General features: G+C 43.6%; 13 protein-coding genes across 18 annotated transcripts; 10 read left to right on the plus strand and 3 right to left on the minus strand.

Moving 5' to 3' along the window:
• Positions 1-587: 587 nt before the first annotated feature.
• Positions 588-61,604, plus strand: LOC120959930 (mucin-19). 5 transcript variants are annotated; one of them, XM_040383720.2, is made up of 10 exons: positions 591-1,039; positions 2,619-2,746; positions 18,758-21,174; positions 41,380-41,546; positions 51,034-51,178; positions 51,634-51,821; positions 51,938-52,178; positions 52,265-52,356; positions 52,957-53,461; positions 58,929-61,604. In XM_040383720.2, the coding sequence occupies exons 3-10, from the start codon at positions 21,087-21,089 to the stop codon at positions 59,723-59,725; spliced, it is 2,223 nt and encodes a 740-aa protein (XP_040239654.2). In that variant the 5' UTR covers positions 591-1,039; positions 2,619-2,746; positions 18,758-21,086; the 3' UTR covers positions 59,726-61,604. The 5 variants fall into 5 exon arrangements, with proteins under 5 accessions (XP_040239653.2, XP_040239652.2, XP_040239650.2 ...); XM_040383719.2 differs by lacking the exon at positions 58,929-61,604 and having other exon boundaries at positions 588-1,039; positions 52,268-52,356; positions 52,957-57,343; XM_040383718.2 differs by lacking the exon at positions 58,929-61,604 and having other exon boundaries at positions 589-1,101; positions 52,957-57,343.
• An 11,022-nt stretch (positions 61,605-72,626) lies between these two features.
• Positions 72,627-73,722, plus strand: LOC120959931 (general odorant-binding protein lush-like). The gene is made up of 5 exons (XM_040383721.2): positions 72,627-72,823; positions 72,886-72,961; positions 73,032-73,120; positions 73,195-73,309; positions 73,404-73,722. Exons 1-5 carry the CDS (start codon positions 72,725-72,727, stop codon positions 73,490-73,492), a joined length of 468 nt encoding a protein of 155 aa, XP_040239655.2. The 5' UTR covers positions 72,627-72,724; the 3' UTR covers positions 73,493-73,722.
• Positions 73,723-78,286: 4,564 nt separating this feature from the next.
• On the plus strand, positions 78,287-79,760 carry LOC120955737 (uncharacterized). Its single transcript, XM_040376851.2, has 4 exons — positions 78,287-78,585; positions 78,667-79,333; positions 79,410-79,490; positions 79,556-79,760. The coding sequence occupies exons 2-4, from the start codon at positions 78,692-78,694 to the stop codon at positions 79,616-79,618; spliced, it is 786 nt and encodes a 261-aa protein (XP_040232785.2). The 5' UTR covers positions 78,287-78,585; positions 78,667-78,691; the 3' UTR covers positions 79,619-79,760.
• A 126-nt stretch (positions 79,761-79,886) lies between these two features.
• Positions 79,887-81,105, plus strand: LOC120955739 (syntenin-1-like). Its single transcript, XM_040376854.2, has 4 exons — positions 79,887-80,285; positions 80,346-80,584; positions 80,654-80,920; positions 80,999-81,105. The coding sequence occupies exons 1-4, from the start codon at positions 80,145-80,147 to the stop codon at positions 81,042-81,044; spliced, it is 693 nt and encodes a 230-aa protein (XP_040232788.2). The 5' UTR covers positions 79,887-80,144; the 3' UTR covers positions 81,045-81,105.
• Positions 81,106-81,358: 253 nt separating this feature from the next.
• On the plus strand, positions 81,359-100,407 carry LOC120955735 (serine/threonine-protein kinase ATM). 2 transcript variants are annotated; one of them, XM_040376847.2, is made up of 18 exons: positions 81,359-81,488; positions 90,527-91,055; positions 91,120-91,349; positions 91,434-91,793; positions 91,867-92,000; positions 92,059-93,608; positions 93,672-94,196; positions 94,271-94,548; positions 94,610-95,557; positions 95,621-95,863; positions 95,929-96,082; positions 96,158-96,450; positions 96,527-96,648; positions 96,708-98,109; positions 98,181-98,716; positions 98,782-99,424; positions 99,500-99,870; positions 99,939-100,407. In XM_040376847.2, exons 2-18 carry the CDS (start codon positions 90,563-90,565, stop codon positions 100,315-100,317), a joined length of 8,661 nt encoding a protein of 2,886 aa, XP_040232781.2. In that variant the 5' UTR covers positions 81,359-81,488; positions 90,527-90,562; the 3' UTR covers positions 100,318-100,407. The 2 variants fall into 2 exon arrangements, with proteins under 2 accessions (XP_040232781.2, XP_040232782.2); XM_040376848.2 differs by lacking the exon at positions 81,359-81,488 and adding an exon at positions 90,323-90,463.
• On the plus strand, positions 84,811-90,232 carry LOC120955736 (protein PAT1 homolog 1). The gene has a single exon (XM_040376850.2). The coding sequence runs from the start codon at positions 85,364-85,366 to the stop codon at positions 88,457-88,459; it is 3,096 nt and encodes a 1,031-aa protein (XP_040232784.2). The 5' UTR covers positions 84,811-85,363; the 3' UTR covers positions 88,460-90,232.
• LOC120955738 (estradiol 17-beta-dehydrogenase 8) lies at positions 100,337-101,613 on the minus strand. Its single transcript, XM_040376853.2, has 3 exons — positions 101,456-101,613; positions 100,737-101,351; positions 100,337-100,671 (listed from the first exon to the last, which is right to left on the minus strand). The coding sequence occupies exons 1-3, from the start codon at positions 101,493-101,495 to the stop codon at positions 100,589-100,591; spliced, it is 738 nt and encodes a 245-aa protein (XP_040232787.1). The 5' UTR covers positions 101,496-101,613; the 3' UTR covers positions 100,337-100,588.
• A 646-nt stretch (positions 101,614-102,259) lies between these two features.
• Positions 102,260-131,956, minus strand: LOC120959389 (uncharacterized). Its single transcript, XM_040382698.2, has 7 exons — positions 131,871-131,956; positions 105,803-105,957; positions 105,582-105,730; positions 105,038-105,515; positions 104,777-104,979; positions 104,023-104,707; positions 102,260-103,960 (listed from the first exon to the last, which is right to left on the minus strand). The coding sequence occupies exons 2-7, from the start codon at positions 105,864-105,866 to the stop codon at positions 103,719-103,721; spliced, it is 1,821 nt and encodes a 606-aa protein (XP_040238632.2). The 5' UTR covers positions 105,867-105,957; positions 131,871-131,956; the 3' UTR covers positions 102,260-103,718.
• On the plus strand, positions 112,544-113,500 carry LOC120956937 (uncharacterized). The gene is made up of 2 exons (XM_040378770.2): positions 112,544-112,955; positions 113,040-113,500. The coding sequence occupies exons 1-2, from the start codon at positions 112,763-112,765 to the stop codon at positions 113,420-113,422; spliced, it is 576 nt and encodes a 191-aa protein (XP_040234704.2). The 5' UTR covers positions 112,544-112,762; the 3' UTR covers positions 113,423-113,500.
• Positions 114,592-115,800, plus strand: LOC120959023 (uncharacterized). The gene is made up of 2 exons (XM_040382145.2): positions 114,592-114,722; positions 115,235-115,800. The coding sequence occupies exon 2, from the start codon at positions 115,274-115,276 to the stop codon at positions 115,700-115,702; it is 429 nt and encodes a 142-aa protein (XP_040238079.2). The 5' UTR covers positions 114,592-114,722; positions 115,235-115,273; the 3' UTR covers positions 115,703-115,800.
• On the minus strand, positions 119,499-120,208 carry LOC120958550 (uncharacterized). The gene is made up of 2 exons (XM_040381429.2): positions 119,819-120,208; positions 119,499-119,712 (listed from the first exon to the last, which is right to left on the minus strand). Exons 1-2 carry the CDS (start codon positions 120,076-120,078, stop codon positions 119,595-119,597), a joined length of 378 nt encoding a protein of 125 aa, XP_040237363.1. The 5' UTR covers positions 120,079-120,208; the 3' UTR covers positions 119,499-119,594.
• On the plus strand, positions 119,695-126,288 carry LOC120958549 (uncharacterized). The gene is made up of 4 exons (XM_049608495.1): positions 119,695-119,786; positions 124,912-125,297; positions 125,360-125,492; positions 125,624-126,288. Exons 2-4 carry the CDS (start codon positions 124,932-124,934, stop codon positions 125,821-125,823), a joined length of 699 nt encoding a protein of 232 aa, XP_049464452.1. The 5' UTR covers positions 119,695-119,786; positions 124,912-124,931; the 3' UTR covers positions 125,824-126,288.
• Positions 131,957-132,323: 367 nt separating the features above from the next.
• Positions 132,324-132,620, plus strand: LOC120954777 (keratin-associated protein 19-2-like). The gene has a single exon (XM_040375009.2). The coding sequence runs from the start codon at positions 132,324-132,326 to the stop codon at positions 132,618-132,620; it is 297 nt and encodes a 98-aa protein (XP_040230943.2).
• The last annotated feature ends 3,047 nt before the right edge of the window (positions 132,621-135,667 follow it).

The raw sequence follows: 135,667 nt of genomic DNA on the forward strand, positions 1-135,667 counted from the left end.
GGGGGACGCCTGTAATGGACTGCTGGTATTTAGTTAAGATCTTTTGAAAAAAAAGGTATTCGAATGATTCCTAGAGCTAGACGTGGAACCATTCTCATATAGATCGCATCGCATGGACAAACATACATTTTGGCAATACGATAATGTAGCAATCATGAAAGAAATAAACAAAAAGTGTTTCAATCAAATCAACTTTAACTGGGGCAATAAAATTAACGGCCGATTCATACAGTGGAAGTTTTCATTTCGAAACATTTCAAATTATTTTGACAGTTAATCCCAGACGCTTGGACATGAAGTGTTCGGAAAGCGTTTCACTCTATGGGTTGTTCTCATTTTATTAAAAAACCCCTTTAAATGAATTCGTCTCATGTGCAATAGGAAACTTATCATTATTTTCATGAGGTTTAACTCATATTCATTGAATTTAATGGTCGTGTTCCCCATCTACACCGATTCCATTCAACCACACGCAAAAACGCTTCCCTTTGCATGAGTGTAGCCGCGCCCTGTGCGCGCACCTGTCAGCGCACCCATACCCCCGGATCCAATACTTCACTCCGGGTTAAAAGCCTGTGTCGGCCTTGTCGGCGGCACACACACGAACGGGGCGCACGCTTCGAAACCCGCTTGAGTGAAGCAGATTTCAGCAAAGGCCAGCATCGCCACTCCAAAGTGGCATTCGCCATTCGTCTGTGAACTTGTACAATAGTGCTCGCCTCACAAATCTCGCACGACCGACCGGACGGTGGTGTACACGCGCTCTCGCGGTGGTTAGCGGCCTAGCGTCTCAACAAAGAAAAGCCCCGAGTCCGTCACGACGGGCGACTAAAAGTGTGCGGTTATTCGTTTTTTTTTGCTTTCTTGGTTGCCCTCAGCAAGCCCGCGGAGAACGCATTTCTTGTTCCCGATTGTAGCGAATACAAGAGGCGCACACACAGAGAGGCAAGCCGAGATCCGGATGTCAGTGCGGAGTTGTCATCTTTCCCGCAGGAGAACTGTCAAGTGTGCGAGGAGAGTGTCTGCTGGCGACGAAAAGGTAGAAATAATGCGTTGCCAAGGCTAAAAATCTACAAAATCGCGCTTTCGCGTGCGTGCGTTGTGAGTGTGTGTCTGTGTGTGTGTGTGTGTGCTGGTGGGATTTGGATTCGTGCAATTCCCGCACAGCGAGTGCGTTTTGTGATATTTGGTGGAGGTGGCGGTGGTGGTGGGATGGTGTTGCTCACGTCCCTCCTCACAGATCCACGATACAGTGCCGGCGGTGCAGAATACAGAGCCAACTACGCTCAACCAAAGGGCGAAAAAAATCACACACACGCACAGTATACGCTCTTCCTAAACCTTCCGCTTCGCTCCTGTGGGGGTATGCGGAAGATTGGTGTGTGTGTGTGTGTGTTGCGAGAAGGGAGGAAGATGTTGGGTTTGTTGAAATGAAGATTAATTGAGAGGCAGGAGAGAAGATGGGGCAGTGCGCTGCTGCTGTGGATCTTGTGCGATCGTCGCGAAACGACGGATGTAGTGCCAAACCTTGTTGTATGTGTGTGTGTGCGGATTGGTCTGAATTGGTGATGCTGCTGACTGCCGAGGAATATTGTGGCGGCGGTGGTGTTGGTGGTGGTGGTGAAGGAAAACGGGGAGATCCTCCGCGTTGGCCACTGAGCGACGGGAGCAGAGCAGTAAGAGAAGGGGTGAAGCGCACCGCGTTGTGTCCGTGAAAGAGTGAGCAAAAGGATCGCTTTCGATCCGAGTGCTATTGTGCATCAATGTTTGGCTGTGTGTGTGTGAAGAAGGAATTACGTTTTCCTTGGCGGTGTCTCGCGGATTATTACAAAATCCCCACCTCCCACCGCCGCCAATGTAGCATCATAAATCGAACAGTTTTCGATATGAAAACTGTCAAACGGGAAGCAATAGAGCACCAGTAATCGTGTGACGACACACACACACACACACACATTACTTCATAGGGAGAGGGGGTGCAATATAGGGTCAGTGGGGTAGTGTGGGAGAGCGCACCAGTGCTTGTAAAGGGTTTTTGTTTTTGGGTGCGACGGGGTGTGTGTGTGTGCAAAAGGGTTGTGCGGTAGTATTGAAAGGGAAAAGAGAAGCGCGAACTTCTTCGAGCGTGTTTGTGTGTGTGTGTGGTTGCGTTTGTGCCGATTTGCCGTGTGACGTATGTTACACAGTGCGTCGCCTAGACGTGAGGAGCTATGAGGGAGGGCTTGGGACAACGAGGGTCGAAACAATAGAGGACGTGTTTAGTACGTGAGAGCAATTACAAAGGAGTAGAGCAGAAAAACAGAAAACAAATCACAGCAAGCCGTGCACACGTCCGCTCCATATCCCGTTCGATGTACGCGCGCGTTTGTGTGTGTGACACTGCTGCTTGTGTGTGTGCGCTTCTATCCTTCTCTATTGCTCTGTGTGTGTGTCTGTGCGCTGTGTGGACTTTAAATGACAGTGTGTTTTTGTGTGTCGTTTTCGGCTGCCAAATTTTCATCCCTCATTGCTTCCGGCAGCGTCCCCACTGCTGCTTCATCAACGCGCGTTTCGTGTGCTGATGTGTGTTTTATTTTCTATTTCTTTCCTATTTTTTTTTTTGCAACGGCTGTGTACAGAGCGGATCTTCTGTTGCAGACATTGAAGATGCATTCCACAGCAGCAGACGGATCAACCGGACCGACATTATTAACGGAGAATCCCGCAGCAGCAGCTTCCTAACAACATGATACGGTGGTAAACAACGGTAAGCACGGGAACGAGAACGATAATTATCCTTGCACAAAACTTTGTTGATAAAAATGTCTTTGTTTTTGATATTTTTTTTTTTTTTAATATTGATGGTTACTGTTTTGTTGGTTAATATTTTGTTGTATTAATGTACGGGGTTTTTAAATGTATTTTTTAAATATCTTTTTATTTCTTATCGAATATTGTATTTTGATTAATATTCTCTCAAATTTAGCAACTTTTGCCAATAAAAATGCTGCTTCTAACGAATTTTAAAGCCCATTCCCCTTCTAAGCAGGCTACGACGCGCTGCACGTATCCTTGCAAAGGACACCCGCAAAGTTCAATAAACTGGGAAGGTGTGGGAAGGCAAAAAGTGAAAGTTTTTCCTCCCTGCCGTTATTTGCTGGTGTTTGCCTGCAGTAAACTGCATTGGAAATAATTTAAAAAAATGTCTTCAAAATAGATTCTACTTTTAAATGTGAAAAAGTGGTTGTTGTCTGAAGTTTTCAGCAACAAAATTCAATCCAAAACCAAAAAAGGACCTTTGGATTTTCTTTGTTCGCACGCAACATCGTTTTTTTCCCCGATAAATGATGACGTTCGCACAAACGGCGCGCGCGTTCGTATGTGTGTGTGTGCACTCTTTGTCGGTGTGTGGGGAGTTTCTAGTAGCAAAGTATCCTTGCGCGCACGTGTGTGTCCTTACATGACGTGTGGGGCATGTAAACGGGCATGTCTCTTGGAGTCGGAATGTCAGTGACCAGATAGGGTTATAGAAGGGATGTGCCTTCCCGTTTCGGCCGATACCGTGCTTTGTTTTCTTTTTACACCACCAGCTCCCCTTAAAGGTGGTTGTGCGTGCTAAAGATGTGGGGAAGGGTTCTGCGTGGCGTACGCGATAGCCGGCTTTTCAATCGCCCTGCAATTGAGAGAGTGAGAGAGAGAAAAAGAGAGAAATGGTGCGAGAAAAGGTGAAACGGAAGCGAAATAGAAGCGTTTTGGAGTAGATTCTCTCAAATGTCTAAGAACGATGATGAGTAGATATGTGTTGGTGTGTGAGAGAAAGAGAGAGAGAAAGAGAGTAACAAACAGCCTGAGAGCAAGAGAGACGCGATGCGCACATTACATCCGCTGTAAAAGTAGTTAACTTCGAAACAAAGAGGCCCTTCTACTAAACCGGGGCTAAACGGGCGACCAGCTGGTTTTTGTTAGTTTGGCTGGCCACTGGGAGTGCTCTGGCGTGTGTGTGTTGCTGTTGGAGTAAAGGCAGAGAAATTGAACTCTCCACGTGGTAAAGTGGTGGTTGCAAAAGTGTGTATGGTGGTGAGAGCAGGGAAAGGATGGACGGCGGGGGATGGTCATGCGTGTTGCGTGGGGTGGGTGTAAAAGGGGTTGCAAGTGGGGCACACACGTTCATTAGCACCCGAAGCACGCGATGAATCGAAGTTTTGTTTCGCGCTGCGTACAATTTCAATAGAAAACATTTCCAACCTAAGGAGATAGTGGGGTTGACTTTTATGACTGTCATGACTTTTACCTTAGAAAATGAGTTAAATACAGGACAAAGTATGGGTAAAATCCAACAGTCCAACCCTTTCTGTTTTAAGTTCGTAGGCTGAAATTTCAGTCTGTCAGCTGGGTTGCATTGTTTTGCTGTTTTCGAGCAGCTATCTAAGTCGGTATAATATACAGGTGGGCTTATCCCAAGGTAAATGAATTTAGAAGGCTGATTTTTATCGCTTCTGTTTCTGAATCAAGATTTTAAGATTGTTTGGTGTATTCGTCAAGCCTCCAGAAAGCTTGTTTGAGCAAAAGTTTTCACCTGTCCTGTTACAAAGTGACGTTTAAATTTGATTATAAAAACATGCTATGAAACCACTTGGACTACATACATTTTGATTCTATATTCCATCACCTGATCCCTTTAATGCACCTTGGGATAAATGTAAACATCACCTTGTTTTGCCATTTTTTCGAGCAGGTACTCGAATGCCTTTTCTAGCCTTGAGGCTAGAATAATCTAGACTGAAAATTGCAGGCTAGTTTGTTGTGTGGTTTTGTATGGCGTGTTTACATGATTTCAGCCTCCAAATGTCAAAATCCATACAAAAAGCTGACTAGAATCGTGAAGGGCCCCAGTACAAATTTTAAGCTTTTCCTTTTCACCAATTTTTTTCACAAATTTTAAATATTTCATGTGACGAATTCAAACTCAAGAATTTCATGATTTTGGATTGTTTTGTTTTTTAAATTATAAAGACTTGACGGCAATTTGTTATCATCTGACAAAATTAAGTGACTCCTATCGCATTTCTACCATTTCTAAATTCAATGATGGTTGTCTTACTTCACGCTCGAGTAAATAATTCATTTCGAAGGAATTAAGGAAATAGATTGTGGAATAAATAGATATCACAGAAAGTAACTGTACCTTTTAATACATCCAGAATGCATCAAATAATGATACATTCAAACACCCATCGCGTAATTGCACTGACCACCCTCAAATGGCGCTGACCGCCATGGGATCATGGGCGCATCTCAACTATGAGGGCTGGCGAATGTTAAAAGACCCATAAATCAGTAGACCCTCGTCATAGCAGGGGAGAAGATAGGTCATTTGTGTGCAGGAAACACAGGAAACACAACGATAGGCAGCTACGGTTGACACGTTGGCATTTTATTGCATTTCAAGCCGTAATGAATGAGAGCTGTGATCGTTATGTGACACATTCCCAAACAATCCATACCACACCACCAAGTGGGAGTAAAAGGGTATGAGATGGAAATTACTGTAATGAAATGTTTGGTCTTGAAGTTATATTGTTTGAAAATTGCATCCAAATTGATCAAATAATTTGCTTCAAAACATTATGTTTCCTTTAGTGAATACTTTAACCGAGGCTTGAACTGTTCAAAAGTACAATAGATGTTTGTTGAAGGCTTTGCTGTTATTGACCTTTTTCGCTAAACTATGCTTGCGTGAAAGAACACCAAAGTCCTTGAACATTTATTTAATTTTTTCAACCAAGAAAGAAAGTGAAAAACAGCACCGATCGAGCGAATGTGTAAAATGGGAAGAAAAGAGATCGAAAAGCTCAATATTGTTGTACCTGTGCGTTGTGCCCGTACGCGCCCAAAAACCAACCTCACATCCTGTGTGGTTTTAAGCAACGGTCGACCATTCCTCCTCTCCCCTTGAAACAACATAAGCATCCCAGCAGCATCCTGTCTCAACGGGGAAAAAAAGGCCAGCAAAGCAATAACACCGCATCAACACTTTTAACCGCCTCGCGCAGGGGCAGGTCCTTCGCGCGCGCTTGATGGAAAAGCAAATGGAGAAATAAGAAAGAAAGGAAGCAGAACGAAGGGCGAAGGCAGCAGCAGCAGCATCAGTCGGAACAAAAATCTCGACAATTCTGCTTTATGCGTCTCATCATTTCACCCCTTCTACTCGCCTTTCCGTGCTTCACAACACACGCACACACACACACACACATGCATAAACTTGTCTTGTTGAGATATTCGGGTTTCCTTCACCTTTGTGCAGGTTGTCTGTTGTTGATCCTGCACCCTTCAGCGCCTTTCAGGCTCTCCTTTTACACCTTTTTCGCTTTAGTGCGACAGAAAGTTTTGGGAAACGATCAGCTAGACTTGTGATGTGCTCTTTGGAGCGCACCTACGACTCGGATCCGACTCCGGCTATTGTTAGTCCGATTCCGACTCTGTCAAAATCCGAACCACTAGTTGCGCCCGGAGTTGAAGTCGTACGGAGTCGTCCGGAGTCGTTACGAGTAGTTCGGAGTCGTTCGGAATCGTCCGGAATTACCTGGAGTCGTTCGGAGTCGTCTGGAGTCGTCTGGAGTCGTTCGGAGTCGTCCGGAGTCGTCCGGAGTCGACTGGAATCAAAGTCGGTCGGAGTCAACGGTGCAATATCCTTGTGATCACGCATTTCATTTCGTTATAATTTTTTGTTTTTCCCTTTGCGCATGTACGCTGGATGATTCCAACTCCAACCGATTCCAGACGACTCCGGACGACTCCAGACGACTACGAACGACTCCGGACGACTCCGACTCGGAACGACTCCGGACGACTCCGGACGACTCCGGACGACTCCGGACGACTCCGGACGACTCCGGACGACTCCGGACGACTCCGGACGACTCCGGACGACTCCGGACGACTCCGGACGACTCCGGACGACTCCGGATAATGGGCAGTAACCTTCCGGAGTCAGTTTCTAAATAATCGGATTTGGATCGGAGTCGACTCCGGATTTTTGCCAGCTTTACCCATCACTATACTGTACATTGGATTTTCTTGTTCAATTCAATGATTTTTGCAATCAATCGTGTTATTCCCAAAATTTTATTAAATAATTTAATTTCTATAACTTGGTTTAAAATCTTAATTTAACATCTTTTTAAAATATTTCATAAGGGACAACATTGAAATGTCCATTAATATCCAACTTTCTAGTGTTGATGCTAATTTGACAACTTTTTCTCCGCTAATAATTATTAGTTGAGCAATCCCCCAAACTTCATCTCATCAAATGATTCACTTCACCTTGTACGCATCGTTCACCAATCATCTACGCGAATGATTTGCGCGATGATGGAGGAAAATGGGTAAACTTCTCAACAAAGCAAATCCAAAACGATCAGTATGTCACTGGCTCTGGAAGGGATCATGTTGCGCGTGCGGCTCCGTGTCCGTGCACCTCGACCGGACCGATTAATCGAGCTACCACCATCAACACCACCAACACCACTAGCCGCCAGCTGATCGGCAGAAAAGGGAAGCGAACCCCCCATGCATGCGCAAGGGCATCTAAGACGCGCGCGCGCACACACGTGTGCGTGTTGCTTGGGGTTGGTGGTGGTGGTTGGCTTGAAGCAAACGCGAGTTTAAGCGTGCACTAATTCGAGGTTATTTTTATGCTTTCCCACTCGTGCGCGCACTCCCTTTCCCTCTCTCTCTCACCTGCCGCCCTTTCCATGGGATCGTTTCTTTCAAACGCTTCCTCGGTGTTGTCGATCATCACCCACTTTCTTTGCACATTCGTCACCGCGAAACATTTAGCAGGGTGGCAGCGGTGACGGTCGTGAATGGGACACAGTGGAGGTGCCGCCGCGCAGTGAAAACGTGTAACGTTCCAACGGTCATATGCAAATTGTGTCGTCGCGCGTGTGCTGTCCACTTTGTGTGTGTGTGGTTTATTGTATGTGATGCCGTTTCAGCAGGTCAATCTGCATGCGAACCGGCCGATTGTGTAACATGGATAAACAATGCGGTGTTTGACTCTTTAAACATTCGTTGGTCGGTTGTTTTTGTCTACGGTAGCTTGCCGAAATTTGTTGGAGTTTTACGTTAAAAGGGTATGTTTTGTTTGGTGCTTGGAGATTCAGGAGGACACGGTAGATTAAATGTCATTCAGCTTTGGATAACCAAACACTTCTTCCGTTTGGAACAATATCAAAATGGATCTTCCTATGAATTGCCCAGGGAATAAATTAGGAATAATCTTGGTTATATTTGTGCGATAATCTAATAAGGATCCACAAAGCATATTTAATAATCGCATAACCAACCAAAACTGGCACTCCATAACCGCCCGTCTAAGAAGTCAGTACTCAACCACTCGTGTAAAATACACTTTTGAACATGAACACATAGAAGCGGTACTAAAAAAAATCTCCATTTCCCAATCGCACGAGGTCCAATTCTCATAGTGTGTTAATGCTACTCAAACGTCATGCTTTCAAATGGAGAAGATCGCGTTAGACATAAGTGATCACTCCAACGGCTGACTGGCTGGACTGGATGGTTGCGCAAACACAGATATACATTCCGTAGAGAGCGAGAGAGAAAGAGAGGGAGGCTGTAGATCCGTAGAACCATTCTACGACATGATGATCGTGGGTCGAGGGATCTCGACGCCTAGCCTTCCCTTTTTTTGTTCATATCGTCTTGGAAAGGAAGGCATTCATTACGAAAGCGAAAGAATACTCTACGCACGAGGTTGCTCTATCTCTCTCTCTCTCTCTCTCTCTCTCTCTCTCTCTCTCTCTCTTTCTCTCTCTCTCTCTCTTTCTCTCACCCCTAGAGCCGAGTTAATTAACCATCCATCCAGACTTCCTCAATGTCAAGGTCATTTGGGTTGCGTCTGTCTAGATCTATTTTCGGGATTCCTTAATTCAATTTACCCCACGAGCACTTCTCCGGCCGCTCGTGGGGCGGTTGGCGTGCGCCTGTGGTGGTGCGTGGAGTGAAGAAAGAAATGGCTCTTCCACATCAAGTTCTTTCCTGCCTTTGGGTAGAACGGGGTGAGCTCGCGAGACCTTTGACCGTGACTGACTGCTCTGCCTGCCTGCCAGTGCGTGTTTGTGTGTGTGCTCATAATCATGCTAGTATGGTCGGCAACATAGACCAAGGGAAGAAACGATTCGTTCAATCGATCGTGTACCCACAGCATCTGCTGTTCACTTTTGGCAGTATTTTCAGATACACGTTACCAGTACAGACTTGAGTGTTAACGCTAATGAAGTTTTTTTTCCGATTTTCATATGAACAAAGAGTTGGTAGTGTCATTACATTGAAGAAAAGGGAAAAAACAATTTTCACCTTCATTTATAACAAGCGGGACTGTTCTTGTGTGTGGTGGAGTGGTTCGGTCTTGGGATAATTTAGTTAGCTTGTAGAATTCAACCTGTTTTCTGCGGTGTTTGATAAAATACTGACAAGGGATATTATGCTACAAGCTATTTTCATTTTCATTTCATTTATTTTGTCTAGCTAATGGTTTAACAAAAGTATACGTTGCTTATAACTAGCCTCAACCATGGTAATAGGTGAAGTGTGGATAGGAAAAATAAAGGAGAGCAAAGGATATTTAGAAAGGAAACTAAAGAAGGAATATAAGGAGAACACTAGCTGGAACTGGTGTCGGTCCACAGCCTAGATCTATATGACGCCGAAGAAATGTCACGATCAAATAAGTGGGAGGGAGAAATCGTTGAAGAAGCGTCTGATGCAGTTCAGAAACGGATCGCTCATGCCAAATTGGGTTCGACGGCTGGGAAAGTGCTAGAGGACGATGTTTTAGTAGACGGGGAGGGACATAAAAGTCGATAGAGGAAAGAAGATGAGAGACGTCGGCTGCATGGAGTAGGATGTGGAGGCGATGAATGAGGATCGGGCTTGAGTACGGCGTAATTCGAGTGACTCAAGCTCAAAAAAATTGAAGATGGACAGGATACAGAGGGAGTTGGTGTCCAGGGTCGAGTATTCTCCGGAGTGCCAAACGTGTGAACACCTTTTCTGCATGGTGACTTGGCAAGGATAAGCGACCAACTTCCGAAGAATTCCATTTCTCAAAACATCACAAAAAAGTAAGAATTTTGATATGTTTGCACAACAGAATACTTGATTGAAAACCTGATTGTAGTGTTCCGCTTTCCTATATAAAGGCCGGGCTACATTGATCGTACTCGCTGGTGTAATTTCGATTTTCACTAGCGCATCTGGCGGCGGCTGACCGAAGCATTTTGCCAAACAATTTGGAGCCGCTCCAGAAAATACGTTAATTTTCCATGTTTTTTACTTAAATCGGAGGAGAAAAGTTTTGTAAAACGTAGATACACATGTCTTGCACGCATTGCATCCATTTTTGCAATGGAAAACGATGGAAAAACTACTAAATTTTGAGATCCGGCAGGTCCATTCCCTCGATGACCAAAAAAAGCTTCCACCAGCCGCCGCCAGATGCGCTAGTGAAAATCAAAATTACGCTTGCGAGTACGATCAATGTAGCCCGGCCTTAATGATTGATGAATTTAGAAATTACCCATGATGAAATTATATCAAAACGATCGAACGAGCGTCATTACTTGTAGAGCTTTGTTTTTTTCCGAATCATTTTTTTCAGAATCAGAATTGACTCCAGAAATGGAATTAACTCCGGAATGAGAATCAATTTTTGAATTGAAATAAGAAGTTTCAGAAGCGAAATCCGTCCGGGAATCTCCATGAGAATGGATCGTCTAGAAGTAAATTTTGATTCTTTGCGGCTATCAATACGTGACATTATTACATCCAAACGTCTCTTCTTATGGAGATGTCGAAACCGGCTCCGATTTCAAAGCTAATTCTGATTTTGGAGCCAATTCCGATACCGGAGCCGATTTTGATTAGGGTACCGATTTGATGTTCAGCTGCTATAAATTACCAGCTAGATTTTTTTCAATCCAAAATAAACAAGTTTCATTACAATTGAACAATTGTTTGAAATACATATTCTTCAGCGCGATTTTTTTTCAGCCACAATGACAGCTTTGCTTTTCTGTGTTTACACACGTAGAAAATATTATATGAGGTAATTTCAACTTTGGGCCGGTCTGGTGGTACAGTCGTCAACTCGTACGACTTAACAACATACCCGCCATTTGCTCAAGCCCGGAATGGAACGTGCTCCCATACGCAGGACTGACTATCCTGCTATGGTAATACATAAGTCATTGAAATAAGCCTTGACTGACAGCTATTGTTGTGCCAAAGAAGAAGAAGAATTTATACTTCAGAAGAGTTTGTTCGTATGTTAAAGAAATATACATTAGTTGAGAAATTGCGTTTATTCAAAAAAATGAAAATATTTTAAAAATGGAAATGGAATTTCGAGTGGAGAAGGAATCAAATCTTTCGTGCATGACAGCTTTTTTAAATGGAATTTGACAGTTGGCGGCCTAAATCATGTCAACACTCTATATAAAACCACAACCAACCTGCAATTTTCAGACTAGATTATTTCAGGCTTAAATTAGATTCGAGTACTTGTACGAAAAATTAGGTGGAGGAATTCAAAATCTAACTGCATGAAGACCAGGTGATCTCATTGCCTGTTTTTATAACCAAATTTGAACGTCACTTTTTGACAGGACGGGTGAATTTTTTGCTCGAACAGGCTTTCTGGCAGCTTAATGAATCACAACACAACACTTAAAATCTTCTTTCAGCAACAGAAGCGAAATAAATCAACCTTCTAAATACATACACCTTGGGATAAGCCCAAATGTATATTATACCCACTTTGATAGCTGCTCGAAAACCGCTATACAATGCAAACAGCTGACAGGCTGAAATTTCAGCCTACGAACTTAAAAAGGAAAGCACCCCAGAGTTAGAATGACCATCCAAAAATCACTCGACTTAGCGAGCGCTCTAGCGGTCTTCGAAAATGAAATCTGACTTGAAAAATGTATGCAATTTGACATGTTCGAGACGATGTTTTTTTGTGTTTATTTATGCGAGTTATTTGACAGTGCTTCTCCATATACGTCGTGTACGTTTGTTCGAGTCGGATGTCTTGTTCGATAGCTGTCAGAGCGTCGCCTTAGTTTTTCGCCATTGCTCCGCCGAACCTGCGATCATCGAATCTCGCCCTGTAGCTGCTCGGTGCTGATAAGGTCGCAACTATACGTAGCTTATCATAAGAGCTCTTTCTCACCGGACGAATGTGACACTTCGTGCGTTCGACGAACGTAGCTCAGTCCGGCGCTGTAGTAGCTCAATATACCGAAATAGGCACAAACTCTAAACGCACTCGCGAACTTGACAGTTCAATTGACTTTTGGCCATTTTAATGTTAATATTAAATATTAAATAAATAAATTAAATACAACTATTACTAGTGTTGCCAACGTTTAAATTAATCAAAACAATTCAAAAAATCACCTGTTTTTGCAAAGTTTAAGATTTTTGGTTTGAACGCGTAACCGACAAAGATCGTGTTGCGCTCAAACCTGCAGCGTGTACGAGCACCACGATCTGCCATTCGATTTTCATTCATACATTTGGAAATGAGCTAAGTTCGTCGAACGCGCGAATTGTCACATTCGTCCCGTGTGAAGGAGCTCTAATGCGTAACTTATCGTGATCGTAGCGGGGCAGGTTGCTACACTTAAGCTGCAAAATGATTGAAAACCACTGCTGCATTTCTATTGAAAATGTTTAGAGCTGGTTTTCGATAAAATATGATTAATTGCGATGATAAATGGAGTGTCAGTGGAGTGTCCTGCCCACAGAGTTTAACTCTTTTCATGTTAAGATCGGCATTAAAAAGTCACACACAGAACAATCTGGCATGTCATCAAACTGGATAATTCGACTGTTTCGAATGAAGCATCAATTACGCGCGAGGCAAGTAGCTCTGGTTGCAAAATTGAGGTACAGGGGATCTCGGGGATCGAGATTCGCGGTTAATGGGGACCGAAAACGGTCGCAAAATACCGCGTCAGTCGAATCTCGTAATTTTCAGCCAAAATATTACTAATCTTTGTCTAATTTGGCAAATAGGGGGTGGTTATAGCCACCAAATTAAATATTTGATATGTTTCTACTGAATTGAATAGTTTAAACCTTTTTAAATGGTATTTTACATTCGATCAATACGGAAATTATTTGGTATTTCACAATGGATGTGTCAAATCAGTATAATTCGCTCAAAGAACTGTCAAATTTGGAAAACCGCGTATCTCCGAATCCGCGTGTAAGAGGTACCGTGTATCTCGGGGACCGCATGTACTTTTGCAAATGTCACTCTACTTCTATTTGCACGGTGAGAGATGAGATGTAAGTAGTGAGTTCTTCAGTGTAATGAACATAAAGCACGTGTATGGAAGTTGCCCTGCTCACACCGGCCAAAGATGAGATGAGTGTATGCTTGGGTACGTGCGTTTATGCATGCATTTTTTCTTCATGTTCTAGAAGAAAAAATGCACCGCAGAGAAGAGACAAGACAAGAGAATAAGTTTCGCGGCTGCATTCGTCTCTAGGTACTGATTGGGGTAGACCAGGGGCCTCCAAACTTTTCACTATTTATTTTAACCTCTACCAAGTCGTCGCGGGCCGCATTACAGACTATTGAGGGTCGCATGCGGCCCGCGGGCCGAAGTTTGGAGATCCCTGGTCTAGACGCCCCAGATAAAAACCATTTCCAAAACCTCCAAGCGAAACGGCACCCATTCAGTGTTGTTCTTACACGGTGCCAGTAAAACGATAAGGCATCGAAGGAAAAAGGTTGTTTATTATTAGGCGCGCTGTCCTATCCAAAGTGTTTCGCCGGCCGGCAAGTGTAGAGTTTACTTGGATTTCGCTACATGAATTACACCGTATACATCACAGGTTATTCTACGTCAAAATGACCTTGGCTACATTCTTTTTGGTAATTGTGGAACGGACAATCAGTGGATCGCATCTATTTACGCATTATTTTATACACTCCACTGGTTCTGTTGTCAGTGTTTGTAGCAATACCGCACTGATACGGGTATGGTCTGACGCCTCTCGAAGGCTAATATAGGATCTCCATACCCTACTCCGACTCAATACGTCCACGGCGTACAGAACGGTAACATATTTCTCCAAATATCTGAGCTTGGGTATACGGGGAAACCCAACCCCTTGGGAAGATGGGCTATATGGCTAAATTGAGCGGGGGGGGATGACCAGCGTCTGTTCTCCATGTTAGGGGCGGCTGGTTGCCCCTTCTGTCCTGGCATCCTACGGGACTTTAATCAGCTAGGATGCGTAGGCCCTACGACGAGACTGGAGGTTAGGGGAGAGGCCTTGCAAGCCACCCCTGGGAAAAACATAAACGCAACGAAAGGAAACCAAAGAATTTCGAACCGGACCAACCGATACCGACCCACGCAACCGAACAAGGCAAACGATTGGAAACTCGGAACATGGAACTGCAGATCTCTCACAGCACCCGGAAGTACCCTCATTCTTTCGGACGAGGTGAGGGCCCGTGGCTTCGGAATAGTAGCACTTCAGGAGACGCGCTGGAAAGGAGTGACGGAGCGCCCCTATCGTAGCGATTGCACGATCTACCAAAGCGGTGGTGAAAAGCATGAACTCGGTACGGCGTTCCTGGTCATAGGTGAGATGCGAAAGCGAGTGATCGGGTGGTGGCCGATCAATGAACGGATGTGCAGGTTGAGGATTCGTGGCAGGTTCTTCAACCTGAGCATCATAAATGTGCATAGTCCGCACCTTGGAAGCACCGATGACGATAAAGACAATTATTATACGCAGTTGGAGAGGCAGTACGACCGCTGTCCACAACACGACGTTAAAATTGTCATCGGGGATTTTAATGCTCAGGTCGGACGGGAGGAGGCATTTAAACCGACGATAGGAAGTTTCAGTGCCCACCGGCTGACCAACGACAACGGGCTTCGGCTCGTAAACTTCGCCTCCTCCAAGCACATGAACATTCGCAGCACCTTCTTCCAGCACGCACCTCGCTTCAGTTACACCTGGAGATCACCGCAGCAAACACTTTCCCAGATCGACCACGTTCTCATCGATGGAAGGCACTTCTCGGACATAATCGACGTAAGGACCTATAGAGGAGCAAACGTCGACTCAGACCATTTTTTGGTTATGGTTAAGTTACGCCAGAAACTGTGCGTGGCCAACAAACTGCGCTATCAGCCCACCCCAAGGCTCAACACAGACCGGCTGAAACAAGCTGTTGTGGCGAGGGACTTCGCAATCGCGCTTGGGGAAGCGCTGCCGGAGGACACCACTACCGAGGCGATGTCTCTCAATGACCACTGGCGCATGGTGGAGCAAGCCATCAGCAGCACGGCCGAGCGAACAATTGGCCGCGTGACCCATAACCAGAAGAAGGAATGGTTTGATGATGAGTGCAGGCGAGCACTCTCCGAGAAGAACGCCGCGCGGACCCGCATGCTCCAGCGCGAGACCCGGCAGAACGTGGAAGACTACAGACGACTGAGAAGGCAGCAGACCCTACTCTTCCAGGACAAGAGGCGCGGCTTCGAAGAGTCGGACGAGCAACTCATGCAGCAGCTATCCCAGTCGGGGGAAACTCGTAAGTTCTACAGGATGCTGAATGAGGCACGGAGCGGTTTTACTCCCATGACCGCTATATGCCGCAGTGAGGAGGGAGATATCCTGTCGGACGAGCGAGAGGTGATCGACAGATGGAAGTGCTACTTCGACAGACACCTGAACGGAGCAGATACCAGAGCAGACGCAGGAAGCAGAGGAGAGCAACCCTACGACAGCCAGCATGACAATGACGAAGTGCCCCCGCCATCTTTGGACGAAGTCATCAGCGCCATCAAACAGCTGAAATGTAACAAGTCAGCTGGCAGCGATGGTCTGGTGGCCGAACTGTTCAAGATGGGTCCGGAGAGGCTTGCCGTCATCATGCATCGGCTGATTGTTAGGATTTGGGATCAGGAAGAACTACCGGACGAGTGGAAACTGGGTGTCATACACCCAGTGTACAAAAAGGGCGACAGGCTGGACTGTGCTAACTTCCGGGCCATCACAGTCCTGAATGCTGCCTACAAGATCCTGTCCCGAATACTCTTCTGCAGACTTTCGCCTCTTGCTACAGATTTCGTCGGCAGCTATCAAGCTGGATTTGTTGGAGGTAAATCAACTACCGACCAAATCTTTACTCTACGGCAAATCCTCCAGAAATGCCGAGAGCACCAGATCCCTACGCACCACCTGTTCATCGACTTCAAGGCGGCATACGATACCATAGATCGGACCGAACTATGGAACACCATGCAGCAGCACGGATTCCCTGGGAAGCTGGTACGACTGTTGCGGGCCACTATGGACGGGGTGCAGTGCAAGGTGAGAGTGACAAACATGCTGTCAGAAGCGTTCGAATCTCACCGGGGTCTGAGGCAAGGGGATGGACTCTCCTGTTTGCTGTTCAACATCGCTCTGGAAGGTGTCATGCGAAGCGCGGGCTTCGACATCCGGGGCACGATTTTCACCCGAACTCTCCAATTCCTTGGCTTCGCGGATGACATCGACATCATCGGGCGAACATCTGCGGCGGTGTGCGAGGCGTACACCCGACTGAAACGCGAAGCCGCTAGGATTGGATTGAGGATCAATGCGACGAAGACAAAGTACCTGCTTGCCGGGGGCTCTGACCGTGATAGAGCCCGACTCGGAAGCAGAGTATCAGTTGACGGCGACGATCTCGAGGTGGTAGAGGAGTTCTGCTACCTTGGCACGATCGTAACTTCGGACAACAACGTAAGCAGCGAAATCCGAAGGCGCATTGTTCAGGGAAATCGTGCCTACTACGGGCTCCACAAACTCCTGCGATCCAGAAGACTCCAGCAACACACGAAATGCGCGATATATCGCACACTGATACGTCCGGTGGTCCTCTACGGGTACGAGTCCTGGACTTTACTGACGGATGACGCCAATGCACTCGCCATTTTCGAACGGCGGGTGCTAAGGACTATCTTTGGCGGTGTGTGCGAGCACGGCGTGTGGAGAAGGAGGATGAACCACGAGCTAGCTGAGCTGTTTGGCGGTGCAGACATCCTGACGGTCATCAAAGCCGGAAGGATACGCTGGCTGGGGCACGTGATGAGGATGCCGGACTCATGCCCCACCAGGAAGGTGCTCGTCAGCGACCCGTTCGGCACGAGGCGTAGAGGAGCACAGCGAGCTCGCAGGCTGGATCAGGTGGAGTCGCACCTGTCGGAAATCGGATGCAACCGTGGTTGGAGGACTGCAGCCCAGGACCGAGTTTCCTGGAAACGAATTGGCGACCTGGCCATGTCTACGAGACGTGCTCATTGAGCAGGCCAAGAAGAAGAAGTTTATACACTCCATTGCAACCACGTGATCATCATACGCTTTTACTGACTTCTGCCGTGTTACAGCAAGGTCGGAAAATGATGTCATTGGCGAAATGAATCCGTTCTAATGGCGAAAGCTGCACCGTCGCACACGTGTGTGTGTGTGTATATAGGTCTCGAAGATTGGGGCTGGGGCTCTCTGCTAGTTCTAGACCCTTCTAGTAGCAGAAGAAGAAGCATACTACTCCTCTTCGCTGGTATCTGTGAAAACATGAGAGAACTGGAGAGGTTGTCTTATGCGATGCTTCAAGCATGGAAGAAAACCAAAAGCCCGACGGTGGTGTGGCTTTTTGGAAAGGAAGAAGAATCCGTCCGGGCAGTGCGTCGTGTGCTTTTCTTGTACTGTTTGCAATCGTCTCCTCGTGATCACGTGATCGTCTCCCCATTGGCGTTTAATTATCACTCTATTGTATCCACCATTTACATGCGCAACCATTTTGGAATGGCAGGACACTGCATTGGTCACACTGCAAGCAATACACTACATAAATGTGTCGTTGTGTCGGTCGGTCCGCCTCTATTTGTGGGCCCGTAAGTTTGTAGGGCGTATGGGTGCGCTCGCATTCGTATGCGTAAGCGTGTGCGCAAATATTATTCCTACGTGGAGTGTTCTGATTGGACTGGAGCGAATCCTAGAAAGAAAGTTTTTTCCCTGTCCGCTGTCTGGTCTTCCCAATGATTGTGAAATTGTTCATAATTTTCTTTAGTTTCTTCTTCTGCAACGTCTGAAACATCGGCGATGGCGAACACAAAATGGCATGGCCGTGATTTGGTGAAATTCTACAACTACTTGCCATACGCCTTTGAATTCAGTTTCCATCGAAAGCGCAAGACCGTCACGCCATTTCCACTGTTCTCTGGCTACGACAGACAAAGGCAAAAAATGATGTCATCCGCAAAATATTCCATTCTAATAATGAAAGATGCAACATATAGTCGCATCACCACACATCGATCACGTGATCCACGGCTTCCCATTGGTGTTACGGTTCATTGTTACGCCATTTTCTCTAGTCCGTGTATGGCGAAGGGCGAAAGCCCCCAATGAAGATCGCATTACCAATGGCTACTTCATTCAATCTGTTTCTTTTTGGGTTTATGGTTGTGATTGTTTGCACTGTACGTTTCTAAGAGAACTTCTTGTTTTACAGACAATGCAATTGCTTTAGAAAACTCAACGACATACCATTATATTACGACGTCGTAATATTCTTTTATTTCACGCCTTCTAATTTATATTATCTAAACAACACATCTAATCCAATGTTTCCTTTGCATTCTCTCTCTCCCTCTCTCTTCCACAGTATCCGGGAGTACTTACAAATCTAACCAGTGCAATTTTAGCGTGTCGAACGGCGAGTGTGCAATGTGTTGTTAGTTAATTCCCCTCACCCATCTGACGGTGTGGGGTGGAGGTCTGTGTTTCGTACCCAGTGTGTGTGTGTGTGCTGATGCTTTTTGCAAATAAAAAGCGTTAACAAAAATTGTTTTAAACTTCAAGACACCGTGTGCTCTACACAACCGTGTAGAAATAGAAGCAGATCGACGACCGGCATGAGACGACCGGCAGTAGTGCAACGGCTCGATAATAGATTGCCCACCATCATCATCATCATCAACGGAAGGTGCTAAGGCTGCCACGACGCGCGTTAGGGTTTGTGTTGTAGCGAAGCGATCGTGTCGCGCGACACTATCATTCATCCTGCCAGCAGAAGCGAAGATGCTTCCCCGGGACGTAGCATGTGTGCGGGAAAAGGAGTGAGTGGGGTTATGCGTGTGTGCTGCAGCAGGCAGTGGGGCGCATAACGACGATAAGCGTTGGACTGCTGCCGCTGCTGCTGTACTCCTGGCAGCTGAATGCTTAATGGAGAACGTACTGGTGTGTTGGATGATTTGGTTGTAGTGGTGGTAGTAGTAGTGCCTGTCTCTGCTAGAGCGGTGTGCGCAGGGTGTGCATTATTCAAACGCAAACGGCAATACAGTGGCGCGTGTGTGTGAGAGAGAGAGAGCAATCCTAGCAAACACTCGTTTGCGGCGGCGTTTTGCGCTAAGGAAACGGGTTGGTGAATCTAAGCAGGCGGCGATAACGTGCAATATTGAAAATTCAGAGCCGTCGTTACCCAGCAGCAGTAGCATCTCCTACTCTCTTTAAGGTCGAGATGATGGTGCGTTACACAAGAACCCGACCTGTGTACCGTGCGGCGCGTGAATAGTATGTGTGTGGTGTGTGCAATCCGTGAGATGTTAGTCATCCTGCTTCGATAGTACACTGGACCCAGGGCTCTGTACTGCAGACATGTACGACGGTGTACAAAGATTTTAACGTGTTTCCTGTGTCCTCTTTGTGTTAACGTTTGTGTGAGTGTAAGTGTATTTGAGTGCGCGCGCGCGTTTAAGGTGTGTGTTTTTCGTTGTTGTTGTTATTATTGTTGTTATTCGGGGCACTCCGTGTTGCGTTCCGTTTGGCAAACGCGGCAGGTCGTGTCTGTGTGTTTGTTTGAGCGTTATCACCACACCACCTGCTGCCACCTCCTCGGGGCCGCGGTTGAGTCGGCCGCGCGCGGTGGTTTTTTGTCGCCATTCGCGCAGACAGCTCGGCAGCTTTTTAGGCGCAGGCGGTGGCCGCTCTCGTGTACCCTCCCACCTTCCCTCCCCCGTGTGCAATGTGGCCGGGTGTGCTGTGTCTGCAGCAGGAGGGAACCCACCGTGTGCTATCAGCTCACGTAGCGAATGGAAAAGTGTCGTCGCGTGTGCGTGTGTGTGTGCAATAGATCCACTGTTAGTCATCTGGTGAGCACACCTAACAGTATGTGAAGAGTTCCGTGCGGAAGCGATAGAAGAGGAGTAGTAAAGCAAAAAGGAAGCAATGGCTGGACAGTAAGAGCGTAGTGTTGTCGCATGTGGTTTGGATGGGAAGTGCGGCGCGCGTGTTTGACGGAAAGAACGCAACCCGTGTGTGTTCTGGTGTGTGATAGTGAAACGGAGAGAAATGCAGGAGCATTGTAACGCGACCGGGAAGATAGGTTAGAGAAAAAAAAATAGCAACAACAGCTGCCGCCTGTAATATAGAAATATAGTGTGTCGCCGATTGTGAAACAACTAGCTGTTGTTTTGGCATTGTGTATAGTTATAATATATAAATTTCTACAACCACTCGTACGATTAAGTGCAATGAGCTAGTTAAGCTTCAGCCAGCTCTGTCTGTTCAACGCTTGTTGTCGGATTGCCTAGCAACCGACCCTTCAATCAACGGCAGAAGTTCGACAATTCTCGCCTGCTTTTTTCACTAAAAGTACAAAGCATCACTCCCAGGCAGTGGTGATACCCACCCACACACACTCACCGAACTCATGGGAAGCCGCAGGAGGAGCGGGTCAAGGTGCACTAGCAAACATTCTGTAACGTAACGTAACGGTAACGGTAAGAAGCATTACTAAAGAGGCTAGCAGAGCACAACACTAATATAGGCCAGCGACAGGCTTTTGTGGCACAAAAGTTACAAAAAAGAACAGAGCTACCTTCCTCAAACACCCCCCTGGCCCAGCAAGCAGTGCGAGGAAAGAACGGGCGACGGCTGGGTCGACGTATTTGCGCACTGCGCTGCTGTACCGCATCAACCGCGCCATCCGGGACATGGCTAACCCGACGAACTTCATCCGGGAGAAGGTTAGTGGGCAACGGTTCCGCTACACCGACGATGAGTTCAATCTGGACCTTACGTGTAAGTATGCTTGCATTTTAGCAATTGAATCCTTGTGTATTAGTCTTTTTTCAAAGTAGAGTTTGACATGCGGAACTTTTGATATTGTGGTGAAACACGGTTTGCTGTAAATCATTATGATTTTATAGATATTTCGGTCGTTGGTCAATGAAAATAGTGATAGAGGAATGAATCTTAATAGATCTGAACACTAGTGATGGGAAAAATGAAGTTTTTGTCGGAATCGATTCCGGCTAGCTCCGCAGTTTTCTGGAATCGATTCCGGATAGTAGGTCCGGAATCAGTTTTCGGAATCGATTTCGGAATTGACTACGGAATCGGAATCGGAATCGGTTCCGGAATCGGAAACAGCTCTCGAATCGGAATTATTAGCTCCTAAATTAGAATAGTCTTCCAAGCAGAATCAGTTTTGGCATCGCCATAAAAATAGACGCTTGGGTCCAATCATAATACGTATTGATAACCGCGAAAAATTAAAATTTAGTTGTAAAAGATCCCTTCTTATGGAGATTCCCGGACTGATTTCGCTTCTAAAACTTATTTTTTCAATTCAAGAATCTAATTCTAATTCTGCAGTCAATTATGATTCCGTTATCGAAGCAAATTACGATTTCCAGGCCAATTCCGATTCCGGAGCCGATTCTGATTGCGGAATCGGCTCCGGAGTCAACTCGGGAATCGGCTCCGGAATCGGCTCCGAAATAGTCTCCGGAATTGGTTCCGGAATCGACTCCGGAATCGGAATCGATTCCAGCATCGGAATCTGCTCCGGAATCGACTCCAGAATCGGAATCGAATTCAGTATCGGAATTGGCTCTGGAACTAATTCAGAACACGGAATCGGAATCGGGTAGGTCCGATTCCGAGCTCCCACCACTACTGAACACACTCTAAACAGGTCTGCAAACATGGTTCAGATTCAGGTGTTTGAAGAAATTGCGTAACTCAATAAAAACATTCTCCAATGTATAATTTCTTTATTTTAAAGACGTCAAATGTATTAAGTTAAGAAGCGAGTAAAAACGTGCTTCAAAAACGATCTTTTCTGGTTCATTAAAGCTATAGAAGCGAAAAATATCCTATAACTGAGCGTTCTAAGTCGTTCGGATTCGTTTAGAATCTTTTAGAATCATCCAGAGTCTTCCGTAGTCGTTCGGAGTCATTCGGAGTTGTCCGGAGTTATTTGGAGTTTTCCAGAGTTGATCGGAATCGACCGGAATCGGAGTCGATCGAAGTCAACAGGAGCCGTCCGATGCAATGAGCCTGTTATCAGGAATTTCATTTCATTTTCATTTTGTTGTGTTTTTGTTACTTCCGCTTTGCGCATGCACTTCATATACAGGCCTTTGTTTCATAGGCCGATTCTGGCCGACTCTAGACGACTCCGACTCCAACCGATTCCGGACGACTCTGGACGACTGCGACTCCAACCGAATCCAGACGACTCCGGACGAATTGTACTCCGGACGACTCCGGACGTTTCCGGACGTTTCCGAACGACTCCGGATAAATCTGGGCGTTCCAACCTTCTGGAGTCGGATCTGAAATTATCGGAGTAGGATCGGAGATGACTCCGGATTTTTGCCAAATTTATCCATCACTAGTTTACTTGCTACGCTTAGTTGTTTCACTCATTTCATTGCTTGATTTAAATAATTAATTTAGGTAATTACCTTTTAAAACTTTTGTTCTATTACCATTCAACTACCAGTTACTGTTGATTAGTTACTGTAACACGTTAACAATAGAAACCAGTTATAACTTTTGAAAAAAGTTTAATTTCATCAACTCTTTTGTAAACTAAGATACCGATCTTCATAGTACATCGCAATGTACTTCTATTACTGAACTGTTTCCATTCTCCTCATCTTGATCCCTCCGAGGATCGCACGAAACGTTCTGCCACCAAGAGGAGAAAAAAAGACCGTATCGTTTAGTACAATTGTAAAACCATTTTGTTCCACCACCACCATCCATCGGGTCAATGATCGCTCTCGCTCTCTGTGTGCGTTAGCGGTGGCCGTTTGACGCTAGAGTGCACTTTTGCCCAATGCAAAAACAGACAACAAACGGGGGTAGCTCAAGTCTGCTTAGTCGATGACGGCGAGACGAGGGAAGAAGGAAAAGGGGACATGTTATGTGTGACCACAATTGCCCGTGCACTGTCCTATTTCTTGATGTGTATTAGTGTTTACTTGCAGTTTTTTTTCAGCACAAAAATTACTTGCCAAATGATTTCAAATATGACAGTTGACAAATTGCAAACTGCACGACCGATGTACATCGATGACAGTAAATCGTGTGCCCCCTTTGCCACAGGTTTTTTTTAAGTGTGTTGTGGGTGTGTGTGTGTATGGGTGCATGCGAGCCCTCAAAAATCATCCGCCTGCTTTTAAACCTACTCCCAGCCCAATGCACGCGTCGTCCAGTCTTTACGCTTCGCGGGTCTTTTCGCTCATAAATGACCTTCACGAAGTTTGTCACACACACACACACACGTACCCCCGTCAAGTACGTGCGCGATCGCGTCACAAGTGTTTTGTGCTATTTTTGTTCGAGGTCATCGGGAGACACGGCGACGATATATGGCGATCGACTCGGTCGCCGCGGGGGCTGGGCAAATGGGGGGAGTGCACAAGAATGCGTTTTTTTTTTGAGAAATGCCAAGAAAAAGGAAGTTTGGAAACGATCTGTTGTCGATCAAATTTCTAGTGCTGGATGTGTGTAAATGCTGGAATTGCTTTTTTGTTTTTAAATGGAGGAAAAACGCTAATTTAGATGTTAAGCCAAACCGGATAAGATAATACAACACACCAAACGATATTTATTGGAAGGTAAATATATGGAGCTTTATGATCAGCTGAGGAAATATTTACATACACTGATCCGAGTTTACAGATAGTCGATCACACGAAAATGTTACACAGCTGAGGCACAATGGGGCTTTCATATATTTTAACACCTAAATAAAATTTATTCTATTTTCAGTCGTTTCCACCAAATTTTGACTCTAAGGCATCAGTTTGTAACGCTAACCCATCTGTTTGTGTCCGTTTGAAAATTGGTATGTTTGAATCTTGTAAAAATTATGATAATTTTACAATTTTCAAATTATGAAATTTTAAAAATTCTAAAGCCACTGCTTACACCTGAAAATATATGCCGACTATTTTACCCCACTAAAACTTCCAAAATTTTCATAAAAATTGTTAAAAAGAGTTAATAAAAAAGCTACTTAACTTAATTTCAATAATTTTGAAATACACAGTAAAGCGATTGACTCACTGTCCAAAATTGATTCCTTTGTGGTGGATTGCTTATAGCAATGTCTTAGTTGTAATCAAGTAGCCATTGGTTACAGCAACCGTGGTTACACTGAATATCGAATAAATGTAGTTAGTCTTAGTTCACTCTTAGAACGGTTTACATCGTCTTTTAATCGCTCCCACATTGGTGACCCCGACGTGATCTCCGGATTGTTATTAGTTCTCCTGATTTGAAAATTTGTGAACGAACATGTCTACCGAAAACGTTTCTAACGAAAAAACTTCCCCTGCTACTGCAGCCGTTTCGGTTAAACTTCCGGAATTCTGGAAGAACGATCCATCGTTGTGGTTTTCGCAAGCTGAAATTCAGTTTTTGTTGGCCGGCGTTCATAAGGATGAAACAAAATTTTATCATATTGTCGCTAAACTCGAACAATCCGTGCTTTGTCATATAGCCGATTATGTAAAACAGCCTCCTGCGACAGGAAAATATGAAGCCGTTAAGCAGCGCCTCATATCTCGATTCGAGCTCACGGAACAAGCCAAAATGGATCAGCTACTTGGATCGTACGATTTTGGAGACCTTCGTCCTACGCATCTTTTAACGAAGATGCAGGAACTTGCTGCCGGATTGAATGTGAATGATTCCTTGTTAAAAAGACTATTCCTGCAAAAACTTCCAGCTAATATACGTGCAATACTTAGCATCCACGATGGAAGTCTTTCGAAGCTAGCGGAGATGGCAGATAAAATGATAGAAATGGCTCTTCAAACATCAGTTATCCATGCTTCTGTGCAAAAAGAAACGACGGAAAATTTAGCAGAAGAAGTTGCTGCCATGAAAGTAGAGCTACGCCAAATGAAAGCACGGCAACCTGAGCGCGGTCGATTGCGTTCCACTTCTCAAAATCGTACCAATGAAAACATCTGTTGGTATCACCGGAAGTATGGAAATCGAGCTACGCGATGTCGAAGCCCTTGCCAGTATCATCAGTCAAAAAACTAGATTTCCGCCCATCCGAAATCGGCGAGGTGGGCGGATTAAGAATCAGTCGCCGTCTGCAAATATTCGACAAATCTTCTGGTATTCGGTTCTTAATCGACACGGGATCGGATGTATCGATAATACCTGCATCCAAGATAGAGAAGACTCGAGAACCATCGCCGTTTTTACTCCATGCAGCAAACGGAACGAAAATACGAACGTATGGGAGCAAGTTTGTTTCAGTGGATCTCGGACTACGCCGAAAGTTTTCGTGGAATTTTTTGCAAGCCGACGTTACTTCTGCAATTATTGGTGCCGATTTCCTCGCGCATTTTGGTCTTCTTGTAGATCTTGGAAACAGAAAACTTATTGATGGTGGTACTAAATTACACACTGTTTGCGGATTATCGAAATCTTCGGTTTACGGTGTAACAACTATAGAAAAAGATCATCCTTTTCGAGACTTGCTGGTCGAATTTCGAGAAATCACCGCCCCGCCGACAATGCGCACTGAGGTAAGACATAATGTAACCCATCATATTCAAACCACTGGACCTCCAGTTGCTTCCAAACCTCGTAGAATGCCGCCAGACAAACTTCAAGCCGCTAAAAAAGAATTTGAGACCATGATGGAGCTCGGGATTTGTCGCCCTTCCAAAAGCAGTTGGGCAAGTCCACTTCATTGCGTACCGAAAAAGAATGGTCAATGGCGCTTTGTCGGAGATTACAGGAGTTTAAACCGGATAACTGTGCCAGATCGTTATCCTGTGCCACATATTCACGATTTGCTAAACAATTTCTTAGGTAAGAATTGTTTTACCACTCTAGATTTGGTACGAGCATATCATTTTGTTCCGGTCGAGGAAAGCGACGTTCCAAAGACTGCTGTAATCACTCCGTTCGGGCTCTTTGAATTTACCAAGATGCAATTTGGATTATGCAACGCGAGCCAGACATTTCAGCGCTTTATGCATCATGTCTTCGGTGATTTGGATTTTGTGGTGGTGTTTGTCGATGATATATGCATTGCATCGTCTAATGAGGAGGAACACCTATCGCACGTGCGAACTGTCTTTGAGCGCCTCAAATCAAACGGCTTGGTACTGAACTTGGACAAATGCAAGTTTGTCCAAACAGAAGTCAACTTTTTGGGGTATCACATCAATGCATCTGGTATCAAACCTCAAGCTAATCGCGTTCAAGCCGTTGTTGATTACAGTCGTCCGATTACGGTGAAGGATCTTCGACGATTTTTGGCATTGCTGAATGGTTACAAACGCTTCATCCGGAATGCTGTCTCATTGCAACAACCATTGCAAGCACTCATTATTGGGAATCGAAAAAACGATACAAGAAAACTTCAGTGGACGATCGCAGCAGACGAAGCTTTCGTGAAATGCAAGGAAAGTTTAGCAAACGCAGCTTTATTGTCCTATCCTGACTCGTCAAAACGAATGGGACTGATGATTGATGCTTCGGATACAGCGGCAGGAGCTACTCTACAACAAAATGTCGCTGGCGCATGGCAACCGCTGGGGTTCTTCTCGCAGAAATTTTCCCCTTCACAGAAAAAGTATTGTCTTCGGTCGCGAGTTAACAGTCATGAAATTAGCGGTGTAGTATTTTCGACATCTAGTGGAAGGGAGAGAATTCACTATTTATACTGATCATCGTCCGCTCACGTATGCTCTGAATTCTAATTCAAATCATCTTCCTCATGAAGAACGATATTTGCAGTACATTTCGAGTTTTACAAAAGATATTCGGCACATTAGTGGCAAAGACAATTCTGCTGCAGACGCATTATCCAGAGTCAACACCATCTCAGCTCCTTCAACAGTGGATTTTGAATTATTATCGAAAGCGCAGCATGACGATCCAGAACTACAGAAGCTACTTGCTGATCGAACTACATCAATGAACTTGCAGTTAAGATCATCTGTTTCAACTAATCAATTGTTGTATTGTGATGTGTCGGATAATGTAGATGTCAGACCGTATGTACCAGAGAAGTTACGGTTAGAAGTTCTTCGCAACATCCATTGCCTTTCTCATCCCGGTGTTCGAGCAACGAGAAAAATGGTTGCGCGAAGGTTTGTTTGGCCCTCAATGAATCGAGACGTCGCCCGCTTCGTCAGATCTTGTATTGATTGTCAACGATCGAAAATCCATCGGCATACATCTGCGGCGCTCAACGAATTCGAGCTTCCAAAAAGTCGTTTCCGCCATGTTCATATCGATTTGGTTGGACCACTTACGACGTCGAACGGAAAGCGGTATTTATTAACGATGATCGACCGGTTTAGTCGTTGGCCGGAAGCAGTTCCTTTGCCAGATATACTAGCTGAAACAGTCGCTAAAGCGTTTTGCGAATGTTGGATTTCTCGGTTTGGTGTTCCAGAAACAATGACGACCGATCAAGGACGACAATTTGAATCCGAATTGTTCACGGAATTGACGCGGCTTCTTGGGGCTCTCCGTATTCGTACTACAGCGTATCATCCCGAAGCTAACGGTCTTATCGAGCGTTTTCATCGAACGTTAAAAACTTCGCTCACTTGTGTCGATTCGAAACGTTGGTGCGATAAACTGCCGTTGGTCCTGCTCGGTTTGCGAACTGCTATCAGGGAAGATATCGATTGTTCTGTTGCCGAGATGACATACGGACAGCCACTGCGAATTCCTGGCGATTTTTTGGAACCCTCGAAGACGGAAATATGTCGCTCAGAGTTTGCCAAACTGCTTTGCCGGACCATGCAACAAATTGGACCAATCAGAAACTCGCATCATGACAAACGATCGGTATTTGTTCCGAAGGACTTGCAAAGTTGCAAAAGCGTTTTTGTTCGAATCGATTCAGTCAAGCGGCCTCTTACACACCCATACGAGGGACCTTTTCAAATAATCGAAAGGCATGAAAAGTATATGGACTTAAATATGAACGGTGAGAAACGAAGGATTTCGATTGATCGTATTAAACCAGCATATATTTGCGAAAAGGATTCGAATGAAGATAACGAAAGTACAAAAGTTACGCCATCCGGTCACCGTGTTCGGTTCTTGGCGTAACTGAGGGGGACTCTGTGGTGGATTGCTTATAGCAATGTCTTAGTTGTAATCAAGTAGCCATTGGTTACAGCAACCGTGGTTACACTGAATATCGAATAAATGTAGTTAGTCTTAGTTCACTCTTAGAACGGTTTACATCGTCTTTTAATCGCTCCCACACCTTACAGACAAAAATGTATGTACCTTCAACAATGTATGCTCACCTTCAAGAATCGATGCCCTAGAGGCAAACATTCTTTGACACGCTGTCAAAAATGGGTCAAAAATGGGAGTGAGAGACAAACTGTATCGAACTGGAACTGTATTTATAGCATTGGGGCAGTGTATTTAAGAAAATGATTAAATTTATGTGAAGACCTTCCTTCCTTTTGGTGTAGCATTGTAATTACCTTTAAATGCTTTTAAATTCAAAAATTTAATTTGTTATTCAATTTGTTCATTTATCTGTTTAATTTGTTAATTCCTTTATTTTTGAAGCATAAATTTGCACACATCAATACGTCACCGATTCCTACCTCGGCTACAATCAAACATTAGCAAATGAAAAAAAGGTTCTAATGATACCACAATCATGCCTTTGACCTTGTTTTCAATTGCCACTGTTACATAGTCAGCTCCCTGCACGATGACGCAACTACTTTGATTCTTGAGCGTGTCGTGTGGTGTTCGATTGCAGTTGTCCGTCATTTTGGTTGTAAAAATCGAGTCATACACCTTAAATAATTTCGCACATCCCGCCGTTTCCGATGGCACCACCCCTCCGCACTGCGCTCCAGTTGTTGCGGCCTACTGCTCCTGCGGGTCAGGCTGTGTTGATAATCCAATCTGGCCCTTGCGTAGTCCGAACCTTCCTATATCAAAGGTCAGCTCACTGCATAAAATCACTTTAAACATCATAAATTGTCCTGGTTGGTGATGATGCTGCTCGTGTGTCTAATGTAAAGGAGCCACACACGCCCACGCTTGATGTGACTTATTGCATTTCCATTGCAGTTTGGGGATTGCTTGACCGTAGCACACAAAAAAAAAAAACGCAAGCGCGAAAGAAGCAGCCCAGCCACATGTTGGGGGTTTCGTCGGCTACACAGCACGCTAAAATTATCGCCTTATCGCCTGGCGGGGGTAATGCTGGACACATACGATAGTGCTGATGCGGCGGCTTGGCTGGGCACAAACAGTCGGTTGACTCAAACGCAAACTCAATCGGAAACGCGCACAGCCAGGCAGGCAGGCAGGCACGCGCGCTATCACCAAACGAGAGCCACGAGTGCTGCCACTTCTGCGATTCCAAGTAAATTCAGGTCTGTTGCGTCATACGGCGAGGGCAGTATAAACAAAATAAAGCAGGCCAATTTGATGAAAAAAGTATGTAAATAAACCCTTGGCAATCGAATTGTCTGTATGGTTTTCGTAAATGGTAAAAAAATAGCAATTGTTTTGAATGAAACTATTGACAAAAATCTAATTAAAAACAAGTCGAACGTAGGTTAAGACGGACGTATTAAGAAACATGTTGAAAAGCTTGAGATATATAAATGCAGCGACCCTGAAAATACGCAAGCCTTATTTTACTCTCATACTTTATCAGCATAAATATGTTGAAAGTTGTAGGTTACAATCAATTTGTATGTTTTTGTCATCAATTAAGAACATAATATGGGAAAGATAGACACTATGAAGAGTGAGATGGACACGTGTAGCAAACGTGTAATTGGTAATTGAAGTGGTATATTAGATTTTAACACTGCCTATAGCTTTCCACTTTCTCGTACTTCCTTAAAAAATATATTTTCTAATGACGTTTCGTTTAACCAGAATTTAATTACAAATGCCACTTCCGACACACCGTAGCATCAAAAGTTTAAGACATTATTGAAACATAGGCCATTAACAGCAGTCAATAGTCCTGAATATACAAAAAAACAACCCCACAACCCCAACAAGTTTGGTGGACTTGTTAATACATAGACAGGTCCTTTATGCCATTTTATTTACCAAATCAAAAATCATCTTTTAAATCCTTTAAATCACACAGAATTCTCCTCTGAAGTCGTAGTAATGTCTCTTCTGCTTGTTGATAAAACACAAAAACCAGTTGGGTCCAAATCGAGGTAAGATGTATTGGGTTTTCGTGAGGGGCCTCTTAAGCATGGTGTGAGTAAAAGCATAATGTATGACTGTGGTTTTACCCTGTGTTCCGTTCTTCGCGGATTTCAATGGTTTCTTCAGTCTGCCGGTCGGTTCATAACTTCCGGTTGGCCATATTTAGGTAATTTGATGACCTTGTTAATCAACAATTAATAGCAGAAGCAAAAGCTGTTTCTTAAAAAATTTAATCTTTCTATTTATTTCTTATTAAAAGCTAAAATCTTCGAAATTTGACATAAATCATGCTCAAAATGTTCAATTGTTTAATTACTAAATTTTATCCAGTAATCATAAGAAATGTCCATCTTACCCGCATTGTCCGTCATTGTCCGTCATTACCGACTTTCCCCTATACAAGTTACCACGCTGTAAATATCTTATTAGTATTTGTATAGGTTATTAGATACATAGCTAAGTAGTATTGCGTTGATAGTGTTAGGTTTAATTATAAGTATGCGTGAACCACATATGTAATAGATATTTTCGTAGAATAAACTCAGTCTGTAAGCAACCTCCGAAGAGAAGCGACTCGACTCGATAACTGGCGCCCGAATTAAAAGAAAAAAAATTAGTAAACGTATAAGCTCCTAGTACTGGAGTGAAGCTACCTATAGCTGTCTTTGTTCAACCAGAGAATACGACATCCAGCCTTAGAGCTATCGCCTTCCAATTGGTGATTTGCGGTGTTGTAGCGCGAATAGGTGCACTAATTTATTCATCGTGAAAGACCGTTCGATCATTTTTTTTGTAATCTACGTCTACCTAGTTAGAAACGAGTTAGAAAAAAGATGGAACAACGCCAAGAAGAAATGAAATTCTTCATACAAATGGGACAGGTCCCTGACATCCTTAAAATGTTGCCGGAATTTGACGGTAACCCGAAACATCTCAACACCTGGGTTGAGGATGTCGACGGAATATACAACTACTATTCCGCATTTGCAAATTGCCCGACGCAATTTGGAATAATAGAACGTACAGTGCGTAGAAAAATAATTGGTGCGGCATCGGACGCTTTACATGCCAGTAATGTAGGATTTGATTGGTCAGCAATCAAAGAAGTGTTGGTGAAGAAGTTCAGTGATCGTCGTGATTTGATGAGTTTAGATTACGAACTTACTACAATTAAGCGTAAGAACTATGAAAATATCGAATTATACTTCGGTAGAGTGAACGAACTTCTTACATTTATTACAAACCACATTCAAAATAATGTTAAGTATAACTCTCCTAACAATGCGTTTTTAGATTACTTTAAAGATAAAGCCGTAGATAGTTTTATAAGGGGATTAAATAGTGACTTAGGAATATTAGTTAAAACAGCTGCGCCAGACAGCTTGAATAAGGCATATGAACTTTGTGTGGAGCTCGAAAAATTACGAAAAGGTACATCGGCACAAGCTTTCCTACCAACACAAAAGTTCCCTCCGAAACAAAAACCGCACGCACCAATACCGAGCGAAACGCACACGCGTCAAGAGCCGATGGAAGTAGATCGTACCATGCGTACACATTTGCATTATCAAAACCGGCCGGCTCAAGCTTACGCTCACCAAGAGAATGATAGCACGGCAGCTCAGTGTAGCCCAACTTTTTTTGGAACAGGCTCCAATACCAACAGCCTGCCAAGGTAAAAAACAGTGGGTTAGTGTTGCCGTTTATTAAAGTGCCTACAGAACATGGTTTTATTAAACTCCTAGTTGATAGTGGTGCAAATATAAACATTATTTCGGAGAAGTGGGCAAATGTGATAGGGAGTGAAACAGTTAGAAGTGAAACAAAACAGTTTAAAAGTGTTGCCGGGATAGGAAGTGCTTCGCAAGTAGTTTTTCTTGATATTTTCTCTCCAGTGCTAGAAACAAAATATAAATTTGTGGTGTACAACTTTCACGACTTTTTTGATGGCATAATTGGGACTGAAATAGTATTTGCACACAATATCAATTTAATTACACGTTCCCGAGAGATCGAATTAACAAAGCCGGACAATAGCAAATATAAAATACCACTGCATTTCTATTATCCGAAAAAAATCTGTCGTGAGTATAGTAGTGTGACAATCGATCAGATACTTGACGTAGAATCTAACACACACATCGCACACCTAACAGAAGAAGAGCGAGAATCTCTCGTTACAGTTCTTAACCAACACAGTCATGCTTTTCACGATACAGACTCAAAGCTGACGTGTACCACTAATGTCGAATGTCGAATAAGAACCACAGATGATGCACCGGTGTATCAAAAAAGCTATCCCTACCCCGTCGCTTATAAAAATGAAGTGGAACAGCAAATTTCAAAGATGTTAGCGGACGGTATTATTCGTCCTTCACGATCCGCCTGGAACTCGCCACTTTGGGTCGTTCAAAAAAAAGGAAACAGTGAATGTTCTGACGGAGAGAAAAAGTTACGATTAGTGATCGATTATAGGCGTCTTAATCAGAAAACCATCTCTGAAAAATACCCTATCCCAGACATACAAAATATTCTTGACCAGTTAGGTGGGAATAAATATTTCACTACACTCGACCTTGCTTCTAGTTTCCATCAAATTAAGGTCAATGATCTCGATATAGAAAAAACAGCATTCTCTGTTAATAGCGGAAAGTATGAGTTTTTACGAATGCCATTTGGCTTGAAAAATGCGCCAGCCATTTTCCAACGTGCAATAGACGATGTGTTTCGTGAACACATAGGCAAAATTTGCTATGTCTACATAGACGATCTTGTGGTTTTTGGACGCAATTTAACCGAACATATCCACAACTTAAAAGTAATTTTGTCCACTTTGGAAAAAGCGAATCTTAAAGTTCAGCTACAAAAATCGAAATTTCTTTGTCAAAGTGTGGAATATCTCGGTTATATAATTACGTTGGATGGAATAAGACCTAACCAAGCTAAGATATTGACCATAAAAAACTGGCCAAAACCAACTAACACAAAAGAATTAAGAAGCTTTTTAGGCATGGTCGGCTACTATCGACGGTTTATCAAAGGGTATGCTGATCTAACTAAACCCTTGTCTAACCATTTACGAGGAAAAAATAATTCTGATTCTTCACCAATCGAACTAACATCAGAAGAGTTAAAATGTTTCGAAAGTATGAAACAGGTAATATCGGGAAACGATATTCTTACGTACCCAGACTTCGACAAACCTTTTCTGATAACAACTGATGCCTCTAACTACGCCATAGGTGCCGTGCTCAGTCAAGGTGAAGTGGGGAAGGATAAACCAATACATTTTGCTTCGCGAACGCTTAACAAAAGAGAAGAAAATTTTTCAGCGACTGAAAAAGAGATGTTGGCAATTTATTGGTCGCTGAAAGTTTTTCGTAACTACATCTACGGTCAAAAGTTTAAAATCATAACAGACCATCAGCCTCTAACATTTTCACTATCGTCAAAAAACGTTAACACCAAACTAAAGCGGTGGAAATCTTACTTAGAGGAACACGACTACGAAATGGTGTATACACCTGGTAAAAATAACGTGGTTGCTGACGCACTCAGTCGCGTTCAGATATTTAGCCTAACATCAACTCAGCACTCTGCTGAAGAAGACAGTTCAGACATGATTGAATGTACAGAAGCTCCTCTTAACGCTTTCAAGCTTCAAATAGTGTTAGAGAAGGATGCTAATGAGGATACTCTAGTTTCCTATCCATTTCCCGGGTTCAAAAAAGTAATGATTAGAATGAACAATTTTACAGAACAATCTCTAACGGATATTATTAGGAAATACTTCATTCCTAATAAATTAACCGGTTTGAATTGTTCAGAAGAAATCCTAGGAAAATTTCAAAATATCTTCAAAGTATATTCAAGCACAAGAATGTATAAGATACGTTTAACGCAAAATATTTTGAGGGATATTACGAACACAGAAGAACAAGAGAACATTATACAAGTTGAACACGAAAGGGCCCATCGAGGCATAGAGGAAAACAAACGTAAAATTTTGAGGAAATTTTATTTTCCCAAAATTACACAAAAAATTAGAAATTTCATTAAAGTTTGCGATGCGTGTAATACATGCAAATATGATAGGCGCCCATTGAAAGTACAATTGCAGGAAACACCAATACCAAACCATCCTTTTGAGATTTTGCACTTGGACATATACCAGATAGACGGGGAAAGCTTTCTTTCAAGTGTTGATAAATTTTCGAAATTTGGAAGAATGATCCCCATTAAATCAAAACAAACGATTCATATTAGAAAAGCTTTCGAACAAACAATTACATCATATATAATTCCATCTATTGTAGTAACGGATAACGAAAAATCTTTTCTATCAGCAGAAATTCGAGGGATAATGCTAGACCTTAATATAACAGCTTACATCACACCAAGCAATAAATCTGAGGTTAATGGTCAAGTAGAACGCTTCCATTCTACAATTACCGAAATTTATCGCATCCAAAAACGTCTACAACCTAACTACTCAACTAAAAGGCGTATGGCGATAGTAGTAGGAAAATACAACGACACTATACACAGTGTAACTAAGAAAACTCCAAAAGAAATCCTTTTAGGAATTTCTCAAAATCCAGCATCCGTTGAGGAAATTGACGAAGTTAGAAATAGGATTTATGATGAGGTAATTGTACAATTGAAAGAAGCTCAAAGCAAGCAACTAAAAACTCATAATAAACTAAGGCAAGTACCTCCGCAGTTAGAAGTAGGGCAAGAAATCTTTGTAAAAGATAAAGTCTTCAAGGGGAAAGAAAAGCCCATATTTAAGAGGAATTTCGTGCAAGATGACAAACGTGTCACTGTTCAAAATGAAAATAACTTTAAAATACACAAAACAAATGTCAAAAATTTAATCAACTCCAAATAACTATATAACGATTTTTTTTGGCTTTAAAGTTGATTCAGGAGAATCAACACTAGAAGGATGGGGCAGTTACCACGCTGTAAATATCTTATTAGTATTTGTATAGGTTATTAGATACATAGCTAAGTAGTATTGCGTTGATAGTGTTAGGTTTAATTATAAGTATGCGTGAACCACATATGTAATAGATATTTTCGTAGAATAAACTCAGTCTGTAAGCAACCTCCGAAGAGAAGCGACTCGACTCGATAACTTACATGTATTTTGAAAAAATAAATAGCGCCGCTTCAATAACATTTGTATCAAAAAAAGTCTTTTATTTTTATTTATTCTCAAAAGGAGACTTTGAATCACATGATTTTAAAAATCCCCTTTAGAATTTTATTTCAATAGAACGAATTTAACTGATGAAACATGTATAAAATCATATTATAAATAAAGCAACTTCAGAGCCAATTACATTTCTAGCAAAAAGCTACACAAAACAAAGAGTTTTTAATTTTAATCGATTAGCAAAAACAACTTCATTTTTTTCTCAGTACAAACAAACTACCATTTCACAATCGAACCAGGGTTGCTTTGTCGTACTGTTGATGTTATTAAGTAAAACAAAAATCATTATCATAATAATAAGTTAATAATTAGGTTTATTATTAAGTAAACTGAAACGAAAAGAAAAACAAACACGAAATTAGACATTATTTTATTTTGCATTTAAACTAAGAAGTTACAACTAATCATTAAATGTTTTTTAACGGAACGTATGCAAATTATACCTAATTTGAGATATCTTTGTTCACGATCACACGAAAAGTTTGGATTTCCTTGTCGAAAAAGTTTCTTTTTGTGTCCGTCGATTAACCACAAAACGTTTCCGACATACACAACACTTTAAAGGTTTATGCGCAATCGCATTCCTTTTGTGCGTTTCCTTAAAAAAAAATCCTATCACCTCCAGTTGTAACGAAGCATTTCATAGCACTTTGCGAAGCGAAGATAGAACAGACGGTTAATGTTTACGTCGCTTGCAACAATGTTGCAAGTAATGCACAACACACACACACGGTCCGTCGCCCGTGGGGGCAGTGTACGTGCGTGTCGCCGCATAGCCCACGGAGCTGCTGCTGCTTACGTTTTACGTTCTTCGATTGCTTGCGGTGAAACCATCAACGGAAGCAGGATGATTGTGTGCGCCTACTACGACCGCAGCTGCGTCTCACTGAACTGGCTGATACTGACAGGGCAAACATATTAGCCGGCAAAACGATAGAGCTTCGCCACATATATTTGTGTGTAAGCATGTTATGGCTTTGTGTGATGTCGCGAAAATTATTTGCGAAAAGACGAAGAGTTCTTTTTAAGCGTTAATGTTAGGTTCGTGTCTTAATTTTCTTGTGTTTTTAGTTTAAAAAAAAATCAGGTACTTCGTACGACAAGTTGCTTTCTTTCACTTGCAATGCAATGCAAAATCAAACCACACATAACCATGCCCATGTTTCCCCCCGGTTGCAAACTTCAACATCTTAATCCACTGGCGCCCCAATCCCAACAGTTTCGCTCTCTCCCTAGTGGTGTACCATAATGTCCGTGGCGCTAGGTCGGTTTTCTGCCTTTTAAATAAACACCTCTCGTTCTGTCTCCCGTGTGCCACATTAGACACAACACCGGGGTGGGATGACCGGTGTGCAAGCGGCGAAGCATTTAACTATACCTTTCAACCCCACATCGCCCTCGAACGGGGACCACTTTCCAATGCCAAACGAAGAATCGGTCATAGACCCCCGGGGTTGGTTGGTTGGTGTGCTGTTTTGCTCTCTCGCTCTTGCTCTGTCTCTCTCCCTTTGGCGGGAAAACTCGATCGTGTGCGCGCGCGTGTTTCGTTCGCTTGATCGATCGTTATTGTGCTCATAATGTTGCTGCTGTCCTTGAGATCTGAAGAGTGTAAACGTGCCCCGAGCGTTTGTGTGTCGGTGTGTGTATGCTTGACACAGCGGCAGCAGCATCAGTCAACGTTCTCAGCGTTCAGCCAAATGTCGGTCAAATTCTACGCCGCCGTTACCACAAGCAACTGCAACACCCCCCCCCCCCCCCCCCCCCGCCATTATTTCACAGTTTTGGTGGGAATTTTGATGATTTTTCGAAAATGATGCACTGTGATAGGCAGCGCCTGATGCTAATTATTGCATGCCAAAGTTCCTCGTTTTGGTTTTACCATTGATTTAGTATAAAAATAGAAAAGTTCCGCTAAAAGGTGTACCACAAGAGTGCGTTGGTCATGCTGACACTTGTTCTAGTAAATGGGGCGCGATTCTTGTCTGCGTTTTTTTGTCGTGTGAGCACTCTGCTTGTCCTTCCTCGACGGGTGTGTTCCAGCTGTTTAAACCACTGGCCGTAAGTTTGCTATGATTTTTTTTTTCGGAAATCCCACACACTTGCTGCTGCTCGGCCAGCTGCTACTACTGTTTGTTGTTACGCGTTTTTTTCACTACGCCATTTGAAAGGATGTATGTCTCGTGGTTTCTTGCTTGCTGCACGGTTTCGCTCTTCTTCCTCAATTGGCCGAACGTGACGACGCGCCGACCTGATGGTGTTGGCCAAGTTTCTTTGCTTGCATTCAAATCGCGTAGACAAGCGACGAACCGCCAAAACGTTTGTCATCGTTTCCCCTTGTCGTTCGCAAACGAATGTGCGTTTGGGATCTCAACTCCTCAAAGTTCGACCGAGTGTGTGGCTGTGTTGAGCCGTTGAAAAGGGGGGGTGGCGGACGAGATGACCGCGCGCGGGGTTAACCTGATCGTGTTTCGGTCAGGGACACCGCCAGAGAGAGAGAGAGAGGAAGAGAAAAAAAAACAACGGAGGCCAAGCCAAATAGATATCCACATGTGTGTGTGTGTTTGATTGCTTTGTGATAGAGGGCTGCTAGACTGCGGGCCAGAACCGGTTCAATCGTCACAAAGAGCAAAGGAACACACTTGATCATGGAAAAACTCGTGTCTCTCGATCTCTCTGTGGTAGCGGCAGTAGCTCAAGGCATACACACAGTGGACGGGAAATGTCACACACTGGAATAAAACGGCGCCTCCATTACTAATTAGTACTAATTGAGCCCGGAGTGGTGTTGTCTGCTAGTAGCGGTCGGTGCTCATTTGATAGATGATCATCAAACAGTGACCGCCGAACGCACGTGGGTCAACAAATAACATCCTCGTTACGTGAACTGGCTCAATTTGCATCATATTCTTGGGCATGGGTGTGTGTGTGTTGTTAGGGGCACATTCGAGGACGACATGTGTGTTATGATTAATTCATTACGTGCCTATCGTTCTAATCAAACAACGTTTAAATATCAATTTACGGCTTGGAAGCATGGCTTCGTTTACATGTTTTAAGGAGAACGAAACTATGGGATATAGCGTTGATAGTTTTAGCTTGTGTCTATAGTCTATAGGGCACATCCAATGTATATCCAAGTTAAAGTTTATTGTAAATTGACGATAGAAGACCTCAAAATACTTTGTATTTGATGTTTGCAGAGGTTCTGCGGTACTAAAAACCGTATAACATTTAACACGTTAAATAATGGTGGGGGGCGGGGGTTATTTTGGGCTGCATTACTATTTTGTCGCAAAATGTTTCAAACTGTTTGATTTTATTTTTATTTTTTTTCAAATTAATGGAAGAAATATAAACCGTTTTAAACAGATAAATGATAACACAAAGATATTAAACATACATCTTTGTATGTACACAAATGATGAAGTCGAATATGACGGAACGTAACTGTCAAATGTATACATGGTGAATATTTTTTCACCGACAGGCTGAAATTTTGTTTTTTGGAATAGTCTGAAGCCGTCAAGGAGTCATCCGGAGTCATCCGGAGTCATCCGGAGTCATCCGGAGTTATCTGGAGTCATCCGGAGTCATTCGGGGTCGTCTGGAGTCGTTCCGAGTCAAAAACTCCATGTTATAAAACTCCATTGTTACAACTATATCAAAAATAAATCAAAAAAGATCCTAGAGCAACATTCTAATAAAAAAATGCATTCTAAACGACTAATTCTGAATTGCATTTAATCTGGTTGAAAACAGTTTTCTATTGCCCTCTATAAAATGGTCTGTAAATCGGCTTCCAATCGGTTTCCAATTAAAATAAGCTTTACCAGAAACTTGTTTCGTGAGATTAGCAAGTGTTTTACACATTTTCCCCTATCAAGCGTTTTCTGCTCCGATCGCTTACATTAACACCCGCCCGTCCCACCGTCAAACAGCGTCCACCAGCCATTGCTGCCGGTTGACGGAAATCTGCATTTCAAATGCATTTCTTCTCATAAAAGCGCGCGGCAATCACACACAATCAAGCAGCCGCTGCGCTATGTTGTGCACATGCACACCTGTGGCGGCGGTTTAGGGGACCAGGGGTGGCGCGTGTTGTTCCCTACTACATTTATTCAACGCACGCTAATAAGGTGTAGCGTGGCACGAAGTAAAAAAAAAAGCAAGTAAATTGTAAAGGAACCTCCCCCAACCCAACCCGGTTGATCTACTGCAACGGGGGGGGGGGGGGGCTACTTTTGGCGTCAAGTGCATCGTGATCATAAATCAAGTGGCGCACACTAACCCTTCCCCCATACCACCGGCCGCTGGCCCCGGGGGGAGGGTGTTGAGCGTGCGTGTGTTGCGTTTCATTCGACCATTAGCGAAAACGTTGTACTTGCTGAAGGGAATGAACACGATCGCGAAGTGGATTGTAGAAGGCTTCTCGCAGGAGAATATCAGGGGCGAGTGTGTGTGTGGGCAGGCAGGCAGTCATGACGTTCCTTGTAACACCTTCCTCCGTCATTTGTTTTATTCATTCGCAGTTTCGGTCCAAATTCAAACCTGGGCACAAGCCGGCCCGCTCTTCACTTCATAATTCACCATTTCAGCTCTCTTTTTCCCCCACGTAGCGTTGCGTCTGCTCTGTGATGGTGGTGTGTATCCACGTATGTGTCCCGATGTATTTATGTGCTAATCAGTGGCAATTAGGTATGCAAATTATATCTTCACCCGGGTTTTGTTGCTACCGTATTTTATGCGGCCGACCGACCTGCGTCTGCATGGGAAGGCAGAATGGAAAGAATGGATAAAAATAAAAGCTCCAGAGAGAATGCTCTGGGCCGTCATCCTCATGGGGCGCCGGAAGGGAATGCCGTCGTGATGTGTGCCCTCTCTATGCCGTGATACAATTACCGTGTAATGCAGCGTAGCAATGGTGCAGTCAGGTGCAGCTGGATAAAGTTCTTCGCTTCCTGTGTTCTACGGCCTCCCCTTTGAATTCTTGCGCAGAAATGGATGGAGGAATAGCGCGATGCACAGCAGCAGCACATCAACGGTGTGCACGGTGATATGTGATTATGTTTTCATTATCATACACATATTCGCATGGGTGGTCTGTGATCTCGTGGGGCATGGATTTCCCAATGCCTTTTTCCCGTGCTCGTCGAGAAAATAGTGCTTTTATCAGGTGCGATAGAGTGCACTTACTTAGCGCGAGCGGGATAAAACATGCGATCCGTCGAACTCGGCTGGGCTACAGTTTGCCACAATGTTTTGTGTGCAATCATGGTGTGTAGTGCAGCATTACAAGGGGTGGGTGGAGCACTGCATAAGCATACTTGTCTGCTGGCCAATTAGTATACAAATCAAATCTCCGAGCATCGTTCAGCATTCTTCAGTGCTCTTTTGAAGGACGACTACATTTTAACACACTTGTCGATGGTGGTTCACAGGGGGGTTCACAGGGATTGCAGGCAGATCACAGAGGATGCCAAAGAGCATCGAATGTAATAAAACATCAAAATGTTGCTCTCGTGCGTTTGATACTAAATGTCTCTCCTTTTCCTTCGTTTCAGATATTACGCCAAAGATCATCGCCATGGGCTTTCCGGCGGGCAACGTGGAGGCCATCTACCGGAATAATCGCGAACACGTGGTCAAGCTACTCACCCAGCGGCACGACAAAAAGTTCAAAGTGTACAACCTTTGCTCGGAGCGTACGTACGATCCGAAATTGTTTCCGGTAAGTGCAGCATCAAACCTTACAGATTTATTATTAAATGATAGTGGTGTGTTAATGCGTCGTGTTTCAATCAACGGTGGTAATAGCTATTGTTTCTGTTTATGGAGATCTTATAGCACATTGGGAATGTTTCGTTTAAATTCCTCTGAGTGCATTAATTTAGAGGAAGTCCATTTTTTTTTTGGAGTTTATTGTTTGTTGAGTCTCAATGTATTTGGTTCTATAGATAATATTGCACTATGATGTGTTCTTTTTTGATAATTTCCTACTAAACTTTGCCAACCACCCTCTCGCTCTTTGTATGTGCTTTCTATGAAGTTTAGTGTAAAAAAACCACAGTATTTTTTTATTTATCGACTGTAGTTTTTTGCCTTTAATGGAACCTTTACTCTATCGAGCAGTGATGATTAGAACATCGTATTCGTTCAGCCTCAAAGCTAGAATTAGATTCGAGTACCTGCTCGAAAAAATGTCAAAACAAGGACGTGTTTACATTCATCATAAGGTTCTTTAAGGAGATCATTTGGTAGAATCTAAAATTAAAGCGTATTTGGTCTCGGCAATCTCACAGGTTTTTTCAAGCAAATTTGAACGTCATTTTATGACAGGACAGGTAAATTTTTTTGCTCAAACAGGCTTTCTGGTAACTTGACAGACTTTCTTCTGTCAAATGACAGATCGCCGGAAGTGTTTTGTTCACACAGGCCATTTTGCGTTGATCAAAACAAGTGCAACTTATCCTATTTTTGTTCTTATTCCGTTAAAACTGTCGGAAAAAGGCGGCAAAGGTTTTATTTGTTGATCAAAGTATTTTTGATTGCGTTATTGTACCATTAATAAAACCTGAAAACCCATTGAAAATGGTCAATACTCTCGTTTTCCTTCTATTTATATTATTAGACATCAAAATGGCTGCTGACAGCCTTGTATTGGAACTACGAAAAAAAATCGATGATTAAAAGAGCGGGATGTTACTAAAAACTATTTGTGACAAATTTAAGATGAACAAATGAACTGTTTCAAGACTGTGCTCAAAATTTCGTTCGACCGGCAATATTTCGGTGTACAATAGAGGTAAAAGACCTAGATCCACCACGTCCAGAGAGGACTCCATGATCGTCAGATGCATTAAAAATTATCCTTTCAAATCTTCCTTCAAGGTACAAAATAATGTACAATTATTGTATCGATATCCGACCGGACGATCAGACGACGTGTCGTTGAAGCAGGATTATTGTCTCGACGCCTTGCGAAGAAACATCTGATTTCACTAAGGAACCAGAAAAGGAAACTCTTTTGTGCTCAATCTCATATTGGTTGGATATGTGGAGAAATGGCGGACGGTTCTGTTCAGTGATGAGTCAAAGTTCAACATCTTTGGAAGCGACGGGATTTGCCATGTACGTTGACCGACTGCTTACCGACTGGAAAACGCTTAGATTCACGGTACTGCCAGATAACATTGAAACATGGCGGAGGCAATGTAATGGAATGGGGATGTTTTTTGCGTGCGGCCTTGGTCCAATTCACCGAATCGATGGAATCATGCGCCGTTTCATGTACAACAACTTCCTGAAAGATGTTATGCTGCCTTATGCTGAATGGAATATGCCATTGAAATGGATATTCCAACAAGATAACAACCCCAAACACACCGTCCAGGTGGTCAAACAGTGGCATAAGGATAACCAAACAGTAGTAGTGGACTGGCTGCCCTAATCTCCAGATCTGAACCCTGTCGAGAACGTGTGGGAGATTGTGAATCAGCGAATTGGTCGTGAAGGTGTTCGAAATAAGGATCAGTTGTTTGCACAAATCCAAAAGGCTTGGGTAGCAATTTCACAAAACTTTATTAATTAACAGGTTGGCTGATAAGTCCCCGGTCTAACAAAGAAAAACACATTTTTTTGTCAAAATTCGTTTTTATTATTCAACATAGTTCCCTTCAAGAGCGATACAACGATTATAACGACCTTCCAATTTTTTGATACCATTTTGGTAATACGTAATACTAATTCGGTTTTGCCTCAAAATAGGCCTCAGTTTCGGCGACCACCTCTTCATTGCAGCCACATTTTTTCCCTACGAGCATCCTTTTGAGGTCTGAGAACAAAAAAAAAGTCGCTGGGGGCCAGATCTGGAGAATACCAGATCTGGTGGTGGGTGGGGAAGCAATTCGAAGCCCAATTCATGAATTTTTGCCATCGTTCTCAATGACTTGTGGCACGGTGCGTTGTCTTGGTGGAACAACAAAATAACACAAGTTGCTTGACAAAAGACGCTCTGTTTCACAAACTAATTGACATACAGACGTCAAATTTTGACACGAATCATTTGAAGGTTGGTACTATATAAAAATAATATGCATTTAATACTAGCGGCGCCATCTATGTGTCAGACCGGGGACTTATCAGCCAACCTGTTACTTGATTGGCATAGTGCCAACGCGAAGTTTTGTCTAGGAAGAAATATATATATATTTTTTATTAATCATTTTGTATAAATAATAATATTTGTGTGCTAAGCAATACGGCTTTGTCGGACCGTTCCTCCTGAATAATAAGAATAATATTTTTGTTTTATTAAACATGAATTATGGTGTTTCTAAGAATTAAAAAAAAATTGTATCACGATCGAGTTTCTATAACCCTGTAATGAAGAGTTAATTGATCGGGATTCAATGGTTGCAAATGTTTTGTCCAATACTGTATGTAAAGTCATTGCCGTGGAATCCTGACTCACATATTTCTGTCTATGACCGTCCAAATAGACATAGAGCGACAACGTCGCGCGCGACGAAAAATAGCTCAAAATTTCACTCGGTGTAGATCAAAGTAGCTCATTTGACTCAGACAACCAACTTGTTTTTATTTGAAAACACACAAAAATTTTGAAAACATACAGCGACGTTGTCGCTGTATGTCTATTTGGACGGTGAGGCACCAACATTGGACAGTGTATCACAATGTTTGCCTCTAAGGCATCAATTTTTGACAGTTGTCATCAGAAAGAGTACAACATTGTCAACTTACAGACAAAAACTAAACGCGGTAGAGTCAAACATTGATTATTAGAGCCAAATTTTGGCGGCAACTACTGTATCAATCAAAATCATTTAAAAAATTCACAATCGAATCTTACCTCTTACTTTGCTGATTTGTAACAGTTTCCTAGTTTAAACTGTCATTGAATGCACCAGACGTGTAGTATCCCTTCCGATGATGCCTTTTTTTACGATCGTTTAACAGTGCAAAAGAGCACATTGCCAAACGGTGTCACTACTGCTGCAAATTAAATGCACAATAAGTGATGGTGATGGTGCACAACAGATGCACCACCATCACTACCGTGGGGGTCAAACACCCTCCCCACGGTCGCGCGGCAGCAGCAGCTGCAGCGCGATCGAGGGAGGACGATGGAGACAGACACCTTGATTGTAAGCTCTCGGAAACATCAACCATTAGCAACTGTGCGTGTGTGTGTGCAATAAACGGAGACTCGTGTCTGTGTGTGTCGGAGACAAAAAAAAACCTAACAACCCCAGGTTGTGATTGTCAGCCGTCTTTGATAGAGCTGTAAATGTGTGAAATGTTGCCAGATGCAATTTACCTATCGCAGATGCATTGCTTCTCCCCCGTTCTCCCCGTACCTGTAGCAGAAGCAGCAACAGCAGCAACAGCTGACTATAGGTTGCAATCAATTATCGCGATAGCGATGATTTAACAATCAAATAATTTGCACATTTAGAGAGAGGGTTTTGTGAAAGCCGCCATGCATCAATCCAACACCACTGCCGGTGTGGCTCCTCCTCCTCCTCGCTCGGCTCGCATCGATAAAGATCACTTAATCGTTTCATCATTATTCGCGACTCGACAACGGACGGCATCATCATCATCGTCGGGTGGGAGAAACGCGGGTGCTGCTGGTGGTGGTTAGTGGTGATACTTAAAATGGTGTGTTGATGGCGATCTTTGCACCCCTCCCGGTGATGATCGTTGTCAGTCGTTCGTGTGTGCGGGACGACGGGGGGGAAGCGCAAGTGCATTGTTTCCGTGGGCAAGAGCGGGTGGCAGTGTAGCGAGAGGCCGGTCGTCTGTGAGAAAATACACGCGCGCGCCAGTTGTCTCGGTCGGACGCGGTCAGCGCATTATACACACAGCTCTCCTCCTCCTCCTGCTCCTCCTCTTTCCCCGTTCGCGAATGCTTTTCGATGATTGTACGCGCTAAACGTTACGCGCCCGTGCGCTAATCGAAGGTACTGCGGCTGGCGCATGTTGGCTGTCGCCTCAATTTACCATCCGTCAGAGCCGCTGCTACTGCAGCTCGCTGTTGCTAGGGCCAAACGGTGGGCGAAAATTGTCGTGATTCTGCGAAAAGGGTGAACGCTGCTCGTTCTTGTACCGCCCGCGCCCGCTCTTTTAATTGAAGGATTGAACGGTTTTCCTTATCACGCTTCCCGGAACGTCTTTTTGTAACGCGCGCGGCAAGCGGATGGTCGCGTGCGTTGGTTGGTGCGCTTCTGATGCTGTCGGTGGGGTGTGGTGCTGTTGCCATGCTCGAAGGCACTGGCAAAGTGTCGCCAGTTTTCCTTGATCAATCGACAGGATGGAGAGAGGTGCGGGACGCACACATCCCATACACCCGAGTGCCGCTAGGATGGTGGCCTCCAGCCACCGTCTCCGCTGGCTAGCGACGCGTAGGTGGGTTGCAAATATGGGCCTGTGTGGTGTGTTTGTGCCCGGAACTCTGCTGTCTGTTCACACATCCGGTAATGGGGATGAGATTGGTTTGCGCCGGTAGCAATTTTCCACTGCTGCCCGCTCTCCTTCTCTCGCAGCTTCGCAGCAATTTCCATCGCCTGTGTGGTGCCACCAACAGCAGACACGCAGACACAACACACCACTGCTCCCCGATTATTCCGCCCAAACGATGAGCAATTAACATTTTATTTTAGAATATCGATCGCCGCGCACACACCTGGCTGTGTGTATCCAACATCAGGATGCATGCGTGAGAGAGGGGAGACACGCTGGATGGTGTGTTGTGTCTCGAATTATGCCTGCTGGTGGCACATGAAGTGTGAAGGTTGTGAAGGAGAGATTTGGATGTGTTATTGCGTGGACAAATGGCGAAGGAGAATTATGTAGACGAATGAGGCATCTCGTTAAAAGTAATGTTGGAAATATTTATTTGCATTGATGAGTTTGAAATTACTTCGTTTCGTTTTTTTTCAAACTTTTTGTATTTGTTTTATTGAGATTATAACAGTCAGGAAGCTGGGTGTATTACTTCTTGGAATTGAAGTAGACAAAACATTATTGTTTCTTTCGTTTGTTTGCTCAACCAGGATCAAGCGCTACAAAAGCGCAACATCTATTAATGTAAGCTTGATAGTATAGTGTTTAAAATACTCAACTCAATCCAACTGATTGCCGCAATGATTAGGGTTGGGCAAAACGATGCTTTGATAGGAATTTGAACGTTTCAGTTCATATGTTAACGTTTGCATTAAAGACTTTGTTAGGCTGGCGGTAGAAAAAAGCTAAGCGAGATAATTTCTTTCCATGAACATCCTTTGAAAGGTAGTTATTAAAGCTTTCTTGCAAAAATAAAACCACGACCATGCGGGCTGCCTTTCGTCAGTTATCCGATTTTTTGCCATGGCGGAAATTCGTGTCGACATGTTTAAAAGGGTCTACCTTCGTTTTTTATCAATTCTTCCCAAGTTTTCGCAACAAAATTGTAGGAGTAGAGCGTTTGCACTATATTTGTCTGGAAAAAAAAATGATGGGACACAGTTGGGGGATGTTGGACCATTTCACTGTTTGGCCGGTTGCATCGACCTCCCGGCCAAGCGACTGCAGAGATGTAGCCACTTATCCCTCGGTTGCCATTTTCTGCATTCTTTGAAGCTTCTTGTCGCTCAGAGATGTCGGCCATTAAGAACTGGGCTTTCTTTCGATGCTCTGATTGTTCTTTAATAGTGCCGAGATGTTGTAGATACCGGAACAGGCTTATACGACGTCCACAAACTGCCGCACGGAGTCCCTTTTAGACGCTACGGGGTGTCGTTCTATGATCGCGCACGCTGCTAAACGAAGTTGCCTAACTTTTTTGGCCATTACAGTCGACTGCTAGAGGTGTCAAATTTTGGCTGCTGACTCGTGGGATACTATTATTGAAAGTTAAGGAAAACCCTCGGAAACAATTTTTGGTTCAATTTTTGTGCGTTTTTTAGATGCAAATGTTAATATGTAATTTTATTATATTTTATATTTTTACTGTGTTTCGTCAAGAGATAGTTCTATAATTTGTTGGAAAATTTGAGTTTTGCACTTACTTACTTATCTGGTGCTTATTTTGCACTGGGGGCGGTCCCATTGTACAGTCGTTTACTCGAACGACTCAATAACATGCCCGTCATAGGTTCAAACCTACACAGGACCCCCCACCCCCCGTAGCAAGGATTGAGAATTCGGCTTCGTGGTAATTAATTAAGTCTTGAAAGCCTGTAAAGGCCGGCATGTCCGCGTAGGACGTTACGCCAAATAGAAGAAGAAGAATATCTTATCTGGCACTATAGATCTTATTCTGTTGCCCTTGAATTAGATGATCTCGTGTTTGTTTTACTCAATATAAGCACATCGTGGGTTCAAAATTCATATGTCCACATGATGCACCCTTTTGCAAGGATTCCCTATCCGTCTCTGTGGTGCTCACTAAGTCGCCAGTAAGTAGGTCGTTACGCCAGATAGTAGAAGAAGGACTTATTGTAATAGTATAGGAGTCATCTAAGTTAGAAGATCTGCCTTATTTGAGTTTGACAGTTCTTTGTTATGTGTTGAAAATCATGTGTTGAAACTGAAATTTCATTTTAAAACAAAGTAACCATTTGACAGCTGTCGAAAAACATCTTGGATGCGGTGAATAATGATGTGCACATTAGAAAGTGACTTGGAAAACACTGCAATAATACAAAAATTGGGTAGTTTTGCTAATTGATTAATTTAGCTGCATTCTTTAAAACACATTGCCCTCGTTCAATCCATTTTATTTTTATATCCATTAACGTGTTTGCGTTAGATCTTGCAAGTTTTATTAAGCGTCTATTTATAATTAATTTATCATTATCGTCAGTCATAAATTGCATGTCTTTTTATCAGTTGCTGCGTATCTAAAAATAAATTTCCATAAACCATACTTTACTGTACATTGCAAGTATGTCATCTTTTCCTTTTTTTCTCTCCTTTTTCCAATGTGTTTGTATCCAACTTGTATATGCTCTGCTCTGTGTATTTCTCGTTTATTAATATGTATCAGAGTGTTAAATGCTTTGCAGCCCTCAGCCAAGCTCACATTTTAATCAAATTAGACACGGCTACAGCCCCGACGTGCCAACGACTTCCGCAGTAAGTTGCTGCTGCCTGCTCTCTGGTTCACCATGAAACACGCACACACACACACACGTGCACATGGTCGTATCGGGCTCGACACGCGATACTTTGCCGAGTTAAAAGGCAAAGGCAGTGTTTTGAGGCGGATTATGCAAGCCGCGGGATCACAATGTGCTTAAACATGCAAATTTGCTCGATCTTGTGCAGCGTGATTGCAGGTGAAGATAGAAACGGGAAGACAGAAAACGGGAAAGAACAAGTAGTAATACCGCATACGAAGGCGCAGGCAGGCGCAGGCAGTTTATCTTACGCCCTGCCCGCGCGAACCGTGCGCCATCATCTTCTGATGTCGCTGTGGGGATCGTTCGTTTCTCGCCCATCCCCTCCTCATCATGTGTGTGTGTGTGTGCAGCGACAGGGAATTGGATTGGTGCAATAAAATAAGATGCATCATATACACCTACACACTCCACACACTCGCTCTCCATCTCGTTGCCTCCTCTCGCATTAGCGATCAATGCAAGAAGCGCTTGTGAGACGCGCGCGCGATGCAAATGACGTTTACTTGATTGCTCTCGAGCTGCCGGGGTTGCCGGTGCTGCCGCTGCTGCTGCTGCTACTGCCGCCGTTGCAATTTAGTTGATGTGATTATAGCATGATGTTCTTCCAATCTGCGCTCTACTGCCCGCCCGCCTACGTAAATCATTTGAGCGAATGTGCAGAAGCAGAGGGGGGCAAACACACACTGTAACTGCAGCTCTGATTGTCAGGCGGCCGTTTGACACGAGAGGGGTGTGTTTGGTTGAAGGTTAAACTGATGGTAGGTCGCGCGCTATACTGCCTGCCTTACTACACTGCTCGAGGCCGGGCCAGTAGAAGCGTGACTTTCAGGAAATGGATTGATAATCGTGCGCACAAGGGAGTTGGGGTTTTTTTGCCAGCAAACGCGATGTTTTATATTTGTTTATCATAACGCATGGGAAAGTTTGATACGTTAGGTTGATGATGTGGATTGAATTTGGTGACTAAATAGTTTTGTTTGGCAATTAGGCTTGATTTTTGGAGTATCTCAAACAAAGGAACAAATACTTCAAAATGTGAATAAACTCCAAAACAAACCTTGAACAATCACATTTTATTATTCTAGTGCAATCTCCCTCCCAACAAGATTGCTCCAAGTAACGAGAAGTGCAACGGTCTCTAAATTAAGGCCCATGCGGCTCTTGAAAACCTAAAAAAAATGCGCTCCATACTGATACTGACTTCCTTTAAAGTCTATTATTTTAATATGTTCATCAAACTTTAGTTTCATGTTTTTAAAAGACGAAATCTAAGGTACAATAATAAAAAGCTGTAAAAATTTGATACATTGACTCAATATTTGCTTATCTTAACGAGTTTTAAACGTTCCCATTAACTTATAGCCCTCAACAACATTTCGTTTTTTTTTGTGTTTTAATATATCCTTGAAATGAATAAGAACATGCACAAAAGATCCATGAAAGAAGTATTATGTTGGCACGAATCTAATAATTAAGTTCTTCTAAAATACATTAAACAAGCGAAGAAACACTGAAACTAGTGGAGCTCACTGTACGAACGGTCCACGTAAATCTACTGTAAAAAGAATGAAATTGAAAATTTAAAAAAAAACAAACTGCTGGTTATGCGAGATATTTCTAACAGCAACGAATAGTATAGTAGTATTATCGGACGAATTTTTATTTGAAAATAATACAAAAAATAAATAATTTTAGATTCAACTTAGATGTTAGGTTCAACTATTTTCCTGATAAGAAATGCAATAAATTCAAATCTTTAAAATTCTGGGAAACGGCCAAAAGATCGTGGGAACGCATAAAAAAAAACATGGGAACCCACAAAAAAATTATGGGAACCATCCAATAAATCGTGGGAAACCCTGTAATGGTGATATAAAGTTGTAATAAAGCTTCATCGATCGAATTATTAGATTCTTGCATCCATTACATACCCCAAATATTGTTGAACTATCTCTACACACAAGATACATGAACGAAACATATCTGTCTCTAATTTAATTCATAATTCTTTCATTTTTTTCTATTTCACAGTACCATGCCGAATATCCGTTCAAGGATCATAACCCGCCGGATATCGAACTGATCGACAAGTTCTGCAAAGATGTGGACAGCTTCCTGAATGCGGATAGTTCGCATGTCGTGGCGATCCACTGCAAGGCTGGCAAAGGACGCACGGGTAAGTTTTTCAGAGATGCACAATATTGATCACCACCGTTGCACAAGTTGCACAAAGGTTGTCACTTAAAAATATTTCTTTTGCTTATTGGTATTACAAGGGGTCTTTGAAAGCATTGAATATTGATAGACACACACAAAAACGGATGTATTTAGCTTTCGGTATGCAATCGATAAGGGAGTGTGCCCTATGAATGAATCGAGTTTGTTCGTTGCTCCTTATCGCGACCCATTATCGTCCATTGTTACGATTTAGCCACACCTTCCATTTGTCGTGTTTCGAACATTCGATGCATTTTGCTTTGAAACAAAGTCGGTAAGCTACGGACAAAATCACCCTAATCTTGTTGAGATCAACAGTCCTATTCCCCGGGGGCCGCAAACAGGGAAATGATTTTGTATAAAACTCTGCAGCAAACTATTTACTCTACGTCTCTACCTTTTTCCCTTCACCAGGAACAATGATCTGCTGCTACTTGCTGTACAACAACAGCTTCCAGACAGCCCACGAGGCACTGACGTATTATGCGGAAAAGCGCACGAAGGATAAGAAAGGGGTCACCATTCCTTCGCAGCGCCGCTACGTGGTGTACTACGAGCAGCTGTTGCGCCAAAACCTAACGTACCGGAAAGTGTCGCTCTATGTAAGCTCTGTTCCGAGAAGCTTCCAATCTCCTTTTCTCACTTGCACATAACAGTTTAACTGCGTATTAACTCTACCTACCGTTATCCTTCTCCTCCGCCTCTTCTTCGTGTTTAGATTCTTGAGCTGCGCATCTTTCCCGCCGATTTGCCGTTGAAGGTAGGCTCGATCCAGCAGAAGGACATGAAGGAACCGCTGCCGCTGGTGAAGTTCCGGCGCACGGACCACTACATATCGGTCGAGCTCGACTGCTGTATGCCACTGGCCGGCGACGTGAAGGTCGAGTTTCGACCGAACAAACTCGACAAAGGGTGGCACTTTTGGTTCAATACGTTTTTCGTCGAGCTAGCTGGTGCCGGTAAGTGAACCAGTAGTAGTGTTCTATTGAAAGGTATAGTAATCTAAAATGTGTTCTGGCTACAATATTTTCACCCTTCGGAACAGAAGACCAATCACAGGGCCGATTTGTCCTGACACTGGACAAACAAGAGATTGACGACGCGCACAAAGGTAGCGCCAAAAAGTGCCCCGAACAGGTATGTAGAGTTTAGTGGAGGGAGCTTGGATTCGGACCTACTCGATTTCGATTCCGTGTTAGGAATCAATTCCTGAGCCGATTCCACAGCCAATTCCGGAGTTGAGTTCGGAATCGATTCCGGAATCGGAATAGGTTTCTGAATCAGAATTGGCTACGGAATCGGAGTCGACCTCTGGGAATCGCAATTTGTTCCGGTACCAGAATCAGAATTGAATCCAGAATTTGAATTAGCTCCGGAATGAGAATCAGTTCTTGCAATAAAATAACAAGTTCCAGAAGCGAAATCAGTCCCGGAATCTCCATGAGAATGGATCGTTTACAAGTAAATTTTGATTCTTTGCGGATATCAATTCGTGGCATCATTAGATCCAAACGTCTCTTCTTATGGAGATGTCGAAACCCCGACTCCGATTTCGAAGCTGATTCTGATTTTGGAGCCAATTGCGATTCCGGAGCTGATTTCGATTTCGAAGCCAATTATGATCCCGTAGTCAATTGCGGAGCTGATTCCGATTGCGGAGCCAATTCCGGAAACTGTTTTCGGACCTCTTATCCAGAATCAATTCCGGAATCAATCAATGTTTCCCTTTTTTTGTAGGTGCAAGTGTTTCTCAATCGACGGGGCGAGTGCGTCGACACGATGGACGCCCGGCCTGTGCCGCAGTCAGTGGTCGAGGGAACGCAAAAGAACGCTACACACACGAACAACCACCATCACGTCGTGCCGTACCAGCATCACACGGTACAGCACGAGCAGCAGCTGCAGCAACAGCGCCAGTACCTGGCTATGCGCGACCAGTCGAACCGGAGCCAATCGCTGATACCCAGCTCCAACTATACCGACCCACAGCAGCTACACCACCGATCGGTGAACAACAACCGTGCATCGTTGGGAGGCAACCAACAGAATAGTGGCATTTTTTACGGTATCGGTATGAAAACGGCGGACGTTGAACAACGGCAGGCGGCACATCAGCAGAAGCAGCAGCACCAGCAGCAGCTACACCAGCAGCAGCAGCAGCAGCAGCAGCTTCAGCAACAGCAGCGGCAGCTGAACCATTCCGGCGGCTCTTCCGAGGGTACCGACGAAGACTGGGAATCCGGTGAGTGTCAAACAGTAGTATCGGAAACCATGTGCAAATCAAGAACAACAGCTACCAACTCAGCAACAACCGCGAATACAGCAACAGCAACAGCTACGATTACCTTCGCCACTGCTACAGCAGCAGCAGAAGCAACAACAACAACAACAATCCCCAGTACAACAACACCTAATACCAAACCCAACCAAAACAACCGCAGTAGTAGTAGTTCCGTTTTTCCACCATCACCACCACCATCCGCCATCCGGGCAGCAGCGACGGTGGCCGCAGCAACTGGAGTATCGGTAGCCAGCAGCAGCAAACCCCGCCTCATCTCCTCCCTTCCCTCCTCCTCCACTCCTCGTCGTTGTATCAGCGACAACGAGAACTACCTTCTTACCCGTAGTAGTTGTGGGCTCATCACTAAAAGTAGTCAAAGTAGTTACGATCAGCTCGTCGAACACGAAGAACAACTTCCCTTTAGTAGCGATAGTAGTACTACTACCACCACCATCATCACCAATACACCCAACCAGACCTTTAACCAAATCTGTCGGATCCATCCGATCCAAATGCAGCCGGTGGCGGCCACACCACCATCACTGCCACCGCACGGTGATGATGATGATGGCCTATTCCGACCTGGTTCGGATAGCTCTTCGCTGGCCGTTATGCTGTACGATGCCGGTGCGCTACAGTTTGCAGGTGTCAGCGGTGGAAACGATGCACGTGCGTCGCAAGAATCTCACGCTTTGCTTGCCGGTGCAACTGCTGCCGTGGTATTGCCCGGGCGGGAGGGTACGATAGGGCATGGTGCCGTTGGGGTGTCTAGCGTTCAGGTAAGCGCTTCGTCGGTGGACCAACTTTCCGACAGCGGCAAGAGCGGAGTTGCTAGTGGAGGTGCCGGTGGTGGTGGTAGTAGCGGGAAGAGCAAATTCTCGTCCCCCTCGCCGTTCCACCGGTTCGGGATGGCCATGCGGCGCAAGAAGAAACGGTCGCTGAAGCTAAAACACGCTGCCGGCAGTGGCAATGGCGCTCTCGGTGGGAACACACTGTACGGGTCCTGCGCCAGCAATCTGTCGGGCGTATCGGTGGGCAACGGGTCGGCCAAGGGGAAAGGATCCGGTGGCGGTGCCGGCGATGCTAGTGGAGGAAGCAGCGGCAGCAGAACGAAGCTAAAGTTTCGCTGGCTGCGCAACATGCGCAGCGATCCGAACTTGAAGGAAACGCTGGCCAAAAGCGTGCAGCTGCGCACCACCAACCCTCTCGGCACGGGCGCCGGTTGCATTGCCGGGGAAGTGACGAAGAGCACCGAGCGCAGCACGGGCGGCGTCACCATTCCCAAGAGCCCGACGGTGCCCTCCACAAAGATGCCCATACCGAACGTCCCCGGTACGGCGAGCGACGCGGTGGGAAGCTTGAAAGAGATCGCTGGCGGTAATCTGCCCACCGATTACTACTCCTTTCTCTGTGATAATCAGCTGAGCTACGAATCGCCGGGCAAAAGCCCGGGTCATCTGATGCGGCTAGAGCTGGCGCTCGCGCGTCGCCCGTCCACCATCGAGGAGGTGTTGCTGCAACCGGCCGGACCGCCGACTCCGCCGCCACAGCCGCCGCCTCCTCCTCCGGCTCCGCTGCTCTCATCGGCACCACCGGCAGCGATCACCGTTTCGGACACCGACTGTAGCGTGGTGAAGCCGAGAGCGACGAACGTGAAGATCGGGTTCAACGTCAGTCCGGTGCCGCCGGCGTCACCGACCGAAGGCACCAGCCACGGTTCGATCGAGAGTTCGTTTGAGATTATCAACAAAAGCGATGCGCCGTTGGACGCGGCAGAGGAGCATCTATCGCCCGTTGGCGCTGACAGTGGGACGCTTGTTGCAGCCGGCAGTGGGCACAGCTTCTGTAACAAATTGCTGCAACACATCGTTACCTCGGTAGGTGGTGGAAGCAAGGCAAAGGATTCGCCGGTGCCGAGCGAAACCAGAAAGCAGGACAGTGATGAACGGTTCGAGTGTCCCACCGCCACGCACAGCTCCAGCCGTTCGTCGTCTTCATGCTCTTCACTGGCGGTGGCACCATCATCAGCAGCCGTCGCAGTACAAGCAACCGGTGGAAGTCCCGTCCTTGCCCGCAGCAACCGTTGCGCACCGTTCTCGTTCCGCGAGCTTAGTGCCGAGCTGCGTGCGGCCATGAAGATACCGATACCGAAGCATCGCTCAGCCACAGCAGCGGCAACGGGGCCGGCGGCACCATCGTCCTCGTCCTCCTCCTCCTCCTCGTCGAACATTGCGGCCGGCGGTGGCTCGACCGTTCGTTCAATCGAACGTACCTTGAGTGCTCCCGTAGCAGTGCAAACGCTCGATACCAGTGGGCCCGAATGCGAGATAGCTAGCTTCCCATCATCTGCCGGCAACGGCACCTCCACTAGCAACACCACCAACGCAGCACCACCACCCTCCATCATGCTCAATCGATCGCAGTCCGATCGTCAGCTTGGTGATGATCATAGATCAAGCCACCGATAGCAACTTGGGTCACTCGCTACCGCGCCTGAAGTGGTGTCCTTCCTGTTGAGTTTTCCCCGTAGATTTTCCTTTTCTTGACACACATTACCACCACACACCCCCTGTGACCCCTACCAAAACTCGCTTCATACATACACACAAAATTACACTCACGCACACACACACAACTAGACATGCTGACAACCACGTTCGTTCGTTTGTATCGAGAGAAAGATTGGATTAGATATATGCTACAAATGTATCTTTATAGTCTTTCCGTTACGCAAAACAAGTCGTGTGTGGATTTATATGAACAATATAGCATTCACAGTACCGTTTCGACCTGCAGACACAATCGACTATATATGGACGTGTATGAGCGGAGATGAAGTGTGTGAGCAGAGACAGATGAAAAGAGAGAGAGAGAGAGAGAGTTTATAACAGCTAGTACACATTTCAATTGGCAAGCATTGCTGTGATTTAAAAACGTTCGATTGTTGAAGAAACGAAATATCGAGTAAGAGAGAGAGAGAGAGCGCGAGAGAGGTAGGGTAGATAAATAAGTATAATACTAAGGGAATAGTACGTAGTAAGTCCGAATGCTGTTTGTTTTAATGCGCGCAGTGGAGATGTGTAACGTGGCTACTTAAGAGAAAGCTAGAGAAAGCATATTATTTGTTGTATTAGTGTTTTGTTCTAATTTCGAAATCGAAATTTAGTGAGTGCGTGTACAAACAGAGCCCTGTGTGTTGTGTGGTAGCTGCGCGGGTCACGATTTTAGCAAGTAGAGAAGAGCAGGAAGTACAAGACACGCAGATCGATACACAAAGCTCATCATTGAAACCATTTGAACGAAGCAACGAACCTGTGCGGCAGTTTCAAAGATAAATCGGTTTAGTTAATGATGGCCAATTCGTAATTGTTTAGCTGTGTATAGTTTTTAAATTGCCAGGAAGAGAAATGAGGTCCGCGCCCCGGTCAATCTTTTGTTTTTGTTATTTTCTTGCATGGAGCACCTTTTTCACAGCAAATTTCTTCTTTTGATGCCCCATACAAATAGTTTCTATTGCAGCAGTAGTAGTAGGTAGTATTAGTAGTAGATGAGGTAAATCCTCCCCTAGCACGATGATAGAAATATCCCATTTTGTCGTTAATTTGTTAGTGTAATGTTACGTGGACGCGTGTTAAGATTTGTTTTGTTTAGTAGCCGTTGTTTTTGTGTTTAGATTATGTTTTGTTTATGTCTGTCTGTTTTTTTTTAGCCTACAGTGAATCTTTAGAGCGTTTCCACACTGTTTCCGCGATACGCGTTAAGTTTATGCTAAAAACCCCTATTTGCGATTTGATGGATGGATTAAAGAGAAGCAATCCTTCAAGCGTTACAACCAAAAACCAACACATTGCCCCCGGGTTGTTAATTTATTTTCTCGTTCGTCGCTGCCGTATGGGAAAGCGACAGCAGCTCCCCTCGTGTTATTCGTTTTGTGGAAAAAAGAAATTGAGAAATTCAACGGCGCTTGTTGATACCTCATTGTTTTCTGCACGTACGCTTGTAACTACTATATTAAACACTACCCCGGTTTTCTATTTGTGTAAAAAAATCACTGCGGCGCATTCATCACATTTATCTATCCATGCGGCGGGGGTATGTGTGTGTGTACATGCGGCTGTGTAGGCTTATTGGGCTATAAAAAGCACATTACATGTAACTATCTTCACCCCTCCCATCTGCGTCTGTTATCTGCTCTTCTCACATTAAGCAGGTCGGATTTAACAAGTTTACCAAGGACACAGGACACACAGGACGTGACCGACCTATAACCACCATAACTTTGTTAACACGATACGATAAAAAAGGTGTACGGTTTCTATGTTCATTTGTATATTCTTGCACACGTTTTATTATTTTGCAAATATCAGTTACGCAAAGCGCACATCGACTAATGGCTAATCGGACATATATTAGCACAATAATACACTCTCCAACCCATACACAAACACACATACACACACACACACTTCTCTAAATGGAATGGATATCGTACCAACACAATCATCATCTCCTAGTTCATCCCTATCTCCCTTTATCCAAAACATCACTTATTCATTAATCTACTTATAATGATTTACAATTAATAATGTCACGTTGTCATCTTACCAACACGCATCCTATTGTCACTCGTACTAAATGTGCTGCACATGAGCAAATTACCAAATTTGTTTGTACAGAAGTGGGTACTCTGGAGCACGGGAATGTGTTTCATTGGAAATGGACAAACGATCACTAAAAATCCTACCTCTAAAACTAAGTTATATGTAATATTCGCACGCTTCTTGTGATACTGTTACATGTTACATGTAATATTGCTGCACACACAACGTTGCAATAATTTTCCCGTTTTGTTCAATAGGGGTCCTTTCCATAGGGTTAAATGATTGTTGGAAGAAGTGACCGACAAATCGTGATTATTACAGTTCTGGTGGATGGAAGTAGATCGCAAACAAAAAAACAGATATTGACAGGTGATTACTTAAATCACTGTCTGGTGTACTGTATACTAAAAGTACGTAACAATCGCTTAGTATGATTGTACAAATTAAGTAGAAACTCTCATCTAATAACGCTCCGTGGTGCCGGTAATAAGACTCTACAAATTGGAAGGAAACCCAGCAATAATATTCGTGCGTAACAGGCATTGCCGCAACGCCCCTTCGACAGGCTCCCTTATCCTTATCACCAACGTCCTCTGTCGCAAAATTTTCCATTCTTCCTCTTTCCGCATGTTGTACAATTCTGAAAGGGTTTTTCATCACAACGAAGACGAAGAAAAGTGATGCAGCGATGAACAACAAATGTTGTACCCATGATAGCGGTCAATTACCCCTGTGTGTCTGTACCTTTACTCTCCCTCCTCCTGTGTATGCTTTGAACTTACCAATGACCACACCACTATTACCGCCAACCACTCCCTTCCCTGCAGGTAAAGGCACCTGGTTCGGCGGCTCGTTCGTCGGCCACATCAACAAAACGTTCAAGAGGATCACGTCCCACGTCCGTGGTTCCCCGACCGTTTCCTCCTCCACCTGCGCTGCCGATGATGGGCAGGAAGAGGGGCTAGCTGCCTCCACCTCGTTCCGAAGGGCCGGCGATCGACAGGACGGCGATCGTGGCGAGCAGCGACCCCCATCGAAGACGATGATGTCACGGTTTACCAGCTCCATGTTGAATCTGACCCGGTTCGTTTCGCCGACCGGGGGCGATACGTCGGAAACGAGCTCCCTGGCCTACATGCCGTCGCCCAGCGTTGCCTCCGCGTCCTCGTCGGCATCGGTGCAGGAGGACGGAGTGATGGGCGGGGAGCGTTCGGACATGTCATCGTTGGATCACCTACGGCATGCGCTGCTGTCATCGGCGGTCGTGGAACCGCCGGGGTACGGTGAAACCGGCACGGACACGGACGATAGCGGGCTGCCGACGCGACCACCGTCGCACGTCGGGCACATCGATCGGTTTGACGTACCGTTCGATGGCGAGCGGCACCACCACCGACTGGTCGTGGAAAAGTCATCTTCGGAGAAGATGCTGCAAACGAACGTCCTCGATGGGGCGGAGTACTATCAGTACGCGTTTCGGCGCGGTTCGTCCGACGATCGGATGCCTTCTGGGGCCGCTGGCGGCGGTGCTGCTGCTGGTGCCTGTCCGCCCGACAGTGGTCGCGGCAGTACCGAACAAACGTCTGACGCTAGTCGCGATACGAACACTAAAAGAACGAAATGAAAGGGCGAAATTGTAAATGTAAAGTCAGGCAGACTAGGAGCAGGAACAAGGGGCGTGTGCGTCGTTGCAGATGTTCATATATTGTACCTATAGTGTAGCCAGCCAGTCCGCTTGCCCAGTGCAGCCGCAAGTACCCAGTACTATAGGGGTTTAGCAAACCTATAAACTAACATTTTGACACAGCGAGTTAAGGCTAGCACAACGCGCCACTAAAAGATGTAATATTGTATTGTATGGCGATCATACTGTATGGAAAGAGTATGATCGTTGGATGTGAAAACGTACGTTTTCGAACCATTCTTCGATTGAGTCGAAGGATATGATCCTTATTGTTGCCCTTTTGTTTTCGAGGAATTGCTTCCAATGCCCGCTGTGTGTGTGGTGTCATCCGTTCGTCGGTGGTGAAGGAAATTTCCCTCTCATCGCATCGATCTGATCGATCGATACACACGAAGGCTTTCTTATCCGGTTCGTTTTAAACGATCTTTGCAATTAATATCCGTTATCATGCGTGCACAGACACCAACGATTTCTCGGAAAACGTTTGAAAACGCAAAGCAATTGTTGTTGACGCACGCACCCGTAAAAAAGCGACGTTGTGCAGCTTTGATTTCGAAAGCAAGAAGAAGGTAGTTGAGCTTTAGCATGAAAGCCGCCGGAGAGGTGTCTCTGAAGTCTGAAGTGCGCTAATCGTTTTGCATTAACCACCACCCCAGACGGTAGTGTATCCGGCGGGAGCAACGTGATATGAATGGGATCCGAATCCAAAGCCTTTTTGTTTTTGGAACAGTGAATAGCAAATCGAAACTGGATTTCGGTTTATGCTAGTTCGCAGCGGCATCACCATGTATTTTGGGTAAAAATTTGTTTTTATCGCAGTAAACAATGTTCTTTAAATATGATGGCGCCGTACACACCAATCCGCGTCTTGTTGGATTCACGGTGCACCACCACATGAATGTAAATTATTTATTAAGATATAAAATTGTGATGATCGATATTAGAGGCAAAGTTAATAGACGCAAAAATCGTATTCCGTTGTTTCTTAACTTTGCTATGGTAAATATTTGCCACCGAAAAATCCACCGAGAGATTGCTTAAAAACGAAACCTATCACTTGTTATCTACTATAAAATGTGCGATATCGGCGTAGATTCATGTTAGGTTAAAGTAGGAGGAGGAAGGATTTTTCGAATTTTACAACAAATTTTTGTGCTGCAGTCCATTAGAGCGAAACACTTTCAAGCACCTGTGCAGCTGTGAACCGTGTGTGGCGAATGTAAATGTGATTCCCTGTTTCTTTTTTTTTAATACCCACCTGTCCTTTTCAGCCTTTTTCCTGCTCCTCTTGGTACTATCTCTTCCCTTTGTTGTACTGTTGAATGTCTAACCTGTTGCTCTTAAAGTTCATCTACTCCATACAGGATATAGTGTACTTCGTTTGAATGTGTACTAACAATTCTTCCATTTCTTTTCTTCTTCCATGCTGCATATGTTGCACGATGTGTCTGTCTTCCTACTACTACTACTACTACTACTACCGACTGATCGGTTTAACGAACTGGATACTTCTCATATCGCTTCAATTTCTGCATGGCTTCACTAACACGATTAATGCTACTGTGCGCTGAAACGCTACTAACTCACTGCGCTACAATTACTAACACATGTGTGTCGATCTACCGTTGTTGCCGTCTGCCGTCTTGTTTATTGGTTGACAACTTTGCCTGTTTGCAAATTACGACAAAAACGCATCCAACCATCATCGCAGTAGAGTCACCGGAAAGCCTGATCCGCTACCGGCTGCTGTCGGAGCCGGAAATTGTTAATCTGCTCTCGTCCAACCCGTCCGGCGGCGTCTCTAACACTGGCGAACAGACGTATTCAAAAAGCCACGACGACCAGCACGATGGTCCACCACAGCCACCAGCAACAGCACCATCACTGGCAGCAGCACAATCGGGTAGTCGGTGCTCGAGAAATTCGTACGACGCTGGCAGCAGCTCAGATGGCTCACCGACGGGTGTGGAGAACAATGGCTGCAGTTCCGCTTCCGGGACGTCATCGTCCAGCTCGTCCGGGGAGACCGGAGCGCAACATTCCCGGCCCGGTAGCAACGCTAGTGGTGGTGGCGGTGGTGGTGTGACCGATGTCCGGAACTGTACCCAACAAACGTCCCCAGCAGCTCCATCGAACATGGTTGAGGTGTAGAGTGGGCGGTTTTGTGGAATGCAAGTTATCCACCCCTATACGGTATTGCACATCCCGCCGTGTGTGTCCCTGGGTATCCTCTCACGCACACACACACATTCACACACCTTCTTGCACAGGAACACATGCAAATGTCATGCCGTCCACGGAAAAGCGAGAGAGAGGGAGAGAACGAAAATAAAGTACAGCGCGCCAGCCTAATGGGCAAGTGCCGGTAATTAATTTGATAAAAAGAAAAATTCGCAAACCAAAAGAAAAGAAAAACCTCCAAGAAAAGATAACGAAGAAGATAACGCGGCGGCAACTAACACTGGGAACAACAAAAACGGTAGAAATTAACACAAAGCTAAGAAAATAGGTAATTTAACACAAATAATTAACAAGTGTATGGTAAAAGGGGGTTTGATGATCGTGATTGCCGCTTGGTGGTTGAGAACGGGAATTAGCAACACAAACTAACAGCAAATTTGGCTTTTTATTTTGTTCCCTCTTTTGTTGTTCCTTCCTGTTCTATCCTCGTCCCTTAAACGTTCCCATTTCCTTGGTTTGAAGTCCTGTTTTTGTTTTGTTTTGTTTTGTTTTGTTTATCCTTTAGCATTCATAATATGTTTGTTTGTTTGTTTGTTTTTGTATATCGGGTTGTTTGTTTGATTTGTGTTGTGTCTGTGTGTTTTTCATGATTACACTTTTGTGTTCTCTTTTCTCTTTCTCCACTTGCGCACATATGCGCAGAACACACAACACCTACTCACGCGCGCACTGCACACTCGCACGTCCTAATTCACAACGGTTTGCTGCTGTCTGTGGCGCCCGTCCGTGTACCATTAATCCTTCAGCAAAGTAAATCTAACCAGTCAACCAATTCCCAATTTTCCTATTTTTCCAGGTGAATCGACGCATCTATAAACGCGCGCGCACGTGTTCTGTGTTCTGCACACAACTTCCTTTGTTTTTCTGCACGCTTTTAGTTGTCTCCACTTTTCATTACACTTCTATTCTCTGTGTTGTGCTCTGTTTCCCTCGCTCGCTCTCTCTCTCTCTCTCTTTTTATGTATCTGCACAATTTAAGAAAAATTGCTACTTACTGGCCACTGCTGGTAGAAATGGAGGAGAAAATGTACATACACGTATAAAAACGCCGCCACCACCACCTCCCTGCACCTTCTTATGCACTTTTGGAACATTCGCACGCAAACAGCAAAACAAAACTAGACATGAGAGAGAGTGGGGACGAGAGAGCTTTGATAGGGAAAATCGGGAAAAAGCAAACAATACTCTATTGAGGAGATTGGGGTGTGTTTGGTGGTAAGGGAACGGACACGTCGTATGGTGTCCGCGTTATGATTGTAATTAATCGCCTTTAAAAGCAGACAAGTACGGCGAACGGTGTATAAAAAGTGTACATGCATTATTACCACCTTAAGACAACACCACTAAGAAGGAATAGCTGTGTTTTTTGTGTGTATAGAATCCTATGTACATGTGTACTTGTGTGTGTATAGTGTTTAGCTCTGAGTATCGATACAAAAGCATACAATTAGATTAGGCGAATATGGCGCAATGGTGATAACGAACAAATAGTAATCTAGTAAGAATCTAACGTAAGACAAGTTCGGTAGAATAAGGCGTGTTTAGTGCAGTAACTTAGCGGGGGAGCGCAGCGGGGATAGATTGATTCCACACGATTAAGGATTCCCCGTGTCATGATCTTCTCCTTATACTGGAAAGTAATGCGTCGAGTTTCTCTTTCCTACACAAAAAACAAAAGAAGCTTCTGCGCGTACTTATGCTGTGCGCTATATACATAGTGTGGTGAGATTACGCTACAAACGTCTAACGTAAAATGCATCAATTTCTGTGACCAGCACTCTCCGTCGACGACGATCACGATCGCGATCACCACCGCCACACGACGATTTGATATCAAACAAATAGAGATGCCATCTGGAGGCTGTAGGAAGTTGTTGAATTATGTTTTCTTCTTCTAAAACGTCAAGCTAATAGTAGGGACAAGGTGTGCAGCTTTTAAGGTAATTTACTCTACATAGCGCGAAGAGAAAAGTAATTGCTATCGGTGTGGCCATATATTGTTTAGCAATTGAAGTGCGTTGGTGTGTGTGAGTGTGTTGTTGTTGTAGGCCTGCTAACTCTTGTATCAGGCAGTAAGTCGGCAAACAACAGCAGAGAGCTTGGGCAGTGTAGGCAAAACCTTGGGGGTGAAAAATAGAATACAACTTAAGTGCAGAGAGTAGAGCTTGCGGTGTTCATGGTGGTCAAGGAAGAAAACACAACAAAACACACACACACACAAACAAACAAAATAATAAGGCTGTGGTATATAAGTTAAATTTCCAAGTTGTATAAACACAACACACCGAGCACACTCACAAACGCGTACACACTTTGTTCAAAGCCTCTACTGTTTCGTACTACAGTGCGCAGAAGACACGTTTGGAGGAAGATCCTTATTTTTTTTTTGGTACATTTTGAATTCAAAAAGTGAAATGTCTTTCACTTTATTTGTCTATCAAGCTGCGTTGTTATGCGTTATGGTTAGTATAAGGGCGCGCGCGCGCATATGTGTGTCGTCCTTTTGTGTCGGGGTGTTCAGGTGTTCTCATAATTCCTTGATTCTTTCTTATTGGAAATATACTTTTTAAGATAGGAATCTGGCCTAATGGGTTTTGGACAAGGTTATTGCAAATAGCTATTAGATTCCTAATGGAAAACGATAAAAGCACACTATAGAGTCAAATTCCCATCGCATAAAGTAAATTTCCCTTAAGAAAGAATCAAAGAGTGTCCCACCCTTGAAAACCCCTCTAATGTCCTAGTTTCTTCCATTATTCTTTTCCCACTATGATGGGGAAGTTTGTTTTTATATGTTTGATGCAAACTTTGTTAGTTTGTAAGTTTTAATCGATAAATATGTCTGTGTTTGTCTATATGTAAAAAAAAGGCTAGAGATTATATATATTCGTTGCGTAATAGTATTGTTACATGTTCTGTGTTTATTTTACTATTCTTCCAAATGCACATACACACACTCAGAAACAACACTTTCTACTTTGCCTTTGTTGGTTGTGGAAGATCTGTTTCTGGTATTTTATTTGAAATTTTGCCAGATTCTTCCAACAACCGCCTTCTTCAGGAGCACCTTTCCCTTCCCCTTGTTCTTCGAAGTAATAATGATGATAATGATGAGCATTTTCTCCTTCTGCGAAGGGGTTTAGCCTAGAAGAAGGAGGGACACCCCAACATGTGTGTACCAAGATTTCATACAAACGCTGAAAATAGTCAAAAACACAAGCCATCACACACCGACACACGCACGCACACACAAACGCATGTGCAACAGCAGCATCACAACACACTCCTCTCGTTTTACTTTTCTATTCCTTATCAGCCTACTCGCAACTGTCGCGGTCTGTCTCGCATGGTAAAATAGTGTATAAATGGTATCGATTTTCGTGTAGGAGAAAGGCAGCCTGTCGCAGGAGAGCGAACCCACACGTGCCCACGTGGCTGTGGATAGTGGAGGTAGTTTCGTAGCTAGTGTTTTTTGTGTGTAATTTAGTTGCTTCGCAGTACTTTGCTACAAGAAAAGGAGGGGAACACTCACACAATCGAAAAACGTTTGTTAACAAACGCGAAAAAAACAAGCGAACAAGAAACTATTGTACAAGTATAGGTGTAAGAAGAATAGCGGCACGTGGTACACCACACTAACACACACAGCCACCTCCAAATGGTGGATCGAAAAAGAAAGTAATTATAACGAAATACTACGCACACTGGCGTCGTGTGTGTGTTTGCTCTTGTTCTCTTGCACGCTCGGCTGATTTAGCATAAGGAAGGAAGAGTTAAACGCTAAGAGAAAGTAGGGAGCGAAAAGAAGAAAAAATAAACACTAGAGTACAAAATCAATATGTAAGATTAGATATACTAGAGTGGTAAAATGCAAAAGTGTAAAATAAGAACAAAAAAAAAAACAGGAGAAAAACACACAAGAAAACACATACACACACACAAAAGATAAAAGTATAGAATGAAGCGAATGAATGTGTGTAAATAACGACAAAAAAACAACTTGCTTTTTATTCGCCCTATCCCACAAAGACGGCAAAAGACGGAAGGAGTAAAGTAAATAGCTAGTTTAGCATAAATCGTTAGTGTGGCGAGCATATGAGTGATGAGAGAAGTCGGAACAGCTTATATATATGAAACTCTTTCGGTAGGATACGAACATCGCTTAACAGCAGCATACATATACCGGTGAAGCATAGTTTTTTTTTGTAGTAGTTGATGCAGCAGTAATAAATTATCTAACGCACGTTGTTACATTATAGTTTTTTGCTTCTTCTCTCCTTTCGATTGATCTCGTTACTAATTGTGTCAAAATGACGCTGTTCGCACCAACACGACGACCACCACCATCATTACTACCAATCCTATTTCTCTCTTTTGCTTTACTCCTCTTACGGACCTAAAATCGATTTACTTTTCTCATTCGTTTTTACAATAGTGTGCTTTTTTGGATTTGTTTCGTTATTATATTAAATTACAAAAAGCTTATACATTTGTTTGTTTACTTAAATAGCTGTTTTATTTCACTTTGAAAAAATCAAACTTTTGTACAAAACATTCAAACAGCTTTTTTCCATTAAAATTAAAATCCCGATCAAAAGCGAAGAACAAAACAAGAAGAACAAAAACAACACATTTTTACACCCCAAAAGCAGAAACATTTTTATAACGAAAAGAAGAAGAAGAAGAAAATGAAAAAACAAACAAAAAGATTACGTAAACACGAGTTAGTTGATAAGAGGAGCGCCAGCCTATTATTAACCTTCGTATACTTGTATATCCTTGCCGCTTTCTTGAAGGTATCTTCTTAACCGTGCATCATCTTGCGAGCAAAAACAAAAACAAAAATGGGTTTAGAAGTTTAAGAGAGGTTTTGTGCGACGAGGAGAAGAAGAAGGAAAGCGTTTCAGTCTTCAAACGTATATGCATACATATATAAATATAGATGCAAATTATTATACACTTATACATACAGACAAGTGCATAGACACACAAACACACACACAGACACCCCGCCGTCCTCACACATTACTTGAAACAACAGAACAGAACAGCATATTTGTGGAGACACGATGAGGAGCAAAAGCAACAATTTTTAACAAAAAGGATAAGGATGCTGGACTCGCAAAGAAATTAAAGCGGAAACAACAAAACAAAACTACACGAAAAAAAAGAAAAGCAAAAAAAACAAATGTTGACTATATATTATGTATATGCTTAGGAGATACATACCGGTCGGGAAAATCGAAGTAACGTGATTAAAATAAAAATGCAAATTGTGAAAAAGTATATACGTAGTTGAAAGTGTGCAAAGGGTTTTTTGTTTTGTTTTGTGTTTGTACTCTTTGTGCTAATATTGAAAGAAAACGATTGTTTCAATTCTGAAAATAAATCAAACAATTATTTACTACATTGTAGAGACAAAACTTTTATTCAAAATCACTTGTTTTATAACACTTTCGCTTCCGTTATAAAGATCGCGCAAAAATTAACTTGTTTGTCCTCACAAGTAATAATATCACGTCATATTCCTCTTTTTTCAACATTGCACGTAAAAACAGCTGTTGAAACATAATTAAAATGGAGTAGGTGTACCAATTGTTGTGCTATCGACAAAAAAAAAGTCAAAATTAAGAAAATTATCTGGCAATTTGCGGTTTCATATCAATGTATTCGTATAATTTATCGTATTTCTTACAAGATACATAATTTTTTGAAGTCAATTTATCGAATAATCATAATAATTATGATCTTTTTCTAAAAATCCACCACTGCTTATCGATGAGCGAATAAATCGTTCAACATCAATTTTCAATTTATACGTTTACTAAAGTACATAATATATGCCAAATTTTGTTAAAAAATTCGATTATAATTCACTAACACGAAAACAGCACAGTTTTGTATTGTTTAATACAGGGTTTTCCAAGTCAGTTTCGAATGTAAACATTGTTCTTCACCGCATCCAAGATGTATTTCAACAGCTATCGAATGGTTTATTTGTTTCAACATGAAATTTCAGTTTCAACACATGACTTTCAACACATAACAAAAAACTGTGAAACTCAATCTAGATTGAGTCGTGTTGAAAATCATACTGTAGAAATTAAAAATTATTTGGAAATGGAATGAATGGAAATGAAAAATCAGATCGATGTGGAACCACATTTTGCATGCGGTGCATAACAATGTTAACATTCGAAAGTGACTTGGAAAACCCTGTAATGTTAAATAATTATTTTATTGAGTTAAAAAATAGAACAACAATCGGTGCAAGAAAAATTGTCATGTACCAATTGTTGTGCTATTCCCATTTTGCTCTCCCTACATGTTTTGCTGTCAGATAGCAAAAATCAGTTATGTTATTTCGCATGTAAAATCGTACAAAATTGATATTCTTAACCTGATATTTAAACTGTCAAATTTTATTAATTTTCAACATCTAGTTATCAAATTTTGTAATGATACATTTCTTAAGACCATTCACCTGAGTGTTGAAAATCAATTTTGGTAGTTTATACAATTCTAGCACATTTTTTGGACAAACACAACAATTGGTACACAGCTAACATAACCATTGGCACGTGGAAGAGGTTTTGGAAAACAGCTATAACTTTTGTAAAATGCGTTTTATTTAAAAATGCAAAAGCAATAATATAGATGTGTGTCTAACTAAGATATGTGCCTATCTACTTCAACTTTGTTTATGAATTTTTATTCAGTAGTTTCGCCACAATACTTGTTTTTGTCCAAACGCGGTACAAACTCGTCCATAAATGGCACTCCTACCCTACCTATGAACTGGCCTGAAATTCACTAACATTATACGAAAATGTTATTTTATCTTAAAACTTGCAAGCTATCTAGTGAAACTCATTTGTTTTGTATTGAAAGTATGATAAATGGTCATCCAACGGTCGTTTCAAATATCATTTACAAATCCAAAGTGCAGCCTCTACTGTAATGATCGGTTACAGCGCGTAGTTCAGTACTGCATGAAAAAAAAGCATCTATTTAACACATTTTTAATTTTTAGTGCATTATTATAATGTTTAGCCGATGTAAAATGCATTTCTTTCCAATTATAAAAATACGTTGATTCAAAAAACGTTAAATTGTCATTAAATTCCGCCTGCAAGTGGAGTGCCAAAACCACGTGCTGCACGCTGCGCAGTAAAAGCCTCGATGCGGATGTCGTACACCTCCGCCAAATGCTGCGCTCCTGGTCGAAATTTTGCACCGTGGCGTTCGCGCTGTAGACACAAGTGACAGCACGCGTCCACCCCGGATAACGCGTGCTGGCCACGGCCGCTTGCACGGGACGCCACCGCTCGGGCACGTGGTGGGCGGGTGTGTATGTGAAGTAGCGCGCGAAAAACCCGCCACCGGTGGTTGCCATGGTAGCTGTCCGCTCAACCACCACTACTGGCGTGTGCGTATGTGTACGTTGGTGCGCTACATGCGGTGAACGTTGCGGCTGTGCCGGTTTGCCCTCCTGCGCACCTGCGCTCCTCGTGCGTTTGTTGAAATTTTTCGTAAGAAATTTTCAATCGAACAAAATTTGTTCGCAACCGCCGCCGTACCGCCACGGGGTCGACCTCGGTTTTTCATCGAAAACGGCCGAAAGCGTTCGAGAAGCGTGCCCAGCTGATCGTGTGTGCGCTGCGCGACCGCATGCGACCCTGGTAGAATTTGTTGAAATGGTTGAAAAATGTGATTCTGCCGACGCAACGACGACGACGACGATGATGATTGCGCGCGGGACCCCGTGTCGTTTCGTTGCAGCGGCACTCTTTTGGCGCGTTTGCTCGTTGCGGACCCAACGGCGGGCGTGTTTTCTTTTTGTTGTTGCGTGGCGGCGATGTTGGGTGAAGTCGGGCGACTAGGCACGCAGGGCGGATAGAAAGCCACCGCTGCTAACGGACGGATGCGACGGATGGGCGGGCGGCTGTGCTGTGTTGTGTTTATGAGGGGTGTTTTGCTCGAACAAGGGGTGAAAATCTTGTGAAAATAGATACCGGCCTCTAACTGCGGCGGGCACTTTCTGCGCGATGCCGCCTATTGCGTACATCAAGCGCTCGTGGTTATTCAGGTTATTCAAATGTTCTGTTTTGGTTTGGATTTTAATCGGGAGCACTTGAGAGATTATGTTGAACATACAGTTACAGTGAAATATTGTTTGAGCATGTTTCTTAATTGGCACAACGACCGGGTCTTATAAAAAAAACAATATTTAAAATATCTATTAATTAGGTAAATCCAATAATTCCTCAATAGGAACATTTATTTAAATATTTCAATTTAATGTATAACTATAGCTATTATTGCACATATATTCATTACACTTGATTCATAGCTTGGTTATCGACAATGGAAAGTCGTTATGAACGACAACACTTACAGGTGGTCCCCGAGATACACGGTTAATGGGGACCGAAAACGGCCGCAAAATACCACGAATTTCTGCGTCAGTTGAATCTCGGGATTTCCAGCCAAAATATCACTAATTTTCCAAAAAAATTGCAATTAAGGGATGGTTTTAGCTACTTATTTAATTATTTGATATGATTTTTACTGAATAAACATTTTGAAATGGTTTTTAACATTTGATCAATTTTGAAATTATTTAACATTTCACAATGGATGTGTCAAATCAGTACAATTTGCTCAAATAACTGTCCTTTTTTGTTAACCGCGTATCTCCGAATCCGCATATAACAGGTACCGTGTATCTCGGGGACCGCTTGTACTTGTAATTTTGCTCTTTTCGTCGGACAATTTCTTATGAAAAATACTTTTTTTATCATGACTTACTTAACGAGCATGTTGGCTAGTTGGGCATATTAAGCAGCTGCAGTTACGGAATGATATTTTCTATTCATATAATTATGTTCCATTGTACAAATGTTCTACACTGCATATATCTTCCTTATGTCTTGTCTTTGGATTTTATAATATCGTTTAGGTTCCTGGAAAGTTACATATTTTTCTGAAATCATTTCTTATTATGTATTTGTTAGAAATTCTATTCTTTTCTGTAGTCGTTAACTCCAATCTAACTAATTGACGAATATATACCGTATTGCTTCGAATTACGGAGATTTAAGGCATTTTTGGCATTTAATATATTCCTACTTATTGAATTTTATGCGGTCAAATCTCTGTACAGCTCTCTTTACCACAGAACATCTTCTAGATTTGAGGAAAAATAAATATTTTCAATAAATTTACTAGAAACATTGCAAAAAATCATTACATTGTAACAATATTTTGAATAATATTCCGGACAGTTTCGAGTTAGAACACTGTTATTTTTACGTTGATAACTACTTTAACATTTTTAATTTATTCTAGTAAATCATGTCCAAGGGATGGGCATGAAGAAATTCAATAAAAACATACCAAATATTCGGAATTTGAAGCTTTCCGTAATTTGAATCATAACGGTTTATACACTGCTGCTATCAAGTATGACTTTCATTTAATTTGTGAATCACAAGCTCTATAAAACGAACTTTTTAGCAAAATTAAGGCCGGGGGCCATTGTTCGTACTCGCTAGTGCAATTTCGATTTTCACTAGCGCATCTGGCGGCGGCTGGTGGAAGCTTTTCTTTGATCATCGAGGGAATGGACGTGCCGGACTTCAAAATTGAGTATTTTTTTCATCATTTTTTTATGCAAAAATGGCTGAAATGCATGCACAACATGTGTATTTATCAATTACAAAGCTTTTCCAGTCCAGTTTGAGAAGAAAACATGGAAAATTAAAACGTTTTCTGAAGCGGCTCCAAATTGTTTGGCAAACTGCTTCAGTCAGTCGCCGTCAGATGCGCTAGTGAAAATCGAAATTACACTAGCAAGTTCAGACAATGTACACCAGCCTTTACAAAATTTCAAATTCTTATCTCAGAGAAAAACGGAAACAATGTTTGATTACCTTTCCACCTAGGAAGCTTTGTAGAAAATATCGATTTAAAATATGCAAATCACAAACTATCGTATGACAATTTCACGTTGATCGATAGATTGGTGCCGTGACCAGGATTGTTGTTAATTGCGTTCATGTGTGACAGTGACACGGGTCTTTTGCCGTAGGATTTTAACAGACATTAAAAAAAAACTAGCCAATCAGTATGAAAAGACCGCCCTATATCTTATATTTATTACCATAAGCCTTCCTTGTTAGGTACAACTTTTAATATGGAAAAATTCAAAATGCACTAAAATATATTCACATTCGACAAAGGCAAGCTTTGTCTAGATGTTTCAACAGAGCTCTCATGTTTCAATTTGATAGGCATTTTGTAAACACTTCATCAACAATTACGCAAAGCTTTCTTTGCTTACCTCTTTAGCTAAAACAAGTAGTAAAGTTGCACATTATTTATCCATTTTGAATTCTCATTAACACATCATCGTAACGCAATGTCTCCACCCAAACGGAAGGAAATGATACATGCAAGAATCGGCCGAAGAGTTGACGTGTTAATTGCTACTTATTTCTTCGTCAACTCGCAAAACGCTTCGTTGATTGCTAATTGTTACCTTTGGGCCTTAAAACTGATGTTACATTTTCAGATATAAAAAGTAGAAACGGCGGTTAGAAGCTTTGCAATTCGGCATTTCTGTTCGGTGTGTCGCGGTACTAACAGGAGGATGATCATCGTTGGTGGTGGCGATCATCGCGCAACGGCTTAGCCATGGCCGCAAGCAGATCGTGCTGGTGGTGGTGGTGGTGGGATTTTATACTGGGATTGGTCGCCTTCTTCTTCATTCCGTTCCCTTCTGTGGAGTGTGCGGTAAGTGAAACGAATGACCATTGAGTGATTAAGGTGATTAAGTGCATCATTTCTTCCCTCAGATGACGCGAAAACAACTGATCAACTCGATGGACATGATGCGTTCGGCGTGCGCTCCCAAGTTCAAAGTATCCACCGGTAAGTGAGTGACGGTGTGCCGTGGAAAAAGTCCTTGCTTGATCGCTTCTTTCCCTTCGCTTTGCTTCAGAGATGCTGGACAACTTGCGGGGTGGCATATTCGCCGAGGATCGCGAACTCAAATGCTACACGATGTGCATTGCGCAGATGGCGGGAACGGTATGAGCGAGCGGCTCGATCGTGCATTTGAGCGATCACTGATCTTTTGAAACACTGTCTCCTTCCCTCACCAGATGAACAAAAAGGGCGAAATCAACGTGCAGAAAACGCTCGCCCAGATGGACGCGATGCTACCGCCGGACATGCGGGACAAGGCGAAGAAAGCGATCCACTCCTGCCGCGATGTGCGTAAGTATCGATCGAGCCCTTCTAGGCGGATGAGGATCCTTCATTTTTGTCTCTTGTCTGTCTGCCTTGCCTTGTTTGATCCTCCTTCATGCAGAGGGTCGGTACAAGGACTCGTGCGACAAAACGTTCTACTCTACCAAATGTCTTGCCGAGTACGATCGCGACGTGTTTCTCTTTCCCTGATGGTGATGGCGCGTCGATCGTCGGCAGCATGCTCGTGATCGGTCCGGGATGAAGCGATCCGGCACCGGGATTGCAGAGACGTCAGCAGGCAGCATCAGCAGACAGCAGGCAGCAGCATAACCTTACAGCATAGGCAGCATAGATGGCACATCGTGGTGGTGGTGGTGTTAGCTGTAAATGGGAAAGAATGGGAAAGGAAATAAACGAACAGAAACACGAAACCAAACAAAGCAATGCGCAGGCAAACCCGCATGGGAAGCAAGCCGTTCACACTCCGAAATAGAAGACAATTGATGCTGTGCGAGGGTCGTCGAGCATCAGCATCCTCAACCTGCTCGCTGTCATGGTTCACTGTTCTCGCTCATCTCGCGTGCTCATTGAACCGTGAAATTGAGAGCGCCACCGGGTTCAAACGCGTGCAGTGCACCCCTCGCGAGGGGAGGTCAACCAAACAGAGCATTAATTAATGTTGGCGCATGCGCACACATAAGCAAGGGTGCGCGCATCCAGCACCACCACCCGCATGTTGCGTTGCGCATGGCGACTGGCGACTGGTTCCGGTCCGGTTCGGTGGGTTGCGGTCGGCCACGCCGAGCAATCGCGAGTGTGCCTCCCGCTGCACATGCGGTCCGGTTAGTTGATCCGAAGCTGGCTCGATGTCCGATGACGGATGCTAGTCGTGCCCGATCTTGACCCATCCGCGCCGCTGTGATCGTGATCGTGTGTGATGGCTTCGGGCCGCTTGGCCGCACAATGGCAGACGGATGTGTTGGACTTGATTTTGCTGCTTTATTTATGCTTTTTGGGGTTCATGTTTCACCCCTCGTGGTAGAGTTTTTTTTTGTTGTAATGACTAAGGGCACTTGCACAAGCACGGCTAGTTCCATGTGCTTGTTTTGTTGGTCCAGCATAAGAGGCCACGGCGCAACATTCGATGGATCGTGATCTTGTGTTGGATGCTTGCCTGTTACCCGATCGACATCTTTGTTTGCTCATCTCATCTTCATCACAGCTCTCCATAATCGATCGACAACAATGAGGATCGAGTCGGGGAGCATTTTGTTGCAAAGATCGCCATAAATTAAGGCGGACAAAGGCGGACAAATTGTATGTTAAGAAGTTTTATTTAAGATTAAATTTAATCTGGAAGCTTTTTGTCATGATATTCTAAAGATTATCTTATAGTTAATAAATACCTAATCTTAATTCTTACACTTCTAAGATCAACAAATAACATTCTATTAGTTGGTAAACCTCTTCGTAATGTTTTAAAGAAGAATAAAAATCAACAACAAGTTCCGTGCTAGCCAAGCTTATTTCAAGTAATGGCGGGAAAAAGATAGATTTTCTTTTAATATATTTTTAATAATTAACAATACTCAAAAAATATATTACATGTATCGAACAACAAGTAATTAAGTTTTATAATGGATTTTTAAAATATAATTTTATACCAAATTAAACGTTGTTAACAAACTTTAATGTTGACATTTTTTCTCATTAATTTCTCTCAAACGATCGTGAAGCAATGCCAAGAACACAGTCTGCATACAAAACGTTCTACTGCGGGATACTCCACCGTTTATTCAAGTAGTACGGAAAACCCCTCAACCGAAAGGCTATCCTGATAGGAATAGAATCGATTCAACGTTGCTTACGTCTCGATTTGCGACACGCCTGCTACCCTGGTCTCCTTGCAGTCCTATTACCACCATATTAAGCGCTACTTATGCTTTTAAAGGGGCTGCCAACCGCTCCACATTAAACACCGCACAAGATTCTGCTGCAGTCCATGTGCTGCTCCCATGGTTGAATGGAATTGAAGTTACCTTTCAACAACTTCGACTCCCGTTTCACGGTGGTCGGCTGTTTCCCCCAGTCACAAATGGTCTTGAGTACTGCGTAACAAACAAATCCAATTCAAGCACGGTAATACGTGAAGAAAATATGAAATATTGATCAACTATGTTTTAAATTGAAACGATACAACTATTCATGGCAGGCTTACTCCTGGAGCGGCATCGACAATTGCTTGCTTCAGCCTATATATTTCTGCTTCAATTCATATATGCCTTCAGGTTCAAACTAAGCTGCCGTCCACTGCTTCCGTTGAATCGTAGTTAAACCTCGGCTATGGCTCTGGACGTCCTCTCTAACCTATCTTAATTATTTGAGGATTAAACGAAGTATATGATCTTTTCAATGCCTGCGTCTCTTAACAATCCTTTAAGATCCGCTTTAGGGACCGGTACACTTTGCTGAATGATGACGCATAACTTTAAATTAGAATTAAAACAATCACTGGGTTCTTTATTATCAACTTAATGAGTAATAAATACAATAAAATGTGTTTAATATTGATTCCAGAACATTTGTAAAAACACAGCTTGGCACAAAATGACAGACACCTCACTCCGATGCAATGTATAAATTGCACCTAATATCAATAACCTTTAATTGGTACAAAAACGTATTCCAAAACCAAATGTACCAAACCCACAACATATATTGAGTATAAATAAAACCAATTCCGAACAGATTCGTTCGGACTGTCAAGATAGGCTTTACGCTGCTCAAAAACTTCGCCTTCCAACTTATTTCAAGAGTTTAGTTATGTCCCCCTACTCAAGGCAAGGCTTCTAAACTCCAACGTTTCTAGTAAGGAAACCCCCTTCTGGGTTTCTATGATCGCCTACACGATCAAGTGTTGAAAAGTCCACTTCGAGCAAAGTGTTGATACATGTCAGGGAAACACTGACCTAACGCGATGGTACGCGTTGATCAGTTGTACCGGACACGTTAAGAAAAATGGTAAAAATCTAGGGATGTATAAATGCAACGACCATGAAAATGTGCATACATTATCTTACACTAATGTCTTATCAGAAAATGTGTTGAAACTGTTGAGTTTCCATCGATTTTTTTTCATGAATCTTTCGCATGTCAGATGTCCGTCTTACCCAAACTGCACAGAAAAAACCCATGTTTTTAGGGTTTTTCCGTGCAGTTTTGAAATGTTCGGGTAAGACGGACACCTGACATGGGACAGATCGACACCATGAAGAGTAAGATGGAAAACGTTGGAAATTGAAGAGTTTTATAGTATTTTAACATATCGTAATGCTGTCCACCTTCGGGTGCGTAAATAAACCAATTCTAGGCCAATAACAATGGCGTTTCATTCAGCCGTTAATTTAGGAATTGTAAGCGCCACTTCGAACACCTCGAAGAACGCAGAATCTAAAGCATTATTGAAATATAGGACACTTACAGCTAACGTTGCACCAGCTTACAGAACAACAGTTTAGAACTTCGCTTTAGGAAAATACTCCGCGGAAAGTCGACAACCCCAGCATTTCTTGAGGGACTTGTTTATAGGTCAAGCCATTTTATCCCCCATGTCAAAATTCAACTTTTCGATATTTGTAATCCCATAGAATCTCTCATCTATTCCTGAACGTATCAAGGTCGCATCTTTTTACTGCTTAAAGTTGTCCAAGTTGTGACAAGATATTGGATTTCGTGAAGTGCCTCATGAGAGTCGAGCAAGTAATAACATAACGAATGGTTGCTATTTTGACCGGTGTTTCATTTCTCGTTAATTTAAATACCTTCTCTAGTCGCTGGAAGGTTTATATCTTCTAAATATCCTTATTTAAGGTATTTGATGAAATCTATTAATCAAGAATTGATATAAGAAGTAAAATAAATCAATAAACTCGGTGTCCATCTTTCCCTACAACAAAGTGTCTGTCTTTCCCGCTTTGGTGTCAGGATGTTAAAACCACCAGAAAACAAGATTTTTATTGATTTCATTCTCGTTCTTTCGCCAGTTTGTTTGCTTTATGATCACGACTATTCATTCATATAATAAATCTTCCGGAAATATAAACAATACAAGTAACAGAGCTTAAGATTCGCAGTAATCAAATTAGATCCACAAGGGTGCGCAAGGTTGACAATTTGTTTTGTTGGTGAATTTTTCCAATTTTGCATATATTATGCCAAACATGTTCTCAAATGTGATGTTTAACTTTAAGTTAGGATGTTGCATTGTTGAACTATTCGAAAATTACCTTTTTCATGTATTTTTGAGAAGTGCCCTTACCTTACCTTAAGTGTATCTTACCAGCAGTGTCCGTCTTTACCTATCCCTATAAAAAATAAGGAAAAAAAACCTAGCTCGTTAAATACGTCTTTACTGCTCGGCAGATAGCGGAAAAAGAGGATCCTCAGATCGTCTCTCGATCCAACGATGTCAACATCACAAAGCCACACGTATTATTGTTATACCAGTACCAAGGTTTCTGATAATTATACCACTTAATTATATACTGAAAAACCATGCATAATTATTAAGCGGTATGGTTATTATCTGGATATGAATAAATCATTGAAAACATATTCATCATCATCATCGTCATCATAGTCCAGAATTTGAAGCTGTTCATATTGCTTCTTCTAAACCTAACCTGGTGGTCTAATGTAAAGAAGAGAGAGGCAAAAAGCTTATAAAAGGACGAAGCATATCGATTTCCGCACATGCCGGGTTGACTATCCTGCTACGGGTCAACCCATAAATCGTCGAGTGTAAGTAGAATGAGAGTGCGTTTAGGCCGACAAAACTCGATGGCACAGATGTGATAATCCATAAAAAATATGTTTAGAAAATAAGAGAATAATTAACTAATGAAGAAGGTAATATAAGTACATAGGGAATAAAATATCAATAGAAGTTCAATTTATTTTCATTAATTTTCCTACTACAGCATATCCATTTGGTAGCTGTATTGATTCCTGGTTTTTGTGAAGCAACAAAAACAAAATACCTTTTCCTTTTCCAACAACCCCTCACGACCAGCTGCAATAGAAAACCGAAAGTGATTCATAACAAATCATGCGAAACGAATACGACCTCTCCCACCAACGGCGCCCGTTTAGTATTGAACTTGACGCATTTCGGTGTGCGTTACCATAGCAATGCACATGGTTAAACATTTGTATATTCTTCGCTGGCGCTTTTGCTTTCCCCCTTGCACAGTGCTCGCAGACATAAAACCAAAGTAGTCAGGTGCAGTTAACGGCTGGCCTTGGTAAAGAAACTTTCCCACTAAATGGTGCAAATAAAAAAAAACTGAAGTAAAATAAGTTTCTGTTTACTTGTCTACCCACAGTTGTGTGTGTCTAAATAAGAAAACCATGAACTCCCACTTCTATCCCGGAAGAACCACACCGGAAACCATGGTCGGTGGCATACGAAAGTGGGAACAATTGTCCCGCACAGCCGGCAAACAATCGCTCGCACCGTTTGGCGATGGTTACGAAACTCCCCGGCAGGTAAAGAGTCGCAAAGAGGACTCGGAATCGGACCAAGAACCCACAGAACCCCCGGAAGAGGATGATCAGTACACGGAGCAGCACTACTCGGAGTCGGAGTTTCACACCGAGCAGGAAGAGGATGACGACGAGCAGGCGGACCGCAACGAGCACGGCTGGTCAGAACATGCGCATCCGCCGATTCAGGTGTCTCAATATCCGCCGAAAAGATTCGAGCAGGGCAGTCACCTGCTGCACATTGATTTCATTACCGACGAGCTGGGACGGTTCGAGTTGCCAAGCTCGGGCCAGAGCAGAGGCCGCCGACCGATGGGAATGGTGGGCAGTGGGGCAACGGGAAGGAAATCCGCTTCCGGTCAGCAGCAGTCCCAGCAGCACAACATTTCCTTTAGCCGCGAGCGGGTGCGTGAGATCGAGCGAACCAATCAGATTCTGCTCCGCCGTATCATTACCACCCGACCGACGCTACAGACGCAAACCAGTAGTAAACCGGTGAAAAGGACCGTAAGTAATAATGGTCATGATGCTTAACCAGATTCTTAACTAATAGTTGGGGTGCACGATTTTTGCTTTCTTGCAGAGCTCAACGAACGCATCTCCGGCGACCAGCGCAGCGACAAATCGACGCAAGATGCAGGAAAAAATTGCAGCAGAAAATGAGGTGAGTGCGCGGGCGAGATGTCCTTCCACAAACTTAATTGTTAATTTTTTTAATGATTTTTCCAGATTTTGCTCCGAAAAGTGAACTCGGTTGGCAGCCGGTTGACGTTGAAGCGAATGACTAGCTAGGGCAGTTGCCTATGCTGGTTGCCTATTTTTTCCTATTTACATATGTGTGTTTTGGGTGTGTACACCGTTTCTTCTGGACTCTGCCAAAATTCTGTACTTCTGACTTAAATAGAGATCGATCGAGAAGACTGTGTTTTTCTTATGCACTGTATTGCTGTAATTTCCGCTTTATTGTGCTGTTTTATGGGTGAGCTCTGTTCATGGCATCAAATGCACAAAAAGGCATGTTATGAGAAATGTGAATCTGAATCTACGAGTGCAACATACTTGCTAAGAGGTAAGATCGTGTTAGATCGTTCACTATCAAGCGTCGTTTCATTTCGGTTTCCTTAGAACAAAAAACACAAAACAAAAAAAAGAAAACGAATCCCAAATCACAATTCGGCTTATCTGGTTATGACGAACCAAATGAAAGTAGCGCGTGGTTTTCGGTGTTGGCTTATCAAACCTCTGAATCGTACAAACGGGACCTCCCGGTTTCGGAGAATGAGTTCAGTTTGGCTAGAACAGACGTAGCGTCGAATCGATGTCGGTCAGTTGGGAGCAGCAGGATTTGTTTGTTTCTTCCAGCGGAGCGAACCGCACCCCGCGCAATGGTCGGGGCCTTGTTGAACCGGGATGTCCCGTAAGGATATCTCGATTTGCTGCCGTCGATGGAATTCGAGAGGTAAAGTGCGCTACTGTGTAGTTAGAACCGAAAGATTGAATTCCACTCCATTGCTTCCAGTTACTTATACGCAAAGGGGAAGATGGCAAAATTGGCATTACCGTGCGCCATATAGAGGAAGGAAAGATTCTTATTTGCGCTGTGCTGCGCAGAAGTCCCGCATATCTGGCAGGGCTTCGATACGGTGACGAAGTGTTGAGCCTTGAAGATGAACCACTGGTTGGGCAGACGGTGGATCGGGTTCGTGAGCTGGTGCGGAAGAATACACGTAATAGCATCAAGTTGCGCACGAAAGATAAGTAAGTGTTGTTGTGATCGATTGCTGCAAAGTACAACCCTGTACAACCGTGTAATCACCTCCCATTTAGACCAGGCGAACGGTATGTAACCGTCGTGCGGGATGAGGAGAAGGGTTACGGTTTCCGGTTCGTGGACGGAGAGATCACGTTCGTTCGGTCGAACACATCGGCCCAACGGCAAGGTCTGGAGCGGAAGCTGCAAATCATAGAGGTTAACGAGGAGGTCGTTGTGGGAACCAAGGACGAGGATATTGAGGCGATCATATGCGGCAGTGACGGTGGCACGGTGACGCTCTGTGTTGTGCCGGTAAAGGTTTATCGGCAGCTGTTTAGTAGGTGAGTTGTTTTTTTCTGTGCATTTGAGGCTGGAAATTAAGGGTAAATTAATTGTTTTTTTTTTTTTCATTATTTAAGGATATCATCCATCACCAATGATTCTCTCACGTTGGTTGAATTGTGAGAATCGGTGTATTATTCTCATGCGCACAAAATCTGAATTTATATGTCCGACTTAGATTAAAATAGTTTATTAGAATAAACATGTTTATCCAATATTTACCACGTGTTGGCAGCTCCGATCGAGTAAAATCCCGAAAGATTCGCGGTGAATTTTTCCTTCTTTTTGCAAGATCCGAGCGAAACTCCAAACGAAACTAAAATGACTTTTGGTAAACAAAACCGAATGTAACCTAATTTCTAGACCTTCAACGGTGTGTCATTTTTCAAATTTCAAATCATATTAGACGTGTTTCAGGAGTTGACAGCGCGCGCCGATCTCTGGAACTTGTCATATCGTGTACCGTTCGTGTTTTTGTTTGTATCGTAGTTCTGCGAAAAGAAAGCAACCGAGGAATTGTGTTTCTTTGAAAATTAATTGCCCCCCAGCATCGGTTAGAACGACACGGTATGTAAATTAGCTTCTTTCGGAATGGGGCTTAGAGTAAAATGTAAAATATGTATGCACTTCAACAGTATTGTTCGGGATACACGGAAGGTTCTTGTGTTAGTTTAGTTGTTTTGTACATTGTAGGCTGAAAATTTGCGCCTTCCTCCTTCATATTATGGCACAAAATACCACGTCAGGTAAGAATTGTGTTTGCTAATGCATTTTTCGGGTGAATTACATGCATATAGGCCACTTGCCTGCCTCCTCGGCACAGTAAAATCCGGTGACCTTGACAAAGAAGCCGCTATTGTTTTGATAAAAAAAATCGGCCCGTTTTCTCGCGAATGCCGGTACACACACTGCAAACCCGCAAAGCAAAAACTGGATTTTGACCTCCCGTATAACATGGCGAGGGTTTTTGACGTTGGGATTTCGCTGCATATCGCTCATTTTCTCTACCCTGCCTTTTTTTTTTTTTTTTTTTTTTTTTTTTTTTTTTTTTTTTTTGTTAACGAAGAGTGAGCATATTCCATCCCCCTCTCCGACTCACCCAACTCGGCCGGTACGCTTGTGGTGCGTATTACTTCATGCGGAGTCGTGTTTGCGGTTGCACCCTGGGTCACGACGCATCTTCTGCGGCGATCTGGTCTGATGATTCTGCTTATTACGCTGCTTTCCGTGGTGCGACGCGGTCCCTTTGGTCCTATCGCCCACGCTTCGGGTGGGCAATGGGGGGTCGGCATCGTTGGTCACCACTCCAAGCACGTAAGGCAGTTCTCCTGAAACGAGATTTGGATAGAGGAAACAAGAAAAAGGAGAAAGAGATAGAAGAAAGCTGAAAATAGATGAGAGAAGAGAAAAAGAAAGCTGGAAAGAAACGAAAATAAATAAAAGATTAATAACTTTCCAGCTTACGGTGGCCCTTGCGGTGCGGGTTGTTGCCGTGCCGCATGGCCTGAGGGACCACCATTTGCGTCCCTCGCCCGCCGTCTGGCCCGCCTGCGTCGCCTTGCCGTTGGTGGACGCTCAACATCCCATCTCGCTTGCGTCTCTACCCTGCCTTTACTTGCCAATAGTGCTCGTTTCAAAGTGAGCTTGCCCCCTCCTCCCCCTTCCCCTTTCACTTCGAACGCTCATTATGTGGGAGGCTCTTTTTCATACAATTTGTATGTAAAGTGAAACAATTGGTTCCAGGTCAAGAAAAGTGCAGTTATATAGGGAATATATGCATCACAATCATACTGAACTCCTCCAAGTGACAACTGTAATTCATTGACAAATTCTAATACGGACGTCACACGAGGCGTAAACTCAAAAAGTTTACGCTTGATTTGTATGGGAGAGCGTAAACTTCCTGTCAAAAGATTTCAGGGTTGTATGGCTGAAATTCAGTTTACGCCAAAGTTTACGCTTCGTCTGACGTCCGTATAAGAATCGAAATGTTCGCCTTTATGATAAGTACATCAAGAATCCATTCTAAAATATACCTCACACTTACAAAACACACACGTTTCATACATTTCCACGGCAAATCTTGCCCACTTCCACGGCCGAAGCCGAAGATCCTCCAATATTGTTGAATAAGAAGTAAGCAAATTCAGAAATCAAACAGGAAGACATTTCCTCACCTGCTCCACCTGTAAATAAGCGCAGTAAAACTCTCAGCTCCGCTATCTGATCAGAAAAGAGTTTTCGGGATATAGAGTGGACGATCCACCGGCTTGTTTCGATTGTTGCATGACTTCGTGAGTTTTGGACAGGCAGTGTGCGTTACTGTGTCACCTTCCTAACACTTTTCCTCCACACTCATAACTATTTTGGAAATAGTTTTATATTTAACGATTCTTAGTATTAAAACTCTCGAAATGATCACGATGTCTTATTGGGAACAAAAATGAAATGGTTCGTTATACGAGATTTTACTCGTTAAGATGGGTAATTGTAGAAATTTAGAGATTTGCTCGTTGTGCGAAAATCTCATTATAAGGGGTACTCGTTATGAGGGGTCCACCGTTTTTTTTTTTAACTTATTTGAGTTCCATCTACACCTACGCTTGTTTATAGCTACGTAACCATCAAACGTTAATGCATGCGAATGGCCTCGTCAGAGCTGGCACGAAATAAATACTGTCTGAAGTCACTGGTTGAACTTAGATTCCCTGCCAACTATTGAATATGTGCTTTTTAGATGGCACGTTTTTCCATACAAAAAAAGTCTGAAATTTTTCTCGGCAAGCCTTGAGAATTTTGTGAATTTTTCAAAAACCGGTTTTCCCATACAAGCGCATGCTTTTTAATTGAACTGTCAGCCAACTATCGAGCTAAAAAGCATGCCAACTAAAAAGCTTGCAACTATTGAATTCTGATTGTACGTTCATAAAAGCACCGTTAAAAGTTCACATCCGACTTTTCCCGATTCTCTCAACGTCAAGATCACCCTCAAATAAGACTGTTCATAAAAAGCCACCAGCGGATCAGCTGATGTGATAGCGGAACATGTACAGTAAGAATTGAAGAATTGGACAATAGTTGAACGCTTTTTAGTTGGCATGCTTTTTAGATGAACGGCCTCAGCACAATTTTTCGATCGAAAAAATTCGATAGGCGCTCACGTAAAACTGACAGTATAACTATTTCTTTTATACCCCTACATGAAGTTGGCCCCCCAGGTAAACAATTTTTAAAATAATTTATAAATAATTTTTTATCAGCCAAAATATTGAAAAAGAACCAAAACATTTACCAACTTGCTTTAACATAACGTTTTTCAAAAACATCAACCTTGATTTATGGCATTTTTTTGATATTCGATAATTTCCGCAGCTCAATGCGTCGCGGATTTTGCCCCATACAAAGCGGAACGATCGAATTTTTGTAGCATAGTTCATTTTGCTCGTGAGTGTCATGGTATACCAGTTTTCAAAAAGACCAGTAAAATGAACACCTTGGCGGCGAAATGAGTGTCAAATGACACCAAAATGACAGCCGGATCTATCGAATTTTTTCGATCGAAAAATTGTGCTGAGGCCGGAATGCTCGATTGTTGGCTGACAAGCATGCGTTTGTATCGAAAACTCGGTTTTTGAAAATTTCACAAAAATCTCATGGCTTGCCGAGAAAAATTTCAGACTTTTTTTGTATGGAAAAACGGGCCAACTAAAAAGCACATATTCAATAGTTGGCAGGGAATCGAAGTTCAACCAGTGAGTTCAGACTGTACGAGCAAGTGAGACGACGGAGCGAATATATTAAATGGCACACACATGAAATATAGGCCCCGTGAGGTCAATGAGGGGGGAGGTGGAGGAGTGTGTTAATTTTATTGGCCATTTAATTTTGCCCACCAACACAATCGTACATCAGTGCGAGCTTTTTGGCGACCTTCTTGAACCCTCAAAAACCGTCATAACAACTTACAAAAAGCATCGCCAGCGAGGGAAAATCGCACAGATTTGGAGCGTTGGCGATCTCGCAAAAACCGGTTTTTGGCCTGCGGGCACCGCGTTTATAACGCCCACGTTCAGCACTTCGGCAGTGGCGGTCGCGTTTGACAGTTTGTGTCGTCGGTTGTCATTTATTTGTTGGTTCGATGGATACAGCAGGAAAAGGATTTTCTGTCGATGCACAAGTGTTTCACCATCGCAACTAGCGTAGATGTGATTGTTTTTTGCCAAAGGATTTAGTGCTTTCGGATTCAGTAATGATCGGAAAGCTAGCAAAACGAAAGTAATAGTTCAACCGTAGCAGTGACGCGGCTGTTGTGCAGTTTCGACCCCAAAACCGAATGCCCGAACCAGTTTTGCTGTGTGGTGTGGTGGTGGTGCTGGATGGAAAACTGTGATTTGTGTTGCACGCCTTAACCGTTCGTACGGATGCAGTGCTAAAGCCCAGTGATGGATTCCTTTTTCGGCTTCGATACCAGTCTGCCGGGTGAGAACGACGAGGAGGAGGAGGAGGAGGAAGCTCGCCGATTCTTCCAGGCAGCGCCGCGGCGCACCGCCGAACTGCATTCGCCGCTGCAGCGGCGCCGATGCAAAGAAGACATCTCGGACGAGGAAGAGTATGACGCCCTGAATGACGAAACGTTCGGTGCGGCGGACAAGGGCGACTGGGAGGACATCCACGAGCATCTCGTGCGGCTGGAAAGTGGCAGGAATGGGGGGCGAACCGGTTCCTTCCTTGGGGAGGATGAGGACGACGGGGGCAGCAGCAGTGTCGATCTGCTGTTTGACGACTACGAGCTGGATCTGCAGCTATCGAAGCTTAATCTCTTCTATAGCAACAACAATCACGGCAACAACAACAACAACAGCGAGAGCGGCCGTAGCAGTGTGGTGGCCCAAAGCATTGGCGATGAGTTCGCGAGCAAGCTACGGCTGGATCCGAGCATCTGGGGCAGCCCGGCGAAGGTACCGGCTCCGGTGCAGCCACCGTACAGCGAGTATAGGCCCAGCGGTACGCCATTTTCTGCCCTGCCACCACAGCAGAGCGCCTTTCGACCACCGGAACTGGCGCATCCGATCGGGGGAGGTAGCCTGCCGCCAAAACCGCCTCCCTCACTGCCACCGGGCTTGTTTCCACCCATGAAGATGCTGTCAGTGGAGGACATTGAACGAACCATCATCCAGCATCAGCATCAGCAAAATCAGCATCAAAGTATGCTGCAAAAGCAAATGTCACAGCAGCAGCAGCAGCAACAACAACAACACCAACTCCATTACCATCACAACCAATTTCACCAGCAGCAGCAGACACTGCAACCATTCCGCACACCGGCACCGGTCCCGGCCCAACCACCACCACCAGTGAAAGCTCGCGAACATTTCACACCCGCCAAGGAGGTAAAGAGTATGCAGCCGCCGATCCCGATGATCTCCTCGCCAGTAGCAGCACCACCGTTACGGGTACCACCGGCGCTGCTCACCCCGCCGCCCTCGCTGCTGGGCGCCCGAAACGCCGGTCCCGCTGCCCTGTTCCCGCCTGGACCGTCGCAGCCACCACCGCCGGCACCTCCGCCTCCCATGCTGAACAACGCGAACCGTCTTCCGCTTGGTTTGCTGCCGTACAACATGCTAGCCGCCCGACCATACTCGACGCCAATCAACAACCTGGCGATGCATCCAGCATTCCCGCAGCGCTGCTCGTACGGTTCCCCGCTGCAAGGGTTTCTGGGTGGCCCCGGCCCCGTACAGATGGGTCCGCCACCGCCGCTACCTCCCCGCCATCCGGGACCAGCGCCGGGTGGGCCGCCGCCCTTTTTGATGCAGCGCAGCCCGACGCCCCTGCCGACGAACCAGTTCAACCAGCGGCTGGTGCAGGAAATTCAACAAAACCATCCGCTGCTCGCGTTCAACCGACAGCTCGCTGCGGCCAGCACGCTCAGCGTTTGCGGCAATGGCGTGAACAAAGCAGCCCCGCTAGTAGCCCTGCCAAGGGCGGGTTTTATGAAGCAGCAGCACCATTTCCAGCAGCAGCAGCAGCAACGATCCCGAGTAGGCAATGGAATGCCATCGAGCACTGCAGGCGGCGGGCAGCCAGAGGAGCGCGATGAGTACGCAAACATGATGAGCAATCGCGACAAGCAGTGGCTAATCGGGATACAGCTGACGCAGCTCAACTCGGACGCGCCCTACTTTAACGATTACTATTTCACCGTGTACAAGCAGCGGCTGGCAGCGGCGAAGGGCGAGGGCGATAATCGGATCTATCGCGAAAATCAGCTCAACCATCCGTTCACCCAGCCGAAGGAGCATGCGCAGCTGCTGTTACTATCGCTGCTGTCGAAGAACGGCAAGAGCGGACTGCTCGGCACGAACCGGGAACGTCGCAGTTCCGAATCCCGCTCGAACCCGAACGGCGGTAGCGAGGGAAAGGATGGCTCAGCGCCGGCGGGTGGTGGTCGAGCGTATACCCCGCTCCAGTTTCAAAATTCGCTCGGCAAGCTGCAGTGCGGTAGTGTGATAGCGCCGCGAAAGCTCATCGACGCCGACGTGATGGGCAGCGACCAGCTGAATGGAAATGGTGTGCCGGCACTTGAACCGCCGCCCGCCGCTATCCAGCGCAAAGCTCGCCATGTGCTGCTGCTCATCGAGACGCTGTACAAGCTGGTGCTCAAGCTGGAAGATCTCGGCAATCCCGTTGCGATCGAAGCGATGAAAGCGCTGCGCGAAAAGAAAATGCGCGAGCGAACCAGCAGCACCGGCAGCGGCAGCGGTGTGGCGTGTTTGCCAGAAGCGGGCGTCAAGATTGGTTCAAACGACGGTTCCACGATTGCGTCGCTATCGAGCGATTCCGCGCCGAGTGAGCCGCTCGAGCCGGAAGAGTCGTACGACGAGCTGGCCGGGTCGCTCGTAGCGCAGCTTTCGCAAGACAAAATCACCTCCATACTGGGCGTGCGCAAGGGGCGCATACTGCTGCGCCGCTCGTTGGCCGTCCTGCACGAGCATCCGGGCCGGTGGATGCTGTGGGGCATGATCTTCGTCGCGCTGCCCTCCCTGCCGCGGAAGGATCGGGACGATGCGGACGGGCTGCTGCTGACGCTGTTCGGTGAGTTCGAGCGCCAGCTGCGGTACGGCACGATCAAGGAGCTGCTGCTGGTGGCGAAAACGATCGGCACTGCCGGCAAGGTGATGCAGTGCATCGTCAGCAGCAAGTTCCTGCTCTCCTGCATCATCACGATCATCTTTCAGATGGAGATGTTCTGTGGCAAGAACCCGTCCGCGCTGCTGAAAGCTTCCGAGGATGGCTGGTGGGTATCGTTCCTCGGGGACGTGAACCGCATTGTGAAGGAAAGCGTGGGACCGATCCGCAGCAGCAGCATTACGATCAACCCGGACAACAACATCGTCCGTACGCTGATCGTGCACTTTGCGCGGTTCGGCACGCGGGTCGATGGGACGGAGCTGCTGAACTTCATTACCGACAATGGGAACGGCAAGCCCAAGTCGGGTAGGAAACAGTCACTGCAAGAGCCAGGCGTTGCCAAGTGAAGATAATGCGTTTAACCTTGTGGAGCAAGGAGAAGTGGGGCGAACAAATCCGTTTTTTACCGTTCCCCTCTTTGCAGGATAAAGATGGTAGTGTTACGCGCGCACAATGCAACGCATTGATAATTAATCCGAATTGGTAATTTAATGATAGTCACGTAAGATGATTTAACCAACAAATCCCGTTAATGTCGATACTAAGCTTCGGTTTTTTTTAAATTTAATTTAATTGCTCTCAATCTGCTTTTCAATAAGCGAAATATTGCGATATTACCATATACATTTTAATGTGAAAATCTAGAGAAGACTAGTTTTTAGCCTAACACACACAAACACACACAACCTCACACTTGTAAAGTGTGGCAAGGGAAGAACTGATACTGAGTTGTCGATGATCATTTAATGTTACTTATTTATTAGGCTTTGCGTATGTAAGACACACGTGTGTGTGTAAAAGGGTAGCGTAAACTGAATTGCGTATACTCTGTCACACGCCGAAATGAATATATTCCATGCTCCTCTCCATATAAACCCCTGTGAACCGAATGGTATCGTTAGATATTGCTTTTGCAAACCGTGTTATATAGTCATTTAAGTTTGGGCACGACCTATAAAGCCCCCCCTCTTACCTCCCCGGTTAGGTTATTAGGTTATCCGCATGTCGTGCTCGTGCTGATATTTAATTTCGCCCATAGTGTTTCGCGCAAACAGAGCACGTGCGGTTTGAATAGGATTGCGAATCGATCGAATCGAACTCTTTAGTGTAGTGTAAGTTAGTTAACTGGCCAAGGATGACAGTCTCGATGTGTACAATGTGGCAGGGTTTTCCCCAGGCGTTCTCATAGCTGTGGGACACTTTATTGACTCTTTCTTAAGTAAAATGTAACGGGAATTGGACTCTATATCACCCTTGTTGGACATATCCAATAGGAATTTCCAACGAACCTTTCCAAAAAGGGTGCAATAGAGTCCAATTTCCGTCATGTGAAGTTCACTTCCCAATTAGAAAGAGTCAAGGAGTAGTGTCTCATAACTATGAGAACCCTTGGAAAATCCTGTAAACTGCATTTGAACCACTTTGTCACATCCATCCGCGCTCTACACAATTAAGCTTCATGTGCAATAAGGAATGGGAAGAGTAGCAACACACTGTAAACACTGTCCGTACCCGCTGACGGCACTATAAAACGAAACATTAAACACACATTCGTCTCTTCATTCAGTACTACCTAAATCTATAGATACATAATTTTATAGTTGAGTGCATTTACCTGAACTTGTTTTTAGACTAATCTTTCGATAGCTCCTTTTTTCACGTGTCCGTTGGTGTTTATCACTCACTGAACTTCTTTACACGATTACTTCTTTCCTTTTCAAATGTACCAGCTAGATGTACTATGGCACTGCAATCACTTTTCGGAAAACTTAAATCCTATTACACTACTCACTTGAATTGCTTTCATTTCTCTACCTACTTTCCAATATAAGAACGGTTAAAAACATGTGAAGAGAGCCAACATGCCAAGAAAGCTGTGTAAATGAGCATTTTAGGCTATAATCTTGAACATAAACTTAAACACTGAGCAGCATAAAAAAACTGCAATTGAGTTAAACTATCCATGTAAAAGCTCTGTAATTAAAAAGCAATTAAGCGCAAATTCCGAAACATGCGATAGAGAAAATGTGTCTAAGAAAAATGAACAAAAAAAAGGAGATATCCACGATGGAATTGTCGAAAAAGAACAAACAAATAAATCGAACTAATTTTTTTTTGGGTTTCTTTTGTTATGATGCTTATGAACGCGAGCAAAATGGGTCGTTAGTTTTTGTGTTTTTTAGCGTAGAATTATGGTGCAATATCACAATATTAAAGGAGGATTTGTTGTGATCATAGCAACATCGCTAGTTTAAACGAAGTGTAGTAGGCTTTATTGAAATAGAGAATACATTAGTCTGCATTTTCTTTTCGTACGAACAAGAAGTTCCAACAGGATTTACGGAAAGAAGGTTAAAAGGAGATAAGGGTTATTTTATATAAATTCTAAATTATGTTTTTAACTTTCTTTACAGATACAACTTGAAACAAACCACGCCCCACGAACCACGATGGCCTCTTCCTCGTCCAGCAGCAGCAGCAGCAGAATGTCGGTGATGGACCGCGACCTCTGTCTGCTGCTGGTGGAGATGGCGTCCGAGAAGGTTACCGTGCGGCAGAAGGCGTTCAACAAGATGAGCACCATCCTGAACAACCGGGAGGACGACTTTCTCGACTACATGGCATCGGATGCGTTCGAGACGCAGTGGTGCGCGGTGCTGGATGCGGCTTACCACGGTATGCAGATGCAGAGCTACGCCAATACGGCCCAGGTGCAGAGCAAGAACCACGACTACGTCGTGGTGCTGCACAAGCTCGTTGAGCTGGCGATGGATCGGGATGCGCCGCAGCTACCGCACAGCCAGCTGATCGGATGCTTTGTGCGCGCGATCAACGATCAAGCGATGCGGGACAGTTTTGGTGTGTGCTTTCTGCACGTGCTGAACAAGTTCGTGCTGTGCTCCAAGTGGTGCCTAACGCCTGTGAGCTACGAGCACTGGAAAGGTAAGCAGATGGGTGAAAAGGTTGATTTACTTTATTTAGTATTAAACGGGGATTTTTTTTGCAGAAATTCTTGACTGCTGTTTCGTGATGCTGGATTCAGCGCACGTACCAAAGCACCTGGCGGCCAACTGTCTCTCGCTGGCTGTGGTGAAATTTTTAGCCAACTGCTCGATGCAAACACTGCTGGCGGACTATTTGAGTCGGCTGATTGTTCACCTGCGCCAGGTGGTAAACGAGAAGAAAAGTAACGTTTTATGCGATCTGATAAATATCGCTTTGTACATAACAGAAGCGGTAAGTAGCGTTTAACACCATCCGGCGTGAGTTTTTTCCGTTTCAAAGCTAAATCTAATCACACTTTGATTGCGCCATGCGCAGATAGCGGTGGATTGTAAGACAAAGATCATTGAATTCTTGGAGTCACTCGTACCATGCACGGTGAAAATTTACAAGGAAGCAAACTTGCGCAAGGAACAGAAAGCGCCACTGTTCCGGCTGATGCATCTGTCGCTGATAATGTTATACCCGGGTGGAAAATCTCATACCCATGCGAAACCACTGACCCGAGACGGTGTGCAGCAGGTCGAGGACGATGAAGCGCGAAGGAAAACGTTGCGCGAATATCATTACATACTGACGAGTGAAATGAAGGCACGGGATCAGAGTTCGTTCTTTGGCTCGAATGAGGCCCCTTTTGCTGATGGTTTCATTGACTTTGCCGCCCGGTTGTGTTATACGGTAAGACTATTTGAGTTTTTTTCTGCATTTTTAAAGGGAAAATTGCTACTTCTTACTCATCCCTTTTTCAAAGGTGTACTGGAACGAGGATAATTGGAAGGAATCTAGCGGCGAAGAAACGGCCGCAAAACGGAACAAACAGTTTAACAAACTGCAAAGCATCATGGAGATGGTCGGTACTGCTCCAAATCAGCTTAATTTGCGTTGGTACGATCACGCTTCCTTTTTCATGTAGAAAAGATCATTAATAAACATTTTCCTCCAGGTTGTACATCCTTTCTGCGGTTCTAGACAGATATGAGGCAGCACTTACTAGCGACGACTATGCGCAACTGTTGCAACTGTTGTGCAATGTGCAACCGAGCCTACAATCGCCGCACGAGCATGATGCTTTCTACCAGTGCTGTTCCGTGCTGCTCGCGTTCGAACAAAAGTCAACCCATCGATCGTTGAACACAGCGGCGGCCAGCGGTGAATCGATTGGCGAGCTTTGGGCCAAAATGATAGCCGCTGCGTTCCGTGCCTGCACCAACACCGCCGCAAGAACGTGCGCTAAATCCAATCTCCTGCTGCAGCTATTGATTCGCCATCGAAAGTATCCGAACGTCGGTTTCCTTAACGGCACCGTGCTGGAAGCCTTTTACACCTATGCCGTGGAGAAGACGAACCTTAACGTCGGCACGGTGCTGTCCATCCTGGAGACGGTGGGCAACGCCGAGTGTCTCGGCAGTGTCGACGGTGTGCTGACCAAGCTGCTCAACTATATCTATCCGCAGACGCGCGAAACACAGTCGAAAGCAATACTGCACGCAAAGGAGCGGCTGAGCGCAAAGACGCTGGCACGCATTTCGATCCTTTGCGTGGTGACTACACGTTGCGCAATGGATGAGACAGAGCGGCACACATACGCCGGAGTGCACGATACCTTTTACCGGGAGCGAGACGGGCAGTTGCAAACGCTCGAGCAAAGACTTCGTTACCATAGTTTAGAGGAATTGTTAGCGTTGGAGCAGCACAAAAAGGAAGGCATTGATGCGGAATCACCGTGCAGCGCACGAATCTCGTACAACATAAACGAACCACTGTTTTTGCGCCTTTGTGAGGTAGTAAGCTTCGACAAGCATATCCTGCCCGATGGGAATGATTTTCTAGCCGATGGATTGGCATGCATCTGCGACGATTTGGAGCTGTACCTGGAGATGCTCAACATTTTGCTGCTGCACGCCGCGTACGATGAGCACCAGTGCACCAGGAGCCCGCTGTACAAAAAGGTTCTGCTCAAGTTCGACCTACTAAACGGTGGATTTGAACGGCTGTTGAAAAACGATGCAGCCTCCACGCTAAATCTCATCAAAACCAGGAACCTTGCCGAGCGATTGTTGGCCATCTTTCGTGGCCCTTACCATCCGTCGGTAAGGAAGCTGCTGCAGCAAACCGAACACACGTTCATTATGCGATGGGCAATCGGGCAGATCAGTCTGAAGGAGGGGGAGGATTCGCAGTGCGTGACCGTGTTGCAGCCGGATAAACTGGCCACGGAAGAGCAACTGCAGCGATGTTTCCTCCACGTCGTAGCGGAATATCTGCAGTACGAAGGGCCAAGCCTGAACGAGGCTCACGAGCTGCTGGATCGGTTGGAACTGAATGTGTTCAGTAGTTTGGATTTGTTCTATCTGTTTGATCTGTGTCGAATACTGCTGGCGCAACCTTCCCATGAGGTGGTGGCCGTATGGGTACTGAGAAACCTGGTAGATGTGTGCAAAAACCACTACACCAATCCTGACATTACGGAGCAGATTATCGATCTGTACGGTGGTAAGTTAATTGTAGCTGTGATCAACTGAACTCTCTTCTCAAATTGTGCTTAATCCGTTTCAGCTTTAACCGCCTTCGTGAGCCCGTACGAAGACATGATCCGCAACGTAACGATCGTGCTGTACTCGTTCGTAAAACAGTGCGCCAAACACACGTACTCTACCGAGCTGCAGGTGAAGATACTGGCGCAGGTGAAGTATCTGCTTCGCGCTTACCCGCAGCACATTCGTACGCCAACGCACCAGAGCATCTACAACGGATTGGTGCCGTTGCTGAGCAGCCCAAGCTATCGCATCAAGCTGGAAGCGGTCAGGAATATTCTGCACTTCATGCAGCTCGAATGGTCACATCCTGACCTTTCGTCGGTTCCGTGCAGCTTTTACGAGTTTCAGCTGCATCTGTACGATCAAATTCAGTTCGAGGAGCTACTAGCGACCGACGGTGGGATGGACATGAACGATGAGAGAATGAACGTGATTAGCGGCTGCCTTCAGCTGCTGTTGGGCATCTTTCGCATTAGCTTCATGCTGCGCCGGCGCGCGTTGTGCGATTTTGTGCTGCTCGTTCAGTTGGGAAACGTAAACGATGGTAAGAGTTGTTTCAGCAATAGCTAACAATTAAAGTTTAATTATTGTATAATCATATTTTTGTCCTTCTTCTAGACAAAATGGCAAACACCATACGGCTTATGCGCACCTCCAGCGATGTCGACTTCAGCCAGCTGCTTCAAGCTAACCTGGACACCGTTCTCGAGCTGTGGCTAACCAAAGGGAATCGGTTGCTGCATTTCCCGTTCCGTCTAGCGGGAAAGATCGCCACGATTGAAGAGTTTATACAACTGTTCAAGAAAAACATTTCCTTCGTCATACTCTGCATGCAGCCGGAACGGTTCGAGCAGTTCTGCAAATCGATTGGCGTACAGCAGGCAGAAATGGTGAAGGTATGTTTTCGTTTGCATGAATTTAAAATGATAAATGACCAATTTTCCATTTCATTACCAGAGTATACTGCCGAAATGTGTTTCGTTCCTTCTGCCCAAGTACGCCAAATGTGAAGGGATTGCGCCCAAGTATGATGCAATGGCTAGTCGGATGCACAAAGCACTTGCCCCTATAATAAGCACGGTAGATCTTAAAGATTACGTGTCGGAAATTATCAAACATCTCACCCACCGATTGAACGATCACGTCGAGCTGGGCAAGCTGTTGGAGCAGGACCTGCCAAGCTGCTTCGTTGCCGATCTGTCGCTTAGCAAAGCCACTTACTCGACGGCGCTCGAGCACCTGAAACAGTCGGTATGGGGATCGCAATCGTTCAAGTACACGCTGCTGAGCAATTTGTGTCTAAAAAACAGCTCACCAATTGAACGCACCCTAACGGATGTCAAACGCTGGCTTTGGGCGGCTGATGAACCGGAGCAGAAAATGGTACATCTCTTCCAGTACACGGTGTTCCTCGACCATCTGAAAGAGTACATCGGACAGCAGAAGGAACGCGCGTTCAAACCCTATCTCGTGCGAGATATGGTGTATTTCCTGTGCCACTTGTTGTCCTCCTTTCCCGCCCTACGACTTGCCACGCTCAACAGCTTCGGGCGATTCCTGGAGCACGTGGTCGCATCTAGCGATGCGTGCGAGCTGCTCTCGGAACATTTGCACTTCATAGTGTCATCATTGCTGGAGGTGGAAAATGTCGATCCGGCATCGGAGATTTCTCAAAAATCGCTAACCCTGCTACGGTTTCTGATCTTACAACACTCTGCCGCGTTTGCGGGTGCGATCGGTAAGCTGAATTATCTACCAAAGGACGAACGATTCGATCAGCTGCGGCTTGCTATATCGCGCCAAAAAACGACCGGACAAGAAAATGTGCTGCCCAGGGAAGAAATCGCGGCGCTGATTGAGTTGCCCAATTTACGATACGAAGATTTGGCTGCGCTGAAGATTGTGGTAAGTTTTTGCTGTATTTTGAGTGACTTGGAAGTTATATAATTATTAATTTTTTTATTGTAGCTCACCACCAAAAAGAAAGATCTAAAATTGTTGTGCGATGAGCTGAGCGAGCAAAACGCATCGTCGGGCGCTAATGGGGAAAGCGTGCTTCATCGGTTAGTCTACACTTTGCTGGAAGTTGTGCGCAGCTCCCCGTTCGACAAGCGATCGATGGAAGCTCTCCGATGTTTGGGTGAAATAGGACCGATCGATCTGGGAACAATGCTGTTAAAATCCGACGCAGAAACGATTGCATACGATACGGTACTGTTTTAAAGCCCTCTGCAGTAGCAATATCAGTTTAACTTTAAATTTCTATCTCCCTTTAGATCAACAACTCGAAGGAAGCAATCGAACGATGTGCTGCCGTGCTGCTGAGCGAATTGAACGAGCTGCTAACGAACAGAAACGTTCCGGTTGCAAATTACGCCTCACAGGTTTGCTACAAAATGTTGTACGGAAAAACATTCCATGCTTTGGCGGGTGAGATTCTAAACAAAATTGCATATAGAAATCCATTTTAAATCTTAACTTCGATCATATTCGTATCTCTAACAGCCAAACTACCAACACTGCACCCATTTTTGGGAACTTCTGCGGAAGAGATCAAACTCTTCACTCGTACCACCGGACGCAGTTTGTCGTTGTGGCCAATGCTCGCCAACGAACGGATCGAGTATAGCGCTTTCGTGCAGCAGCTGTCAGCCGCGTTGCTGTCATTTTTGGGAAATACGATGCTTAAAAAGCTGGCCGAACAGGAAACGGCATTCGCCGAGAAGCTTGTCCCTATGCTGGTACAGATAACGATAAAGCAATTCGAAGAGTCAATCATCGATAGCATCGGCAGCTTTGTAAGTGCTCTTGTTGCACAGTAATAGATGCCACGGAAGATAAAGATAAATTTGAATATATTTTCCTTTTTTGCAGATTAATGAGTTTTTCAACAAGTTCGCTGCCATTCAGAATGAGGCTCACAATATTTTCAATGACCCGAAAGCTATCCAACTGATGCTTACCATTGTGGAATGTGTTCGGATACATAATCAATGGTAAGTGTAATTTAAAGATTTTTGTTAATAATTTTCCTAAAAAATAATGTTTTTAATAGTTTTCCACAGTACAAAATTGCCGTTAACTATCTACGAATCGCACAAGCGTCTCAATTCTGTCAGGCACACTTTAAAGCCATCCTGTACGGTGACCTCTGGTACCGGGAGGAAGAGGAGCAAGGCAAGCATGATGCTAAACGGCATCCGGAACTGCTAAACATAATGAAATCGTGCCATTTGGCGGTAGGTGTAAACGATGCAGTAAAATCATTCCTCAACCCAATCCAGGAACGGATGGAATATTACCGTTTAGAGCAGAATTACGCCAGATGCTTGGTAATGCAAGATGCAAGCTCATCGTGGTCGCAAGATAGCGCCCTGGACAGTGCGGGCACACAGAATGCCATCTTGCAAACACTGAAAGACTCGTCACTGTACGGTTTGGCTAGATCGTTACATGTCGCACCGCAAATGATTGATTACGAGTGTGCCTGGCGGCTGTCCGACTGGAATGTACTAGTCGACACGGACGGTGGTGTTGGTCCCAATATCCCGAAGAGAGCACCGGCAGCCGGCTCGAGCGCTCTGCTCCTACAGTCGCGATCCTTCGAGCGAGCGCATTACAAAGCGCTCAAGTGTTTGCAGCTGCGCGATGAACTCGCGGTGGAAAGTGCGATCGTGGCAGCGCAGCGTGCCGTTAGCGAGCTGTTCAAGCTTACCAGCATCGAATCCACCAAACACATCTACCACGGGCTGTGCCGGTTGCGTATGCTGCAGCAGATCGAAGACTTCGGTGAGGTACACTTCTCCAGACAGATCGACTGCGAGCAGGACCTGCTGAACCGGTGGAGGGAACAGGACGAGCTGCCGCACAGCGAGTTCACGCTGCTGGAAACGATCCTTTCCCAGCGGCTGTCCATCTTCAGCACGGCCGGGATTCGTGCGAAACGTAAATGGGTACCGCCGGCAGTGTACAGCACGCTGCTGCTGCTGATCCACGAATCGCGCCTGCGAGGCTTCGTGGACTGTGCGGTACGGAATGTGGTGCTGATCGGGAAGCAGGAGCTGCCGGCCAACGTGCAGTCGGTGGTGATGCTGGAAAATGCACAGCTCAACTGGAGTGCCGGCCAGCCGGTGCTGGCGAAGGAGCTGGCGTGGGAAGTAATGAACAGCACTAAGTACACTGATCCGATGGTGAAGGGAGTGGCGTGTCGCCTTTACGGTGAGTTCCTCGCGGAGGGCCACTCGCAGGAGATCAAGTCGCTATGCTCGGACTACTTTCAACAAGCGGAAAAGTGTGTCCAGTTTGTGTTGTCGCGACAGACGGCGGCGGCAGCGGCCGGTAGCGAACAGAAAACATCGCCCGGGAACGTTCCCGCCAGCCATCGTTGCTTCGAAGTGGATCGTAATTTCACCGTGCAGCACACCGTCGCGAAGTACGCGGATCGTGAGTTTGTGCGGGTAGGTTGAGGAGCATTTCAATGTTAAATGGGGTAAACTAAAAGAAACATTTACTCCTTCCTTTCCTGCAGCTCACCAAATTCATCCGCTCTCAGGAGTGGGAGGCACGGAAAACGAATCTCGCCCGCATGGAGGTCGAGCTGGTCCGCCTGAGGGAGGAAACGCAACGTGCCACCGATCAGCGGCGCAAGGATCTTGGCCGTTCGCTTCACTTTATGCAGAAAAACTTGCAGCGCGACAAGAAAGCGGCCGAAGAGGTGGAACAGAATCGCTGGGACTACTTGAATCTGGCACTGTGCTATTATCTGATGTACGCGAAACAGAGCACGATCGTGAGCGACATGGTGATATTTAGGATCATGTCGCTGTGGCTGAACAATCAGGAAAATACGAGCGCAAAGGAGTTGATCGAAGAGTCGCTGCTTACCATTCCTTCGTACAAGTTTATTGCCGTTTTACCGCAGCTTACACCGCGCGTCGGGATGGACAGTGGGGTCGGTGCGCTGGTGCAGAAAGCTTTGATAAGATGCGCCCTGGACCATCCCCATCACACGCTTCCGTTTGTGTTTGCGCAGCTGCATGCGTATAAAGATCAGCCGGATCATGAGTAAGTGTTGGTTAATTATAGTGTAAGAACATATTCATTTTAAATGCATTTTAAAACATTTCAAGAACTCCCACCAACGATAACCGTTTAATGGGTGTGCGGGAGGTGTACAAAAAGCTGCGCAAAGAGCCAACGCTCGAGCAAATGCTGCACCAAACCGAGAGAATGAATCTCGCCCTGATCGAACTGGCCAACAAAACGCTCTCCAACAGTCCCTCCTTCCGGGAGTACACCATGACGAAACGTGATCCGCTCGGGCAGCTGGAAGGCTTGGATCTCATCCACTGTCCAACGGTGGAGCTGCCCGTCCTAAAGACCGGCAACTATCGCACACACATCGTAGGCATCAGGCGTTGGGATGCGAAGGTGATCGGTGTCGGTGGAATTAATGCGCCGAAAAAGCTTGCCTGCCTTTGCCTGAACGGTACGAAACGGACGCAGCTGCTCAAGGGGAAGGATGATATGCGCCAGGATGCGGTAATGCAGCAGGTGTTCGGTATAATGAACATACTGCTGCGCCACGATAAGGAAACGGCGCACCGGAAGCTGTCCGTGCGCACGTACAAGGTGGTACCGCTGTCGCGGCAAAGCGGCATACTGGAATGGTGCAACAACACGATGCCGATCGGTGCGTGGCTGCTTACCGGGCATGCCAAGTATCGGCCGCAGGACCTGGAACCGACAGCGGCGCGGAAAAAGTTTTCCAATGTATGCACACGCTGTTGAGTGCGTTTTTTTTGTTTGAATATTAACGATGTTGAAAAATTCTCCTCTTTTCCTCAGAACGCGGTGGCCGGCATGACGTTGCCGAAGAAACTGAAAAATTATGAAGAAATCTGTGACAAAATTCGGCCCGTCTTTCGGCACTACTTTCTCGAGCAGTACCTGAAGCCGGGCGTGTGGTTCGAGCGGCAGCAGAACTACATCAAAAGCGTGGCCGCCAGTTCGATGATCGGGTACGTGCTGGGCATCGGCGATCGGCACGTGCAGAACATCCTGATCGACAAGCTAACAGGGGAGGTGATCCATATCGATTTTGGCATCGCGTTCGAGATGGGGAAAAATCTGCCCACCCCGGAGACCGTCCCGTTCCGCTTGACACGTGACATTGTGGATGGCATGGGGATTAGCGGTGTTGAGGGTGTTTTCCGCAAGTAAGCACATGTTCGTTGGTAAAGTATGCATCTATTAAACCAAACACTCTTTCCCCACTGCTTTCCAGATCGTGCGAGAAAACGCTGGAAGTGTTGCGGAACAATCAGACGGTGATCCTCGCCATCCTGGAGGTGCTGCTGTACGATCCGCTCTACTCGTGGAACGTGCTGTCGAACAAGAAAGCAAACCGTCGGCAACAGCAAGCCTTCCTTTCGCCTTCGGGTGACGCTGATGAGGCCGATGGAGCGGTCGGTGGCCTGCCGATGGATGCGGCCAATATCAATGTGACGGCCGAGCGTACGTTGATGCAGGTGGAAGAGAAGCTGCTTGGCCAGGAGGACAACAAGTACATCTCCGTCGATGGGCAGGTGCAAATGCTAATCTTCAACGCGATGAACAAGCGCAACCTCTGTCAGGTGTTTGCGGGATGGCAACCGTACCTGTGAGCAAGTGAGTGTGTGGGACTTTACGGTGATAGCGTTATCTTTTATTTAATTTCTTTTCGTTTTCTACATACATGTATCACATGCATATGACACGATGAGTTGCAAAATGTTGTTAGAAAATTTTGAGAAAAAACCACTTCAATCATTCTCAATATTAAATGCACAATTGAGGGAGGTAGTATGGTTTTGTACGAGGTAGCTTTGAGCTGTAACACCTGTATCATCCTTTTGAGCCGTAATATTGGGCGGAAGATGGACCATTTCAATTCGTCTATCCGCCAGTGACTTCGATCGAGGTACCGTTTACGTAGCTGCTCTTTTCCGATGCCAGAAAGGCTGCTACCTCCGCAATTTCTGCAAACAAATATTTTAAATTTAGTCTAATCTAATTCCAATTGCCCAAAGAACACTTATCATACCTTCCGGATTTCCAAAGCGCCGCAAGGCACATTGCATGATGATCATATCTTTCACCTTCTGCGGCACCGTCCCCGTCATCGGCGTGTGGATGAACCCGGGCACGATCGCATTCACCCGGATGTTGTACCGGCCGAACTCGCGTGCCACCACCTTGGTCATCGCTTCCACCCCGGCCTTGCTCGGAGAATAGTTCGACTGTCCGATGTTGCCGGTGCGGGCAACGATCGACGACACGTTCACCATCGACCCGGCCAGCTCGTGCTCGATCATGGCCCGGCCGAAACGTTGCAGCACCAACCACGTACCCTTCAGGTTCACGTTGATCACCGCATCAAAGTCGGACTCGGGCATCTTCAGCAGGAAGTTATCGCGGGTAATACCGGCCGAATTAACGACCACCGTCGGTGGGCGCTTGTACCGGCCAATCACTTCCTTCAGCACGGCATCAACACTGTCGCCGGACGAGACGTCCATCTCGTAGGCCGCATTGTCGCCCGCCGTGAGCGATGCGATCGTTTCCTGGGCCGCCTGTACGTTACGATCGACCGCTACAACGATCGCTCCATCGCGTGCCAACAGTTTGGTTGTCGCACGGCCAATTCCAGAACCGGCACCTGGTTTACGTAATAGTTGGTCCGGTGTTTTGGTGTTGAAGAGTTAACTTATGTTACTAACAAACTGCTAACTAAGGACACGTTTCACGAACCACCATACTTACCGGTCACAAGGGCTAGCTTTCCTGCTAAAGGAGTGGCCATACTTGCGGAGCAGATGAAGGGCAAGGTTAAAGTAAGATTAAAACAAATTAAAAACTAAGCGTAGATGACAACCGGAGGGGAATATGCTATCGCTCCCGCGGCAGCATATCAAAACAAACGAAACGCACATACAAACACAGTCATGCTATAAACATCTGATGATGGTAGACGGTGTGAAGGAATTATAGCAACATAAGAAAGGGAAAGTTTGTTGATTTTTGTTATTAAATCATTATGCTTTAACATTATGAGAGTGATGATTTTTTTAAATAATATTTTTTATATTATTTCTATTTTTTATAAATTATGTTCGATTTTAAATGTAATTTACTAGCAAAACAGAGGTACAGGGTGGTCCATTCTGATTTTGTTTTGTCTAAGCGTTCACTCGTTTTATTATTTTATTATTTTAAACATCTTTTTTACACAAGTTCTTCGTTCTTTCTTCATTTTAAAAATATCTTAATATCTTTTGATTACATAAGGACCTAACACTTTTTCACGATTTATTAGATTGTATTTTCAAATTTTAATATAATTTTAATATTTTATTCACAATTTCTGATATTATGATTAGCAATTGTTTATGCTATTTTTTTTAATAATTCGAGTGTTTTAAATCATAATATAACCCTTTTTTAAATAACTTGGGAAGAAATAGTACAACTGTTTTCAATTAATTCATATAATCCGTTTGTTTCTTAAAAATATTGTTTGATTGCTCTCTGTTTTTTAATACAAACAAAGTACAAAGTCTTCTTATTTTTCTTCTATTTGGCGCAAACTTCTACGTGGACATGCCGCCCTATAGAGACTTTTGGGACTTGCTTAGTATCAGTGATCTCAGTGAATCTGTAATTTTGTTAAAATGAAAGTAATTGTGAACCATAAATGGATTTTCTTTAATTGCATTGGTTGTGGAATATAGAGCTGCGTATAAAGAGCTAGGTGAAATCGGGATTTGAATTCATGATGGAGACAGATTGTTCATGCGTACGATCTGACACGATTTTATTCCCATTAATGTTTCAATATAGCTCTGTAATAATGTTACAATTATTTTTATCTATATTCAAAATCATCCCCCAAAGATGGACAAGAAAAAAGAAAAGAAAAATAAATGATGAAGATTGTTCTATTTCCATCCAAACGGTGATGCAAAAAAGTGCAATATGCTTGTATAAGCCACTATAACTGTGTAAGTCGTTAGGCGAAGAAAATGCAAATTATCTTCTTGAGAATCTCTCTCTATCTCTTGTTGGCCTGCTCACGATAGAGCACGTCGATGTGTCATGGCCCGGTCAACAATCATTCTCCAGGATGCTCGGTCCCTGACTGCAGCCTCCCATCCATGTAGACACCCGATCTCGGTCAGGTCTCGCTTCACCTGGTCTAGCCATGGAGTTCGTTGTGCTCCCCTGCGCCTTATACTGAACAGAGGATCGCTGTCGAACACCTTCGTGGTGGGGCATGGATCCGGCATCCTCATGACATGCCCTAGCCATCGTATTCTGTCAGCCTTCGCCACCGTCAGGATGCTCGGTTCGCCGTACAGCTCAGCAAGCTCGTGGCTCATCCTTCTCCTCCACGCTCCATGCTCGAACAAACCGCCAAAGATGGTCCGGAGGATGCATCGCTCAAAAACGCCCAGAGCGTTTGCATCCTCCGCTCGGATGGTCCAGGATTAGTGTCCGTAGAGGACCACCGGGCGAATCAATGTGGGATATATCTCACATTTCGTGCGGGCTCGAAGTCTTCTGGATCTCAGCAGTCGGTGAAGCTCATAGTAAGCTCGATTCCCCTGCACAATGCGTCTCCGGACTTAAGAATCTCTACTGTTTATAATTATTATTGTATTGTTTAACCCTTTTTCTTTTCTAAAATGTTTGAAACATATGAATATTTATTATTTTAATTTGTTTACTTCGGCTCTGTTTGGATTATATTTTATTAATGTTTTGTCTATCTTCTTCTCTGGCGTATTCATTTACCCTTAATCACAACTTTAGCGGTTTGCGGTTAATGAATAAACAAACGTCTCTTTTAGCTGGATTGTAATCACATTTCGTACTGTCTTTATTATGATTGGCTTTCTGTGGCTTAATAGTTGTACTTACACTTAAGACCAACGTAAGCCTAATAATTTTTTAAAGCTGTTTAACGTATACTATGCTATGCTATTGCTTCATAGCATGATAGTAAGTCCTATCGTATGGGATGCTTTCAGGCTTCATGCACCAAGCTTGAGCCCATACCGGGCGTGTTGTGGTTCCGTTGACTTAACGGTACAGTCATGAGCTCGTCCGCTACGTTCTCTTTACTCATCCTTAGTTGCGTTTCCAGATCCATCTGCCGGTGTAGCAGCTGTTGATACGCTCCCACGCTCCACGCCACCGTACCGATCACTAGCAAAGCAATCAGAGCACCCGCTCCCAGACCACCGATCAGCAACCAATGCATTGATTCTGTAATAGATCATGCGTGAAAATGAGTAAACTATCCCATCACCTGCTCAACATCTCCTCACCTTCAACCACAATGTACCACGTTTTGGTGGCCCTACCCAAACGGCTTCTACCGACACATCGGTAAGTGGCTCGAGTTTCGTCCTCATCGAGCGCCACGCGCACGAAATGTCCCTGCGCATGCCGCAGGTGCGCATCGTTCTTAAACCACACAATGTCGGGCGAAGGCGTACCGTCGATGTCACACTCGAGCCGTACCGCATCGCCGTCCGCGATCGTTACGTTCACCGAATCATTCACACTCACAACGTGCGGTTTCGAGGGATACTGGATCGATAGATTGAGCGTGCTGCGGACCCGTGTCCCATTCTTGTGGTGACCTTCACAAACTACCTCGTTCTGTGAGTCGTTTGTGATGTGCGCCAGGTACGTTATCGTCCACGCGTAGCCGAGCTGTTCCCCGGCGAGATGAAAGCTACTTCCACCGTGATGGATAGTGAGCTGGTTGGTGAAGTTGTAAACGTCCGCCTGGCACGTTATGTTCACGGTGTCATCGTACAGCACCACATCGGTGGGCGATTCGATACGGAACTGCATTGGCTCGTGGAAATTGCGCACAAACAGTAACGTTTCGATCGAGGAAGATCCTTCACCGTTCGATGCCCGGCAGGACACGATGCCGGGCTTTAGTACCGGCCAGGAAGGGATGATCACCTCAAAGATGGTGGTGTGGTTGAAGGGTGAGAGCTGATGAGCGAGGCAAACATTAAAGAGTATTTTTAGAATTCAAATATCCGTTTAATTCAGACCACTTACGCGTTCTAGGTGTTGCGGTACGGTTATGCTTTTCTCGCAGGCATCCCTTTGAATGTCGCTTAAGCGGTCCATTGCCGTCGGCAGACATGGTGTGTAAGTGAAGGTAACGTTCGGCGTCGGATAAGCATATCCTTGACAGCTTAAGTTGATGTGACTTAAATTTCTTAACACACAGTAAGTGTCCATCCGTACGATAGGTTTACCTACAAAACGAATAGTATGAAGCGATGAAACGATCACATTTAAGACCTTCCTTTTTACCACTTATTAAAATGTGCAGATGCATCACTTCCAGCCGCTTGTTGTTCGTTATCTTAACCTGAAACTGTGCACTCGCCTCCATCGTTGCATTGCGCACACTGTACGCCACGACACCGTTCGTGCGCTGCTCGTTACATTCTTCCGCACGGTGGCGAAAGTGATCACAGAACCGTACGGCGCCCGCCTCCCGTTCGAGGCTAATTTCTCCCTCGAGCAGCGGTGCGTGAAAGATGGCCAGCTCGAACGTTCCATCGCTTTGGACGTCCAGCACAGCAACACCACCACCCAAGCTGTCGGTCGGTCGCAGCTCCGAAGGATCGTCCGTGGCGGACACCACGAACAGGCTCATGGTAGCGCAAAGTGTGTCAGTGGCACAGCAACGATAGCTACCGACGTGTGTCCTATCCACCGCTCGTATCGTTAGCATTGCTCCGTGCGTGTCGAATCGGATCGCGCTGAAAGGATGTGAACTGAGTGGCTTGGAATTGGAAAGTGAAATAGTTTAAGATAGAGGGAGCAATTAAGCGGAGCGAATTTTTGTTACCTCCTTTGGATATTGTGCTGCTCCAGATCCGTTGGATGAAAAGTACCAAAGAAAATGCTTCTGCCCGGTGGAAGCCATACAGCGCAGCTGTATCTTGCTGTACTGGACCGCTATTCTTGGACCACTGATGTGAATGAGGGATGCTTTTGCTTGGGGAAATAGAGTATAAAATTGTAAAATATAATATAACGTCTTAAAACTTATGACTAACAATGACTTACCAATGCTGAGCGCAACGCTGAGATTCACTAATATTAAAACTGTTTTGCACAATTGTTGTACCATCTTGTTGGTGGAGTGCAGGTTTTGAGGTATATTAGTGCGAATTAATCCAAACCATCGTACGGGCACGACATTCCGAGGGTGACTGCTTCTGCTGTGCGATTAAGATAGAACGTGTTAAAATGCAATTCTTGCCAATGATTCATAACACGTTGGTAGAACCTTCGTTCCCGCTCATTCACTCCCCGCTTGTGCGGCCGTGTAAACACACAAACAAATAACGCAAATTCACGCATTCTCAGATTGGGCGTGTGCTTGAGTGATTTCACAAGGGATTTTTAAAAATGTCGCAGTACTTTGTTATCTTTTTAATTCATTAATTAAACAATGTTATCTACGTGCTATTTTTGTTCAAACATTATATGCTATGTATCTAATCCATAGATTGATTCAATCCATAGCTGTTCAAATCGACAAATTCGACTTTCAACTACATATGACGCAAATTAGACGTGGGAATATCTCCAACAAAATGTACCGAAAAGAAACTAGTTACTTTTGGATGAGTAATTCGTTACGCTTACAGTACAAGTAAGGGAGCGTTAACCTTAGAAATACTCAGAGGTAGATCAGAGAGGACTAATCGATATATAAATCGGTGAATTACTGTCTCGATGGTTAATTGTGAGCTAGCGTGAAAGCGAATAGAATCATTCTCTCCTTCAATCCTTGAACTGTAGACACAATTGTTTAACAAACTTTATTTAATGTAAAGTGTATTTTGTGAGTTTCAATGAAAAATCCAAATTTATCGTTCATTTTTGTACGATTTCTAAATAGAATGCTTGGCTACTCTCCTAAGGACAGGATTTTCTCGAGATACGCTATTACCGATCGAGAAGTAACCGCGTAAGCTGAATCAAGCGCTAATTTTGATGTAATTTTGTGTGGTGGGGGGGGGGGGGGGTTTAGCCACTAAATAGTGATAATTTATTTAATATGATACTGACTTAAAATTATAAGTATAAACCTTTTTGAATGGTGCTTAAATCCCACCTCTAGTCCAAACCCGCCAGAACAGCGAACGCCGATTACTATTATGTAACTGTCAGCGCCATAACTATGTCTTACCATTCGAGAACTGGGTGTTAGATTAACGATAAGAACTTACAATCATATTATCATTCCATGTTATCGCTTCATATCGATTTCTTATTTGTAAGCATACATATTATTTGAATGCTTGATTGCAAAGATTTAAAGGGTTTGAGCTCTAAATTATTTTGTCAAATCCGATATCATAGCCGCTGACCAGGATATATCCAAAGCACCTCTTAATATAAACTAAACAAAAAATCGAAAATGAATAAACAGAGAAACAAAAGCTTTAGAACTCACAACAGCAGTTGCGGAATACGTTCAGTATACGAAATCAAATGATAGGTTTATTCAGCAGAACCATCAATCCCGCGTTTTCTGGGATATTCTAATGATCATACATAGTTGATTTTAACACATTCAACAAGGTTTGTTATTGATCGGTCATGAGCTTCCCGATCTCAAATAGTGGTTATAGTGGATATTGGATTCCAACTATCAGAATGGACAAACACGGCAAATATAATGCATCAGGAAGGTGATTGCGCTTCACTACGAGCTCCTGCTGAACTATTTGGCTCTTTTTGCCCTGATAGATAAGAACTAGGCCGCAAGGCACTGTATCAAATTTGAAGTTATGCTATCAAATCTATAAATAAATTGGGAAAACCGCAATGTATAGACGGATCTATCGTCAATTCCTGAAGCGGTCAGTCAAGTAGGTGTCATGTCTCAGTGCTTCAACATGTTTATGTAATTTCAGGTTTTATACACGCTACGATGGCATTGTCCTATGTGGCAATGTCTCCAATTTCAATCAAAAATATAAAGATTGCATAGGTTTCTATAATAACAGATACACAAAGAAAAACAATTAAAGCCTTGGTCATCATCATCTTCCTTGGTTGGTTAATGATCGAGCAAATTAGTAAGGTACTAATTAGTTGAACTAGAACTTGGCCAACACCGGAAACCTCCGGTTCAATGCGTGCTTCAAAGCATGTTACAATTCTGTTGGCATCAACAACATAATTAGATAAATTGTTATTCGATCACATGTATTTATTAGATTTACATCATCCCCCAACGAAGAATCTGCAGTACAATCTTCTCACTGACTGCTGATCTTTTGATGTAATATGATAGCATTTATGCTTGTCTCTATTTCTGGTCCTGGAGAAACAGATTGAATCATTTAAGATCATGAGATTCATTCGAGCCGATTGCTCACTTTGTCACATTACCCCACCCATACTATGTGTCTGACTCACCGTTGCTGAAGGCGTTGACACCTTGATCATGGCTAAGCTGCTGTGCCCTTGAACTGGGCCGCGATGTCCATGAACCTTGCATTGGTGATCTTCAGCTGGGATGTAATCGTTGAGAATTGTGGCGGAAGTTGAAGCAGTTAAACATAGTTCTATTTCCCAATGAGATGAGTAGATGGTGGAGATCGTTAAGCATGGGATCTTGATTTAGATTTTGATGAAAATAATTAAAGCTTGCGTATGGTAAGTTCAGCATAAACATGGATTGAAACATGCATACACGAAGCTGGTGGTGTATTTGAAGATAAAAATGCTTAAAATCCGACGGCGACGGTATATCAGAAAACTCAGTTCCCTCGCGCAATTTTAAAACGGTCAATAGATAATCAAAACGATCATTTTTGCATGAACGACACTGATAGTTGCGGTTTGCTTCTATATATACACACACACTCGTCAATCATTTTTTAGAATAATTGGTCAGTAGTTTCATGGCCTAATATTGATGCTGTACAATTCTGCCAAGGTTATTGTAGCCTTACACACCAATAGTGAACAGTAATGATCACCTATCTGTCCGATCTTCATGCATTACGCTCTTAGCCTAATAGCGAACAATTAAAATGGGGATTCACGCAAATCAAACAGTACTAAGCACCATAAAACACGGACCGCTCCGTCCATTCGATTAGTTAAATTTGGAGCTTTTGCCGTTGCACAAACCAATGGAACGTCCCGCCGTTCTCCGTTTAGTTTCGGGTCCATCACGACGTTGGACACTGATCGGTGTGCTTCTATTGTTTACCGCCGTTGTACACATTTCATCCGCAATAGAAGTGGGTGGTAATGTTGGCAAGCAAACTGGGGCGAAGGTTGCCGTCGCCAAGCACACCACGTCCGATCATGTGCGGGAGGTCCTGGGGCGTGTCTTTGGACGGGACGATCACTCCGGCAGCCACAGCTCGAGCTCGAGCGACGAACGGAGCAGCGATCGGAGTGGTGGCCGCTGGGGCCGAAACCGAGACAACTGCCGGTACGTGAGCCGGTCGGGGAAGTTTTGCAAGTGTGACTGCTACGATCGTAACGATCGCTCACGTTCCGGGCTTTTCGGTTGAGAATGAGTGACCAGCAGCGGGTGATGCTTTTCCGCCCTTTCGGAGTGCAGGCTGAGGGTTGATTGTGTCGTGCATTTTGGGGGAGACCAGTGGGAATTTGTGGGAGTGTTTGTTTAATAAGCGTGGTGAATTCCTATTGTGGTAAATAAATCATGGCTTGTGGCTTTTTGGTGCAATTGTTAATATTTGAAAGATTTTCGTTTTTTTGTTGGTAGCATAAACATCAGCATAAACATAATCAAAATGACAACATGAAAATCATAGTCCATAGTGTAGATTTCTTACAAAGTAAGATTACTTATATATTTAAGTTCGAAAAACCTCCCTCAAATTTCGTCTCTTATTTAGCGGGACTATTTTGCATTTTTATTGCTTATTTTTTAATGTTCCGATAAGTTACTGAGCTTATTTGGAGATTTGTTAAGTAATCTTTTAAAATTTGTGTCTTTCGTAAAGTTGATTCAAATTGAAACGCCCTTGACTATTTAAATAGTTTTCTTCATATTTGGTATGTTTGGAGGATGGAATTAATAGAAAGTTTCTCAACTTATTCCTTATTTCTTATTTAATTGATAATTGTTTGTTATTTTGAGTACAATTATATGTTCGTAACACTCATTCGTGTTTCTTTCGATGAAGTAAACTTTTAACCTCTGCTTTTGATCTCCTGTGCGTTAGTGACGAATATTCATTTAATATGATACGTCAGAGATCGGAAATGATGACATTTACTGGGCCCTAGATTCAGCTATGATAGCTGTTAGCTTGGATTTCCCATTCAATCTTGTATTTGGCCCGGCCTTGTCGTAAGGCCAATTTTGAAGGCAGACCTCTTCCACGAGCTGTTGGTTGTATTCCTGTTGAACATTTTCCAGTCCATCCTTATACGTCAGTTCTACCAAACGTTATGAATCTTTTTGTAATCCTTATCGAATTTAAACTTATTTTTTGAATGTCGAAATAGTTTTTTTTACAATGTTATTTATGCATTTTGTGAGTCAATTTGTATGAAAAGTTCACTTTGCAGTTGAAGTTAAAGTTCTCTTGACTCGAACCGAATCGAAATAAAATACAGTGGAGCGCCGTTTATCCGGATACCTTCCATCCGGCTGTCCGTTTATCCGTACCGTTGAGAAATGGCAGTTCAATGCAAAGGTGATGTTGCGTTTTGAGGAGGATAATTGTAAAAAAAACGGTTATCGGAGCACTTTTTCATTAAAAAAACGATATAATTCATGGCCCTGTTTCAAATATTCTGATTGGAAAAACATGAAGTTAATAAAAATTGGCTAGGTTTTACCAAAACATATTATAAACTTTATAAAAAATTTCTGAAATTTGTGATAAAATATATACTTTGCCTCATTATCCGTTTTATTCGTGTATCCGGGCGAGGTCGAGTCTCGATGAGCCCGGATAAACGGCGCTCCACTGTAAGCTTGAATATGATTATAAAGCTATAAAATAAAATTCCTTTCCTACCATTCACTTGATGCTTGTTTTCCAATGCAGGGATAAATAAGCATGTAGCTAATAAACTTAAACTTTAAATAAAAAGAGTTAATATAGCCCAATTTGCTTCAAGCATTTCTGCCCATTTTGCACCAGTTTTGCAACATTTGTATATTTTGGTTTTAACATTTTAAGAAGAAGCATTGATTGACACAAATTTGCACAAACAAATTGTAGAGAATGGCCATATTTTTGTCAATTTTTTATGAAAGGTGCTCATTTTGCCCCATTTTTCTTTACCATACAGTACAACTATACAGTCAGTCAAGTATTTGATAGGCGAGGAAGCTTCCGAAAGCACGCCAACAATCTAATGTATTTTATTCTTCTTTTACATACTTTTTAAAACAATTTTTATTAATCAGACCAAACGTCATGAAGATAGTATATTGTTCAAAAGCAAAAGAAGAACTTTTGTAAACTGATTTTGATTATCACGTTCCGCCTCTTCCCTCTTAATGTAACAACCAATTTGGCTGGATAAACGAAAAAAAAAAACAATTATCGGATAATCATACTAAAACAAATTCCTATAAAAAAGAGGAACAAAAATAACACTCCAAGGAAGAAGGCACGTTCCCGTATCTTCCACAACCCATAACAAATACATTTAAACAATTGTAAATTAAAACGGTCCACATCGTTGTGCCGCGCCGTCCCTTGAATTCCACAGAAAAGTCTCATATCCTTCTATGTAGCAGCTGACGTGTGTAAGTAAAGATTGTATCGCATTAGTTTCGGTTTTATGCAAACAGAACCGGCCAACCCATCCAGCCCAACATTGTTAATCTCGCAATTAATTGTTGGACGACGATGGTGATGTGCTCCATGCTAATGGTTTACGTGGCTTCTTTGCACACCACAACTCTCCACTAATTAAGCACACATACATGAAGGTATTTTTATGGAGCGAACTAAAGTTTCGCATTACTTTTGGCTTTGTTTTGATCTCTTTTTTCCTAATTATTTGTGTGTTTGTGTTGATTTCCTGTTTGTTCGACAAACGATCATCGTGCTTCGGTCGGGACTGCCAAACACACTGCCCCGAACTATGAAACTCGTGTTTGCGCTGCTTTTGTTATTGTCGCTTTCGTGTTTGTTGTGTTTGTTTCGGCTAAATTCCGTTCTGATTCGGAATCGGATTCTGTAATACGCTAAATAAAGCGTTTGGTTTGAATTTGCTGCATCATGATGATATTCCACTGCTGCTGCTGGGCGATAAACTTGCTAATTTAGAATGTCCATCCAAACGGATGAGTCACACTGTCTCCCGATGACTAGGTTCATTTAGCATCCCTCTTCCTCCACGGAGGTGGTTCAATCCAATGTCAATGTTATGAACTACACCCTGTACCGAGAGGGGGAGACTCGATCGTGGCAAAAGGGACAACGGATCGGATAAGAAACCGGTTAGCGGTTTAACAAACCCTAACCACACACGCGGCACTGCGAGGTTATTGCGCTCGCCGTGGTCTATTTCTAGCTATTCCTCTCTCTCTCTCCCCCCCCCCCCCCCCCCCAACTACAAGCGAATGCCCTAATGCATGACTAGGCTTTGTAAAGTGTCGGCGTATAAGTGGTGTTTGATACTTTGCCGAAATCTGGCCCAACCCCAGTCGCCCGGGGTTTTTGGTACATAAAACGCCTAAAACCATTGCATTGTTTCAGCCATTTATGAGCCATGAACGCGCCAAAAACAACAACGGCCAGAACAATGTCCAGCCTTGAAAGGAAAAGTTGGACCTTCTAAAGCTTGCGTACCTTTTTACGACCCTTGCGGATGATGTAATGGACAAGGAACAAAGTGTTGCATTGTTTAAGGTTCCGGAGTGCATACTGTCACCAGACCTGGCCGACCGATCTAGCCACAACTGCCCAAAAACCTCCTATTTAAGGGACGCTTCTGGTGTTACGGTGGACATTACATCTTTCGTACGCAAATCAGATAACATCCCGTCCATTCAAGATGAGATCCGCGGTGAGTGTTTTGCTTGTTGTGCTAGGCGCTGCAGCTTTGTGCCAGGGCACGACAACCGATCGCGAGGATATTGCAGACTCTAAGGATTCTTCGCTGGCGCGATTCCTGCAACCCCTGGAGGCTAGGCTGCGTGACGATCAAAGTGTTCCGGAGCGTCGTTCCCGGGAATTGAGTTACTTAGGTTAGTAGTAGTAGTAGTGCTATTAGGAATTACATTTTTCCAATAGAGATGGGATCTTCAACGATCTTTTCCATGCATTTGCAGGCTCAGGTTACAGCTATCACCCGTACGCTGGACATCATAACCCACTGTACAGTCCGTACAGTCAGCAGGGCCTGTACAATCCGTACAGCTTCGGTGGTCTGAACGGATACGGTGGTGCAGGTGTGGCTGGATTTGGCACGGCGGGTGGCTACGGAGGTCTTGCTGCTGGTGTAGGCAATGGTGCATACTTTGGGTCGGGTGCCGGAGTTGCCGGATATCCTGGCGCTGGAGTACAACAGTTCGGCTATAATGGGCTGGTAGGTGGTCAGGGTGTTGGCAGCTACCCGTACACTGGAGGATGGAATGCGGGCGTGGGCCAGACTCCATACGCCAGCTACGGTAGCCAACTGGGAGGATACTACAATCGAGGGCTGTACGTTTGAAGAAGAATGCTGCCGATTTCGAGATGGATGGATGAGATGACTGATAATAAACATGAACGTTAGCATATTGCTTGTTGATCTGCAAAATGAGAGCTATTTCTTAGTCTGTCTGGTATTCGAAAGTAGTCCCCAGTCGGGTATTTCATTTGCATACCAATTAGAAAGTTTGGTATGAGGAAATGGTGGATGATTTTTTGAGGTACTGTGAACGATCGTGGTTGAACTCCAATGTTTACCGATCGCAAGGAAACAAAGGTTCTAGAAGGGTGATCTTATTTAGTTGAGAAAGAAAGAAGATCGTCCAACATACGAATTGACATTGCTTCATAGCATCCTTTCAATGTCTCCAACAAAAATGGAATAAATTTTGCGTTCAAATCTAATCTTGAACTCACCTCTTCCTACAGCAGGCACTACCCAGCGAAGATCAAACAATGGAAGATCAAATTAATGTCCCGTTCATTAGGCATAGTTTGGCATTCCACTTCTAATGTAACGCATTCCATTAAAATGTATTCTGCCATTTTGTACGGAAAAAGCAGCTTCGTGACGTCAAAGTGTGTTGTTATCTCTTCCCCTGAAGCCCTACTCTAAGGTTACCGATCGACAACACTAGAAGCTACCACCCCGTCCGTATTTACTGTTTACGGAAATGAACGGCTTAGAACCGTTCGCTTACTCACCCGCCCGAGAGAGGGAAATCCCACAAGGTTGGTCACAGATAAACTCTTAAAATCCATCACCATCCATCCATCCTAATCGAACGACAAAACACGGATGCTGTTGTCGCGTAGAATTGCGCCGCACTGGCACTTTTCGACGCCGACGCCTCTGCGTCGGTTGCTTCTGCTAAAGACACGCCGTCGTCGTTCTCAAAATGTGTTAAACAGGCCTCGAAAAAAGAAACAAATGCTTTTGTTTTGTATCTCTCGTTTCTTTTTTGGGGCTGAACCACGCATTCCACGCTGGAAGCAGATGATGGGAAATAAATGTTCTCTCCCCACTGGTGCGGCTGCTGCTGGTTCACGTGTTGCTCGGCGAGACCGGAGCCTAATGGGGCGAGTCACCATCCCCCCACCCATTCTACGCCCTCCCCAGATCTTCGCGTGGAAGACGAACAAGACGCGCTGGGCACGCAAAAGGTCCATGCTCCTGGGGTGTCGCTTGGATTCGATATACATATAAAAACGGCGCGATCATCACCGGGAGACGATCAAACGGTGCACAACCATCGAGCGCGCGAAACCGCGGAAAGCAAAGTTTCACTACGGTTGTTTGTTCGTTGTTGCTCTTTAAGCAGGTAAGCCACAGCCCTGAGCGTGTGTTTGTTGCTTTCGTGGGACACCCTTACAAAAGTAGGCCATCTATAGATGGTTCTAGAATAGCGTGACAGCGTGACAGTGTGACAGTGTGACAGTGTGTTTTTTTTGCCGTTTTCGTGACGTGAGGTGCTAACCGGCGTGTCCGGTCGTGAAGGGGGCAAACACAGTAAGCTGGGAGTTGCAGTGTTTGTGCTAATCGAACATTCCCGCCACATTACATCAGGGAAATAGGGGATTTTTGCTGTTAGAAGATGTACGGCAATTTGAAAAAAGCATTGTCAGGCTGTGCCAAAGTGAGAACAAGAATGTCTGGAGGTACCATACCCTGGCCAGATTTAAATAACAGTCGTGACGGACACGTTAAGTGATCAAGATCTTATCTTGAATAGGAACAGTTCGTTGCCAGTATATTGGATAGCAACTCAAAGCCTACTACACTTGCAAGTCTCTACTTCACGTGCCTAATCCCGAAAACATCTCTTTTCACCAGGTTAACAAGTCACTTCCGACGCACTTCCGACAGACAAACATGAAGACGCTGTACAGCTTACTCGTGCTGGCCGTGATTGCCAGCCTGGCCGTAGCATACCCCGCCGAATCGCAGGAAGCTGCTCCTGAGCCAGCGGCGGCGGCAGCAGTGGCAGCAGAACCGGTCGAGTTGGTGCAGCTGGTGCCGGCGGAAGAGCAGAATGCTGCCGCCGTTCCGGAGCCGGTCAGCGATGCGGAAGGTCAACGATCGAAGCGTCACATCGGATTCGGCGGTGTCGGCATTGGCGTGGGCGTTGGGCTGGTGGGCGGTGGGTTCGGTGGCTATCCCGGCTTCGGGTACGGCGGTGGCTATCCCGGCTACGGATATGGTGGATTCTACCCCGGCTATGGATACGGAGGTGGCTATCACCGATACGGCTACCGGTACGGTGGATATGGTGGCGGCTTCGGACACCCGTACTACTTCTAAACTATGCCTTTGGTGGTGACACTTGTGATGGTGCGTGCGTGTGTGAGTGTGGTGTAAGACAATAAGCCAAAAATAAAACACAAAACTTTTTAATCTCAGCTTTCAAACGGGTTCGGTGTTTTGTGTTGTGCTGGTTTTTGGAAACTTCTAGAAATTTGAAATAGGGAAATCGTGAAAGAATGGGAGCTAATTTTGCGTGGGAATTTCGCTCGTGTGCGGGAGATGCCGCGACTCTTCCGACACAATGAGGGGGATGAATGGTTCTCACAGAACGTCTGTAGTGCGTTATGTATGGCACAAGGTCAAGTTGGGTGGCAGTTGTTAAGTAATGAGTGAGATTTGATGCCGTTTTTTTTGGGAGATGATGTCTTTTTGGCAGATTTTGTTGTGAAATTCAACCGCACGCAGCGTTCCCACGCGATGTTGCGCATTGCGTTTGTAGATGATCTCACTGATGTGATCGCATTAGCGTGTTTTAGATATCGTTGTGACTTATTGTATATTAATTGGTTTGCAAAAATTAGGGAGGACACTTGCTTTAAATCGCCAGGGACTTTCAATGTGATGTTGTAAGGTGAGAAAATCTACAAAAAAGCAGGTGTTCCGTATTGTATTGTATATCTTTATTATTCTTCGATTGAAGCTGATGACTTTAAAGGCTACAAGCATCAAAGAAAGAATCGTTATTTTAAACCTGTTTTATTCAATCGCCATTTCTTCCACCCCTGTACGCGAGAAAAGTCAATTACAACGCATCAGCTAAACAAGTGACGCGCAACTGACTTTGTGTAAATACCATTCAGAGAGAGAGAGAGAGAGTGAGAGAGACTGGCAGAGAGAAAAGGATACATGCTCAAAGCTACATGTGTAATGTATTGTCATTGCATGCTAGGATTGACACTTCTATTTCCGTACTTCTCACGGTGCAATGCACTCTTCCTTTCCTGTTCGTTGCACGATGCCGTGCGCAGCAGTACTGGGATTCCCCGGTTTGGCAAACTTTTTCATTCGCACATTCAAACACGTTTCTGTCAATGAAGACGACACTACACATGACGAAGAGGGGGTGAGTTTTTACTACACTACTCTACCCACCACCCCAGCGGCGGTCTGTTTTGATTTAGCGCTAATTACAATTTTTCGTTTCAATGGTTTGTTTCGATCAGCAAAAGGTCCGGTTTGGTATCTGTATTTGATTGGCTGCGAAGGAGAAAGTGTGGACAGGAGATACTCTCTAGCAGCGCCCGATAGAAGGGTCAAATATTTAGCAAGAAATGCTGTTTTAAAATGTGCCACTCGAAAATGCATAAATTAGCACTATTTAAGCATTGACACTGATATCATCGCAAAAAAAGTAAAAGCAAAAACAAAAACCTTTAAGCATGAAGCAGAAAAGAAGAAAGAAAGAAAAGAAAAAAGGAAGAAAATAAGAAAGAAAGAAAGAAAGAAAGGACAAAGGAAGAATAAAATAAAAGGAGAAAACCCCGAAACATGTTCATCGAACAAAATGGCCACCATGGCCAACGTTTGCTTGATGTGGCGCAATTAAAGAGGAAACTGTTTAATTTCTTATGTTGTGCAACAGTTCGCGGGCTTCTTCTTGTATTGGCTCATTAGAATTCATGATCGCGACCACGAGAGTGATCTGAGTAATAGGGGGGTTTTTTCGAGAGGAACATTTCATTTCTGGAACCATTTCGGAAGGTGATGAACCTGTTTATCTCTGATTAGCATGTCTTTTGCTAAGCGCGATGCTGTGTACATGGTAATGAGTAAAGATTGTTCGTTCATGTACATAAGAATGGCTTATCTTTGATGTTGATGTTTCAAGCTACATTTGATAGCTCTGTTTGTTGATTGTTTTTATTCAGGGGAAATCAGGATTGGTTCGACACTTTGACGTTTTAGTATTTATAGAACTTTTTGATGAAAAACATTAGTATAAATTATTTATGTTAACTGTTTCGAATATTTCAGGTCACATTTCACTGATCAGAAACCTGTCAATTGTCAAAAAACAACAAAATAAACACATGATGGTTCTGATTAACAGCCGATGTAATTGTTTGCTTCTGGGACTTAAGGAATTGTGGCGTTATTTCAATAAAATTATAGTTTCCGTGTTAATAGTATTGTTTTATAAACACTATTGATTAGTTCTGTATCAAATTGCGGAATTTTTACATTATTACATTACATTATATAGAATAAAATGCCACCAAAACTAGTGTGGCCAATGGGAGTATAATCGACACCACACTTGGTAGTAGTTTAATGCTTATATCTAGTATGTTGAAAGTGCCTTTATTTTCTAGAGATATCTTGTAACTAAGTGCGGTAAACGCTGGGCAAACACTCAATTAAAAAATTCCTTAGAAGCTATGAGACTTGTGATGTCAACAAACCAAGCAGCTTATTATAATTATTGAATTGCGAGCTATTATTATCTTATAGTCTGGGCCAAACTGTTTAATATTAGGTTTAGACTTATTAAAATAATATTATTACGGCTTCGGCCGTATTTTAGGCTTATTTTTGACCGGCTTAGGCGTAACTGAAGAACAAATTAATCGCTTCTTTGGGATTAAAATGACCAACGTTCGACTTATGGCGCTCGAGTTAGCAGTGAAAAATAAAATGCAAAAAAAAAAACACCCTTCCATTTTATGAAAAAAAAACAAAGATTGCTGTAAGATACTGGCTACACGGTTATTTGTTTTAAACGAATCCGGACCATTCATTCCCCAAACCAGATGCTATCTCCGCAGCTTCTACTATGTGGAGCCTGGTTCCATGCTATTTGTAACGAAATGTTTGTCCTTGCTTGTAACTTCATTTCTTTTGCATATTTCAATAATGTTTTGTGTTATATTTGCTTTCAGAGTTTGTTATTTTAAAAGTTATAACCAATGTGTCGAAATCATCCCACACAAGGTGTCGATCTTACCCGCACTGCAGTCTTGATGCAACAAAAAACAACACATTTTTTATCAAAATGTTATCAAAATCAATCCAGAAATCGTAGTTTCTAGTAAGATGGTAGAAAATGAATAAAAAAAACCTTTTTAAATGTCTACTAGTAAGTTTACATTGGCAAAAGTATTGTAAGTCGAAACTACCCACAGTTCCCCTTATTGCATATTGCTGCTACTGTTATTATCTTAATTTAAAATTAACTTTATTTGTAAAGACTAAAAAGCAAACTAAGATAATTTTGTAATGATCTTTCTTACTTCCCTTCCTGGTTGTTTCATCTTCTCAAGGATAAGCAACTGTTATTCTTTGTGTATGGTACAATGCAAGCGTTTCTATCTTGTGTAAAACCCCTGCAGGGAGTTGTTAATGCGTAATTATTGATATAATCATCCGCAAACGCCTTGAAGCGATCATATTATTAAGCTTTGTTAAATAGATAGCTACTGTTTTTTTTTATATACGATATATTCATCCTTCGGTTAATGTTACGATTAGCCATTATTGTAGCTTTTTCTGTATTTTTATTGATAAAGATGTTTGCTATGTTTGTGCGTTGTATATTTATGTTTGACTTTTGCCCTTTTTTTATTTATTTATCTTTTTGTTGTTATTTTATTTAAAATTAGTACACATGACGCACAGTCGGAGAGAGTTTGAGATAAATAGGTAGCGAACTGTATACGTATATACAAAGAAACCATCATTGCAAAGACGACACATTGAGAAAGGATGAAAAGAAACCGTATCCTTTGTATGTGGTCCTAAAGGTCAAGCAATTTCTCAACATTTTCACCGGCCACTGGTTGAATGAAAAATGCACTTTACTTTGTTATGCCATATCACAATCGTTCTTTATTAAGTTTCTTTTTTAATTTTTTGTTATTTTACACTTTACAGCTCATACAGCGCTGGATGCTCAGTGGAATCCACCCCGACGATATCCTCCATATCCACCACGGAAGCCGCCATAACCGCCGTACCCACCCCGGTAGCCACCGTATCCTCCTCTGTATCCTCCGAAGCCACCACCGTAGCTGCAATGCGAACAAAAACACCGAAAGCAATATTAATAAGCAACAGCCCAATGGAACATGGAACCGCTGAGGGGGTAAGTGTTTTAAACATGGGTGGTGGACTTACCCGCCATAGCCTCCGTAGCCGCCGCCATATCGATGGTGCCGCTTCTCCCGTGCCATTTCGCCCATCGAATCCATCTCAGGCTGATCGTAAACCGCAACCATATCCTCCAGCGTTTGCGGCTGCTGCTCGTGCATCATCGGATCGTCCACCAGCATCACCATCATCGCGTCACCGTGCTGCTGCATTCCGTCGTCCATTGGGGCGGCTCTGGCCACAGCCACCACTGCCACCAACAGCAAACCACACACGAATAGCTTCATTCTTTCACCTTGTTTCACACAGAATCTCACTGCACACTATACACTGCTGGCTTTCCTTTCCGCTAGCGAGCTCTCTGGCGCGTCCGTTGTCGTTCTAGATCGGTTTGTGTGTGTGTTTTGTCGGGAACATCCGAGCCGTATTTATATGAGCGCGATCAATGCGCCCGCGATCAACCCTTCCGCCCGCTCCCCGAAGGGACGTGCGGGGATTTTTGCGGCTGCGGCGGCGCACAGCAAGAACATTTTGTGTGGCGTGTGCCCCGTCGTATCGTTTGTCATCGTCGCACGACGCAGTTCTTCCTGCTTGGCAGGGTGTCCTACACCTCCCCCCCCCCCCCCCCCCCCGGTCCCTCCCTTCCACTGAGAAACGGCAGCTTCTCGAACGTCGTATCGTTAGTACAATCTCACCTGGGTCTCGCCTGGGATGGCACGCGCGGGGACAGGTTGGGTGGGTGCGTTGGTGTTGGAAGTGCGTAAGTTCTCCGATGTCTCATTAGCCCGCCAGCGCTCATATGTGTGTGTGTGTGTATGTGTGTTGCGGTGCATGTTTTCCGGCTTAGCGAAAAGGGCAACAGCAGCAGCAGCACCATCGATGCCGAAAGGAAAGAGCTCACCGTTACGTTAGACGACGAACCTGTTATTATTGTTGTTTTTAATCGTATAAACTGCGGAAACTGAACTACTTGTTGCTTTTGTTTTCGTTTTCGGTTTTGTTCCCTTTTTTTGGATTGTTTTTTTTTTAGCTTGCTCTCCCTCATAATTTGTTTACTCCGTGTTGATCCGCGTGATTCTCAATCACTGTGGACGCTTCGGAATCGAAATCCACTGTCCGGTCGTTTGCCTTCGGTGGAAGGTGGGGCAATTTTGTGAATGATTTTTAACGCGGAGCCGCAGACCCAGTGAACCGTTCGAAGATCTTTGTTTATCGTCGGAGGTCGGTTGGGCTCGTTTAGCAGGTCCCAAGCAATAGGGTTTTCCGAAATCTTCACCTTGTTTACCGCATAATGAACACACCACACAGAGGGGCGAGAGTGGTGGGAGTGGTGGTCGAGTCGAGCGATAGTTATGTATGGTGCGGTGTGACCAGTCAAGGGCGGTAAATAGTCCAATGTCAACAATGATGAGGCAAACTGGCTTGATTGATCTTTTCATGATACTGTGTCATGATGATTCATCATTGTTACTGATGCGTCTACTATGACGCCAAATCTGTCGGAGCCACGTATATTTTAGGACAAATTTCGAGAAACAATGACCTTACCAATGAAATTCTTTGAATCATTTGTAAATTTCTCTTTTCACTCTGTGCAAAAGTAAAATCTTTCTTTGTAATGTGAAATTATAATGGTCAATCGCATTTCAATGACAGCAAATCGTAGTAGGCTACTTGTGGATTTGCTCCTGGTGACGATATTTTTTCATAATTCCATCGTAGTTCACATTGATTTTAATGCAACAGAGCGATTCACTTCATTCTTCAGCTGATCGTCGAATAAAGCAGTTGAGTTTTTGGTAGTGTGACGGTGAAGAAAATTTCCTAAAACTTGAACAATACTGTACACTGTTTTGTAAGATAGCCTGACAGGAACAGGGCACATATTTTCTGTGATCGAAGCTTGTGGAAGCCGGTTTGAGCATAATCACAAGTAAGTAGGACTACCTCGCGTCTACCTTTACCGTTTTATACTTAGAAAAGTTATAAATCTTACCAAAGATTTCACTGATTTTCGAACGCATTGTACTAAGATTCGCAAAGCATATTTATGTCATTTTCTTTGCACTATCAAGCATATTCGATTATTTTAATCGAGGCGTCTTGATCTAAAGCTGAACATTGTTTCCGGGATTCGTTTACTTAAAAGCAATTAATCTAGTTAAGAAAGGCGATTTAGAGTTGTAATTTGAGAGAGACTGTGGACCGATTGTAAAATCAATCGCCTTTTAAAATTATCTTTATGCTTATATAGTGAAATCTAAGCCTCTAAGGTTAACCTCCTAAAGACTTACAGCTTAGAGAGGCGTTTATCTTAGCGAACTCAAATCATCGTAGGTATTGCTCCTGAGACAAACCTGCCATGGGTAAAATTCCCTGTACTGAAATTTGGCTTTCGACTAACACCAAACAAAATATTTCTGAAAATTGCCTTGGAAGCAGTACACTTACAGAAAGAACAAAAGCAAGGGCAACTGAGGTTTTCGTGGTTTTGGTAAATTTTTCACAAACCCCGTTGCTCGCGTTTAGCGACGTTACGATCGAAGTTAGCCATACTTTCGTGACAAAAGCTATGACAGATTGCTAGAAGCAACGAGTCGTCCCAAAAGGATTTGTAAATCATTTTTAAATGCATCTTTGCTGTTACAATGTCCCAGTAACAGTCGGTTATTATCGAATTTGAGATATTCATAGCAGTTGATCCCGTAGTCGAGTGCAATTACAGTCAGTTGTGGTAGGTTCGGCCGCGCTTCTCAAACCGTTTCGGTGAGTCAATGCGCGGAGCGTCAAATTCGTCGCGTATCGGTTACGTCAACCCGTTCACACTTACGCAAAGTTCGAAAGAAGTACTTGCTAAGTCAGCGGAATAGCGGACTGGATCGACCTTGCGCGTCGAGTTGATGACCGAGGCGGAATCGGACACCGTGGGGGAAGTTGGGTGGAACTAGTGCAAACGTGCACTTTACTTCGATGAGGATAATGCTGATCGATCAACTGACTGAACAGCTGATAACCAAAAGTGGTTATCAAATTGGGCAGAGCCGTCGGCGGAATCTGCAAATTGGTGAGATGCACCAGAACACGAGTGATTTACGTGTCTATGGAAGGTGAACTGACTTCGCCATCAATTCAAGCTTTATTTATAACAAAGATGGTGTGAAATTTGTGACACATTTGGCAACCAGATGTTTGTCAAATGTGAGCTTTCGTTTGGTTTTCCGGTTTTGGTTTTTTTTTACAGGGGTTTCTTAAATTATACCTAGCGTGCCTGTGTTTTATCAACTATCCGTGCATTGTGAATGCGGCAAACGTTTTCCTGTTTATGCCTGAGTTTTACGGAAGTTTTATTGTTTATATGTGGCACGTTTTTCTTATTTATGTTCTGGGGTAAAACACAAGAACGTTTACGCTTCTGGTTTTTAACGTTTCTTTCCTGGCTGCTGGCTAAGCGCATACGTTAAAACAAAAGAACCATCCAAACAAACGCTTCTGGTGGTTAACGTCTTTTTACCTGGCTTTTGGCAATGCTAAGTTAGATGTGACCTACTGTTAGCAGTAAATCTGCTACACAGTATTCAATAGTGAACGCTTTTTAGTTGAATGCTGTATAGTTGGCTGAAAGTTCATTAAAGAAGCATGCGTTTGTATAGAAAATCCAATATTTGAAAAGTTCATAAAAAAACTTATTAGCCGCGTTTCGACGAAACGATTTCTGCTTGCAAACTCCTGTTAAAATCACCGTTTCCCATGCAATGGAAAATCAAACAGAGCTGGGCAAATCTTATTCATGCAATTTTTGTCGATGGCAAGAATCTTTACTTGTAATCTTTTACTAGGTGCATCGAAAACTGTGTATTTTGTTATTTAAACTTTTTTTTGGATGCCTGCACTTGAGAGAACATTCTTTTAAAAGTTTTTAGTGATTTTCGTATTGTAAAAACATGTGTTGATGTGTTGACCAGAATCGTGTCATGGAAACGCAAAACTGACTTTTCATGAAAGTGACATTATTTTGAACGATAAACTATCGTATTATGTTCTGCTATTTTTTATTTTCCAATTTAAATGTATTTTTTAGAGATATTCGTGAAAATGCAAACACTGTTTTTGTTATTATTTTCGGCAGGCTGTGCTCCTATTTTCGGCAACGCGAATATGGGTCAGAAAACGTTTTAATTAATGCCAATAGGTAGACAAAAATTTTAAAAACAGTTTTACACTTTCACTTTCCTAAGGTTGGTGTTGAAAATTGCTTAAATTATTAATTTTATGTTGCCCATTTTGGGCATTTTGCTGCCAATTTTTACAGTCACTTTGATGTAGGCTACAAACAAAGTAGGCATTCGAGAAATGAGACTGCCTGACTGACGGCTATAGAGTACGGCTCCGACTGGCTCACAAATTATTGTTTTTCTCTCAAGTCATTGGATTATGCATAGTGAAATTGGTGATATTTGATACAAGAAATGTGGTTTTATGTGTCGACATACGTATTGTAGTGTTACTCTTGTCAACTTTTTAATGATTATTCAGCAAAATCAAAAGTATGTTATTGTTCCATGTTTCGGCAGGAGCCCACAGCATTGATCTGTCAAAAATCAACATTCCCTGTGTACCTATACCTATGTATACTTTACCTTCTTGAATAAAAAAAAAAAGAGTCAACATGTTCGTTCCCGACATCAAACCCCTAGTGCAGTGGTTTTAAACCGGTTGAAAACCGCTGCCCTAGTGGAAAGTGGATGGTGATTCGATATGATACGATGATAGCGATTTCGATGTGAAATATTACTCTTTGGTGGATTCTGATATTCTGTAACAAATATCAAACAAAATCCATAAACTGTGCATTTAGCTATTACGTCGTTAAAAATGTCTTCTCGTTTTGATTTATGTAAAAAATATGGAGTATTGGCACTTGTAATTGGTGCCTACTTCGATCTCCAGGGTGGCCACTCAACCGGGAAAACCGGGAAAACCGGGAATTAGCCGGGAATTTTATTTTTCCGGGAAAAAAACCGGGAAAACCGGGAAATTATCACAAACTTTTGTCATCACTGTTTACCATCGTACTAATATTACTAATCGATGAGGAACGTTTATGCGTTTATTTTTTCCAGTGACTGCCCGGTTTGAAACCATGGAGGAGCGGATTCTGTCGTTGGAGCGGGAGGTTAAACTAAGAAACCTTAAGCTATCCCGAATAGAAGAAAAATTGGACGAGCTATTGTCGATGTTGATCGAGCAAAAAGTAGCTGCTCGACAACCCGATGCGGAACGGCATTCGGCAAATGAAGATACACAGGTACAGGAGCAGGTGCCGCAGCCGAGCAGCAAAGAGACCAATGCGATAGAGGAAACGGAAAAGGATAAGGATGACGAGCAGGAACGTCATGAGGAGGATGAGGCAGTGCCAGAAATCCCGGTTCTGCCAGTAAGAACCGTGAATGCATTTTTAACATTGGACCATAACTGTGCCAGAAATGAAGCGTTTTTACAGCAAATGGTAAGAGTAAACGTGGGAGGATGACCATTAACCGGAGGAGTTAACCGATTTGTATCTTTCAGGCGGAAAAATTACAACAGAATGTGGTCGCATCGCAAAAGAGAGACCGGAACGCCAGACGAGTGATGGAGACGCTCGTCACGAACGACGTTCTATGCCAATTTAGTTGGTCTGGAAGAGATGCCATCACTGACTGTACGTATTTAAGCGCATTGTCGTCTATCTCTCTCTCTCTCTCTCTCTCTCTCTCTCTCTCTCTCTTTCGCTCGCAAAATCCAAATCTAATCTAAATTTTCTTTCTTTTCGCTCTCTTTTCTCTTCACTAGCCTCTTCACCTAGCCTCTTCCCCAAGTACAGGTTTGCAGACCTGTCTGGCATTATCGCTCTGCTAGTCAAAGCCCTCAGTTTTGGGCTTAATGCAGAGCAGACGGAGCAGGAGCGATTCTCCATTCTCAAAAATATTCGCAGTGTCGTGAAACATTCATCGCAAAACAAGAAGCGATTCTGCCAGACACGAAATGAATGAAAGCTCCTGTAGGGGGGTGGACGTCGTACGTGACGAGCGTCTCCATCACTCGGCTCACGTTCCGGGCTCTCGTTTGCGATGCGACCACCTCCTGTTGTAATTCTTGACGCTGCCTCATGCTCATGATGTTCCTGCTCGTCATCCTGATCCTCATCTGTTTCCTCTATCGCGTTGTGCTCTTCGCTGCTCAGCTGCGGCACATGCTCCTGAACCTCATCTTCATTCGCCGAATGCCGTTCCGCATCGGGTTGTCGAGCAGCTACTGTTTGTTCGATTAACATCGACAATAGCCGTGTCTGCTCGTCCTATGTTTGCTCCATTCTGGATAGCCGCGGGTGAGACAATCTGCTCGCCCGATAGCCCTATTGCAACATTGCACCTCGGTACACACTTAGCACCGTATACCAGCATACGCGCACCGTAATAAACAAATCCAGAATCCTCTTTTGTATGCATTCAATTCAAGTTTTGTTTCCAGTTGCGTCCGCTAGCTGAATTAGAAATAAATGTGCAATATATCACACGCATGTTTGCTTAGATCGTGTGTCTTTTTAATACCCCCAACAACAGAGCCGATCGCAAAGATGCCAATGCCAATGGTTGTGTTGTCTCTCAAGTAGCGAGATCGAAAATGCATGGACTTTGTAGCCGCAGCGGATGAAAATGTACGCATCAGTTCAATTCACTTTCATCAATTTGAATATCACTTTTTGACAGGATAGGTGAAGACTTTTGCAGAAAAAAGCTTTCTGGAGGCTAGACGAATACACAAAACACTCTTAAAATCTCCATTCAGAAACAGAAGCGATAAAAATCAGCTTTCTAAATTCATACACCTTGGGATAAGCCCACCTGTATATTATACCCACTTAGATAGCTGCTCGAAAACTGCGATACAATGCAAACAGCTGACAGGTTGAATTTTTAGCCAACGAACTTAAAACCAAAGTGGGTAGAAAGGAGGTGTCGTCATGTAGAACAATTGGGCATCGAGGCTTTAGAAAAAAGCACAAAACCAGGATTCGACGGCAGTTGTCCAATGCGACAAATTATTTGGATTATTTGGACAAGTATTTGGATATATATCATGCGACAAGTATTTGGATATGATATATGAATTGTTTTCGTTTAATAAACATTTTTTTAGCATTCAAATTTGGTATTTTGCATCCACAATCCATAAATCGGCATTTTACACGTTATAATGCAGCTGCTGCCTGTAAACAAATATCGACGGCTGTTGTCAAACTGAATCTCAAAATGGCAACATGCCAAACGCTAAGAAGACACCTCCTCTATATTCCACCTTGCTTAAAACGGAAAGGACCCCTTTGACAGATTAAATGTCAAATCAGTACAATTGCTTCCAGTTCGGTATAAATTGCATTTTTGCTAACAAATTGAAACCGCTAAAAGCCAGAAATATTAGAATTTTCTGCACGAATCATATCAAATAAACGATAAAGTGTATAAAAGTATTAATATAAATTATTAACTGCGAGTAATAAATAGTATTTTAGTCAAAAAACGTGAAACTCGACTTAGGCGGCTTTATTCGACTCAAAATTAAGAAACCCCCTGAAATCTCCTGCATCTATTCGTGAGGTGCATCATCAGCGTCGTGCGAGTAACAGCATAATGTATGGCTGCTGTTTTATAGGAAATCCGTTCTTCGCAGATTTTTATGTTTTCTTCAGTGGCTGGTTGGTCCATGACTTCTGTTTACCCTTTTTTAAGGTTGTGTGATGACATCTGTTAATCAATCATTGATAGCAGATGAAAATATCTTTGCCACGTGGTAAAGTCTTTACATTTTAGTGTCATGATGGTACAAAGCAATATTCGTAAACCCTTTTTTGTCGTTTTTTCATCAGTTGTTTGCTCATTCAAAACTTCCAAAAATATAAAGAATGCATATTTATATCGCTTAAGATCTATAGTAGCCAAGTTAGATCCACAAACGAGCGCACGATTGAAAATTTGTACAAATTTGATAGATATCATGCCAAAAAATGGTTATCAAATGCGTTGTCACACCTCCAGATTGGATATTATATTGTTCAATTATTCACTAATAACTTTTATCCAGTTTCAATGACAAGTATCCAGCTTTCCCGTAATGCCCGTCTCTACTTACCATCCTCTAGATAACGATTTTTGAAAACGCTGTATGGTATAATAATTTGGAATTGATGTATCGATAAACCACGGCACACGAAGCATAGTGAACCGAGTGTCAAATTTTGAGATCCAGGAATGAATTTTTCCACCAAACTTGGGTTTCATTTCGTCCAAAGCAAGGTCCTATAAATTACTACAGGTTCGTTTATACAGTGCACATTGCACAGGGGTTTCATACAAAGTCCTCAGCAACGATTTCTTCTTTCTTACCAATCTACTACTTATTCATGATGGCGACCAAAATTAGAGTAAAAAACACACCTGCAGTCTATTTAGCCAGCATGGTTCAAAACACAAAACACAAAGTTCAAATATCAAATTGTTTCAACTTCCTTGATTTGGTTCAAATTGTGTTAAAAATGATATTCTAAAAGAGCAGTTAACCCGCTCGTGAAGTAACAAATAAACCATTGGGAATTTTATTGGTCAAAATTGTTGTCCCCACTATCATTCTTCATACAACATGCCGGATTAAATGTTCCTGGCAACTGATTGCTGATTGTGATAATAATTCGATTGTATTGGGTTTGGTATGTCTGGTGGAAATTGTCAATTATTGATTTATCACTATACCATATTTCAATAAGATAGGAAAACAAGTATTTTTGGGATTGCCCCTTTTACTCGCATTTCCTAAACCTGTTTAGCTAGAACCCGTTTGGAAAAGTCATATTTTTTGTCAGAAACATCCGCAAAATCCGCTCCACTGATATTCCAAGCACCTAGCATTAGAGTTCAGGTGTTTGTTTTTTTACGCTGACTCAAAAATCGGATACACTTCCATCTGCACGTTGCGAGCAAATCTTTCGGCAGGCAGTGTTGGTCGGTTCAAGTTCACCCCCCACCGTACAGAAGAGGGCATCACTTTCCCCACTCGTCACAGACCAGTTATGTAAATTGATTTAAACAGAAAAAAAGCTCAAACCAAGCCCATCGGCGTGCGGGTGCGAGATTTGGGCCCGCCGAAAACAGAGGCGATCATCTTTGGCCAGTCAATTGCAGACAGTTCCATCAGCCGGATCATTTCGGGGCAGCATTTTCGTGAATCGCGGAAAAACAGAGCCAACGCCGCTCGCTTTTTGTCTCGCAAGCTTCAGAAGCAAAGTAAAGTGACTTCAGTGAAGGAAAAATGAAGCTCCTTTGTGCCGTGCTAGTGTTGATTGTGGCGTTGCTTCATGTTGGCCACACGCTAACACCGATCGACTCGCCGGTCGATATGCTGGCGGAAGAGAGTCAGCTTCACAACGATCAAACCGTGGCGGAAGTCAACGACGAGACTGTGCGGGAAAAGCGAGGACTGAAATATCAGTATCACTACAAGGAAAAGAGCTTCGGTGGAGGATTGCTGCCGTTCAAGCATACGGTCGAGAGGAAGGTCCACATCAAGCACGGACACCATGGGCTGCTCGGTGGACACTACCGCGAGGTGACCAAGGTCAAGCAATTCGGATTCGGACGCTAATTAAACGATGAACGGCGAACGAAATAGTGGACCGTTATGTTTACACAACAGTGCAGGATGAAGCAACAGCTGATGATGATTGCTGCTGTTGAGAAGGTCAGAGCACAACGGATAGTGTGCAGGCGGCGGAAAATGGAAAACAAATTTGACCTGAATTTGGGAAACAACGAACTGATACAATAAATATATGATTTTGATAATAATTATTACGGTTTGTCTTTTTTTTTTATGTGCAGTTACATAAGATCGCAAGATCTTGCGTCGACTTATTCGTATATGCCTTGTTGTTGGACCAGTGCTTTCGATTTTTGGAATAAAATCAAAAGCTCCATTGGATTCTCTGATCCAATACAAGCAAAAGTTGAAGATTCAAAATGATAAATGAATGTGGTTGAAGAATGTACAATAAATGCTAATAATAACGACAGTCAATTCATCATGCAGTTGGCGTTTTTATACTGAAAACAAATGGCTTAACCAAATTTCAGGCTAAACATGATTCTTTGAATGTACTTAAACCGGTATGATTGCGCATTTAACAGTCAATTGAGAGATTTAAATAGCATTTTAGTTGGTCTTTGCAAGATTATGTATGAATCCACTTTCTGTTAGTTTCAACTCATAATCATTTATCGTTGTACAATGTTTCAAAACTTTACTTGATATTGTAAATTCCCGCTCTCTCTCTCTCTCTCTCTCTCTCTCTCTCTCTCTCTCTCTCTCTTTTTAAAAGTCATTTTGAAATAATTCAATTCTGGGATAAGATAGATTTGTTATATGTTGTTGTATATTTTGTGATTATGAAAAGCTACTTTACATCATTTGCATGGTATTGTTTTAATGACAACAATTTTAAAAATTATCAATAAATTTAAATTCTTTTTCGATGTAAATATCACAAATTTTAATCCACTTCGTGCTGAACATAACAAATAACCGAATAAAAATTATGTCCGTTCTCCAATACCAGTGTGCGCGTGGCACTGAGGGACGCTCAGTGGTCATACGCGTTAAATGCTTTTGATTCGATTTTGTACAGCGGTACGCTTTATTTACGTTTGCACGATGCATAAATACAACCGTTCTTCTTAATTGTCAAGGCCAAATTATTTAGAGGCCAGCTGATTCTTGATTAATGCATACAGGCTTAAACTACCTGCATATTTATCTTGCATTTGACTATTTTATAATAATTCATACTCGTTCTATGTAAAAGTCTAATGTAGAACGAGAATATTTAGATTTATTTAGATCGTTATGATTTGAATATAATTCAATTTTACGATCCTTATCATTTGCTACCTACTGCAACTACTTGGAGTAACGTTCTACATGCACCTGCCCGGTATACACAGGATTTTGAGCCTTTTTTAGTAGCACGCAGCAGCTACAGGGGGAAGGTCCATTCTAGACTTGAACTCACGTCGGGTATGTTGTGAAGTCGTGCAAGTTTGACGACTTTTTAGGACCTTTAAAAGTAGTATAAAGTATAAATAAGGTTTGATCTTTACAATAGGTAGGACTCCTCTGTGTTAGATAATAGATAATTGTTAAGACAATTTCAAAAAAGTTACAATTTATATTCATTAGTTTGGGACACATAAATTGTGATGGTCCTACTTAACAAATGTTCTTAAATCCTATAAGCTTCAAAGCTAATATCACTGAAACACTCAAAAGGCTTTTCAAACATAACACAAATTCTTCACCTTGCACATTTAAAATAATAAATAATATGAGAATAAAAAAAGCACTGATGAAACATTCTCGGCTTGAACTGGTTTTTAAGCTGCATATCAATAGTGATAAAAAAATAGTAATACTGCAGCAGGAAACGGTTTCTTTTTATCATTTCTTCACTGCAAAACGCTTACTTCCGAACTTAACCCTCGTTCTCATCTTGCCACAAATCTTTTGGCGCGAAACCTGTTCAGCAGCTTTCAATAGTTCTACCGCGCTTCACTTGTGTGCATATTTACTTTTTGCATTTTGAAAATCTACACGAGCTGTGATGCTAGACGACACAAATGTGTTTGATTTTTGCTGTTGTTTGCACACTGATTCCTTTGACCAGAGAGGTTCTAGAGAAGCTGCTGACAGTAGCAAGCTACAGTACTTTGCGAGCTGCGAAACGATTAAAAGCTTAACACGCAGGATGAAACCCGCGGTACACTGTTTGCTTGTGGTTTTAGTGTTTGGTGTAGTGATTGGAGAGGATCAACTTGGCGCGATCGCACACGAGAGAGGGAACGTTGTACGAGAACGTAGATCACCGTTCTTGTCATTTCCCGGGGGCGGATTCGGTGTTGGAGTTCGATACGATGATACTCGTTACCGTAGTATACCAGGTATGCAATGCAGCGCAGGAATTTTGTTTATTGTAAATCAAATGGGTTTTACTTACAGGGTTTATCTTTCAACGATATGAAGGATACTACGGAAGCCGAATTCCCGATGCGTATGTCAACATCTCCGACTAACATCACTGCACAGAATGATGAGTTCCGATAAACAAATGGCGCATTACGTTCTTCGTCTCGGAACTTTGTCGTTTCACGCTTCCCAGCTAGCTTCCCTTCCTCGACATTCTCATCATCCAGATAAATCGTTATTAGCACCAACATGCCTCGTGGCAAGCCATCTCATCGTCTCTGTCGTGTATGTTTTCGGAAGCGTGTTTGTAAAGCCTGTTACGACGATTTGCTTGAGTGAAAATTAACGCTTCTCTCATCTCGGCTTGGCTATTTAAATCCTGTTCCGGTGTTTTCGCCGATTTCATTCGTCTTACAACCGGATTATTGAAGAGCAGCAATTCGGAAAGCAATCGTCTGGAGTGAAATTTTTCCTAAATCACAAAATGAAGTGCGTCGTGTTGTTGGGGATTCTTACTGTAATCCTGAGCCTTAGTATAGTACCGACACAGTCAAACCCTGTGCCACAGATTGGATTTGGAGTTGGTTTAATAGGTCCGTACAGCGGATACGGTGGATTAGGATACGGAGGATACGGTGGTTACGGCGGAGGATATGGGCATGGCTACGGTGGATATGGTGGATATGGTGGATACGGTGGCTACGGTGGCTACGGGCATGGTTATGGATACTACCGACGAAGACGACCATTCTTCGCTCCGCCTGCTATATTGGTTGGATAAGTTGAGCAGAACGGAACTAAAAGAGAGAGCTGCGAAAATCTGTTTGTGATCGTTAAACTACAAGTATTGCTCGTAAACGATTATTGAATGTCTTCCAACTCGGTTGCCTTTATAATGGAACAGTTTAGTGAGACAGTTTTTGGAGAAACCCCTTTTAAAAAGTGAACACTATAAAGTTAAGAAAAATAAATTATAAAATTTTGTATTGTGTAATAAAATTACTAAAAATTATATAATTAATCATAAAAATAGTTGTGTATCAACAATGTGTTGTTCTCGGAAAGAAAAAAAGTTTCATTTTTCTATCAGAGTGCTTAAAGTATTCCTACTGTTGTTTGATGATACATGTGCCTCTTTTCGCTGATTTTATATGCTAATTATTGTGTTAATACTCTTTAATTGTAATCGCTGTTTCAGTTGAACCTCACCACAACAAAACAACGCAATCAACAAGTCGATGGTGGTAAAACTTAGCACTCAGTTAAGTAATTATCAGATTCTGGATGAAATGCTGTGGCACTGAAATGCTGGAAGGATCAACGCCGGGAAAAAAACGAAAACATGCCCATTCAAATAACGAATGATAAGACGCAAAAAGTCATAAAAGTAGAGTGCAAAATCTATGGGCAATTGACGAAAGCTTGTGAATGGTTCTGGCACATTGATGTGCTACATGTGTTGCAGTTGCTCGACAAGCTGAAGGCTTTTCACGAGCTAGACTTCGTGCACTGCAGCCAACAGCCAAACAATGGTCTCATAGGTCGTGATAGGGCTTGCAAAATCATATCGGCTTTTCCGGAGGGGAAAGCACATCGAGGAAAATTTGGTCCTCCCATTCGCAGAAACAATCCAATTTGCGCCCGTGTTTGCTCATCTGCAGTACACACCGAGCAAGCGAAATGACATTTTGTCCCACGTCTATATGCTGGTTTTTTCCACATGGTTTCCTACTTTGGTATGGAATCGAAGAGAGACGACTTCGACGCAGAAGTAATACTGTTGCTTAAAAAGAGAAGAATCCGCTAAGCGAACCTCAAGGGACTTTCATTTGAATTTACCCGGTTGTTGGAGAATTGAACTGTGTGACGCATCTGATTACAATGACATCATACTGATGTATCGGGGTGCACATTCGCAAGCAAGCAAGTAATATAATCGATAAACTAAGACTGTAATAAACATTGGATATCATATTAGAAAAATATGTGTTATTCATAAGTTTGTTTCCTATTAATTTAGGAAACAACAAATTTGGATCGGAGATGTATATTTTTACTAGTAATAGTTTTGAAAGAAAAATATTTTTTTCTGTTTCAATATTTTGATCGCCTACAAAGAAGAGAATCTCTATAGTGAGGTATTTTCTCTAGTTAAATCACAACTCATCATCATTTGTCATAGACGAGTTAAATCAGTAAGGAACAGCGAAATAGAATACCACAAATGCTACTTTCGCTTACGTCTGCCATTCTCATGCAAAAGATCCCCGTTTCGAAACTTTACACTTGAGCAGGGGTAAGAAAGTTCGCAAATTGAAACGATCTACAGCTCAAATGTCAAACATGCACAACAGAAACACGCGTCGAAGAATTTATTTACACAGCCCGATGCCCCTCTTGCTGTGGCTAGAGATATTTTTTTATTGCCAACACAAATGAAAACTGAATGTTTGTTACAGAAGTGCTATGTTTAATATTTTCGTTTCCAGCAAATTCCGATGTAATATTGTGTGTGTTTTTTAACCTTTGTTTAATATTTTTAAAGTGAAATCACATAAAATAATAAGGGTGACAACTGTTAAAATCCTTCCAAATTGATCAATCATTCAGCGATCGTTCATCTATAAAAGTCATCTTGTGGTAAAGATACCGTTCATTTCAAATTCTAGGATAAGTTTAAGCTCCGAATGTACCGAGTATGGGGACGTATGGGGTCCCGTCTATCATGCTATGGTAATCCATAAGCCACTGAAAGCCAAGCCTACTATGGATACATGGAGGTCTTGACCTACAACGGTTGTTGAGCCAAAGATAAAAGAAGTAATTATTTTTTTAGAAACCATACAAATAACCTTTTAACCTTTTAACAGTTGCTCAAGTAAGTTTGAATTCATCTTTCAATGTATTTACTGAGTTGAAGACAGTTTATAACAGTTGTAGAACAGTTGGTCAAATCTTCCGCGCCTCCAATCGCGCCCGCTATTTCACAGAGATACCCAACTTCGGTATTCCTGAGATTTTCGAGGTAGCGCGAACCGATAATTTTACTTTTTCTGGTACACTTGTTAGAGTGAGTACACTTGTTGTGTCGAGAGACGAGTTTTGTATTTTATTTTGCATAAACTATGTGAAATAAATAATTTGATTTGCCAATTGATAAAACATATCTTATCTTGGCACATTCAATCGTCACCAGACCTGGGATCTCAGTTCGTCTAATTCCAGCCATAGGACTTTTCTCCTTATTTTTTTAAATAAACATCTTTAAGTTAACAGACTAGAATATATAAACTAAATGTAAGCAATAAAAACATCTTAAATTGTTGAAATGTTATAGCTAATAATATAATCAAAATTCGCTCATAATCAGCTCTTTTTAAATGTTATGTAATTTGAAAGATTTTGTTTAAAAGTGTAAAAAATTATATTTTTGAAAGATTTAATGATTATTGATACGCTTTCAAACAAACATGGTGGTCGTGTACTGGCAGCTTAATGTTCGAAATTCATTCACATTTTCGTTTTCGACCTTTAACCGGATGAACAAGGCGATTCACGTGTCGGTTGGTTCATTGCGTTCAACGATTGATCGGTTTGAATCTGCTACAACATTCCATTTCTAACGAAGTAGAAGAGAATAAATGCCACGAGACAACAAATATGAGTGAAATTATTAAATTTTGTATGGAAATATAATTTTCTAAAACGAGATAGTAATCTAAATCTTCAATCATCAAATAAAACATTTATAATAAAAAATCTAAACGATGGTGACTTTTGAGAAATAATAGTACAAAAATAATTTAAAAAACAGAATTAGTAATATTG

Source organism: Anopheles coluzzii, chromosome 3, assembly GCF_943734685.1.
Source record: "Anopheles coluzzii chromosome 3, AcolN3, whole genome shotgun sequence".
NCBI classification, from domain to species: domain Eukaryota; kingdom Metazoa; phylum Arthropoda; class Insecta; order Diptera; family Culicidae; genus Anopheles; species Anopheles coluzzii.

What these genes read in the sequence shown, in the direction of transcription:
- LOC120955736 (XM_040376850.2), top strand. Translation starts at nt 85,364, where the DNA reads ATGGATTCCTTTTTCGGCTTCGATACCAGTCTGCCGGGTGAGAACGAC.
- LOC120959023 (XM_040382145.2), top strand. Translation starts at nt 115,274, where the DNA reads ATGAAGACGCTGTACAGCTTACTCGTGCTGGCCGTGATTGCCAGCCTG.
- LOC120958550 (XM_040381429.2), bottom strand. Translation starts at nt 120,078, where the DNA reads ATGAAGCTATTCGTGTGTGGTTTGCTGTTGGTGGCAGTGGTGGCTGTG. An exon ending in GGCTACGGAGGCTATGGCGG is followed by an intron (nt 119,713 to 119,818) that starts GTAAGTCCACCA and finishes TTCGCATTGCAG; the next exon opens with CTACGGTGGTGGCTTCGGAG.
- LOC120955737 (XM_040376851.2), top strand. Translation starts at nt 78,692, where the DNA reads ATGAACTCCCACTTCTATCCCGGAAGAACCACACCGGAAACCATGGTC. An exon ending in GTAAACCGGTGAAAAGGACC is followed by an intron (nt 79,334 to 79,409) that starts GTAAGTAATAAT and finishes GCTTTCTTGCAG; the next exon opens with AGCTCAACGAACGCATCTCC. An exon ending in AAATTGCAGCAGAAAATGAG is followed by an intron (nt 79,491 to 79,555) that starts GTGAGTGCGCGG and finishes TGATTTTTCCAG; the next exon opens with ATTTTGCTCCGAAAAGTGAA.
- LOC120959931 (XM_040383721.2), top strand. Translation starts at nt 72,725, where the DNA reads ATGGCCGCAAGCAGATCGTGCTGGTGGTGGTGGTGGTGGGATTTTATA. An exon ending in TCCCTTCTGTGGAGTGTGCG is followed by an intron (nt 72,824 to 72,885) that starts GTAAGTGAAACG and finishes TTCTTCCCTCAG; the next exon opens with ATGACGCGAAAACAACTGAT. An exon ending in CAAGTTCAAAGTATCCACCG is followed by an intron (nt 72,962 to 73,031) that starts GTAAGTGAGTGA and finishes GCTTTGCTTCAG; the next exon opens with AGATGCTGGACAACTTGCGG.
- LOC120959930 (XM_040383718.2), top strand. Translation starts at nt 21,087, where the DNA reads ATGGCTAACCCGACGAACTTCATCCGGGAGAAGGTTAGTGGGCAACGG. An exon ending in CGTCGAGCTAGCTGGTGCCG is followed by an intron (nt 52,179 to 52,264) that starts GTAAGTGAACCA and finishes CCTTCGGAACAG; the next exon opens with AAGACCAATCACAGGGCCGA. An exon ending in CCAAAAAGTGCCCCGAACAG is followed by an intron (nt 52,357 to 52,956) that starts GTATGTAGAGTT and finishes CTTTTTTTGTAG; the next exon opens with GTGCAAGTGTTTCTCAATCG.
- LOC120959389 (XM_040382698.2), bottom strand. Translation starts at nt 105,866, where the DNA reads ATGGTACAACAATTGTGCAAAACAGTTTTAATATTAGTGAATCTCAGC. An exon ending in CAGCACAATATCCAAAGGAG is followed by an intron (nt 105,516 to 105,581) that starts GTAACAAAAATT and finishes TCCAATTCCAAG; the next exon opens with CCACTCAGTTCACATCCTTT. An exon ending in TACCGCAACACCTAGAACGC is followed by an intron (nt 104,708 to 104,776) that starts GTAAGTGGTCTG and finishes CTCGCTCATCAG; the next exon opens with CTCTCACCCTTCAACCACAC.
- LOC120955738 (XM_040376853.2), bottom strand. Translation starts at nt 101,495, where the DNA reads ATGGCCACTCCTTTAGCAGGAAAGCTAGCCCTTGTGACCG. An exon ending in AAAGCTAGCCCTTGTGACCG is followed by an intron (nt 101,352 to 101,455) that starts GTAAGTATGGTG and finishes TACGTAAACCAG; the next exon opens with GTGCCGGTTCTGGAATTGGC. An exon ending in GCGCTTTGGAAATCCGGAAG is followed by an intron (nt 100,672 to 100,736) that starts GTATGATAAGTG and finishes ATTTGTTTGCAG; the next exon opens with AAATTGCGGAGGTAGCAGCC.
- LOC120954777 (XM_040375009.2), top strand. Translation starts at nt 132,324, where the DNA reads ATGAAGTGCGTCGTGTTGTTGGGGATTCTTACTGTAATCCTGAGCCTT.
- LOC120956937 (XM_040378770.2), top strand. Translation starts at nt 112,763, where the DNA reads ATGAGATCCGCGGTGAGTGTTTTGCTTGTTGTGCTAGGCGCTGCAGCT. An exon ending in CCGGGAATTGAGTTACTTAG is followed by an intron (nt 112,956 to 113,039) that starts GTTAGTAGTAGT and finishes ATGCATTTGCAG; the next exon opens with GCTCAGGTTACAGCTATCAC.
- LOC120958549 (XM_049608495.1), top strand. Translation starts at nt 124,932, where the DNA reads ATGGAGGAGCGGATTCTGTCGTTGGAGCGGGAGGTTAAACTAAGAAAC. An exon ending in AAGCGTTTTTACAGCAAATG is followed by an intron (nt 125,298 to 125,359) that starts GTAAGAGTAAAC and finishes TGTATCTTTCAG; the next exon opens with GCGGAAAAATTACAACAGAA. An exon ending in AAGAGATGCCATCACTGACT is followed by an intron (nt 125,493 to 125,623) that starts GTACGTATTTAA and finishes TCTCTTCACTAG; the next exon opens with CCTCTTCACCTAGCCTCTTC.
- LOC120955735 (XM_040376847.2), top strand. Translation starts at nt 90,563, where the DNA reads ATGGCCTCTTCCTCGTCCAGCAGCAGCAGCAGCAGAATGTCGGTGATG. An exon ending in AAACGATTGCATACGATACG is followed by an intron (nt 95,864 to 95,928) that starts GTACTGTTTTAA and finishes ATCTCCCTTTAG; the next exon opens with ATCAACAACTCGAAGGAAGC. An exon ending in AAAGATCAGCCGGATCATGA is followed by an intron (nt 98,717 to 98,781) that starts GTAAGTGTTGGT and finishes AAACATTTCAAG; the next exon opens with AACTCCCACCAACGATAACC.
- LOC120955739 (XM_040376854.2), top strand. Translation starts at nt 80,145, where the DNA reads ATGTCGGTCAGTTGGGAGCAGCAGGATTTGTTTGTTTCTTCCAGCGGA. An exon ending in CCGTCGATGGAATTCGAGAG is followed by an intron (nt 80,286 to 80,345) that starts GTAAAGTGCGCT and finishes CATTGCTTCCAG; the next exon opens with TTACTTATACGCAAAGGGGA. An exon ending in TATCGGCAGCTGTTTAGTAG is followed by an intron (nt 80,921 to 80,998) that starts GTGAGTTGTTTT and finishes TCATTATTTAAG; the next exon opens with GATATCATCCATCACCAATG.